The sequence below is a fragment of the Onthophagus taurus genome, chromosome 11 (genome assembly GCF_036711975.1).
Source record: "Onthophagus taurus isolate NC chromosome 11, IU_Otau_3.0, whole genome shotgun sequence".
NCBI lineage: Eukaryota > Metazoa > Arthropoda > Insecta > Coleoptera > Scarabaeidae > Onthophagus > Onthophagus taurus.
This window is the reverse complement of record NC_091976.1, coordinates 14,234,189-14,378,367: the sequence shown is the minus strand read 5'-3', so window position 1 is coordinate 14,378,367 and position 144,179 is coordinate 14,234,189. Positions and strand designations below refer to the sequence as shown.

Sequence of the window (144,179 nt, the reverse complement as noted above, 5' to 3'; positions counted from 1 at the left end):
CTCTAAAAGTTTAGGGCAAATCTAGGTCCTTAATGAACCTTAGTATTGCTCCAAGTTTTTGTTTCTTTATGTCGGTAGGTGTTAAAAGATTTTCACCGAAAACTTTTGCCTCTGAAGACGCAATTACACAGTATAGTATGTTCAGCCGTTTCTTGTCGTTGCAAAGTCGGCATGTTTGATCCTCCCTTGTCCAATGTGGAAGTTCTTTCCAGCGTAAGGCTACCTTTGAGGCCTCCCAACTGTTGATATTTGTTTTAGATGGCTTTTTTGTAGTCCATAACCAGGTTGGTGTCCAATGAAGGGCGTTTTCGCTGCCTCTCTGACCAGCTTGTCCACCTTTTCATTGCCTTCAATGTTTCTGTGACCTGGAACCCACCATAGAGTAACATAATTGCCCCTAGCGAGTCACATGTGTAGGTCTGATTAGCCTTTAGGGGGACCCGACTGTCTGTGAAAATGTTTATGGATACACCTCTCTGTCCCTTTTGTAGGTTCAAACCGGTGCTGAAGTTTATAGCAAGAACTTCTGCTTGAAAAGTCGTTATGTCCGAGCTGAGGGGCAAATTAATGTGACTATTTGGTCCACTGATGCCCATGCCTACTCCGGATCCAATTATCTTTGAAGCATCGGTGTATCAGGCTAGGGCCCTTCGTCCAATCATCCCTGCAGCTAAATATGTCCGTATACGGCTGGTCGAAATTGTATTCTGTCGGTATAAGGTTCGTTTTAATTTCAATCAAGTGATTTAGACATGGGTCCTTGAGGATTTCGAGGTGTCCTCTGAGGTTACTCTGCATCAACTTGAGTGATGAACCTGTTTTCAGTCATAAGTGATAAGGCACTTAAAGCTGCCTCCTTTTGTATATATAAATGAAGTGATGTGAGGTAGGGTCTCAAGAGCAGCCGTCGGATAAGATCTTATCGCACCCGTTATATTAAGACATGCTAACCGCTGGATTTGTGAGGCAAACCAGTGAGGCATAGGCGACCATGGGTCTAATTATTGCTACGTAGGCTGTGGATTGAGCTATGAGCCATTCGTGGATTGAGACCCCAATTCCTTCCGAGGAGGCTGCGGCAAATCTGGTTAGCCATAATGGCCTTTTCCCTCATCTTATCTATGTGGGAGTTTCAGTTTAATTTACTATCTAGTATTACCCCTAGGTATTTAACTTCTGTTTTGAGGTTAATAGTTCTGCTTTCAATGGAGGATGCTCTCAACTGTAGCTTCCTTCTTCGAGTGAAAGCGACTATTTCGATTTTGTTTTGATTGGTGTTGAGTCCATTGCTTCTGAACCAAGTACTGGTGAGTACTAAAGCTTTCTGCATTAGTTAAGTTATGATTGTGTCATATTTACCTCGGATTGGGATTACCAGGTCATCAGTATATCATCATCAAGAACAGATAGGGACGATGTTGAGAGATATGCCTGATTATGTTTAAGTAACCAGTATTGTGATGTTGAACCAGGTGGAGGATGACATTGAGACAAATAAAGAACGATATTGGTTATATTGAGAGTAGTTAGTGTTGATATTGAGAGATGTAACGCAGCAGTGTTATTGCTGTTAAATGATGTTAGAGGCGATGTTGTAAGGTATCAGAGACAGTCTTAAAGAACGCGATATTACCATTGAGTATTCGGGACTGTCAGGGACGACATCCGGAACAATTAGAGACTATGTTAAGTGATGTTGTGGATGATAATTAGTGATGTCAGGAACGATGTTGAAAGATATGTCAGGCAATTTTGAGTAGACTACAGTTGATGTTGAGGTAGGTGAAGAATGACTTTGAAAGATGGGGGGAATGATATTAATACTAGTTAGGTAGGTATGTTAGAGACGATGTTGAAACATGTATTAAGCATTTTAAAAGTAGTTTTAATGCTATTAAAAGATGTCAGAGAGGATGTTGAAAGATATTAATGTTCAGAGGTTGAGAGATAATCTTAAAGAACTTCAGGGTGATGTGGAAGATTGCTTATAACCCTCAATATCACAATGATGAGTGATATTTACGGCAATATTTATGAGTCTAGTATTGATGTCGAAGCAGGAGATGTGAAGAACGATGTTGATAGTGGTTAGGGATAATATTGAGAGTAATTAGCGACGATATTAAGAGATGGCGGGTACGATGGTGATGGATCAGATATTTATAATATTTACTATCGATGTTATTTATTTATAATAAGTGTGTAAGAAATAACACCGAGCTTTTCGTATCTCAGAAGTAAGAGTTGAGCTCAATTCGAAATTTTTATGGGATGAATGCTTGATGTTATACCGACATCGTATCAAAACTTGAGATCTACGGAAGAAGTGATTTGGGCTTCTTTGTCTTACAGTTTTAAAATTTTTTGAAAGCATTTTCCTAGATATTATTAAAATTGTGGAAAGTCGAGTGTAGGCCATTATATTTTAACCTACACAAAAAAATAAAATTTTATTTAATTTTAACAATCGTAATAAAAAAATGTATATCGATAATAAATTTACCTAAACAATTAATAGCAATGAAAAGTATTCATTTACAATGTTTGGTCATTATAATCAGTGTAATCAAATTCCTTCAAAGTGAAGAAAATTTAATTCAAGAAAATGTAATTGAAAATGAATTAAAGAGTTATTTGATCAATATTACCAATGCTGAATTTAAATATCTAAATGAATCGTTCGTTAAGAGTTATTATGATTTTCGAAGGGTAGTCGATCGATCACCACTTTTTAATATTATCAAAGCGATGCCAAAAGGAGCAAATCTTCATGGATATTTATACTCATTGGCTAGTTACGAATATATTTACAAATTAACATGGAAACAAGATTTATTGGGGTGTACAAATCGTTTCGGCAATTTTCTTTTCGCTTATCATCAACGAATTGGGTATAAATGCGAATTAATACAGAATTTAAGAAAAAAACAGTACGATTTTGATAAATATTTAAAAAAAATTCTTTTAATCACCGATGAAGAAGCAAAAAATCCAACAGAATTAATGATTTTAAAGAAATATAAAGTTATCGAATCTTTAATAAGTGAGGTAACAACGTTTGAAAATTACATCTTTCAAATGCTTCTTGAACAAGTTAACGATGGAATATCTTATGTTGAATTTCGCACATCCTTTGCATTTTTTAACAGTAAAACAAGTGTTTATTACGATCCTATTACTGTGGCTGGAATAATCAATAAAGTTATTTATAAATTTAAATTTCAAAATCCAAATTCAACGTTTATTGGAGCGAAAATTGTATTTTCACCTTTCGGTACTAACTTAGTAACTAATCCTAAACGTAGCATCTTAATTGTACGTGCAATAACGAAGGTTTTTCCCGATTTAATCGGTGGAATCGAATTTTTTAAACCAGTCAGTTTACGATTATTAGCGGCTTTACCAAAAACGGTTGAAATCTATTATCATAGAACAAAAAGATTAAATCCAGCTTATTTTAAACAAAAAATTGATCATTCAACGTCTCGAATTGCTTTGATAAGTCAAAGAGAAATGTTAAGTGATTTATTTTTTGCAAATAGTTTCGATAAAAATGAAAATAGAGTCATTGAAATTTGCCCTACTTCGGTGTATTTTCAACAAAACAAAATACATTTTAAAGAATTCGTTTCCAAGTATATTTCCGACGGAAATCGATTGATAATATGCAACGAATATCCGGGATTATGGCATACAAATCCTTTGAGTAACGATTGGTATCTCGTTCTTATGTTTATGGTTAATGATAAATCCGATAGTTTTAATCTTTTTGAAAAAATTGCCACTGATTCTTTGATTTATAGTAATTTAAATGGCGAAGATAAAATGATGGCTGTTAATTTTTTAAAACAACAATGGGCTAATTTTAGAAATCAACTTTATTTACTTTTAAATAAAACTAATATATAATATTTATGTATTTTTTGTATTCCATGGTACTTTTTAATTTTTTTAATTAATTAATACTAAAAGTTAATTTTATTTTATTTTATCTAAAAACATTTCCACATTGATGAAAATTGGTCAATGAATACATTCATTCACGGGAACAATCAAATGGATTTCGACAAATTCATAAAACTTCATTGAATTTGATCCGTTTGCGCGATCATTGGGGTTGACGCAAAAATAACAAACTTTGAAAACCTCAATAGGGATCAATGGTAAACGGCAAACCACCGCGCGCATACATCAATTAATGAAAATAACGAATATGTACGCTTTTGGAACCATTAAAACGCGTTTACATTCGGTCTGATAGTGGTGATAACTAACGTAATATCGGGGTATCTCTCTGTGGACGGATTATTTTCTACAACGCCAACGTAGTAATTTAGCTTACAAATAATATTTATCAAAGCTATAATATCAGAGTATGGGATTCATTCCAATTTGATGTTGGTATTGTATTATATGTATTTTAAAAAATAGGGATTGTGTTGGCAACAAAAATGATTTTGTTATAAAAATATGTATAAATGTTTTGTATTAAAATAATTTAAAAATTTTTTATATCCAAATTATACAGGGACAGTTTGTTTTTACGACAAAAATTCGATTGCTTTTATTGCTATATTTCTCCGAACATTTTTCTTAAGTTGTACTGCACGATAAAAGGAAAAATATCGTTACAACGAAACGAATGGTTAATCCCAAAGGCAATCTGATGTTTATAGTTATTTATATTACAAGTGGGCTAGAAACATAATTACTGTACGAGTGTGGAGAATTGCACGACGAAGTCGTAGATCGAGTCGTGTAATCACACGAGTACTGTAATTATGCTCTAGCCCACGTGTGATATACAGTATTTTATCTAGGACTGCTAAAAATTACTAAAAATCAATTTCTTTAAAAAAGTCTATTTGACATTTATAAAAATATTTTGAAATGATTGTTGACAATTTTGAATTGTCAGTTTCAACAACATGTTTACTCATTTGGAATAAGTGTTTCGAAATGTAAAAACATAACAATTAATGTTTATAATAAATAGTATTGTTTCTCTGTACGTAGATATCACTTTTTCTTTTGTATTGTTGCTCGTTTTAATAAATTAAGTCTGTTCTGATTAGGCTAAAAATGCGTTACGTAATGAAACCAGTGCGGTAATGAACTTCATTACGTAACTCAAATCACCTGAAATGAGTGCGGTAATGATGACTTATCCAAGCAGTCGTAGATAAAATTATTAAATAGATTGAAAACTTTGTTAGAAAAATAAGTAAGACTCCACTCAACCATAGGTGTTCTCTAGCTAGGACAGAGTCTTGACACTGGTTAATTATTGCATATGATTTAGGATTTCGATTAAGGTAAAAGCATCAGTAGTTGACACTTATGAAGAAAAAATAAATTAACAAGAGAAACACAGGCGGCAAAAGATCGAAATATGTTTGTCTATGTAGCATAGTTCTCTAGCGACGTAAATACAGACTATCGTGCCATTAAGTACAGCGCCAGTGATACATTGATCGTCTGATTTCAACGAGTGCATGGTTTTCATTCGATTATTGTAATATGCTTGTGAAGTTTGCTAAGAATAAGCTGAAAGATAAGCATTGCAAATGTTAACATTATTTTATAATTTTGATTAAAAATACATTTAGTTGTTCGTTTTGGGCTCTAAAATATGTATTCATTTTTTGAAAATGCCCTAAAATAAAAAATGGCTTTATTAGGCATCGTGTCAATTATTGAAACTTTATATGACATAATATTGAGTAGTTGACATGGCGGTGTCAACGTGTGGGTAGTAATCATAGACAAAAATAGTAATATAGATGAGGTTTGGTCTACTGCGCATCCAAAAAATCTTAAGAGTTTTAATTGCGGCCATTTTTATCCAATGTGACTGAGATAGCAATATACTACTCTCATTGTTTATGGCTGGGAAGTAGGATGGAAGTAAGTTAGTTATCTTTTTTATTGAAAACCTAACCTATAAGTGATATACAGGGTGATTCACATAAGAACCGACACAGTGCAGGGACATGCAGAGGACAATAAATAAGATGATTTAACGCAACTTATCTCTATACTAAGTTGTACCCCTGAGGAGTTATAGGCCTTCAAAGTTGGGTCTTAAATTTTTAAAACATTGAATATCTTCATAATACATTAAGCTAGAATAACCAAATTTGGTATACGTTATGAGTGTACCGAGGGTATTAATTGGTAGCAAGTTGAGACCAATTGAGGCATTTCAAAGAGTTGATTAAGGGTGATGGTCCCCTAAATTTGGACAGATTTTTTTAACCTTTTGGTCGATTTAATACATTATTACCTCATTTCATGTGGAATTTAATTCTAAAACTTTTTTTACTCTTATTATTTTTTAAAAAACATTGTCGTTTTCATAAAAAACTCAAATAACTAAAGACACACTTCGTTAATGCTACTTAAAATCATCGAAAATTCAGTAGTCGGCTGTGAAATTGTACGTCAAACATGACAAATAGGTTATAAAACCTTGTTGTCAAATAACTTTATAACCTATTTGTCAAGTTTGACGTACAATTTCATAGCCGACTACTGAATTTTCGCTTATTTTAAGTAACATTACGAAATACGTGTCTAGTTATTTAAGTTTTTTATGAAAATGACAAAGTTTTTTAAAAAATAATAAGAGTAAGAAAAGTTTTAAAATTAAATTCCACATCAAATGAAGTAGTAATGTATTAAATCCGCCAAAATGTTAAAAAAATCTGTCAAAATTTAGGGTACCATCACCCTTAATCAACCCTCTGAAATGCTTCAATTCAGTTCAATTTGCTACTAATTAACACCCTTGGCACACTCATAATGTATACCAAATTTAATTTTTCTAGCTTCATTCATGTATTACGAAGATATTGAACTTTTTAACAATTTAAGAGCCAACTTTGAAGGCTTATAACTCCTCAGGTGTACAACTTAGTATAGAGGTAAATTATGTTTATCTACAACTATTGAATTATCTATTCGTTATACATATGATTTTTGACGGGTAATGACACGCGTTACTCATGACTGACAAAGTGTTGAATAATGAAGCCATTATTCCACAGTTCTGGCACGGCTTACTAATCAAAAAATAAAATATTAACAGAAATTACAGCTTTCTTATATTGAGGTTATGTCTGAAATGTCTATCAAGTTTATTTTTTTCCTTTTTTTGATTTTTTTTTTTAATTAAACAGTTGTAGATAAAGTATAGTATTCAACTTGCGTATAATGGATGTTACCCACTCAGATTGCAACTTCATCTTCGTGGGTAACAGCCGCCATTATACGCTTGTTGAATAATATACTATAAATCATCCTAATTATATTATATTATATCAATAACTTAATAGGCAAATTATATTTATAGATTACATTGTGTGTAATTGATTATAATCATATTAATATGGTGAATTATTACGGTTGCAAGAAGGAGATTATTGTTTTTGTGCTGAAATACATTAAAACAATAAATTACTATAACAACAATACAGCAACTTAAAGAATTCTTTAAAAGAAATTAGAACAATTATCATTGAAGAAATTGTTTATTGTTTTCAATCACAGGGCATGTGATATAATGGAATAAAATATTGAAATAAAAGCATTGCATAAAGTGAGAAAAAAAATTACCTGAAAAGAATAAGGTTTTTTCTTTGAAAAATGTAATAGTATATTAAAAAACTAGTTTCGTAAAACACGCCTGAAATGCACGAATTCAAGTAAAAAAACGAGTAGCTAAGCCACTAGTTTTTTAAGGAATGAGTGCCTTAAGTCTTACGATACGTGTTTTTTATGCTATTTTTTGTAATTCGTGTTTTTATCCTTTTTTTTAACAAAAATAAAATAAATTTTGACAATTTAGGGAAATAAAAGGCATTTTTATTATTTTCATATCTTATTTAATACTTTGACCGCCATTGCTTACCAAAACTAATCGTTCTTTACAAAATAATCCTAGAACGAAAATATTTCCAATCTCTAAGTGTTAAAATAGTATGAATATTACCCTGGAAATTAATTTACAAATTCCTATTACGGATCTGCTTCAGCTACTTTGCTAAATAGAGAAAGACGGTAATATGCTAATATATTCCTGTTGCAGTCACATTGGATAAAAATGGCCACGACTGGTACTCGTGTGATTACACGACTCCGTCTACGACCTCGTCGTGCAATTCTCCACACTCGTACTGTAATTATGTTTCTAGCCCACTTGTAATATAAATAACTATTATAATACTACTTTATTTAACTTTCTTATTTTCTTTCTATTATAACTTCTAAAACACTTTAAAACCATCGTGTCCAATAGTTGACAGGAGGTGTCAACTATTAGAGTTACAATGTAACTCTAATAGTTGACCCAACCCAATCCAACCCAACCCAGACGCTATCACTCTCCCGTTTAACACCAAAGGCGATAATTCAGGCACAAAAGGCGAAGAACGCAGACGGGTTTTAAAAGAAGGGCTTCGGTTTCTCAATCAGAGAGTATTCCCAAAAGCAAACTCAATATATTTCGTAAGGGCAATCGAATTAAAGAGTTGGATGAAAAAGATATATCACTCTTTGAACTGTGACAGTACACAAAACAAGAACTAGAAAGTAGTTTGTTAGATGCACCTGGTCCTACCGATAAAACCATTTTTTATTTTAAAGCATATGTCAACTACTGAAAATAAAGAGTGTCAACTACTAGATATTCTCGTTTTCGCTTGGTGTCAACTACTGGCTATATATACTTATATATATAAAAAATTCATAGTGATTTTATTAATCTAATTCTTGTCACATTATAATAGAGGAGTAGTTTGTGCAGCTATCACTAATTAGAAGTTTTCCCTAAAGTGAATTCAGTGCAAGCATTGTCCAAGAAACAGACTAATAAATCCTTAAAGTGTCAACTACTGGTTCTTTTACCTTAGATAGGATTTATTTCAAATTTCCTTTTTTTTTTCAATAGATTCTTCAATAAATCTCTCTGCGACCATCGTAGACTGCCAGCTCCCATGTCTTTTAACACTAGCAAAAACAGCTCCCGAATCCGCTGGTAAAGTAGCAGAAGATTTAGAGTACCTCTCTGGTTCTGACAAATTTAAATATGATACAATTTCCCTTGGAATAGTTCTTTCTTTTTCTTTATTAATTTACCAAACCAGCTCTAGAGCTAGACATGGCATTTTTATTATTTAACAATATAGGTTACAATATACATATACAGGGTGTCACACAAAAAACGCCCCAAGCTGTAACTCTGTTATTTACATTCCGATTTTCATGGCCTAGGTATCAAATGAAATGGTTTTATAAATACTATGATTCATGCTACAAATAATTTTTTCCAACGCCATCTTCAATTTTAAGCGATTATTAACTTTTGTTTTTCAAATTGCTGCGTATATTTTTCTTCACGTCATTGGATAGAGATTGTTCTTCTGAATCCATTGATGTACAATACATCCATTTTGAATGTAAGTTTAGCAGAGAAAAGACACAAGAATGCCGCAAGCTGTAATTCTGTCATTTACATTCCGATTTTCATGAGCGAGGTATCAAATGAAAAGGTTTGCTGAATACTATGATTCATGCTACAAATAAACTTTTTCCAACGCCATCTTGAATTTAAAGCGAGTATCAACTTTTGATTTTCAAATTGCTCGGTATGTTTTTCTTCACGTTATTGGATAGAGTTTTTTTTTCTGAATCCATGAATGTACAATACATCAACATTAATTATAATTGTAGTAGAGAAAAACATTAAAATAGTTTCCGAACATTCTCTTAAAGTCACTTGTGGTATACTGTAGTGTGCCATGGGAAAAAATAAAAGAAAACAACTTATAAGTATCATTTACAACTGCTTCGGGCATTGAAATAACATTTAATGACTGTTATCAGTTTTGCCCGTTATTTTTTTCTATGGCACACTAGAGACAATGTTCGGAAAATGTTTTAATTGTTTTTCTCTGCTAAAATTACAATTAATGTTAATCTATTGTATATCAATGGGTTCAGAAAAAAAAACTCTATCCAAAAACGTAATGAAAAACATACCGAGCAATTTGAAAATCAAAAGTTGTTAATCGCTTGAAATTGAAGATGGCGTTGGAAAAAGTTTATTTGTAGCATGAATCATAGTATTCATCAAACCATTTCATTTGATAGCTGGGTCATGAAAATTGGAAGGTAAATGACAGAGTTATAGCTTGCGGCGTTCTTGTATGGCAACCTATATATACAGGTGTCTTTTCTCTGCTAAAATTATATTCAAAATGGATGTATTGTACATCAGTGGATTCAGAAAAACAATCTCTATCCAATGACGCAAAGAAAAATATATAGAGCAATTTGTAAAGCAAAAGTTAATAATCGCTTAAAATTGAAGATGGCCTTGGAAAAAATTTATTTGTAGCATGAATCATGGTATTCATTAAACCATTTCATTTGATACCCCGCTCATGAAAATCGGAATGTAAATGACAGAGTTATAGCTTGGGGCGTTTTTTGTATGACACCCTGTATAATAGACATTTTGAGGTATGGAGGTTGGTAATATTATTAATTTAGGGGATTTTGAAGTTTCCTATTTTGTTTCTTAACGACTACTTCATTGTTATAAATTAACTCTTCTTTCTATTTCTACTTTTAAATCTAAGTGTTCGTGTTCTTAGTGAAGGTTCGCAAAAATCGTTTAAAGAAGAAATTAAGTAACCAAACTCAATATTGACATTTTTTCAAGCAATATTTGGTGAGTAGATGTTACAAAGTCGAATACATTTTTACTTTTTTATTATACAGGGTAATGAAACAACAGATAACGTTGCTCAAATTCCACGAAGAACAATCAGTTTTAACTCGAAATGAAAGAATACGTCTTTTTTTAGATCCACTTTTGTTTTTCTAATTTAGAAAAATTTTCTTCTAATTTGGTTTTGGGTAACAATGACGTGTTAAAACAAAAAGTAGCTGACATTTCTAGTAGAAAAATTATCTTTTTTACCAAAATCTTTTTCTTGTTTCTTTACTAAAAAAAAAATAATTAAATCGAATTATTTTTTTATCCTCTTAAATCGAAATGACTTTTTAAATTTTTTCAAACGTTTTTTTTTCGTTGAGATTATCTGCTTTATAGTTTATTAATTTAATTATTAATTGTCGAATATATCGAAAACAAAAGCTGACCTAAAAAAATGTTTTCCCCTATTTTCGGTTATTACTAATGCGAAAACAGTTCAGTAATAAAACTTTGAAGTATTATTTACCTTTATAGAGTAATGGAACATAGAACGTTGATTGATCCGAAATTACAAACAACGGGGAATCAAGATGTAAGTGGCTGTACTTATTTAGGTGATACAAGAAACAATCATGATAACGAGGGCACTGGTGAAAACGTTTCGACTCCTTCGACATTAAAATGTAGTAACAACGAAACTATTTTTTTTCCGTAATCGAAATTACTCGGCTACTCTTCCTGTCAAGAAGAAGGTCCATCAATACAGCGCAGAATATTTATCCTTTGATTTTACAAAATTTCTGTCCTTGGAATCTGGCAAAATACGACCGCAGTGTGTTATTTGCAGCCAGGTTCTAGCAAATGATTCTATGAAACCAGCTAAGTTAAGATAATCATTGTAAGGACACTTATTGTTTCTGAACACTTGCGGTGCACTAAAACGGAGATCTTGTGATAATCTCCGTTGCAATCGTCTGTGAATATTTCTTCTGCCCAAATTGTAGAATTCTGTTGATTCGCACATGTGTAGTCGTTCTGATGAAATCTAAAAGTTGTTTGATACTTTAGTTTGATACACGATAGTGTCTGCACTTTTCTCCTACTACTTAACCACCATACTAATATCTAATATCTAGAATTTCTATTGACAAATGTGGTTTGATTTCATGAAAACTAATTACAAAGGTCACAATTTTATTAAATAAAATAGCGTGAGTTAGGTATACTCATGTTGGATGGACTAATCCGCCCAACTATCCAAGGTGAAGAAATTCTTTTCTCAAAGGAAGTCAAATATCTAGGAGTAATCCTAGAAAAAACCCTCTCATGGAATGAACATTTGCAGAGAGTTTTGCACAAAGCTAGACTATCCTTGTGGACTTGTCGCAGTCTTTGTGGAAAAAATTGGGGTCTTACCCCTGAAACACTGTACTGGCTCTATATGACTGTGGTTACACCTATGATCATATATGGAGCAGCAGCCTGGTATAGGAAAGTCCAACAGACTTCAGTTATCAGTAAATTTTCACGAATTCAACGAGTAGCTGAATTGGCAACCTCTGGTGCGATAAGCACAACGCCAACTCTAGCAATGGAGGTTCTGCTTGGCCTATCTTGTCTGCAATTGCATATAGAGAAAGTGGCTAGAACTATCATTTACAGATTTAAGCAATATGCTCAAAACTGTTCCGATATGTCCTACCAATGGGCTGCGGAAGACAATATAAGCACTGATACTGTGCAATCAATGCCGTCAGATTTGGCGGGATCACTATCAGTGATTAATACTCGATACCAGATTGTACTGTCTGAACGGCAGTCCTGGATCTAAAATGAAAATTCTCTGGTTCAGGCAGGTATTTGCATGTTCAGAGATGGATCAAAAACGCCGGAAGGGGTCGGAGCAGGAGTATACTGCCAGACACCTCCAATTAAGCAAGCTTACAGCGTGGGTACGTACTGTACTGTATTCCAGGCGGAAGTATTTGCTATTGACATGGGTGCTAAAATCCTTCTTGAGAGGTGAGTGATGAACATGACAGTACGACTTTTCACAGACAGTCAAGCCGCTCTCCAGGCGCTGCAAGCCGTGAAAACGGTGTGGGCTCTGGTTAATAACTGCAAAAGAATATTATGCACACTGAGTTGTGATAACAGAGTTTCTCTGATCTGGGTCCCAGATCACTCTGGGGTTGCTAGCAATGAAGCGGCAGATGAGCTAGCACGAAAAGGCAGCGCTCAAGCGTTTGTGGGGCCAAAACCAGCAGTTGATGTATCATTTGCGATGGCCAAGCATAGGATTGGACTGTGGGCTGAAGAGAGACTTCGCCTACTGTGGACCAGTTCTCCTCAAATGAGACATGCTAAGGTGTATATTAACGTCGCCACTGCTAAACCCGGGAATATTTTAAGACTTGCTCGTAGCAGCATAAAAGTTCTAATGGGTGTCTTTACTGGGCACTGCTGATTAAAAGCACACCTCAACTTGTTGGGTTTAGACGACGATGTTGAATGCCGACTTTGTGCGGAGGAAGCAGAGACGGTTGAGCATGTTTTATGTCACTGCACTGCTGTTAACCGTTTCAGATTCTTGATTTTTGGGTCGGAGTTTATCTCCTCAGAGGATCTGATTGACCTTTCTCCAAGCAAGGTATATCTATCGGGGTATAATAGATTCTTCTTGGTCCGCCTACCCGATATGTAGTCTATGTAATGTAATGTAGGTATACTCATGTATATGCATTAATAAAGTAAGCATAGACCTTATTTAATTTCTTCTTCCTGTTTAACGTTTGATAAATAAAACCGGGTACGTTTTATAAATGATAAAATAATTTCCTATTTAACAGATCCCGTGGTATTCACTTTATCGAAATTTGTAGTATAATATGTAAAAATAGCACATCTTTTTGCAACGTTTATATTGTTTTTTTTTCTCCCATTCTTCTTTATATTTTTTGGTCAAATTTAATTTTCTTGTTACGGGTTGATTTTAGCAATCACTCGAATAACCCGTAAACCATTATTTTTTAAACGTGTAAAATATAAAATACCTTCGTACAATGTGAATAGGGTATTCCCATAAGGTGCGGTATTGATTTTAAGTACGATGTGTTGCATAATACTTCAATTACATCTTTTATTGAATAGTTTTGAAAGTAATGAAAATCGAAAAAGTCATGATTTTAAGCTATTAAAGCTTTAATAATGCTTTATTTGTATGAATATAATATTATATATATATATATATATATATATACATCATTATAAAAATATAATAAACAGCAATTTGAAGAAGTTACTGTAATAGGATTGAATAGTATACGTGATGAGACCTAAAAATTCATGAAAATCGGCAGATTAAGTCGTAGTAATCGGTATATAAGTTTGGCAACGTTGCTTATTGCATTCCATTGGCCGAATAAATAAACTCTCCTTAATGTAATTATTTTCTTCTTTCTGATACCAATTGGAATAACTGGGAAGAAGAAATAGAAGATACTATGTTTTTAGCTTATCGAATTTGATTTTCTATTGTTTGTCGACTGTTGGACTGTATCATAGCTTTCTGTAGATTACTAGTTGCTTCTTGTACTATTATTTTGAGTCAGGTTTATCTTGCCATAGTTTTTTCCATAGTTCGATTTCGTTGTTGATATTTGATAAATTGTAAAATTGGGAAAAGACTTCACCAGCTTCTACGAGGTCTTCAAGGGACATGTCTAACATTTAAACTGGGTGTAATTTCGATAAGGAAAATGACGGGGTGTTTTCTTCAGAAAAGTGATCTTCAAAAGAATTAATAATCGAGTCTAAGTATGGTATTGTTAAAGACCTCCGCCAGAATTCTGAGGGGATTGCTGCTGGGTGGTGGTTCTGATGTTGTTGTCTCTCAACTCAATGCACTCTAATGTGCTGGGATGCCTAAACTGCATTCAAAGCTACGGATTGGAGCACGTTTACCACAGGTTCTATCATAGCCGAGTATTTGGCTATCAAAATAAAGCTGAGAATAAACGAAACTCTAGAAGCTGCTGCATGGAGCTGATAAGTATTTTTTCTAGTCGCATTATTTATTCTTATTTTCTTCTCGTGACGAGGTTTCAAAGGCCTCCATTATAATAGGAAAATTCTCATTAAAAACACTAATATTTTTCTGTTTCTCGCTCCACCTTGTTTCGCAAAGCTTGGAAATATTTGGTATCAATTTGCGTCTCAAAACTGATTCTTGAAAAAATGTAATAATATCTTTGATGGTACCTTCCTTTGATGAAAGCACAAAGCTTTTTTATATTTTCTGCGTAGGATTGCTTGCACACCACCTTCTTTCCCGGACATCGTCGAACAACCGTCAAATCCTAAACCAACACATTTGTCCGTATCAAGATCTTCTTCTGCCGAAAACTCATCTATTGCTTTTGCAATACATTTCGCAACCAAAGCATCAAGTTTGACGAATCCAAGGAATACTTCTTGAACTTCCTTGGTTTCCAGATCAAAGTATGGCATCCCATTCGATAGTTGTTCAGTACTCGAGATGTATATTTATTGTGTTTTAATTTTTTTTTCGAATCTACCTCTAGGGGGGGCAGTGGCCCCCCTCTGCCCCTCTCTGGCGACGCTCTTGACAGCAGGTACAAGGATGATTGCGAAGGCTACTCTGGGGAACACTTGCGCTGATATCTTTGAAATTTGGATATTCTGCTTCGTATCGCACTCTAAAAAATCGTTAGGTAGAATTCCAACAGTTGAACATATTCAGCTGGTGGTATTTTACTTAGCTTATGAAGTAATTCTTGGTCCAAAACATTTCAAAAGCCAGTTTTATTTCTTTGGGCCGTCGATTGAATGTACCAGACCTTTTTATTGGGTTTGGGATCTCGAGACGTTTAACCAAGCAAATAATAATTACAAAAAATTGTATCTGCTGCTTAATAGTGATAATATATCTGTTTTAACAACTGTAACACCTCGAGTAACCTGAACTTTGTATGGAGAATATATTTTTTCATTTAATTAAGCCGGAGGTCTGTTTTAAGCCGAGGTCGCTTGTTACATTATTCGGCTTGCGGCCGAGGCGTTGCTGTCCAATATGTGGCAGTGAAGTGCCTTGGCCGCAAGCAACCTCGGCTTAGATTTATGTGGAGAGGGTACCTATGTTTCTGGAAAATTGTGCCGAGGCTGCTTGCGGCCAAGGCATTGCAATATATCCTGTCTAGTATGTAGTACTAATAAGAGAGTGTATGTTCTCACTTGATTCAAGCAAGGTCGCTTGCGGCTGAGGCTTTGCGTTCTATAAGGTATCGATGTAGCATCAGCTATATCTAAGTTCATATCATATTAATACAATATCGTACAGCACATGTCACAACAGCCTCGGTTTAATAACTTCTATGTACTAGTTAGCCCGAACTAACTTGTGGCAAAGGCGAATATCGGTTGCCCAATAATGTATCGATATGGTATTACTTGTAGGTATTAATTGTTGTTTGTTTTCTACGATCTTCTCGATTTGATCTGTAATCATGTAAACATGTGAATGAGTTGTTGTAATTTTTTTAACAAAAGCTTTTTGACATGATAGGTAGCAATGATATTAGGCTTTTAAATATTTCAACAGGCTATAACTACTACACAATTCAATAAAACATTTTTTGCTCTAAGGTGGAATAATCTATTGGGTTGAGATCTGCGGAATTTGACGACCAAACGTCTTTGACCCAAAAGCGGGGAAACAGCTCTTCGCAAATGGCGTTTCTTGATTTGACCTAATGTGACGGCGCCCAGTTGTGCAGAAGAATGTTTCCAAATTTTTATATATATATCGAACTTTTAATGCCAAAAATATACTTGTAACAAATTAATACAGCGGTGAAAATACACTTAAAATTAAACTTGAGATATTTACACTTTTAGTTCTTATTTCAGTTAAAATTGTACCAAAAATTATGCGAAATCACAATTCTGTGATTAAACGGAATGAATAGCATGAATTCTGGTAATTCTTCTGGTAATTGGAGGGTCAAGGATGTCTGATTCCGGACCTTCCCGATGTGTTTCGACATTACCACCTGTTTCGGGGTTAGTGTGATCATCACTGTCAAAGCGGGGTAAATTTTTTTGTCTTTTAAGAGATATTTGGTGTGAAATAACCGATTGTGGAGATTAGCGACTGACGGGGTCAAACCCTTAAGCTTCCTTTTACGTCGGACCAAACGTGATTTTCATCGAATTTTCAACACCTTTTTCCTGCGAATTATTTAATCCGAACATCCGGATATAATACCCACACCATGTTTTTTTTATATTATTTTATTTTTTCTACATCCGTTTTCTATTTTTAGTCATTTAGCGTGTTTGTTCAATCAAGAATACGGTGGAGTTGTAATAATAGAGAAAGATTGGACTGGATTCTGTGAGAGTTTGGATAAAACTATGAAAAAGTATTTGCATTTTTAACAAGATTAGTAAAAATTGAAAGAAATTTATTGGAAATTGATAAAATTTTTAAAGCGATTTTTATTATTTATTTGAGCGGGATTAAAGTGCGAGGATTTGTATCGACAATTTTTTTTTCCTATAATCGCTACCATGTAGCCGGAGGAATTTAATTATTGCTATGTCATTCTAAATCTAATACGAAAAATACTTTTATTTGAAAAGTATTGACCTGATTGGTAACTTAAAAATTGTAACAGGTATAAGTTTAATGACTACTAGTAATTATCGGAATTCATAAAACGATTGATTTTTTGGACAAAATATAAATTTCTTTGAATAGCAATAATAACGAAGTAGGTACGAAAAACAATTAAACAACAAAAAGACATCGTCAATAAGCTCACACGAATTGAATTTATGCACCAACCCTTCATAACGAATTTCCGCTTCTACCATAATAACCAAATCTGACTTAAATTCATCGTCTAATATAATGTTTACGAGGAAATTGCCAAAGACATACTTTACACCAATTATCTCTCAAAATGACTAATCTCTTGAGAAATGCAGCGAAGAAGAAGAGGAAGAGGAATTTTATTAATTAATCCACTTACCTATTAGTGTGAAATTACAACCATTTGAATCAAAAACTAAATCCCGATAATTTTCATAAAATTGAACAAAGAAATATAACTATTTCAGTTCTAACCTGACTTCTAAATTAAATTCTTATTTGTGATAATAATTGGTTTTATTCAATTTAAATTTTTTATTTAATATTACTTTATTAACTTAACTACATGTCATAAATGCTGACGTGCAAAGTAACTTGATAGCGTTGCTCGCAGTGTCGGATATAATTTGTACTCGACGTGTTAAAATAAAATAAAACAAGCTAACATGTAAATTAGTAGCTTAATTTTTCCGGTTCTCTCTGTCAAATGTAAAAGGTATGAGATTTTGAAATATTTTTAGTATTAGCTATATATGTTACGAGTACAACCAGGAAATATTTGGGAAGGATCCATTCCCAACTAAATTTCCATGGAAGATCGACACAACGAATACTTGTCTCACGTTGATTCCTCTCAATGTGTTAAAAAAGTCAAAATTAGAAGGCGGGTTAATATTTTTGATTATATTTTCATAATGGCTTCTATATACGATGTTACCTTCGTCTCCACGTAGGAAATTATTTAATAGATTAGGTGAAAAGATGACTACTCTTAACACTGTCAAAAAGCTATTATTTTAAAATAAAAAATATCAACATATGGACAAAGTTGTGGAGCTTCCTGCGATTTTTATTGAAATTGAAATAATCTACTTGCTATCATCAATCTAACTGCTGCCATCATATCAACTGTTGGCTCTAGACTAAGATATCATGACAAATTTTTTGAATAGTTTTGCTCAAAATTAGCAGAACCTGAAAGGAAACAGCTAAAACGAGGATGCTCACACTTTTAAAGATTAATTTAAGGCTTTACAAATGCGATTAAGGTTTCCACGGCTTTTACATTCATAAATTAGCTAAGAATTTTAATTAATAATTAAATTAATCAATTAATTTAATTCTATAGAGCATAATACCTGTCTAGGTGTAAAAAGCTGGTGTTCATATCGCTGCGTGGAGCTTAAACGAATGGACATGTCAACTTCCAATCACGTCTTCTTCTTGGTCCTAAAGTTGGAAAAGCTTTGGAACCAATTTATAAACCTAAGTAGACGACATTTTCTAGGCAAATGCAACAAGAAGAGAAAACCCAAAATAACATATATTATTATGTCAACGATAAAAGTGATGCCAGAATCTATCAAGTGACATAAGCAGATTTTAAGGAATATAACTCGAAGAAAAGCATTAGCTGCTCAACAAATATATTTTAAGGCAATCATTATAAGAGTCTTCGCTGAGTTCTAGCAAAAAGATCGTTGCAACATTAAGCGATGTTATTGGTGATTTACTTCTTTAAGGCAATCATAATAAGAGTCTTCGATGAGTTCTAGCAAAAAGATCGTTGCAACATTAAACGATGTTATTGGTGATTTACTTCTTTAAGGCAATCATAATAAGAGTCTTCGCTGAGTTCTAGCAAAAAGATCGTTGCAACATTAAGCGATGTTATTGGTGATTTACTTCTTTAAGGCAATTATAATAAGAGTCTTCGCTGAGTTCTAGCAAAAAGATCGTTGCAACATTAAGCGATGTTATTGGTGATTTACTACCAATGTTATAGAATGTCCAGCAATAATTTCTTATTTATCTATTTACTTAACTCTTGTCAACGCTTCTTAACACATCATCTATTACATTTTGAATAACAATATTTTCTAACAATTTAAAAGTTTTAAAGTTTCTGGCAAAATATTATATTTTAATAAGTATTTATACAGTTGTCCACAAACAATTCTTTCAAATCGACATTAGTATACTTTGGTCAGTAATTGTGTTATGTACAGAAGCTCTTTGGCAACGAGACAACAACAGATTCTTTTCAGAAAATATATTCTCTAAGTACAGTGATAGAAATTTCAACAAATTAAGATTTTATTTTAACAAAAGCCTTTTTCAAGAGAAAATTAAAGGCTGTACTCGACACACTCAACTTTACGTACTCGATGGTGGTGATGTACCTTAAATAAGATGGTGACCAAACAATACAGCAATACTCAAGTTTGCTTCTTACGAGTGTAAAGTAGATATTTATGTATTATTGTGTTTATATGAGCAAATTCCAAACTATTTCTTGTTATAAATCGAAGTGTTCTGAGTGCGTTCGTCGACCACAGACTCTCTCACCACAGAAATGCGTGATAGGCAGTTAGCCCCAAGTTCATAATCAAAATTGATGGTGTTACGTTTCTGGCTATATGTCATTACCTAATATTTGGAAGTGTTCAGAATCAATCTATTCGTAGTACACCATGAATAGAGTCTATTTAAGTCTAATTGAAATGAAATGTAATCCTGTTCACTATCAATAGTAGTAAACAACTTCAGATCATCTGCGTACAATAGGGCATTCGTGTTAAAGCTCATTGGTAGGTCATTTACAAAAATATTGAACAGTAGAGGGCCAAGTATGGATCCTTGAGGTACGCCACTAGTAACGCTTATTTTTCTCGATTTAATACCAGCCAACTCGACGTATTGTCTTCGATTTGACACATAGGATGACAGAAGCCGTGTAAGAGAACAATCACACCCAAACTTCTCCAACTTTTCCGTCAACAAGAAAAGGTCTAAACAATCGAAGACCCGTGAGAAATCCGTGTATATGACATCCACCTGTCCACGGCGATCTAGTGCCCTAGATACGTATTCGGTAAAACTCAACAGGTTAGTGGCTGTGGATCTACCTTTGCAGAAACCATGTTGATGTTTAGACATTCGCGCTTTGGTGTAGAATTCCATCTTGTTTGCCACAATTTGTTCAAACAGCTTCGCGAAGTTATTTATAATGGCGATTGGCCGATAGATCATCACACAGCACCTATCACCTTTTTTGAAAACAGGACAAATTCTGCTCAAATTCCAGGTTTCCGGAAATTCAGAGTTTCTTAGAATTAGATTGAAAATATGTTGCAGTGGTCGCAGAAATGCAGAAATCGCAGGAATGCCATCTGGCCCGGTTGTATTTTTTGCCTTAAATCTATTGAAGAATTCCACCACTTCGCCATTGCTAATTTCAGAGATACCGAAATAAACCCCAGTCATAACAGGATTGCTATGGTGAGTATTGGAGGCAGCGAATGAGGTACTCCTATATATACTTTCGAAATGGTCAGCAAATAAATTCACTATAGTGGGTAAATCGGTTATGGTTTTACCATTCCATTTCAGAACACTTGAGGAGTTCGAGTTGTTTCTACTCATACTAACAGAGTGCCAAAAATGTATAGGATTGTCTTTTATACCTCTCTCCAAAAATCCGAGATATTTACGACGATCATCTCGAATACGTGATTTACAGTCTTGGCGAAGGCGACTATATCTTGTGTAATGATAACTGCAATGGGTCCTTCTGTACAATTTGTGGTAATGCTTTTTTTAAATTAAGCATTCTATTAAATTCCGCAGTGTACCATACAGGATACCTCGACCTTGTGTGTTTCCTTCTGACTTTATATGTGTCCATAACAGAGTATAGCTCACCATAAAAACCTCACACGAACGCTCAACCGACGACTGTGATAGCAAGTAACTCCAATCGACATTTAATAATGCTTCATATAGGTTATGCAGATCAGCTCTCCTGAAACAATATCAGGCATCACTATGCAGACTCTGAGCTGCCGAATGCAGCGGAGGAGATACCCCCATATTAACTAAAAGTGCCGGGTGATAATTGTCCTCCCGTACCATTGTAAAATCCGAGTGAGTGATTTTAAGATTTAAGTTTAATGAAGAAAGCACCAAATCCAAAGTTCTACCGATAATATTTTCTACATTATTCAATTGCACCAGGTCGTTGAAACTAAGAAAATTGCTGAGGGTAATAGCTCGTTCATCATTTATAGCGGTAAGTGAATCATAAATATTAAAATTGCCTAGGATCAATGTATCCAGAGATATATCTAGCTGTGATTCAAGATGTTCAAGAGTGCAATCATACATACGACAATATTCATGATAACTTTATCCTTTTTACTTCAATTCATACTGCTATCAAATCAATGTTCTCAACAGGACAGGTGGTCAATATGGCATTAGTAGTAGCAACATTAGAATCGATAGCCAATAACACCCCGCCTCCCCTACGATGAGGTCGATCACATCTCAAATGTCGTACTTATTTGGAAAGATCTCACGATCAAGAACCGTCTCCTTGATCCAGGTTTCACTAATAGTGGGTTTAGGATGTCAAACTTAACGGCTGTAGCCGTAACCTTAGCCGTAGCCGTAGCAGTAAGAAAAGTTAAACCAATGTGTTTCAATAGCACCGTTTAGGGAACCGCTTAAGGCTACGGCCGATGTAGCCGTAACACCTAAAGTTGACCAACTTTTAACTTCTTACGTTTAGGACAAAATTTGAGCATGCGCACTAATGCGAAGGGTAAATGTTAAATATGGTTACGTACAGCTGTTTTGTGTTTACATGTTGATATCACGGGCTGGTGTTTCAGTACTCGTTGCAAGTACTGAAAAAAATACATCCGTATTGTATTTTTAGATCCTTTTCGCCGTTATCAAGTCGACGTTTTAATTCACGGAGTATATTACGTTCATAATCCTGCTGGCGTGGAGTTCGATCGCACCCGATGTAAAAATTTTTGAAATTTACAATGTGTAATGTAATACGACTAATTGAGAAGATAAATACAGACAACAAAACAAAGATTAAACTACATTCCGACACCACTGAGTAAATTCCGGTTTCTCTTCCATCTAATTATGGAAAAGATAATAGAAGAGGCAAACTTTCGGACGGGTACTAAATGGGAAATAATAAGATAAACATGATCTATTATGCAGACGGTATACTACGGTGTACTTGTAACAACGAACGAAGATGATCTCCAAATTCTCCTCCATAAATGTTGGCAAACATAACAAAATACGATATGAGGATTTACACAGAAAAAAACAAAAAATTAGTGACGTTTAGGAAACTTCGGTTATGCAAATTATATTGAATTAAGTTTATTGTAACTTAATTCCTCCAAAGGTTTAGGGCAAACTTGATGAACCTTAGTATTGCTTCAATGATCTTCAACTATCTGGTAGTCGAAATTTCAAGCGTTCCCAATCTATACAAGGAGGCGCAAAATCAAGTGACAAAAACAAGAAAGATTACAGGCTGGTCTATCTCTCTCTCTCTCTCTCTCTCTCTCTCTCATTGCAGCAGTTCTTGTCCATTAAAGGGTGTTTTGGCCAATAATTCGTCGCACTGGCCAGACGAATGTTTGGTAAGTTGCTTTTTAAGAAGTAATAACGACACCAGAGATGTACGACTGGTGCCGGGACCGACGGTTTCTCTTCAGAAATATGCTTGTGCCTTGAACCCAGGTCAGCCGTACGCAAGCCACATGAATTGTTACAAAGCTATCACGGGCCCCTCGCAGGGTGCATCAGTGGAGAGTAAAGTCAAAATATACAAGGCGATAATTCGGCCAGTGCTACTAAATACAGACCAAAGCAGAAACATAGAGAATAAGCAAAAACTAAGAACGGTAGAGATGAAGTTTTTCAGATCTACTCTAAGATCGAGAGAGATGCGTCATGCAGGATATTGGCAGGTAGGCCAAGGATAGGAAACGCCAAAGGAGTCAACATGGAACAGAATGGCGAATGACCGAATATAAGCCAAAATATAAAAACGCGGGGAAATGAACAGTAGGAAAATTAATTAATCGTGGTAATGATCATACACTGAATAACAGGAGAAATCCTGAACTAAGAGGACGAAGAACTGTCCTGTTTAGTCTCTTTTTACTAGTCGTTCAAAGATATCCTTTATTCCTTTTCAATTTTAAACTTGTTATCATCAGCTACATCATTTCAGGAGAACGGAAATGATTAGAATAGAGAGGAAAGTGATACTCATTTAGATATGAGTTCTTTAATCGTTTAGAAGAAGAGACAAATTGCAGCATGACATCAGACTTGATATTACAGCGAATAACTGCATTAAGAAGATGATTGAAATCATTAGTAACTGATGTCATACTGATATAATCCAAATTCACGTTAAGACATGATAATTACTTGAAAATAAAATTCAGCACAAAATCATATATTTCCCATTTTAGCTTCTGAATTCATATACAACATTACAATAAAAGACCATTTCCATTAGAAAGATGCCAAACATCCATAAAACTGTCATGATTTCTATTAATCCTCCTAATTTCGTAAATATTCATATATAATTTTATAATTTATATAAATAACTTTTTAAAACAGAATTATCTCTTAATAATATTAATAATAATAATAATACTTTATTGAGCTTCTCAATTACAGTAATAAAGTAACAGTATCCTTTACATTAAATGTGCTCAAAATGAGTTAGTTCGGTTTTCATCGTTCTTCCACCAACCCATCACAACGAAAAGAAAAACAAAAAGAAAAACAAAACAATAATTTCAATTACATAACCGTAATCGCACTGTAACATACATACATTATAACCTAATAAATCTAATCAAAATTCATGCCACAAAAGACCGATGCAAACAAAAGAAAAATATGAAATATGTCGCTCCCTCCCACTTCTACAGATTCCCGTGTCCCTGTATTAACACTGTCCTTAATCGCCTCTTAAACTGCCACTCAGACGAGCACATTCCAACATTCATAATAATATCATTAAATATTTTACTAATTTGATAGGTAAAACTGTTTTTAAAGAATTCAGTTCTGTGTATGGGCGGCGTTATCGTACCTTTAAATCTTATATTAAGATTGTGCATGTCCGAGCGGAAGGTAATTTTATCATACAAATATGCAAGTTTCTCCTTGGTGACCACATTACGAAACAACAATGCCGAGTGCGCCAAACGTCGCGACTGTCCATCCAGCCGATTTCCGACAGTTTACTACTTACATGGTCCCTTCGCCTCAACCCAAACAATAGTCTTATACAGGAGTTTTAAACTTTTTGAATTTTAGACTTAAGTACCAATTTCGGGTGTCCCAATTTCGATGTCCGCATAGGCTATCTCCGAAACTAAAAGAGATAGAAAAAAAGTAGTTTACATGTCATGACCTCGTTTTTCGAGAAAATGCTAATGCCGAAAACTCCGAACAGCTATCGTCTTTTGTTTTCGCCCTATCGGCAAAAATTGAAAATTTTGCGAAAACGACAATCGCGAATATCTCACTTATTATCAAAGATGGAGTATTATAAGTAATACATTATATGGGCAACTTTTTACGAAGAATTCAGTGGCGTAGGTAGAATTTTTTTCCCACCTTTTATTTTCGAGATTTTGCAAGTAACTCTAATTTTTTAAATGGAAACCATAGTTGGCTATGGCCTAAAATAATTGGGTATTTTTCTCTGATAACAAATATATATAGTTTGTTGGGTATATTTCTTATAGTTATTGAATAATTAACAATATTTCTTTTTGGTCTTTCTAAAGCAATTGTGTGTATCTAAAAGTTAATGTTGCTATGGTGATAACCACACTATGATGCAAACTAATGTTCTTAAGTTACTACATATAATTTATTTTGCCTACGCAGTTTCTGCAAAATAACAAGAATGTGTTTTAACGCAGTAAGATTAACAAAAATAAGAATTTTATTAATTTAATAAATAAAACAATGAACAAAAAACAAGTAAACCATTAACAACAAACATTTATAACAAAAAAAGCAAACAAAAAAGGTAAATATTTTTATAATTAAATTACAAATGTTCAAATTGCGCGCCTTCATTATTAATACAAAGAACACAACGCTTTCTTAAATTATTTATAGCATTGTAAATATAAACATTGGAGATAGAATTTAATGCAGCTTCAAAATTTTCTATTAATTCATTTAAATTTTCATGTGTTGTTTTATACAAAATATTTTTTATATGTCCCCAAAGAAAAAAATCTAGTGGCGATAAATCGGGTGATCGTGGTGGCCATCTATGAATAGAATTTTTTCCCAACCAATTATTGCCAAAGTTTATGTTTAAAAATTCACAAACAGCTCTGGCATTATGTGCTGGTGCTCCGTCGTGTTGATAATATAACATTTGGGACATATTCAATGGTAAATTGTCGACAGAAGGTTCAATGTGCTGCTTTAATATACTGAGGTATCTATCTGCATTTAAATTTTCATGGTAGATGCTATATGCCAAAATTCTGTTGTTTAAAAGGGCACACCACACATTGAACCCGAATCTTCCTTGAGAACGTCTGGCTATTGTATAATCCGGATTTGTATCGGACCAAAAACGTTCATTATTGCGATTAAATATTCCCGCACTACTAACGTGAACTTCATCAGTCCAAATCACATTTTGAGCAAAGAGTGGATTAGTTAATTTTTCCAAATACCATCGACAAAATGCTAATCTTAGATTGGCATCTCCGGCACGTAAATGATGAATGACGCGTGCTTTGTATGGTTTATATTTATTTTTTTTCAAAATTCTGGAACAGCGGCTTTTGGGTACTCCGACGTCTTGTTCAATTTCTCTACAAGATGTAGATGGATTTACCGTAACTGTAGCCAACACATTGACTTCATCCTCCTGGTCATTTTGATACGTTTTTGGACGTGGTTTCGTGAAGGACCCGAACTCCATTAAATTTTGTGCTAAGCGACTAAAGGTTTTCGCGTGCGGTTGTCTTCCTTCTGGATATCTTATGAAATATAATTCTGCGGCTTGCATCGCATTCTTATTTGATAGAATATAGCATCCCATCATGTTAAACTTTTCATAATTTTCGAATTTCATTATAAAGTTTTATTCGGTTCTGTTATACGCGAGTTTCAAACTTCGTATTTTGAAACAATTTAACATCGACCTAAGCCTGCTACCCAAACATGAAGTAACTTAAGAACATAAGTTTGCATCATAGTGTGGTTATCACCATAGCAACATTAACTTTTAGATACACACAATTGCTTTAGAAAGACCAAAAAGAAATATTGTTAATTATTCAATAACTATAAGAAATATACCCAACAAACTATATATATTTGTTATCAGAAAAAAATACCGAATTATTTTAGGCCATAGCCAACTATGGTTTCCATTTAAAAAATTAAAGTTACTTGCAAAATCTCGAAAATAAAAGGTGGGAAAAAAATTCTACCTACGCCACTGAATTCTTCGTAAAAAGTTGCACATATAATGTATTATTTATAATACTCCATCTTTGATAATAAGTGAGGTATTCGCGATTGTCGTTTTCGCAAAATTTTCAGTTTTTGCCGATAGGGCGAAAACAAAAGAGGATAGCTGTTCGGAGTTTTCGGCATTAGCATTTTCTCGAAAAACGAGATCATGACATGTAAGCTACTTTTTTTCTATCTCTTTTAGTTTCGGAGATAGCCTATGCGGACATCGAAATTGGGACACCCTGTACACAAGACAAAAACGGATAATACAAGCAATCCGCAAAATTAAAGTGCGATAACACTATGCTGTCACATAGTAATCGTTTAGTTGTTCTATTGCATATGCTTTTTGTACACACTTATTAACATGAGAATCAAACTTTAAATTTTCGTCAAGAATTACTCCTAAGTCTTTTGCTGATTTACTAATTATCAATTGCTTATTGTTGATTTCAATTTTGATTTTATTTTGTAATTTAATTTTAAGTTTTTTGGGACCAAACAGCATTAATTCTGTTTTTTGCGGGTTGATGCAAAGGCCATTCCCCTCGGAAACCCGTACCAACCTTTGCAAGTCTTCATTAATTTTTGCGCACGCCACATCCACCTCCGATTCAGTGAATGAATGGTATATTTGTGTGTCGTCAGCATACCAATGGGCACTGCAATACCGAATTCTGTCTTTGAATTGACTTGTGTATATACTATACAACAAGGGAGATATCATTGATCCCTGAGGGCATCCGACCTTGACAAATGACGGCTTAGAAAAGCGACCATTTATTACAACTTGCTGTTCCCTATCAGACAAGTAACTCATCAAAAGACCTACTGCTGGTTGACTCACCCCAATATGATACAAAATTGAGGACAACGTTTTATGATTCATCCTGTCAAATGCCTTCGAATAAACAAGCAAACACAGTACCGTTATTTTACCGCTATTGGAGGCCCTCGGTACATCATCCACTATGTTAAGCAAAGCCGTAGCGCAGCCATAACCCGCTCTGAAACCAGATTGCGTTTCTGGCAACAATTTATGTTTGTAAACAAACGCCTGGAGCTGCTCACACATAATTTTCTCCAGCACCTTAGACAACACTGGTAGAATGCTAATCGGACGTAAATCAGCAAATGAATCTGGCTTTTTTTCTTTGGTAATGGAACTATTTTCGCCTTTTTCCAAGCGTCTGAAAATCGATCGTCCGACAAATAGCAATTAACTATGTCTTTAATTTGAGGTATTGACCTCGTTTTTGTGTCCGACGATGACGGCATTGGGGATGTTAGTGTTGTGCCGTCAGCGGGTATGTCTGATCATGAAATCGTTTATTGGGAATTGTTTGCGGAGTATGTGGTGCAGCCGCCTGCTTCTGTCACTAGGCGTATCTTTTCTAATTTTGTTTATCAAAGGTTTTTGCAGGATCTATATGCTTTTCCTTTTTTTCTAAGTTTTGATATGATTGATGTTAACGATAAAGTAAGGTTTTTGACGGAAAATATTCTGACGCTCCAGTGCGAACTTTTAAAGAACGTGCTGCCCCAACACCTTGGATAACGGACACAATAAGGAGAATGCAAAAGCTTCGAGATAAAGCATATAAAAAATATAGATCATTAAAAACAAATGAGTCTTGGCAATACTATAAAGATATGAGAAATTATGTAAAGGGAGCCATAAACAGAGAAAGAAAGGCAAGAATTTTAACTCGCACAACTGACAGTATCCCTGAGCAGCTTGCTGACTCGGATCGAATTAACAACTATTTCACAAATATAGCTCCTCTGAATGGGGACATTGACAGAGATCTATATCAATCTTATATGAATAATGTAGTCACAAAACATATTTTCAATTTTGAATATGTCAGTGATGCTAAAATAGAGGAAGTTATTAACTGCATAAGAAGCAACGCCACAGGATTAGATGGACTTAATATTAAAATGATTAATTATTGTTGCCCTCACATAATACCTCAAATTATCTCTTGAATTTAACCTCAATTAAGAAAGTCGATTATAATTTTATTTATGAATATGAAGTAACGATTAAATTTAAAAAGGTGTAGTTTACTTATACGTGTATCAACTCAAAAATGTCTTTTAAATCAGGTTTTTACATTTTAAAAACATTATTTTATCTCTTCTTCCAGCGTAAAACCAGAACGTATAAAGATAACAATGACCGTAGTAGTAGTATCTATACGTGAAACGTTTAAGCTTCGATAATCCCTTTTTACTAGATACACCCCAACATTCATTACACCTATAACAGGTAACGGTATTCGTTGCTGTTCTACGGATACTTTTTTTATGGGCTTCAATAAAGATTACAAGTAAATTTAAAAAAGTATTATATATATTATTATAAAACTCACTTTATCGTATTAATATGTATTAGTTTGTAATCTGTGGTGACATTTTGGTTAAATATGGTATTGATGTCTTCTTGGAATACGTGAATCGAATACCGAAAATGTTATGTTATGATCCATAATTGTATCTACATTCGTGGAAATTAGATATGTTTGAGAATTGGCTAATCCGATGTTACCAAGAACTTCATCCAAACGTGGAACGTGTTGAATGCGTGCGCTGATTTTTTTCTTTTCTCGGGTTAAACTTCGGTTGCAATGTTCGTCTGGGGACTTGGGGCGGCCTCGAACTTGAAGTTTTCGCAACGTTTATCGGTACGCGTATTCCAAGTTCTTGAGATTTCGGTTTACAAATTACTTATGCAAACAGTCAAAGTGAGTAAATATTGTTTGTTTAGTTTTAAAGTTATTATATTTATAAAATTGATTCTTCTAATATAAGAAACTAAACGCTTTGGAGGCTCAAAAAACCCTCCAGTTTACCTTTTTAATTGAATTCACTTTTCAATTCGAGGAATGTCGTTCCCACACGACCCCCACATTAATACTGTCACCCCGCTTTATCTTTTACCTGCCTCTTCTTCTCGCTTTCCCCATGTGTATTGGATACCAATTCTCTATTTTTCAATTACAATCCAACCTAATACTATTTGTATTTTTCCTTGCCTTTGTTTTTGAAAACTAAAAAAAAAAAAGAATTAATAAAAAAGTGAAAATATTCACAAAAAAATTTTTATTTTCGTTAACGGAAATGTGCACAATATTTTCACTTGAAAGGAGAAAGGTTTTTGTTTTATCGTTGGAGTCTATTTTCGTACACATTATTCAGCATTAAAAAACTGAAACTTTGACTAACTTTCTGCGGAACTCTCGAAGGAATAATGAGCAACTTAAAAGACTTTTAAAGTGTTGTATGATGAGAATATTTTAAAATATGTATCGGTGTGATTATATTACTTTAATGTTTAACAATATTAATATTTAAACTAAATTTACTTATTACAAAAAAAGAGGAGACATTTTTGTTCCTCTAAAAATCGTCGATTCATTTACTTTGATAATAATAATTGTGCAGGCGATTGAACATAAGATCGTTCATAGGTTGTTTAATGAAGTCATAACTTTTATTCAATCTAACATAGCATTTCCAGATAATCTGTTGTTTTTTTAAACATAATTAATCAAAAGTTTTTTCATCTGCATTTAGTTATTCAAATTACAATTCAATTAAATCTCTTAATTTGTTTGCAGTTTTCTCTTTCCCATCTATCGATTGTTTTCTCATATTATCAATGTTTTATATGTTTTTCTGGTAATTAAATATCGAAACTTGATAACTAGATATTTTTATGGAGACCAATATTACTTCACATATTTTCTCTTCTACAATGAAAATATACCAGAAAAATTAAAGGCACAGAATGTTTTGAAAAGCCATAATCGGAAAAAAGGCTGAATCAAAGCGGTCAGTGCTGATTGATCAATTATCTTCATTTATAATCGTTTGAGTCCCAAGGGGTATTGAAAAAACAGTGTCGAAGAATTCTAAACAGCGCAATCTTTTACAGCAAAATGGACTTCACTCCTTCCGCAAATGTGTCCAAAAACTGATTATTTCGGTAAGTTGAGAAAATGATGATAAATTGGTTCGCGTGATTGAGTTAAATATAGATGAATATTATAAGCTAACTCTCTTGGAGGTAGAAGAAACGCGTCTTACGCAGATACAACTAGAACATAGTCGGAAAGAACATTTCTAACAAACTAGAATAGTTTGTAGGAAAGTTTTGCAGCAACGTGGATTCAATTAATGGTTCTTAGCAATCAATCGGTGTTTTGACTCGAATTTTATAACGACGGAAAAGAAGTGTATGTATTGGAAATGTATTGGGTATTGGATGTGAGGATGTAAGGGTAATGGCCGAAAACGCTTAGATGCTACGAAAGACCGGTAATGTGTGTAAGTGACGTATTGTTTCCACTGCATGAGCTAAAAAATAATCTGCGAAAACTTGGACATATAAGAATCGACTGTAAAACCTCGACTCCGGGATTTGATAAATGGGGTAATTATAGGTTGAATTATAGGCCAGCCTGCCACTACAACCATCTGATTCGCAAACATCCGTACTTCAGTAATTTAGAATCGTGGATCAAAAGCTACAAGTGAACGGTATCGCACATTATTAGCTAATAATACTAGCTAAAATGTTAGAACAAGTAACAAAAGCAAACGTTAACTTGAAGTTAACTTATGAAGTTAACGCTTGCTTTTGTTACCTATTCTATTTTTATTTCAAAAAATTTACCGTTTTTCAACATAAAAGTTGATTTTTCTAGAATACGGTCAACTTTAGAGCTCATGATCTACAGTACCTTTTTTGCGTTGAAAACACTGACAGTTCAAATGGGCGTCTCCAAACCGTACTGTTTCCAGTGACGTAGAAGTTGGGGAGAAAAACAACCACCACCCTTTCAAAATCTTCACCAATTATGACATTAAAGGGGGAAACCACATTAGGAGGCTCATTTTCATTGATTTTTTAGGATTTTTTTTGGGTTGGAAGAATTAATTAGAATTTAATCAAATTTTGACACTATTTTGTTTGTATTTCGAACAACTTTTGTGAATTTTTTTGAATAATTTTATCGAAAAATAACAAAGTTATTCACTGATGTCCGGTGGATGTCGTACCTAGAGTTCTGCAATTGCGGGACGTGTAGCCATTTCAATTTTCATCTCATATCAAAAAGCTTTTCATTTTAGGTTAATAACTTGTTTTCTAAGAATATGAACCTCAATGCAGGTAAATGTAACGAAAATTAAAAATTTTGCAGGTATTGGAAAAATTTACTTAAAATTTCACTTTTTTTTTTTACTAATTATGCAAAAAAAACTATCTTAAAATCATGATATCATCTCAAAAGTTGGTTCATATATTTCGTAATTTCATAAAGAATCATACTATCAATTTTCATAATGATTGGTTTATTACTTTTTGAGTTAGAGTTCCCGCAAATGTGAAAAAAGTAATTTTGAGAAAAACGCGCTTGAAAAAAAAAAATCTCGAAAACTAGAAATTTAGAAAAGTTAACAATAATATAAAGTAGTCACCGATTAATCTGCTATTCCAGCACCATACATTAGTCCTTCTTCTTCCTCATAGGCTTCATTTTGCGCCTGCAGCAGTGCTTTTCGAGCTTCCCGACCTTCCTGCGACTTCAATGAACTACGTCGATTCTGTCGACTCACGCGCTGGTTATCTATTTGTTCAACGTTTTTGAAGCTTTGCGTACCTACTACAATTCCTGCTTCGTTCATTATCATCAGAAGGGATGAATTTCCTTCATTGAATAAGCCCACGGCTAAGTACGATGCCAATTCGATGACTTTTAGTCCGGAGTGCAAATGTTTAGGAACTAATCGTCAAATTGTGAAATTAAAGCTTTCATTTGCGTTTCGCGTGTGGCCACCTAAACGTCTTTCCAGTAATTCATCCCTTGATAAATCTTCATATATATACAGAATTTCCTGCTGTCTGTCGGGATGCAATGGAGTAGGATGCGGTGCAAGCTCCATACCAAGAGCTGTTCGTTTCTGCCACACGTACCAGCTGTCTTTTTCCTGTGGGCAATACCTGTGTCGAGGATTTTCATCAGTGGATATCATATGATAGTATGTCGCCATAATGACTGTTTTCATATTTTCTACACTATAGATGTATATGTCTTCGAATCGCTAGTCCATGGTAAGTGCTGAGCTTTTTCGCTAATGATGTCACAAGTGAATCACGCGTGAGTCACGTGATTCATATATTCACGTAAGTGGTATGCGTGACCCGCGTGATATAGATCGTGAGCGGTCATAAAAAATCACTCACGCGCCATCTCTAGTATAGGCTACGGCAGACCGCTCGGTTCCATGCTCATAAAATCTAAAGGAATGCGAATTTCGGTTTGTAATTTTGACATCGTATTCTTGGTATTCTTCGGATAGTTAAATTAACGACTAATGCAATAAAAAAAAATCGATTTTTTAAACCTTCTAATGTGGTTTCCCCCCTTAAAAAAAATTATCTCGCACAAAACTTAGTTTATTAAGAGTAGAAAATGCTCACAAATGCTGTTTTCTGTACTATAAATGGTTCCGGACATATTTGCAAAAAACGCTATCACATCCTGAAGTCATGCGCATATATTATGAAACAACACTACAAGGATACTCTGGAACAGTTATACGACGCGACGTTCAGGATGGTTGACTAGGCGAAAGAGTTGCTGAAGATCATTGCGGATCTTATAACAAAGGTTCTGGCCGATGAAAAGGAAACCTAGAAAACAGAAACTAGCAACACATTATTGTAGCGAGATTACAGATTTTCGCAATGTATGTGAAGGCCAAAGAAGCTGACAAACTGTTACTGTAGAGGATTCTTGTGGCCTAGGAGCACCGTTTTAGGTGCCAAATTATATCAAGATAGGTACTGCTATTTGGAGCAGCTGATTAACATCCATTTAATTTTATAAATGTATATGCATCGGATACCAGTAAACTAAAGGAAGAAATAAAGAACTTTTACAATCACCCTTGAAACTAGTAGAAAGCATCCTGAAACAGCACCAACTCGTGGTGATGGGAGATTTCAACATCAGGATTGGAAATGGTGTTATTGATAGATTCGAACACCACAAGAATCAAAACAAATCCATCTTCTCAAATAGCAAGATGTTTCGCACAAGGTAGCGTGATAAATATTACTGCCTAATTTAGATGATATAGTCGGTATTTTGTCCAATACATTTGCAGGATGTCCAATTAGCTTGCCGTCCTTGCTCTCAATAATTTCTGCCCTGGCCAGAAGCCCTCTCTTTTTCTCCTTTATCCTGACATACATCCGTTTTACTTCTCGCTCGTACAAACTCCTATAGCGTTACTCTGACTTCCCTTTGCATCATCCTAAAACACTCTAATTTGTCTCATTTTTTTTATATCCAACTGTTTCTTCCGCTGGCGTTTATATTGCCCCCTCAGAGCCATCCATTCTACGCCTATTCCGGTTTTCTCCCACTGTCTTCCTTCCAATGTCCCTTGCTGTTCTCTTTCAAAGTCTTCCCTCACCCTTTCGTTCCTTCGCAATTTAGTGCTGTCAAAGTTCTTCATATTTGGGGTTTTCTTCGTTTTGAGCTGTGAATTTAATAACAAGAGGTCAACCTAATCTGAAGGTTACACTGTCATTCTTTATGAGCCTAATAAGCTCATAAAGAATGACAGTGAAAACTGGAAGGAAGAAACAAATTATTTGCACTGTAATTTCGGACTTAACTTCGGAATTAACTGTTTGTTTTATTTCGATGGTCCAAAGTTGCTTTCTTAAAATGGGGTAGGTCTGAGCTAGTAATATTACTGCAAATTCTACTTTGCTTTGAATTTCTAATGCTATGAGCTTATAAAGAAAAGCATCACAATGTTAATCAGCCAGATTACTAAATACTAACTCTAGCAATGATATAATAACGGTATGAAACCACGCTGTTTATAATGTTAGAAACTGTATTTAAATGAATAAACAATCCATACTTTAAGATTAATTCAAATAGTTTGGAAAATATAGATATTTGGGCGATCGTTATAAGCAACAACAGTTAAAAAAATAAAAGTACATAATTTCATAAATATCAAGCAACGATGTCACGCTTAAGCGAAAATCTATTTCTCAACAAATTACACTTTCAATTGTCAAATCTTATCAGTCTCAAAGTCAACAGTCAAAACCTATTATTTTCTATAGCATGTTTACAAATCTATACTTTGAGTAATGTTAACTATCAATTAGAGCCTTAACTGATGATTAATTTGATATTACGCCTATTTTATAAGTTTTCTGTGTAATATTTGAAAATTCATAACATTTTGACTCCGCAATTTGAGAGACATAACAGTTAAATGAAACAGCTATGTGTTTTTTTGAGGTCACGCGGACATGTCGATCAACTTGATCTGCTTGTTCGCAGAACTTTTTTTTTGCTGTAAAACAATCGCTAGCGTAACGTGTCTAAAACGTATGGTGTATTTCTATTTGAACACTATGATATGATTTGCAATATCTTTTATAAATTTTAGGAAAAGTTTGTTAATTTTATTCAAAATTAAATAAATAGTTGTATTGAAAATAATATCAATATTTTAAGGTTTCAATTAATAATATGAAAAATATGTATATTTATAGAAAATATACGTTTACTAAATTAATCGTTAAAATTAAGCGAAGTCACGCTGGTTCTTAACTATATTACTGGTGAGTATTAGAGACAAATATTGGCAATTCATTAGTGGACAAAGTTTGGCAAAACAAACGATTAAAAAAGTACGATGTATTTTAAAATTTTTCCAGGTTTACTCCAGCAATAAAGTAATTGTTAGAAGCGTTGGCGCTGACTATGGTAGATAATTAACAAACATAAACAGCTCGAATTGGTGGCAGATTTGAGTTCATATTGAATATCATAGCAGCAGATTGAATATTGCAGATTATAGCATATTACAAACCATAACTGTCAATCAGCTGCAGACTCTATAATACAAATACTAGTTGGTAGCTACCATGATTACAGACATCGTTCAGCCGCAATAAAATAGAGTTGAACGTAAAGAGCTTCGTTGATTCTATGAAAGCGTTCATGTTCCGCTAAAACGTTACTTCGTTGGACGAACCTGAAGTTGTTACTCATTACTGATGTACAAAAAATTAGTGGGTTGTTCTCGCTAATTGCAAGTACTAGTTAATCGTAATACTTGTAATAAAACAAGTAGACGAAATTGAAGAAAAATTAAAAGACACAAGTCTAAATGATAACTATTCTTATGACACAAATCGAATTACTTGTCTAGTGTAATCAACTACCAATGTTTATACAGGCAATCTCAGAAACAATAATCGCTGAACAAAGGTTTTTCAATCATGTAAATGAGAGCGTCTTGTAAGTTTATAATAATAATAATAAATAAATTTATTGCCATAATAAGAAACAAAAAATACAAATTAAAGAAAATGTATACATTTAACTTAATGCATAAATACGGGCAAAAGGGTCGATTTATCGCGTAAGCGATAGCTTCCAAACAACCCAATCAATCAGCAGTATACTAAGTTATATAAGAAAAACAATGAATAAACGGCAAGCTGCTATGCTAAACTTATGGTCACTAAAAACGGTGCATAATGATAGTTGCTGGAATAAAAGAAGAAGAGAAGAGAAGAAAAGTAGAAGAAGAGAAGAAAAGGAAGAAATAAAAGTTCTCAGGAAGATACTTGGAGAGCCAATAAATGACGTTTTAGGTGGTTTTTAAATGTTACAAAGTGAGGAATATTACGGATCTCAGCAGGCAGACTATTCCAAAGGGTTACTGCCTGCACAGCAAACGATTTATGGTAAATCTCGGTACTATGGGTCGGGAACATAAGCACAGAATCTAACTGAGATCTAGTGGGTAAACCATGCGACGACAAGCGTTGAAATATACAATACAGATACCTTGGGGTTTGATTGTGAAGAACAGTATATAACATAGTTAATATACGAAACGATCTACGGTTCTGACAGCTTAATATCTGCAAATAATTACGGTATGGGGTTATGTGTTGAGATCTCTCGAGATCAAAGATATACCGTATGCAGTTGTTTTGAAGTCTTTGCAGTTTGTTTCGTAGTGTTACCGAAAGGTCAGGGTATGCCGTGTCAGCATAATCAATATGGGGGAAAATCAGGGAAAAACAAAGATTACGACGGATCATGGGAGGAAGGAAGCAACGGAGACTTTTCAGCGAGTGGAAACAATGATAGACCTTTCTGCAGACGGATTGAATTTGAGGTTTCCAGGACATTGTAGAATCCATAACTACCCCAAGGTTTCTAACCGTGTCTGACAGCTGAATAATGTCTCCGTCAAGCATTAAGTGAATGGATGAAAAATCATTCAGCTTTGCCAGTAAAGGTCGACTGCCAAACGCAATTGCTTGAGTTTTAGCAGTATTTAATTTAAGGCCATAACGTTTGGACCAATCCAAAATATTGGAAAGGTCATGATTAAGTTTACGAGACCATAATCGCGGGTTGCGTTGATGTCACATTCAATTCATGAACAATGCCCCCAACTGGACATCTGTTTCTGCATAGTTTGGAAAACGGGATGGGTTGTCACTGATAGTGGCCGGTGATTTTGCACAAACACTATCTCTACACCTCTTTGTGATCAATCAGAGATTCGTATATATAGTTAATAGACACCTACATATCTTTCACCAACCTCTTACCCTTACTCTTATTCTACGACTAACACTAAAGCTTCATACCAGGACATTGTTCATCGAACCTGGACAACCCTCTTTTAACAACGCGGTTTTAAAGTTCACAAAAAAACTTTGGTAAGTTATTTCCAGAGGCCGATATTGCTGGTACTATGGTGATATTATGATCTCTTTCCGCCGCTGTAAACTTACTTATTTGCATTTGTTCTTTTGGAGGAAAGATGTTTGAAGCCAATGATTGACGAACGATTGTCACACCTGTTTTATCAAGATTTCATATCATTGCAAGAAAAAATTTTGTTTTGTTGCACACGGCACAAAGATTATCAAAAAACTTTTCAATTATGGTTCTGTTGAATGCGCGTACTCGACCTAGACTTGTTCCTGCGGGTTTTTTAAAATATAAGTCGGAATGAAAAACTCGAAAACAGCGCAGACACAAGTAGTAGTTATTACTCACTGGTGTTTGCGGTCTATATAATTTGGTGATCTTTATTTTGTCAGTATAGCTGAATTTCTTGTTGTGACACTTAGAATAATATACGCGCCAACACTAATTAGTGTTGGCGCGTAGAGCTGTCGTGATGGTGTGTCCTTCGACTGACCGACTGGGACAGTTTATTGCTTAGTACAGACTCCCCCTCCCTTCCCCAGGCCAACACCTTAGGGTGTTACTTCAGGGAAACATATGAACTTGTCGGTGTTATCCACCCAGCATCATCTCCCCTTCAGATTCCGACACCTTCATCCAATCTCCTGTTAAGTAGGCAGTTATTTCCGGTCCAGCAGGTATCACCACTTGCTTAGGTGAGTTTAAAATAAGATAGAAACAAAAAATTAACTTTCTTAGTTCATTATGAGAACATCTTGACTTATAGGAGGCGGAGGGAGCACTTGAGCCCTAGAGGCCCCTCTGTCGTCTTCTTGCAGCTACATGTCAAATTAGATGTCAAGTGCGTCCATTTTTTTTTTCTTCTAGTTAGTTTCCAGTGTTTTAGTTTCTGCTAGTTTCCAGTGTTATCGGTCCAACCTCGGCAACCAGTTCGTCCCTAGCCATAAATTCTGTCGTCAGGATAGGGGCATGAAGGAAAGTCGTAGTAGTTTCGGAAGTAGCCGTGGCCCGTCGTAAATTGTGTGGTGTAATAGTTAATCTCATCGTGCTTTTTCTTGCACTAGTCCCTTACGTTTGGGATGAGCCTGTCTCCTTTTCCTGTCTAATGAGGAAATGATTCTGAGTATCAAAACGGGAGTCAACGTTTTCTAAAGATGCTCTCTTCCTATTATTTATGTTGCTATGTAGGAGACTTTCTGTAATTTGTAATTAAACTAAATTACACGAATTAGAAGACTAATTAAAAAAAAAGATTAAACAAAAGTAATTAGATAGAAATACTAGTTTTTCTTCTTATGCATGTTCTGTAGAGACTAACATTTTGGTCACAGCGATCTACACCAATCAGTATTATAGATCTCAAGATACTTGATGAACAACGTTTATGGTATTATTATAATATCATCTTACAATTACGATATTATTTATGCAAGAACAGAAATCGCAATCACCACGCACTTTTTTATGTCAGTTTTGGGCAAAACTAGACATTTAGTTATGTTCTTTTCTCTATTTGTGCCGATTCCATGAATCCATGAAGTAAGACAACTATCATAAATGACGTGATACAGAAAAGGACTAAATTTAACTAGAACTGCTTTAATAAATTACTTACACTCATGTTTACCAAAATATGGCACCTTACATTCATCAAAGTCTATGCTATGGTTTTCAAAATGTGGAACAACTTTGAAAGTTCTTGTTAAACTTGTCATATAAAGGTCTTACTTTAGCAAATATTGAGGTTGTCATTATCACAGCAAGGTATGTTTGTTAAAATAAATTTAAATTTGTCTCTTGATGAGGTGCTTGCAACAAGCTCAGTCCGTGCAATGCTCATTGCTGTGTGTGTAATGTTATCTATTTCATTTTTCTTAGTTACATCAAATACTTGCACAAATATGTAGTTACAACGGAGATAAGATCGTTTTTACATCAAAAATGATAGGAATTGGAACTGCCTCCTTCTATAGACCCTTTGTTTTCCAATTAAATGTTTTTTCATATGCAAACATCTAAAGCCTGTTGCATTGTTCTCTTCTTCCGTCTCCTACGTCTTCTCCGCTTGATCTTCATGATTTCCTATATTTATGATTTCTGCTTACTCGTACAAACTCGGAGGTTAATAGTGGAACATAATTTCTGCCAAATATTCGCTTCGGCTTTGTTTACAGACGGTCATTCTTCGAATGAAATGTTTCATTACATTTTCGCATAATTGTATCCCTATTTCTCAATTCTAATGTTGTCTTTAATAACTTGAATCGTCGCTGCAGCGTTGACGTTGACCTTACCTTTAACAAAGCCTCATTGATGTCTCCATTTCGAGAAATTACACATAAATTAAATTAAAGTTTTCATACGATAGAGTAATTAATGCTTCACGAACGGTGTGACATGGCGTGAAACGTCGTCCACATCCATCAATTTTGGACCAAAAAAATCAATTATCATAGTTTGGTAACGCAATCAATTCAATCACTTCACCAACCCAAAAAACTGCACCTCACTGTCACTCGTTGTTGATGAAATGCGTGCTCGACCACTTGTATTGGGTTTTTGGAGCTCCAAAACTGACAATTCTGCTTGTTGATATAACCAGACCGTTGAAAATGGGCCTTATACAAATACGGTGCAAACTAGATTTTGGTAAGCCCAATTCCTGTGAACGTCTTGACATGGACAAACCTGGGTTTTCATACACACTTTCAACTATGGTGGCAATAACTTCAGCAGACCTGACCGAACAAACACGAATTGGAGTCTTTACTACAGCTATTCTTTATTACAGCAACTATATTATAGCAGGGCGAAAAAACGCTTGATCGTGACCAAAAGCAGTACGAAAAAAAACAGTTTACAATCTGTCTCCGCGAAATTCCCACCATTTTTATAGTGAATTTTCTATTATAATTTTCTCTTATACGATTTGGAGACATTCCAGGAAAATTGGTCTAATTCGACATAAAATGGTTCATTAGAGTTTCAATCAGATCAAAGATGGATCTAGGCGTAGAGGGTACGTAGATAGATAGATAGCCATTTATTTTCACCAACAAAAAGAAATAATTCATATAAACTTTTGTACATTTAACACTAAATTAATATTAATATTGTAAACTTAACCTTTCATTTATGATACAATTTAACAAATCAAAATCAAAATTTAACAAATTATAATATCATCTTCACTCTTGTTTGTTTTGGTGACTATTTCGGTGTTAACCGTGGCATTCCCATATCCCCGAGTTCGTATGCTCGTGATATTTAGTCCGTGTAAAGCCATACTTCTTTGTATATCTCTTTCATTCTATTCCATTCTTGTCGGTCCCAAGCTATCATGTGCCATGTTACTCCTCTTAAACTTATCTTCCCAGCTGGTAGTTGGTCTTCCTTTTCTTCTTTTTTTGTCCATTGGGTACCATTCTAAGGTTTTCTTGGTCCATCTTTTATCTTTTACTCTTATAATATGACCCGCCCAATTCCATTTTCGGTCCAATACTATTTCAATGTTTGACTTTTCCTTTATCCATTCTTTTGTTTTTCTATCTTTCTTCGTAATGCCAATCATCCTTCTATGCATTCCCCTTGCTGTTATCTTAATCTTTTCAATCATTTTGTTTGTTAATATCCATGTCTCGCATCCATAAATTATGATAGGGAAGACACACATTTCCTACATTTTTTTCTTTTTCTCCATTTCTATGTTTGATTTCCATATATTTTTGTAATTGTTAAACATGTGTCATCCCATTGCCATTCTCCGTGTTATTTCTTCTCCTGTGTTTTTACTTGTAATCTTTTGTCCGAGATATACGAAATGCTCTACTTTGTCGATTTCGCTTCTATTTACAATTTTTTTTTTTTGTTCACAATTTACGTACATTACTTTTGTCTTGCTCATATTTATCTCCAGACCAGTTTGCTTTCCTCTTCTCGGTATTGTTTCCAGAATTTTTCTTATTTCTGTTTCGTTTTTTCCTATAAGTACTATGTCATCAGCAAACTTTAGCCTGTTCAACCATTGCCCATTTATTCTGAATCCCAAGTCATTGGGACGTATTCATGCAAAATATCGTAGTTCTTGTTACACTTACAGCAGTGATAGTAACCAAATCTTATAAGAGACCACTCATTACTCCCAATACACCCATTGTTTCACAATCATTATCATATTACGTTTCACGTTTAGCTTAAACTGTAGCTGTTTCCAGATCTGATCAATTTTTCTACGATAATCCTACCTATTTTATTAGTTGAACAGGTTAATCAGTGATAACAGCATTTTATTTTTCAACTTTATTTTTATCAATTAACATTGCAATTTCATTCTTTCTTATTTTTAGCATCCGCCTTTTTCCTGAGAGAACGCAGATGGTTCCACTGCTGAACGGTTAGATCGTAAGCTATCACTACCTTCGAGCTTTGGTGTCCAAAACTACCAACGGTGGTCTTCATTTCCCATTAGAACGAGTACTCACACGATTTTCTTTTTCAAAAACATTTTATTTCTACTTTTTAAATCTGAACAATCGAATTAATCTCAAAAATCAATCAAATTAACTCGTTAACGAAAAGCAAAAAATTGCGCACTTAAAAATCGTTATCCATTCAATCTTTCCACATCTCATTTTAGATTTTTCTAGACGAAAATACTTTTACTACCTAATAAAAATGTTTTCCTATCTAGTCCAAAGATGAGTTCTATAATCGAGTCATACTAACAAGAATCTTTACGCACATAGTCACATAAAAAAAATGGAAAAAGAGAAAAATAACAAAGAAAAAGGACCAATTCGTCCCAATCATCTCTATAACACAAAACGTTTTTCCGACTAAATCGTTTCGCAAACGCAACTCACACATATCCGCAAGATTATCAACCGCCTAAACACCTACGGGGGCCTAAATTCGCCCCCCGTTTTAGCTGACCGCGTAGGGATGGAGAACTTATAGAGCAAAAGAGCGAAGAGGGGGTTTCGAACACCCTATATAACGTCCCACGTGAACGTTGAAATTCTCGCAGAACGCTCGCACTTCCTGCAGAGATAACATCCGGAGGAGTGAACCAACATCAGTGAATCTTCCCCATAGCGTCAAATCTTTCGTAACATAGTAGAGAAGCTACAAGTTTATTTTTTTTGTGGTTTAAACAAAAAAAAGTATATTGATTTTGGAAAGTGGATTTGGGGGAGACGAACCGATTGTAAGAAGTAAACTAGTATCGGTAAGTTTTTAATTTTTTTATATTAGTTTGCAAGTTATTCTTTTGATAAAGAAATTATAAGCGAATTTAGAATTAATAATTTAAGTAAATTGCAATTTGAGATTAGCGGTAATTAAAAATGTACCCGGAGGAAAAACAAATTTTGAATTAAAATTGAAACGTACAAGTTTCAAACATTTTTTTAATATATCTTCTTGTTTGTCAATTAAAGTTATAAATACTCCAACAATTTTATTGATAAATTTAAAAGAGCGCAATTTCATTTGCATTGTTTTCATGGAAAATGTGTGGGTGTATTGTCAATTTAAAACCTTTTGAGTTATTTTTGGTATAGTTTTAGGTACAATGGTGGTTTACGTTCCATGAAAATTTGATCCCTTTATTTTATAAAATAATTGGATGAATGTTTGTAATTCTATTATCTTCATTTCAATTTGGCTTGTTTTGCTAATTTAATGAACTTTTTATTGGTTAGCACTGAAATTAAAAAAGGAACCTAATTTTTAAATTGCTATAATTGCGATCGTTTTTACTGCGAACCATTTTTAATACAACTATGTTAAGAGAAATGACAGTTTGTTCTGGAACATATTACAGAAATTCTTTTCTTTAAGTAATGCGGTTATATTCAAACTAATTTAAAATGAAAATTATTTAAACTTGAATGGTTAAATATTTAAGTCTTTAAAAGCATATTTTTATTCCTCTTATTAAATTAGTTTACAAAGTAAAATTGAATAAATCAAATTTGGCTTTTATTTTACGTGAAAAATCCGACCAAAATGTTTTTTAAAACGATTGAACGAGTTTGATATTTTGCTAGTTTGTTTAATTTCGCTTAAAAATGTTTGGACACAATTATTAATTAACTGTACTATAAATTTGGCACAAACTTAATAAGCAAATGGGATTTGATGAATTAGTAATGAATTAGTTTTAAAATAACAAATATTGTACAAATTTTTAATTACGAAGTACTAAAGAGCTGAATATTTTGTGAATTTTCGTTTGCTTATGATTTTTTATCTAATACTAGATTGGAGCGTATTTCGGGAATATCATGATACTTCACGTAGATATTCAAAATATTGAATAAAAAATATAATCTCTTTCCTTTGCAAGTGGGGTGACGTTTTGTATACTTTTTAATACAAACACACAACAGGTTTCATTTTTATTATTTTTATGTTAATAGTCTTCGTTATCTGAAGTCAAATTAATATTCAATAAAATTTATATTATACTACTATTATATTATATTCATTTAAATATTAATAATTGTTACAACATTTCCGTCACATTTAATTTTAAGTTTATTGTGGTATCACTCATTGCCACATTAAAAATTACTGTGTATGTACTCATTTGATTGGCATCCAAATTGTTGCCCAATATAAGATAATAAATAAATATAAAATATTGTTGATTTAAATCTGATTTCATAAAGAATCGTTCTATATTCAATACTTTATCTAGTGTTATTAGTAAACGTAAGCTAAAGGCTTCATGATAGCAGAGTTTACTGTTTGCTGCTGTTGATGATTGAATAAAAAAAAACAGTTTTGCATTTCGAGTATGTAATAATCAAATTTATACTTATTTGTCCTTTAAAGATGCAGTTTACGTCTTTAAAAGAATATTTTTATTCCTCTTATTAGATTAGTTTACAAAGTAAAATTGAACAAATCAAATTTGGCTTTTATTTTACGTGAAAAACCCGACCAATTTGTTTTTTAAAACGATTGAATGAGGTTGATATTTTGCTAGTTTGTTTAATTTCGTTTAAAAATGTTTGGACACAATTATTAATTAACTGTACTATAAATTTGGCACAAACTTAATAAGCAAATTGGCTTTGATAAATTAGTAATAAATCAGTTTTAAAATAACGAATATTGTACAAATTTTTAATTACGAAGTACTAAAGAGCTGAATATTTTATATACATTTGCTTATGATTTATTATCTAATACTATATCGGGACGTATTTCGGGAATATCATGATACTTCACGTAGATATTCAAAATATTGAATAAAAAATATAATCCCTTTCCATTGCAAGTGGGATGAAGTTTTGTATACTTTTTAATTCTATACAAACACACAACAGGTTTCATTTTCATGTATCTCTACGCATTAATTTTTATAGTTTTTATGTTAATAGCCTTCGTTATCTGAAATCAAATTAATATTCGATAAAATTTATATTATACTACTAGTATATTATATTCATTTAAATATTAATAATTGTTACAACATTTTCCCCACATTTAATATTATGTTTAGTTTGTTAACACTCATTGCGACTTTAAAAATCACTGCGTGTTTACTCATTTAATTTTATTAATTGTGACTGGGATTGTTATCTTATTGACATCCAAATTGTTGACCAAAATAAGATACAAAAAAATATTACAATATATATCAATATTCTTGATTTAAATCTGATTTCGCAAAGAATCCTTCTATACTCAATACTTTACGCTATCTAATGTAAGCTAAACGCTTCATGATAGCAGAGTTTACTGTTTGCTACTGTCGATGATTGACTCAAAAATCATCAGTTTTACGTTACGAGTATCTAATAATCATACTTATTTGTCTTTTAAAGATACAGTTGAGAATTTCATTGTAACATATCTCTTTTCTAGACAACCGATTTTTCCTGCTGAACTAGTAATTATATCTAACTTATTCCACCGTTACCACATGAAGTGACTTCATTTATTGGCATCATTTCATTAATTAAATTGGTGTATCGCTCAATATATCTTCCTAGTAGTTCTTTGTTAATTGAGTACGAGTAAAATATATTTTAGAATCTCTTTGGCGACGGACGAAATTCGATCCCTAGTTTATACAGTTATGGACCGTATTGCGAAACGTTACTACTGAGCCAGTTCTTTCTGTTCGTGATGATTCAAGAAAGACCAAGCATGACGTTGATAGCTTACAGAACTATCGATCAGTAGTAGTTTTGATAAAGCTATAAATACTCAAGGTGATATTGACGAGAGCATCAACAATGACTCAGCTACAATTGGCGCTGATATCACAATTGTAAAAAAATAGCAAGGCATCTTCATCTGGTAGGTTTGATTTAAAAAATATTTATAATATTTAAAATATTTATTTATTAAATATTTATAACTTTTTTAAAGTGCGTTTTGAGCATATCAAGGCTTTATCGCTTGCTTTGATTTCTTTGTGTTGTGAAAACGTTCTTCACTTCGTCGTCATTGCATCTTATTTCATCTTACAATTTGAGAGGTGGTATTCGATGTTTTGTTAGTAAAATCGTAGGCCATAATGGTAATTATTGTTCTTTTCTTCTCTTTCCATTGTTGAAAATTAAAACAAAAAATAAATAAATAAAAATAAAAGATTGGTTTTTTTATTATAATGGTAATTATCAATATGGATGATTTTGCAGTTGTGATAATACGTGGCAAAAATGTAGATAAACAATTAGGTATTTCCAATCTGGTGTTTTTACGAATCGTTGTCTCTCCAAGATTGGCGCTCAGGCTAATAGAGGAGTTGCCACTGATGCTGTTCTTTCTCTTCGCGATGATCCTTCTAAATAGGCCAAGAATGACGATGGTAGGGTACAAATCTTGGACGCAATTCCATCGACTAATATTAGCTTTAATGCCAATAAAGCTATAAGCACTCAATTGGCAAGAGCATCAATCATTATGTTATAATTGATTTAAAAAAATATTGTTACATCATAAAACTTATTCCGATGATACGCAAGGTTTAAAGTACGTTTTGAGGACATCAAGGTTTACTACAATTTGAACTACCTTTGACGCTATCGATGCCGCTGCTTTTATTGTTTTAGGATGCTTTTGTTATGGAAAGTGATTTGAAGATTATTTATTGTTCAATACTCTATCCTTTGCTATTGCTTGATACTGTCGATTATCATCTAAAAATAATTACGACATCAGTTTGGAAGATTTAATTTAATCAAAAAGTTGAGTTTTGTATTAACAGCTCCGAAAAGTGTTCTTTGTATTTATTTGTCTTCTAGATATGTAGTGGGGAATTTCTTTGTATCAGATTTCTTCCCTTTAGATAACTGATTTCTCCTACTGAATGAGTATTTTATCTAATTAATTTCTTTACTACAACATGAAGTTATAGAAAAACAATTGAAAGATTTAGGATTGCATATTCCATCAACTATTTCTTTTCTTGGCGCGACATCTATCAACCAGAATATCGCCATATACTGTAGCTTTGGTAGATAAGTATATTTGATCTTAGATAATAAGAACATTCTTCCCAATTCTTTGTTGATTTAGTATGAGCAAAATATGTTTAGAATCTTCTTCGCGACTAACGAAGTTCGATGTTTTGTTTGTAAGATTGTAGGCCATAATGCTAATTAAATTAACAATATGAATGTTTTCGCAGTTGTGATAAAACGTGGCCGAGTATCTTCTTCTATTAGTTCTGATTTCAAAAATGTAGATAAATAATTAGGTATTTCCATTTCTAATCTGGTGTTTTGCGAATTTTTGTCTCTCCAAGATAGACGCTCAGGCTAATAGAGGAGTTGCCACTGATGCTGTTCTTCCTCTTCGTGATGATCTATATAGCTGTACCTTAGGGGTAAACGATCGTAACTCCAGTTTTTGTCAATATCGAGTTAATTATTATAAAACTTATTATAATAGTATTATAAAACTATAAGCTTGTTTGCTAAAAAACCTAAAATAATGGAGATACAATCCTTTACCTCTAAGGTACAGATAGATAGGCCAAGAATGACAATGGTAGGATACAAATCTTGGCCACAATTCCATCAACCAATACTAGTTTTAATGCCAATAAAGCTATTAACACTTAAAGTGGTAGTGGCAAGAGCATCAATCAGTTATAATTGGCCATGATATCGCATTTGTAAAAAAATACAAAGGCATGTTGAACCCTTAACGTTCAAAACCCCGTTAAAACCCACTATATTATTTTTTTCTTAGAAAAAGGAGCTTTTGTAGAGAAATATGTTTGATATTTGAGCAAAACATGTTTAGAATTTTTTTTTCGATGTTTTATATAAGTTAGAACGTGAGTTACTTATATTGCGAATTGTTGCTCTTCCTTACTGCGAAGATTTCTTCCGCTCTATATAAGTCATCAATAATGGTCAAGTAAGACAATTACTATATTAGTTTCAAACATAATAGCGCTATATACACTTAATCACTGGAATATCGTCGTATATTGAGCTTTGTAGCTCACTATAGCTTCCCAATTCATTTTTAATTGAGTACCAGGAAAATATGGTTAGAATTTTTTCGCTACGAACGAAATTCGATGGTTTATTTGTAAGATCATATTGCGAATTATTGTTCTTCCAAGATTGACATTCAGGTTAGTGGTGGCGTTACCATTGTAGAGATTCCTTCTCCTCCTGATAACTTACCCATAAAGGCCAAGTAAGACAATTATGATATTAGTTTCAATCGATGAGAGCATTAACAGTGATTCAATGATCATTGAGATAAAACGTGGTACCCGGACTTCTTCATTCTTTCTTGGTCTGGTAGTTCTGATTTTAAAAATATAAATAAACATTTAGGTATTTCCGCTTTTATTGTGGTGTCTAGTAAATTTATCCTAAAGATATTAAGTTTTTCTTTAAAATTAAGAAACTGTTTATTATTGAAATATTTATATATGTACTATGAAAATTATTATAAATTTATAGCTGATTCAAAAGAAAATAGGACATTGCTCATTTTGGTTCTACGTTCCAGTCCATGGTAGTTCAGTTTTTTGTGTATCAAGACCACTGTTTTTGAATTATATGTTAATATATTAATTGGCACTACAACTTTTTCATAACATTTGTTTATATCTCTTAAATATAATATACTTAAAGTCATACAATCAAATGTGTTGTTGGTTTTCGCAAACAGAAAAATTGGAATAAATGCTTTGTGGTTTTGACATCTCCTCTCTGAAATTTGGTTAAACTTCAGTTCTATGGTAGAAAAGCAAAGGAAAAATTAAGAGCCCTGTTCGTAATAATTAAGCAGATGGTTGTGCAAGTTTTCTAACATTGATTATCAACTAAATACAAAAAATTTGAATGATTGTGGAGTCCAGTATATTATATCGCTTATAGGTTAGCGAATAATAACAATGGAGATAACGTAGTTTTGATATCCACTATATGAGTTCTGTACTTTGATCATGTTTATTTCCTTTCCCGCGTGATTTATTCGAAAAGGAAAATGAGAGATTTTTCAAAATGTGAGATTTGTTTATTATACCACTTATTTTAAAAAGCATTTTGATGGTTCTAAACTTAATTTATCTTTACGGAAACGATATTATTATTTATATAATCTTATCACTCAGACACTAACAGAGTTTTGCCCTTAAAGACCACTCGCAAAGAATCAAAACGGCAATCGTCCTTTTGGTATGGCGTATATTCTAGAAAGTCATAGTGCTCTAATATCTTAAATTATGAATTAATAAATTTTGACATTTGAGTATTCATGGTGTTCACTTTTAATGATTTCACTTTTTAACTTGTATGAGGTTTACAGAGCTGTCACTTACCTTTCAAAGATATCTTGTTGTTATTACTATATTTCGACTTAGAACGTTTTCCGACATCTTTCGATTCATATTTTCCACAGCTCCCTGTCCTTCCACAGATCTTACTCCACCCCTCTCTATCATCTTCTTATCAATTCCCTCTCATAAGCTTATCCTTGGTCTTCAGTTCTCCTCTATTTTTACGACCATGCGGTTTCCACTTTAGGATCTGTTTGTGAAGTAAATTCTTATCGCGGATCTGGTTACATGAACCAGTGAATCATTTGAACAGTTTGGTGTCAGATCATTTAGTTGTATAACTTAATTTATCCAAAAAGTGGACATATTGAGTTCTGCAGAAATATTCCACATCTCAGTATGATATAAATAACTTTAAGATTGCATTCTAAAAAGAAAATCATTTAAAAATGGTTCTAGAGTCGCTACAAGCCTTGTATTTGGTCAAATATTTGGTGTCGTCAAAATAACAGTTTATTATTTATTTTTTAATGTTATAATATTCACATATATATTTGGTGACGGTCTGGAGCCTTAAAATTAGGATACTAGACATTTAACTATTGCATTTTATTGTGTAACAAAGAGAACATAATCAAATTATCAAATTTATCGGATTTGCCCGTTTTTTTTTGTATGCTATTCTATCTCTTCACTTAAATGACATTGTGGCCGAACATTCACAATTAACTAATCTGTTATTTTCATAATTATCAGAGTAATGTTGTTGGATGGTGTAATTGTCTTTGTGAAATAGCATTGTGTGACCCTCAGGTTCGCCACGTGGTCTAAGTTGGATTCTTTCCAATCTTGTTGAAAAAGTTTCCTTTGAGATTAATTAGAATAACGAAGCGTTTAAAACTTACTTCTGGTTCAGGAAGGGGAATTATGAAACGGTTTATATCTGAATGAAAGATCAAAATATCTTTTTTCAGAAAGTGTTAGTAAAATAAGTACAAGTTTTACAAAAGAAATAAAAGCTTTTCCATTAAATGTATGTGTTCAAATTATCATTTTTTAAAATTCTATCGTGTCTTCATACTGTACTTTTGGGGCAATTAATCTCAAATATGTGATCGGTTTTTAAGGTTCAGGTCAATTCTTTGGTAGAAACGCATTTGAAACAGCATGTCGAAACCTTTTAGCTAATACCTATTAAATGACGAAACGAGAAAAATTACGTATGATATTGAACTTGTTGGAAAGCTAAAAGACTATATAAAATCTTTAAATACTGATACCAAACGGTGCTTTATTATCCGTGGAAGAAATAAAATTTACGCTTGAATAAAAGTTAAATTAATCAATGGATCCAACTCATCTGGCATCACACTCCAGCAGTTGGATTATCTCTCTTTTTTTTATTTCTAACTTTAATTTATTTCTTACTGAAACTTTAACCATGCCGCGGAAACTTTAATCATGTCGTTTACGAGTTCTCTATAATTTTTCGATTTGTTAACTCTTAAAAAGTCGATGATGACGAACATGATAGGTCCTTGCCCTGCAGTTTAGTGTATTTAATTTGGTTGCAAATATGTAGGATGGAGCGAGATATAATAAGATATAAGATTTTTAAATCAATTTACACTAGAGATGTTACAAACTAGTATTTTTGTGGAAAAGGTACAATGTTCCTGTTCCTAAAAAGTAACAGTTCCAAATACCTGTTACAACTGTTCCTCTGTTCCAACCGTTATACATTAGTATATGAGGTATACTATACTTAACCTGTGCCTATATGTAATACTAGTTTGAGTACAGGGGACTGTTACCGATAAAACCTGGGCTTCATAGTGTTATTTTTTCGTCTTAATTAAAAAAAATATATCGGTTCAATTCCGATTTTCATTCCAACAAAAATAACATTTTTTTCGGTTTTCGGTTCAATTCCGAGTAAAAAAATTTAAAATTTATTTGTAATGAGTTTCATTACTTATCCTCCTACCATAATTTAGAAGATTTTATGATTTTATACCTATAATAAGTGTACTATACGAATTTTTACAAAAATAAAAATAACATGGGGGAATAACTAATTTAAGCCGCTTCGGTACGGAAAACACCATATGAGAAAGAAAAAATGAGATCGAGTTGAGCTAATGTACGTGTTTCGTGTTTTATTTTTATTAAATCGTTTGAAGCGAAATAAAAAGATATTGTTATAAGAAAAGTGCAGTTAATTCGGTTAAATCCGATTTGGATGCTTTTCACCGTGATAAATAAACAGTTTGTTTTTCTAAAGATTAAATGAAGCGCCTTTTTTGAATTCTTATAATATTATTAAATTAAACTAGAATTATTTGCTTAATTAATAATTATTAGTGGATAACAAAGTTAATGGTCAGTAAAATAAAGGTACAATTTAACTTTACTATAACTGAGTTATACTTTCCAGTATCAGTTTGTTAATTGATAACAGTTGTTACAAAAAATACATGAAATCTCTTTTGTTCCTACCCATACCGAATAATAAGTTACGTAGAGAAGAAATCGATAACCTTTACAAAACTAGTATATATTTTGTACCTGTTATTTTTTAAATTTAGTACCTGTTCAAGTAAAAGTAACAGGTATTTGTTACTGTAAAATGAACACACATAACATTTAACATTAATTAAATTAACATTTAACATTAACATTTTCATGGTAATCCATGAAAAATTCAAAAGAAATTATTAATAATTCAAGTTTTCAGAGATTTTTTTGGGTTCATTAAAAAAAACATTGAATTTTGGAAATTGTTAATGATTGCGATTAATTTCAATAAATTTGATCTCACAAATTAAATAAAATTTCGAAGATATAAAAAAATTATCCATAAAGGAATTTCTGAAAAATCTTTTATTTTGCTTAAAAATAATTTAAGCACTGAAAACACCACACATATCTTGATAATCCATGAAAGATGTGAATTAAGATATTGTTAAATAGAGAATTCCATTTAAGATATGAAGCATTAAACTATATAAACTATCTCTCTTCAGTCGTTGTCCGATTTCGGATGTCGTGACTCGTTCATGGAGGTTGTGTGGTGACCCGCGCCTCCTCGTCTTCTATAATACTCTTCATTTGGGAAACCGACATTTACCTTTTTACTTGTTACCATCAACCTTCCCTTGTATCATGAATTTTTCCATGCCATCCGTCCATATTGGATGACCGAGAAATTTAATTATGCGACGCTGGATTGTTGATAGCAATGTTTCATTATCCCGTTCTAAATGTCTTCTAGAATGGATGCACTAGTGCGATACGCAGTCCAAAGTATTCTTAACATTCTGCGATCAATTTTTTCTCAAAAGACTCAATCCTTCTTCGACATGCAGGATGTATGGCCCAGGATTCTGGAAGTCTTGGTTTAGTTTTTTTGTGAATACTGTGGTTTTGCGCGGCATTGTCATCTGCGTATCGATGCTTCGGGATCACCCTTCCATTTAAGTAGCGCTTTCCTTATTATCCATTCTCAATAGATATTGAATATCCTTACGGCTTTTCTTGCTTTAAAGTACCTGAGTATTCGTTTCCTAGTTCTATTTCAGCTAGGTTGTTGTCATATAGCTGTTTGATAAGATAACTCAGATGGTTGTGAACCCTCATTCCTTTTAAAATGTGCCAAAGGTAATTCCAGTGTACCGTGTCGAAAGCCTTGTTGTAGTTCAGGAAACAGAACATCTCTGGAACATTATATTCATAAAGCTTTTCAGTTATCTGTCTTAGATTTAAAATTTGATCTCTTGTGCCTCGTTCCGGCACAAAGCATGTTTGTTCTGGGGGTACATTGGGGAGAAGATAGGTTTTGAACCTGTCCTGTATGATATTATGTAGTAATATTTTGCTTACATGATTTATTACAGTAATTAGACTATAGTTACTGTATTCATCTTTTGGTAATAATACAAACTATACATAATGCTATAAACTATAGAAAAGCAGTGAACTGATTAATTACTCTAAGTTGTTTAGAACCAAAAGAAGATATTGTATGAATGAATGGCACAATCTTAACTTTAGAGTATCAGGACTTAATTGCATTTCTTAAAATGTATAATAATGATTAAATCTTTATCAGAAATTGGTGACCATGACAAATGTATGAACCCTTTAAATAGTTGTGCTAGTCAAGTTTGATTAAATAGTCACTTAGTCCTTAAATCACTTAGTTCTTTCGTTTCCATATTCTGTTCAACTTCCACTATCCATGACAACCTTCCTCATCCTCGTTTTCTTCGATTTGGCGGTATCCAGTTTATCATTTTCTTTGACCATCTTTCATTGTTCATCCATTGAATATGTCCGAACTATCGTAGCTTCCTTACTTCTATGGTTTCCAATGTGCCAATTTGTATTCCTGTTTTCTTTACGACATCGGTATTAAACATTTGATCCATCCTTGTTTTCTGACAGCATCTCCTCTAGTAGTTCACTTCAGTGGCGTTTATTCTTGGTTTACTTCTTTTATTCATGGTTCAGGATCATACTTCAGATCTATACGTGCCCATATTTTCCAGAATCGTCTTATATATTCGTATTTTAGTTCACTCGGCGATTTGTTGGCTCCATAGAACACCATTTAATTGTCTGGTAGCAGCTTTATACTCCTTATACAATTTCCGAAGGATATACTCGGCATCAATTTCGTCTTCTGTCAATATAGCTTGGTTGTCTGCAAAGTCCAGGGTAAACAGTTTGATTCCTGGTGGGCACACTGTTATATGCTTTTGTTAAATCGATGAACACATGTTTTTCATATTGTGCTTGGTTAATGGTACAGATTTGCTCTTCTATGTCCTCCAATTCATTTTCAAGTCTCTGCTTAATAATCTTTCCATATATTTTTGGTATTGAATTTGTGACGGTGATTCTTCGATACTTCGAGCACTTCATCTTGCCCCTTTTTATGAATGTTGCTAAAGTACGCTTTAGTCCACTCCGATGGTATGTCGTGTTTCCTGAGAAAAGTGTTAAATATTCGTAGTAACATTTCGAAAACTACTTCTGGTTCTTCTTTTATCAATTCTATTGGTATGCCTCTCTGGTTCTTCATTCCTTTCGCAGCTCTCGTTACTGGAGTAATCTTATCTTCTGCTTCGAATATACTGCACTATTCGTCATATTCCTCCCTGGTTGCCTTTTGGTATAGCAGTTTCTTCTCCTGATATTTTTATAATGGTTTACATGATTGCACGATATAAGCAAAAAAAAAGTAGTTTCACTATAATTATTTTTCAATATGAAAGTTTGTTGTGAAGTTTATTTTCCAGTTTCACGTTCGTACAGGGTGGCCAAATAAGCGTGCAAAGTACTGTATCTCGGAAACTACTTATTGTCTAAGAGAAAATCCTGGTTTCTAAGATTTCTAAGAAAACCACTAGTGATCTTGAATTAAAAATTGTGTTTTTCTAGGAATTCCGCTGTATTAACATAACAAAACACTGTATGCCTTATAAAGTTTATTTAGTAGATCAATTATAGTTTTTTTTGTTAAAATACTTTTTGCCCTATCTCTAAAAATAAAGTGGTGAGAAAAAACCCTATGTTTTTCACCGCCCCCATAAACAAAAATCCAAACAAGTAAAGTATAGGGATCTGGGTGGCCATGAAAATAGGCTTCCTCTTCCGATCCATCGTTGTTGAAATACTGCGTTTAGATGAACTTTCACATTTATAGCAAAATGTGTTTGACAACCGTACAGTAGTAAGAACAAATTTTGCCGTGTTTCCAATGATACATCTTCTAACAAAATCGGTGATTGATTGACTTAAAAAAATTGGTGAGAATGTGCTGCCTCCCAGGGTGCCACACCACGTATTAAAACTCCAACGTTCTTGATGTTAAACTTCGAGTAACCAATGAGGATTTTTCGCAGACCAATAATGCATGTTATGGGTATTGGCTTTACCGTCACTATTAAAAGTTACTTCATTTGCCCAAAGAATTTGAGATAAAAGTTGTCTATTTTTATTTATTATGCCTAACATCCAATAACAATAATCCAATCTACAGCCAAAATCTTGTTCATTCAAGATGTGATACAAAACTAAATGATATGGGTGCAGTTGAAAAATACATTGTGGGACATTCAAGGGAACCTATATTTTCTAGCGTTATTAGAAATTACATATGATCCTTCAAAATATTTTGAACAGTAGTACGTGATATGCCCAAGGCGAGAGATAATGCTCTCGTAGTAACATAGGGATTAAATGTATGCCAAAACGTTAATGATATTTTTCTCGGTTTTCCATTTTTGCGTCTTTGTAATGTAGGCAGAAAGCTACCAGTGGAATTCCTAGAAAAACTTTTTTTTCCAGTATAATAATTTACATTATAAATAATTTCCAGCATTTTCTCTTCGCTACTTTAGTCATTAAATTTTTTAGCGCAAGTCTCGACAATGAGTAGTTTCCGAAATACAGTACTATGCACGCTTATTTAGCCACTTTGTACATTCCAGTTAAATTACCTCTAAAACACGGTTTTATTGTCCATACGAAAACATAGATATGTATAATTGATTTATTTCATATAGTTTCGCGGAAAATCGCGGTTTTGCAGGATGCGGTTATGTCGAAAATGACTGGATGGATTTCAACGCGGTTTTAACTAAAATATGTCAAATAATTACGTTTGTCGACTCCCGTTATCAGTTTTAAAAGTTATGTCTCTCTAATTAATTTTATATGCAAATGATATATGCAAATTATAAATAGAGCGTGCGGGAAGAGAGGGGTTCCATCCAATAGGAAAAGATGGTGCTGGTGTGTGTTCCAGAGAGGACGTCACGCCTTTATTTCTTTATGTATTTTAAACAAAGGCGCGACGTGCTGTCTAGAACGCACCATCTTTTCCGATTGGACGAAACCTCCCTCTTATTTCTGTTTTTTTTTAATTTATAATTCGCGTAAAACACGAAAAAAATAGAGAGACATAACTTTGATAAACAAATAACGGGATTCGACAAATACAATTATTTGACATATTCTGGTTAAAACCGCGTTAAAATCATCCCAGGTTTGAGCATATTTTCCAATTATTATTTAGCACTTAAATCTTCTTTAAAAAAGATTTAGACGTCCCTCAAGATGAATTAGTTTACTTATAATCGTGTAAATGGAATATCTTTTTGTATTTACTCAATGTTCTTAGACTCAAAAAATTTTACATTTCATATAAAATTATAAAGATAAAACAATAAGATTCCATATTTCATAATTTTGATTGATTAGTTTGTGTCTTTTCTGTCTCTACCTTTTGACTGATTATTTCTTTGGGCTAAGGAACATCTGCGAACTTCCATTCTAACGTTATTTATCAAATTAGCAATTATTGATACAAAAAATAACAAAAATAAATTTAAACAGTTCTTCTTTATTTGAATTCGTTTCCTTTAAATTATTTAAGTTCCGATAAACACACCACGTAAATTCCGCAAACTATTAAACATTTAAACTATTTTAAGTTAAATAAGTAAAGTTAAAAGAAATAAAGTAGTTTTTTTTTAGAAAATTCGTAAAGTGGAAATTTAATCAATCTCCTTTCGCTTGGAGAATCGTGGTTTTACTTCAACACTAAAATGTAAATCTCGATAAAAATCTCTACGTTAATACGTATTAGTATTCAAGGGATGATTCAAGGAATTACAAAAACTTTCATAAGCATAAAAATACAGGGAGGTTGAGGAGAAATAAAAGAAACCCTCGCAACAGTGGTAGAGGGCGAAATAATTAAAATTTGTGTGAGCAAATTTGAACCTGGACACGTTCGGAAATCTCTTTACCATGGTTTCTTTAATTCGATTTTTTATAATTAGGATTTTTTAATTATACTGTTAAAATAATGAAAGTCGTTTTTGTAATTTTTTTTGAATTAAAGCATTTTTTTATTGTACAAACCATTCACTTTTATCATTATACTAATTGTTGAGACATGAAATGAATACACAAAAGATACATTTTTTCATTATAATATAGTAGTTATTTCACAAAGAGATCGTTCAATACGAGCACTTTAATTACCAATTAACTCCTTCTATTTGGTACATTTACCGTTGATTGAATCGTCCCTTTGTTTTTCAAAACTCTCAATTAAAATTATCTTTTACAAACGATACGATAATTGATAAAAGAAAACGGGAATTGTACCTTCGACTCGGCTTCTTTGACTTGTTAATTGCAGTGTTAATAGAATTAATTTATTCAACCATTTCCAACATTTTACAATCAGCATTCTCGTTATATTCTTTAAAAATAACAAATAGACAAACGGTATTGTGTGTTGGGATATGCAAATTTTGCCCAAAAAGGTTATTGTACTAGCTTATCGAAGCAATTATGAATATATTTGCCTAAATGATCAAATAATCAATGCATAATTCCCTTTAATAATGTTTTGAGACCTTCAAGAGGCAGATTCAACTCAGCGATTCCTTCAAATCTATTTATAATAACATTCTCTAAGTTGAAATATAAAAATTAATTCAATTATTTTTGAAATAGTAGACTGAAACTAGATGATTATCATACTTTGTGGGCACGTCACAGCGCTTCATTTCGATACTTCTATATTTAGTTGAATTATATTTGACGATTATTAATTGTATTATATCGATCCATTTGAAACCACGTACGAAGTGATAAATAAACTCTTAGGATAATTGGTTTCTAATCATTTTAATTACTCCTTCGTCGATCGAAGCTTTCTTTGCTATCTATCATGAATACTAATTTACAGATTGATTAAAAGCAGTACACGTTTTACGGTAAAACACTATTTTGCAGCAGCCAGGAACAAATGATCCTAAAAGCTTTGAATTTTATATCTATATTTTGCATCTTTTTCGCATTTTGAAAACTTCTTCACTTACTAAACAACTCTATCATTCTAGATTTGGTCGAATCTACTATTGATGTTTATTAAAGTAATATTTTGCCAGAACCTAGGCATTTACTCCAGCTTGATCAAGCATTCCGTACCAGTATCACAAAGGTTATCGTCTCATTTCGTAAATAATTTTGTTCCAATTGCTCGAAGATATCAATATCTTTTTCAACAAATTGTGAAGATCGTCGTGAATCCCATAGAGTCACAACTTTATTCCCATATTTATTCGGTTTTGATGCTATATATATCCGAAAAGGACATTATCCGCGAAAAGCAGGGTTTGATCGATTTAATTGTGTTTACGAATGCTGAACAAACGAATGTCGTCTCATTGTATACTGCAATCGTCTTCATCATCTACTAACTGCAATTCCCGATATTCCATAAAAGATTTTTATTAGTTTGCAATACTGTATTATATCTATTTTTGTAGACGTCAACTAAATAGGGCCGAGCAGATAATGGTAATGAAAAAGGGAAAGAAGTAACCTATAATATTTACAATGAAATCATCGATTTTATAGTGTTAGAAACCAACAAAAATTTCGCATAAAAAATATACCAAATCACTTCCTATGCGATTATTATATATCATTATATATCTATGCCATACACAGATATTATTTCGCGCGGTTTATCGTGTCATCTTCAAAAACATAGAGTATGTTAATAGAAACTTAAAATAATTAAGTTATGATGAGTTAGTGTAATTTTATCGCAAGATGGACCCGAGAGGAAGTCTCTGGTATTTCGATATATTAATGTTTACCCGAGAAAAAAAAACACCTATAGAGAGTTTTGATAGCATGACAAACAGTCCTTCGTATGCAGAAGAGATTTCCGCTTCTGAGACCGTGCTGTCTTATGTTTCTGCCATATACGTCGTATTTTTTGTCTTTAGAGATTCCCATGGCCATAACTGGACATGTAACAATACAAATTTTTCTCCTTTTATCCATCACTTAACAGTCAACAAACGACTTGAAAAATGACACTTTTTGCCCACACACATACGATTTTTCCCTTAAAACTGATGTACCACGAGCGATCACTAAATCATTTGGATACTTTAACAAGTGTATGGAACATGACGTCTTTTTTACCATGCCGTTCTTTCTCGTATACCAATCACCACATCTCAACACGCCACGATTTTTGAAACGAAAGAACATCTGTGTATGACCGGCTATTATTACGCGACTGAACTGATACAAACAGAGCCGATATGTTAAAGTTGATATCAGTTTTATTCATAATGCTTATGGAATCAGTGAGCTACCTCAGATGCCTCAGTACTGGTCTAATAATGATACGTGTAGCAATGATTGCATAAGAAAAATGATGACACGTTATAATATGCATACATTTTACCCATATAAAATGTGAAATAAGTTGTCAATACGAGAGAGATCCGGAAATATCTTATGCGTCAAATAAAAAAAATATACTGGCCATACCGACAATACATGGAGCTAATCAAAAACGTCAAGGATTGTGGAAGAGTCTAGTTTTGGACTGTAGTATCTATATCGAAATCCTAAGGAAGTGTGTCAGAAGAAATTGAAGAAAGGTGAGGTTTTCGATCAGCAGAATTCAGATGACAGACCAACCTTAAATTCACATTTTTAACGTGCTTTATATGGGGCACGTGCAATTGAGACAATTAAACGAAATATTTTTCTGCCATTATAAGAACGCAGATTAACCGACCAGCATCTTGAGATGGTGCTTCGATGAATCATATTTTCGATATCTTAATTAAAGCATTCAATACTCTCCTGACATCGAAAAAGTCTAAGACTACTTTACGATCGTTATTGGTCAGTATAAAGCAACTAGAGAAAAAAAAACATAAAAACGTATTGGCATAACCTCTCTTTACGACGTTAATTAGTTTCTAGACTATGGCTATGATTTGCAGTGAAACACGATTCGTACAATAAGCTAACTAATGGGTATTTAGGAATTTGTAACCCAACATTAGTCTCCCGATGGTGACTAACTCGGTCCTCCGTCAATTATCATTCTTTTTTCCTTTAATGCTATAAGATTTTATACACTGCCGCCCACTTTAGAAGACCAAACAACTTCTATTTTCTGTTTCAGGCTTTCTAAATCAGACTTTCTATCATCTATTATATCATACGGCATTTTCTTCTCTATTGGTTCGACCATACCTAGCATACCTTATGTTATTCTTCTCGTTCTTGTGGCTTCTTACGATTTTAATTTCATGAGTTATTATGTATTCTATTATCCTTATTTTAGTTGTTGCTGGTAGCGGCTTACCTCACGTATAGTTTGCTTCCCATTTTCTTTATGCTTTAGTAGACCTTTCACAGGCTTTATTGGCGAATATTAATATATTAATAATTTAATAATTTTAATTACAAATTAATAATCTTATTCCACTATAGCAAATAGAAAAACTTTGCATGTGCGGACACAGGAAGTAAGAAATTATTTACTAATGTTTCGTTACCATACTTGTTATGAAGTGAATATGATGCCATTACAATAAACAGAAAAGCTTCCAATGTACAATGTACCCTTTCTTCATTCTTCCTACACTGAAAACTTTATCTGTTTATTGAAACAGAAGCCGTTGTTTATATGTTCTTAAGCGCTTTTCAAGTTGCTTCAATCATCTTTTCCAGAAGGAGTCGTAAAGCTGTTTCGACTTCATAATAGTATCGTGTTGGGTTTGTGAATGTTGTGCTAGTCAAATTCGGAGCTTGGTATAGAAATTCTCTACTTTCCAAATTGTTTCTTCGGAAGTATACCATCCTCTTCGACTTCCTTTTACTGTTAGTCCACTAGAATGTTTCCCGTTATTTTCGATAACTTGGTCAGATTGTTTATAAATCGCATGTTCTCGAACTGTGATACGATTTCTGCTGGCATGGCATTGTTAGCACCATTGCCGTTTTCAGCAGTCCAGGAATACGTTTTATTTTATCTTGGTGCATTTACTATCTTACATTTTCTAGAAGCACCCCTCTTGCTGCACATGCTATCTATTCCTGGCACTTTCCTCCTATGCACTCCTAGATACTTCCTACATTGGCAGAGATGAGTTCTACCGTCGAATTTAATAATAATGTGATAGTCTTAAAATCTGTAGAAGATTTTTACGCAATGTATGTTTATCTTTAAAGTACAAGTACTGTGGCTTGAGGTTGGATTCGCACAATTTATAAATTTGTATTCAATACTTTCAGTTAATCTGCTACACCAGGGGAGTAGACTATTCCTTCTTCATGCTCGTTGAATTCTTCTTTCTTCTGTAGACCCATTCTTTGTTAGGTGCGAGTCCTGCTCACCAATTCGAATTCTCATAGTTGTCCTAACTTTTAAAATAGCAAGATAGGCTTCATTAGGCTACAGTGTAGATGTTTGGAGGTTAATTACCAAACAATAGAATTAAAGTTTTCATTGTTATTTTAGATTTCAACACCTAAACATCTTTCTAACAACTCCTTTGATGACAAGTCTTCATAAATTGGCTTCGTAGCGTTTGAAAATCTGGATGAAGGGCCGATTCGTGATCGATTCATGAATTCATCCATTCTTCACAATCTAAATCATATCATATTGACATATAAGGAAATTTCGTGTAGATAAATAATTTCTATTTCAGATATTTTATATCCTTTGACTTCTTTTGTATCGTTAACTAATTCTTTAATGTAAGATTAAAAAATTCTTAACGAATCTTCCAACAAAAATTTTTTTCTTTCATCAAAACGTGTTAATAATCGTACAAATTACTGGGATTAACATCGTAAACGAAGAGGTTTAAACAGAATACATTGAAACTAATCACTATGCTTAATATGCCCTTTCTATTCTCGCCGAAACTCGAGGTTTAATCGTTTGGGTATTGTTGATCGTGAAATTCGTGAAATAGTTGTTTCGGTTTCAGAAGAGACACACAATATTATATCAAACCTATTATTATTCAAAATGTCAATCCCGTTGAGAGTTAGTTAGAGGTTTTGTTGAATCCACAATCAAAAGTTATTTTAAAAAAGTCGTCTACGTTTTGCTTTCACCTTTCATAAATTATCTACTCGGTTTCCAATCGATCAACAAATTGTCCATAAACTGACATCATACCTACGTAAATTGTCGATGATGTTGTACGTGACGCGACTTCTTATATTATTTAAACAGTATCGATTATGCGAATGAACTGCAATTTCGTGCTATTAGTCCTCTATTATGTTTCGAAAGGAGTTATGAATAATAAATTATTTGGGTTTGTATTGATAAAAAAGAAAAGGATAAAAATATTGATTGAAGATTTCAAATAATGATATTTCTCTTTCTAACAAAAATGACGAAATACAAACAGTTTAATATTTTTTCCTTCGTAAAAAAGGAGTCATGTTATTTTTTTCATCGTAAAGTAACCGTGTAGCTAGGAGTTTAGTTCTCAATTCCCGCTGATCTATACAAAATTCACAACTTTCCCGTCGATTACTAACGAAAAAGGCACTGCCCGCGACAGCCATAAAGTGTGTTTGCTTTTACTTACACCCAACTTACACCGTCCTATAACGTTTTATACCAACTTACCCCCTATACATTCAATACAACCCCAAAAAACTTTTACTCCTTATTTCCTACACTTCCACGGACCAAATTCAATTCGTACACAAATTCCAAACAAACTTAGTAATCGAAAAATACATGCAATACAGCAGTAATCGATTCTGTCTCGGTTTTCAAGAAAAATAACTTTTAGCTTTCATTAACACACACATTTTCATTCATATAGATACATATATGTCAGATTCGGACTTTGGATAAAAGGGATTTTAGTATGAATAATTGGCAAAATTTTGATTTTAACACGAACTGCGATAGCTTAAACCCTTTAAATTTAACTCGTTTTGTTATCTAAAACGGGTTTAAACACTTTGTCTTCTTAAAATAACTTGGACGATCAAAACGTTTCCTTCCATAACGTTAACGTTTGATGTGTTTGTGTTCGTTTGGTTACTCACTAAACTAAAACTGTTGGAATCTTCATCGGAGCAAATAGTCGAAACGTGACCGGAATTATTAAAACGGATCTAATTTAGTTTATGGTCTTTACTAAATTAATTCAACTTAACCTCCAAGTCGTTTGAATTTTTTAGAGTTGTTAAGAATGATTGTGTTAAGATTTATGGGTGCAAAGAGTAATTTAAGTTTCTTAATATTCGGAAGAAATTTACAAAAAAGTAATAAAAGGAATACTTACTTGGAAGAAAATTATATGAAGTAATTTCAAGTTGAAATTCTGTTGACTTACAATATTATTATCACAGTTTATTACAAGATGTTGATCCATCTTTGGATTATTTTTGTTAATTTGTGGAAATTATATATTACTCATAAATCACTGGAAAAAAACATTTTTTTAAATAAAGAAAAGAATCGAATCTTATTATGAATCATACTAGAACGGATCAAAACTATAAATTAAATTTGGTACGAATTATGTACCTATTCTAAATTTGGAGATGTTTTTGAACTATAAAAGGTAGTAGAGTATGTATAGGCAAGGAAATGATAGTACTTTATATTGAATGAACTTAACTCTGCAGCACAATTAGTAGCCTATACTGGTTATTACTTTAAGGCACTTTCTCTGAATTCCAAACATTCGACTGGGCTGGGGTAAGTCACTCCAACATAGCAATGCGTAAGATTACGCACAAAACAAATGGCTTTAAAAATGAAAATGTTCGGAAAAGTTAAAATCTTCACTGTACAAGATTCCATTGGTTGGAGACCACATATGGCCCGAATAATTCTTTTCTGGGCAACAAACACCTTCATTCACCCAGCAGCTCTGCCCTAAATAAGAGTGTTATATGCCAAAACTGAGAGCGCAAGGGCATAATATGCACTCAAGACACCACCGTCATCCAAAGAACCTTTCAACTTTAGAAGAGCAAAATATGCAGAATTAAATTTTTTCGAAACGTAGTCAATATGGTCGTTAAAGGCTAGATTATTATCAATTGTTATACTCAAAAATTTAGCAGTTGTTTCCAATTTAATATTTTCTAAATTTAAAACAAAAGGTCTACGCTGCTGAAATCGAACACAAACTGTTTTGTTTAAGTTCAAGATTAACCGATTTTGCTTTCACACCACTTTTCAAAAGCATTAGCCGTATGCGTAGATAATATCTGAAGTTATTCCGGAGTATCCGCGGCCAGCGCAATGCTTGTATCCAGCATACATTACAATATGCACATCATTTAATAAAAAAGGCAAATCATTAATGAAAAGTAGAAAAATCAATGGATCTACTATCCACTCTTGGGGAACACGCAACTCAACAGATTCCCAATTTGAAGCGGTATATGACAACACCACCCGCACTCTACGTTCTATGAGAAATGAGTATATCCACGATAACGACGGATCACAGATACCTATTGTCTCTAATTTCTTCACTACAAATACGGGTTTTAGAGTATCAAAGGCACGTGAGAGATCCAAGAATAGTACATACTTGCCACTGTCCAAATTATCATAAATAAATTGAACCAGTTTCCGTTGATCTACCTTGTCTAAAACCATGCTGGTTATTAAGAATTAAATTAAATTTATTCAGATAACTAATTCAAAAAACTTAGAAAAGACACTATTTATAGATATAGGCCGATAGTTGCTAATATTAGTGAGCGACCCCTTCTTATGGACTGCAATGACTTTACTATTTTTAAGACAAGTAGGAAATATTCCATTGAGAACGCTAAAATTAAAAAGTTCCGACAAAGGACTCAAAATCTCATGAAGCTCAGCCTTCACAGTTCCTACAGACGCCTCATCATGGTCAACGCTACCAGTATTTCTTAGTCTTATAATAGTAAGTAGCACCTGAGACTCTGAAATTGGACAAAAAAGAAGGATGATAAAACTCGGGGTCCTAGAGTCGGTTCCCCTATCACAGAGCCGAATCTTCTTTGAACTATACGCTTGGGTTCATTCGCAAAGAAACTACAAAAGTCATTTACAACTTGATTAGTGATGACTTGATAAAATACCAAATAGCACCAACCCTTGCAGACTGTAAATAGCAAATACATCATTTTTTTTATATATGGGCAATATGAGAATTAATAGATTCAAAGTTCATGTTTTAGTAAAAGGTTTGAAAGTAATACAAGAAGATGGGATACGTATTCAACACCCGGCAGTGAAATATATTGCCGTCATTCCAGGATACCATTTTGGTTGCAACGTTAGCATAAAGAATTGGCAGTTCATTCCTGAACACTAAAACCAAAAGTAACCACAACGTTGAACATCAGATTTAATTGGCAAAAATTTGAATGTAGCTCTCCATAAGAAATATATTACAATGATTAAATTAATATACTATATTCTGTTCACCGAACAGAGGCAGTGAACCTGCCCAGGCTATTACACAATAGCCAGTTTCACACACAAAAAAAATACATACATACAAAGAAATAAAGTATATAAGCATGCAGTGTGATTTCAGTGACACAGGCTATGTGTAATTTCAAATTTGCTTAATTATGTGAATATTTTTATAGAAGCAATAGTTACCAGCAGTTAGGTTAGGTGTTAAAAGGGCATATCAAAGTTTATTTGGGAATTTAATAGTGTAAATAATAGTGATTATTGACGACCACTGAGGGATCGATAGAAAAATATAATTTTAAGTTTTTATATTAGCTTAATGCTCTTTGACATTAAGCTAATATGATTATGTGTGCTGATATGCTATATTATACATACAATAAACGGTATAACTATACAAAATAAACAATCTAAAAATTAACATCTTTTTTGCTTATCCTTTTTTAATTACATATTGAAATATTAGTGGTCGATAAAATGTGAAGAAACTCTTAAAGGCGTGAACGGTCAAAGAAATTTGTGGTTTTAATATACAAAATGATTTCGCACTTAGTACATAAAAACAAAGAATAAATATAATGCAAACAAGATTTTATTTATGTATATGTTACCGTCCATCTGTATAATTCAGGTACTGTATATAATGCCTAGGTAATGTATAAAATACCTGGAGTGTCTAGGTAATGTATGAAATATTATGAAGATTATTGTCCCTTAGATACTTTACCTAGGTAATGTATACAATTCTTAGGTATTACGTAGAGTACCTGTTGGTCGACGGGCAATGTGTAAAATAAATTGATTTTAGTCTGTATTTATCAATTTTTACACATAATAAACTTTTTTATAATCTATAAGTTATTGTACAAAAAAAGGCACCTAGTACTTTCTGTAATTATAGTAAAATCACAATTAAATTACACTAAACTTAAAATTTTTCTGGGTTAACTAACATAATGTCATTTGCTTATAAGCAATCAAGTAATAAGTATTAAAAACTTAGGGAACAAAATAATTCTGTAAAAACAAGACGTAGATCTACTGGCCTCTCAGAATTGAGTAAGTAAAAAATATATTTATTTATTCTTACATGAGGAACTATTGTGACATTTTGAAGTGCATAAAATCTTACTTTTAAGACATGAACACTTTTTAGTATCACAGTGTTTTTTGCAAACTGATGCGGTTCTGTACAGCTAAAGCGTTTTTTAAGCATAATGGGCAAACAACTTTACAACCATAGCCTTCTGCTATATCTTTCTCCGGAGCAGCACAAATAGCATGAATGAGTCTATTGCATGTTCTACATGAATGAGCAGCCGTTGTCTCTTCAGTACAAACACAGCACAAGAGTGGGGAATCCAATGATTGCAACAGATCCAATGATTTCAACATTCGCAGGTTCATCAAAAATCTCGGCACTTCGGATAGTCATGTGTTCATCGTCATGTTCATCAAACGCACTTTGAGCATTTGAAGCTTCATTACGGATCTCAGAACTTTCGATGACGGGGCTTTGTTGATGTTGAGCTTCTAGAGGTTGATTTTGAGTCCGAACTCGATCTACTATTAAAGATTCTAAAGGAATCGGAATACTTGGTGATGACTTAATCACATTTTCTAGATCCTCTTCACTCTCCAGGTTATGAGCATCATCGAGAGGTAAAGATATACCAACTTTTATTTTAGATCCAAAAAGGGCTTGGTAAGGTGTTCTTTTGATGCCTGAATGGAATGCTTTATTCTTCATGAGTTGTACAAATCGTAGACCATCACTCCAACGATCACTGTTACTATCTTGCATCCAAGTTGTTAGCATATTTTCGATGTCCTGGTTTGCTCGTTCGACACTCCCCTGACTTTGGGAATGTCTAGGCTTGTCATGTACAATTTTTAAAGTTGGCCAGTACGTTTTAAGACTGCTTACAATTTGGTTTGAGAATTCTCTACCGTTGTCTGATTGTAGGATCGATGGTGCGCCAAATTGTAAGCTACTTCCTCTGCGCGTTTTGTTTTTAGTGCTCTTAATATTACAAACTTCGTGAGATGATCCTGATAGACCATTACAAATTTATATTCTCGGTCTGGATGAGATTGATAGTCAATCAAATTTATTTGACAGCGAGAATTAAATTCAGATGAAAGTATGGGTTTGACGTCAATCTCTTTTTTATTCCTTTTTGTTTTTGCTGGCACGTTCAACATCGTGGCGAATTGTATTCTTGTATGGTGTAGAAAGCTCGTTCAGCATACGGTCTCGACCGCCATGGCCGTACTTTGATGTGCGTCGTGAAGTACTTGGAATAAATCACTATCAGCAACGTAGTATATAATATTGTTATTTTGGGGTATTCACAGGAAATATTAACCTATGTTTTTGACCAACGGTTATAAAATCATAATGCTTCAATAACCAATAATCCCGGGGTAACTTTTTGTTGGCTGCTTTTGCATTTTTTATTTCTTCTAACAATTGTTCATACCGTTGATCGTCAATAAACGTGCGATTTTTAGTATTTGCTGATTTTCTTTTAAAACACAGAGAATAAAATCTTTCTCTCGTCCGAGAGACTCGTTTATTGGCCGCCATTTTAATGAATTAGATTCACTAACGAAACCACACGACACTTCCACCCTTGTCGCACGCAGCGTAATGAAATGCAGGCAAAAACAAGTGTCAATGCAAAACACGTCTCCCTCTTCCCTGTTCTCGCCTTTTACACACATTGCCAGCTTCGCATTATACAGATTGCCAGTAACATATACAATTTTAACAATGGATAAAAAATTGTAGAATTATTTGCACTAACTTGTAGGTATAGCTTTACTGTTAAATAATATTTTACAGTCATGTATCACAAAATAATATTGTGATCATTTCGTTGTATAAAGTAGAAATTTTGTAAATTGGGGTGATCTGACTCAGTTCGAATCAGTTTCGGAGGAAGAATTATACCTCACGTTAATTATTAGCTGCTCCATTCTGACCTCCATTAAATTGTCGACCTGCCACAATTTTTCTTCCTTGTCTTTGGTATGACGAATAGCATTCTTGCAATTATATGCAAAAACATTGTTTACAGATTGTTCAAATAATAGGTGCAGATCTTTCATTTTAAATGTTGTATTATTTCTTGCAACTTCTCCTTTTCTTTGGTCCCATATTTGTTCAATGGGGTTTAAGTCACTATGATGTGAGGGCAATCGCAATACCGTTCGATTCTGTTGTCTTGACATTTTATCGACCACATACCTTGGTGTAACAGCTGCCCGTTTCACAAGATCCAACAGTTCGCATTTCATCATGTCAGCTTCGTAAGCAATTAAATTACTCGTGAGCCAGGCTTGAATATCGGCTTTCTTAGTGGCACTATTGGGTATCTTCTCTGTTTTTCGCTATGATAAGAAGTATTGTCCATTACTATCACGGCATACTCGTTTAAATGTCTTAGAATTTGGGCAAACCATCCTTCGAAGACTTCAGCATTCATCTCTTCATGATAATTTCCAGACTTCGTTGTCTCAAAACGAAGCATTTTTCACAAAACTGTCCTCTGATCCAATGTGGAGAACTCTCAGACGACCACCTTTTCCTGAAGGATATTTTAATCCTGTCGTTAAGCCTTCAATGAAAGCCTGCCTCGGCGTTATGATTGACGTGTCTTTCCATTCCTTATTGACAGTATGATCAGCGTTCATCCAGGTCTCATCTAAAAAGTATAATTTCCTGTCTTCTTCACGGTGTTTTCGGATTTCTCGGTTTTAACGAAAACCGATATTTTAAATACACTGCGAACAGACACTATATTAATAGACAGCAGGCAATTTTCAATTTATTTTTCCACATTAAAGATGTAATTGAAACTACTTGCTGCCGTTGCAGTAAACTCGAACTTTTGCGTCTTTGTTTTGTGTGGGTTCTGGTTACCATAACCATTAAATACAGTGTGTTAATTAATTATCGTACCCGACGTCATCATTGCAAGATGCAACCAATATCACAGTATTGCGATTTGCGTATTGCAATATGTTTAATACATGCTGTTTATCCTCAACAGAAAAATGTTTGGCTGGACGTTTTTTTACTAAAGGAAGAGAAGCGGCTTCATCCATAGTAGTAATACGAATCGAACGAAGTAAGCAAGGATTAAAAGCAAATTAGCTTGTAATTCAAATGACACGCGTAAACTAACGTAAATGACAAGGAAAAGAATAAGAAAGAGAGCTATTCTTGGTTGACCCTTGTAAACCGGGCTTACCAATAGAAAAATTATATTCAACTGTGACGCGTATTTATGGGAGGAGCTGTAATTTCAAATCGCTGCATCTGTTCGGTGAACAAAGTATAGTTATATACATATTTGTCAAAATCGATTCAGTCAGGTTGATACTATTGACGCTGATATGGAAACCAATGCATGGAAGCGGCTCAACGTAGATTTTTTCTAAAGAAAAACAGCTCTAAATTTAACATATTTTTATTTTAACAGGTTGATTGCCATGGTAGACACCGGTGTTTGCATCCAACTTAGCCCGTAACACCACAAACAAACACCGGCATCTGCTTTACGTCGACTTAAAAATAATTGCGTATCCACATCGTATCTGCATATTTGGTTTTAAAATATAGTGTAGTGTCTATCAAAAACCATACTCCTGTTAGCAACTTTTTCTGATTTAGGACAGCTTTAGGAAAAAATTAACTAAGTTGATAAATGAAATATTTCTAAAATTCTTTAAATTATTATATATGTATAATTGCTTATGAATAATTTTTATTGTTAAAGCATTGCAAACAATACGGTGGATAACCTACATAATCGTTGCAATACGTTATTACTTTTAAAATTTTATTTCTTGGAGTTTCAATATTCCTTTTCTTTTCGTAACACGCACACCAATATTTACGACCTACTCGAGCCAGTCCAAGTTTTTTGATTTAGCGTATTCTCGTTTCTTTGCATTATTAATGAGATCAAAGTGACAAGTAGATAAAATAAAGACGTCGCGTTTGTCTGTCCATTTTTTAATCGTGTTGCCTTGTTTGTTCTCTAGAGTTATTATTTGTCACTTTTTAATGATTTACTCTCTCGAGTAAGATATTAGCAAGTTCCATGCTTGTGTAGAAGTTGTTGGTTATAATAGCTCTTCTGGAATCAAGAAGATTTTGAAATAAATTCACGAAAATGTCAGTTGCAATTGAGTGTTGTATTTGCACTTTTCTTTGTAAAACTGTTTTTTCTAATTGATTTGAGTGACATCAACTTCAAGCATTGGCATATAATACGATTTTCCTTTAGACTTGAGCACAATGTAACGGAAAGTTTGTACAACAGTCCTCAATTTATTCTATTCATATGCAACGGATACAAGCTCACAGTGATCTGGGATCAAGGATATTGAAAGAACAGTAAGGTTTTTGCTACCGTTTTTTATCGATGATGCTAGTTTTATTACAATTTAACTATTCATTTACACAGCAATTATATTTGTTGCAAGAAGAAACCGTGGATTCTGATTCGCTTCAAAAGTTTCCTTTTTTCATTCTGCCCGCACTCTAGCAGCTTCCCACCATTTTGACACCTTCAGGGTCTTAAGGTCATCTTCGACACCATCCATCCAAGGAGCACAGGTACTACCTCCTTTTCCAGTTCATCGTTTTGACTCAATGTCTACGTCTCCGCTCCGTATATGAGGACCAAGAAGACATTAGTTTGCAATATCAATACATCGTCTGGTTTCATCTCTTCATTTATTGGTAGAGTTCACGAGAGATCCAAGGTACACAAAACTATCCACTTGTTCGAAGAAGTATTTGCAAAACTGAATTGTTGGTAAAAGAATTGTTCGGCGAGTCTCTAGTGGCAACTATATTCTTTGTATTCTTGTGGTTAATAGTCAGGCCGACGTTCTTTGCAGCTTACTCCAGTGCGATGAAACAAACAGAATATTACTATATTCGATAAAAGTTTGAGAGTATGCGCCTCTTTTAAAGATGTAGATTCTGGGTTGAAACAGAGCGATCGTATTTTACAACTTTAAAGTTTTTTATTAACGAGTTTCCTCATCTATTTTTGTCAGTGCTTTTCTCCAGCATGATATTAACAAGTTCCATGCTTGTGCAGAGGTTGTAGGGTATAATGGTTGCTCCCGAATCAAAAAGACTTTCATATAAATTCATGACGACCAGTGACATGGTCCAGGTATATCTTGTTTTACAACACAATTTGAAAGCTTTGATTCCAATTTTAAGTGTTTACATAAATCATTTCGGAAATCGTTTCGTGTCTGCTTTAAAAAACTCTTTGTTTCGTAAAATAAACAAAAAATTAGAAATGTAGATAAATCTACTAAGCATAATTATTTGAGATTCGCTTCTGAATGTGCCCAAAAGAAAACTTGATAAGAGATCGGCACCAATGAGGAGTTGTTAAAAGTAGACGAATCGGGACTAATCTTGTAAGTCACAACTAGCTTGTTCAAGTATCATTTCTATTTTTATAAGGATATTTAAAGTATTCATATAAAAAGATAAAAAGCCTGGATAATATTAAGTTTGTTTTAATCGTTAAGGACCTGCTGATAGTCGTCCCTGTAAACAAGTCCTGGTATAACTCGAATCGCTCTCCTATTCATTGCAAACAACAGCTTAAAGACTGAACATGATCCCACAAGTATAGCCCATACATCAACTGGAACTAAAAAGAAAAAGTAACTCATAAAGTAAGCTTAAATTTCGTGAGCAACTTTGGTTTCGCTGATAACGTCGAGGCACTATGATGCCTTCTACATTCATTTCTTCACCTTAGTCATTCATTTTTGATGCATTTACTCCTCAATTCTTGTTGCCATAACCTCCGAGGTAAAAATGAGCTTTATTGGAAAAGATATTTCATAATAGGCCATTCAGAGAAGCAAGAAAGTGATTGTGAGATGGTCAACTACCTTCAGTTTTTGAACCAATTCGTCGTTATATCGGAGTGTTTGTGTAAAATTCTTCGCACAGCCCTATTGTTGATGTTCAATTCTTGTGGACGATGACGGGTGAAGATCCCGGCTACAACAGCAATATTTTCGAATAACGTGCCTATTGTCTATTAACATGCCATTTGAACCAACTTTCTTCGCAAATTTCTTTACATTGTTCTCGGTTGGTGCTTCTTTATACCAAATTTTGTGCGCAATTCTTGGTAAGTTCAGCATCTAACTTACTACTATGAAACTAAGCTTTCAATGTTTCTCTACGTTGTTCACCGTCGCATTTCGCTAACCAGGAATAAAATACTAAATGTGTATCACTTGATAGATGATAGTAGAGCTATAAGCGACAGTTTATAAACTTCATCATTTTTCAGCTTTTAAAAGAAGTATTGTGACGAAATTATCAAAATTAAATTTCTCAGCCAAATTCTTTTTGGTAAATGTGATACTTTCCCTTTGTAGATCTGGTACTCGCCGATGTATCCACTCTTAGAAGCTCATCTCGATTTTGTACACCTTTTCGATAGGTTTACTTATTACACAACTATTGTTTGAGTTATGACCTGCCTTCGAATAGAACTATAGTCCATACCATCAGAAATGCGAATGACTCACTGCTTGAAAACGAATACCAAATGACGTATTCATATGAAGCCATTTCACTGTAACACACGACAATATATGGGCATAATACATGTGGAAAATAATGCGGAAATCGATGAATCATTCGCGTTCCTGGTGGTATCGACTATATCAACTTATACTTCACAAGTGTTCAGAGGTAGCTTTATATAACTTCTCGAAACCAAGTTGTTTCTCTTTATATCTAATCGCAAACCACAATTGTAGATTATTACATTTTTAATCATTATTATTAAATATAGATAATCAATTAGACGTATTTGAAGGCTTAGTTGTTATCTATAATATCGATATTATTTATATGTGTTATTAAGAGTTCTCTATCAATATTTTTCTGTGAAATATAATGAATTGAGCATTTAAGTCTTTTTCTAGTTTTTGGAGCAAAAAGGTGACACACAAAAAAAGGCAGTAGAAAAAAAATGTCGAGGAGAAAAAAGTATCATTCGACGAAAACCACTCCAACACTCGTTGTTTGAAACGAGAGTCCTTCGAATGTTGATGCTCGTTAATTAGTAGAGAACGTTTCGTAATACAGTATACAGTTTAAAGCTTCAAGCAAAAAAACCAAAGAGGAGTAAGCGTGAACAGTTACGTAAACGATCATTATTAAAAAAGTTTCAAAAAAAAAGACAAGTTTGAAATTAAAAAACTACATACCTAGTTCCCTTTGAATACAATTAAAACTACATCAGCGTTTCTCTTGTTTGGGCGTTAATATCCTACCAAAAAAGAATGACTTTTTATGGTCAGCGAAAATTTTTGCCGCAAAAAATGAACAGATAAAATTTATTAGGTGTTTATTACGACCGGGGTAATTAATAGGCAACAACGCTGAATCTCTATACGCGACGGGGGAGTTCATGATGATATGTTTGTTCAACAATATTCAGCTGGTATCTCTGTACATACAAACACATTAATCTGAAAATTGCTACGACCATCTGGTCGCTATGAACGATATGACTCTCCCATTTTTTTAATGGTATCGAAAAGTGCTAAAAATTTGAAACGATGACATATTATTAATTACTTTTATTACACATTTCCGCTTTTCTATTTTTAACTTTTTTTTATCTATCATGAAATGAAATTCAATTTTATTTATTCTGATTATTAATATATGTATATAAGTTGAGAAATATAAATCATAAAGAGATATAAATCAACTATTAGGAAATTTGCAGTTAATTAATAAATGACACTATTGAAATTAGTCAACCAATATAAGAATTCACCATGCAATTTTAATATAATTAAAAATAAATAATTATAATGGAAAACAATTTATAATTTATGAATGTATACTAGTTATCAAACATTACAGATTACAATTGACAAGTTGCTAAGATAAAATAACATAAAAAATGGCTTGGTATCTATGTTAGAAAATGATGAAACGATAAACACCTTTGAATAGTCCAAGAAGCAAATAACTGTTGCAGTACCTCTATCGGTTGATAGGTTATGATACCAGAATCTATCTGCAATAATCAAAAAGCACTCAGGAGACAAAAACTACGACAAGGATCGTTTAACAAAACAACCAAAAATAGCGCTCTTATACGTTCAAAATAAAGATAAATGGAAAAAGACATAAAACTTAATTAAAACCCACGAAATCCAAACCATCAAATGTAAATCTCCGATTCCAGCTATACAAATAGACCTTGCAAGCGTTGAAGACTATTTAAAGTTGCAAGAGGGCAATGCACTTCTACACATTTCACCTCTCTAGCGAAAAGAAGGTAAAAATCGTAAGTAGGGGAGACTCACTAGCATGAGCGAAGAGGACCTTAAAAACAACCTTGAAAATCAATGGTACCAATGAATACCGCCAATGAATTAAGAAAGGGGATTGAAGTTACCAAATATTACAAAACTATAGACGATTTTTCGTACTATAGTTTTGTAATATTTTTTTTTTTTCGTAACTGTAAAAGTAGAGTCACTAAGGATCAAAACTAATACCTACTACCGTACCCAAATTTTTTTACACTAAATTTATGAAATGTGGTGAGTCGTACTCTACACACCAGTGTGAGAAACCTCAAAGTCAAAATACCAAACTACTGCATGCCCACAGAAACGATATACCACTATTATCAAGGAGACGTCATCGTATTTCTAGTAAGAAGACGTCAATCATCCAGACGAGTCGGGAGCAAAAATCGGCGCCAAGAACGAGGATATGAGGCACAGGGACACCATAAAGAACAATTAAACATATTTGAAAAGAATCAACCTATACTCGCAGGTTACCTTAACGCCAAAATCACAATTGGTACTCATGAGTTACTTAAATGGGCAAACAAAATAACAAAGACACCTCCGAATCCGGCGTATATCCATGAACTGACACAAATGATACATGTCTTATTGTTAGATATAATACCTCTAAAAATATCACAGCAAAATTCCAACTCACCATGCTCCACGATCATCTATATTTTTCCTACCAAGGACATTGAATTGTCCTGCGAACTCAAAATCAATTAAAATAAAAATATGGATTGGACCCACTTTCGATAAATTCTGCGCATACAAGACATGAAAATCATTAAGAAAGTCTTATTGTTAGACAACAAGATAATCCAGAAGAAGACATCGCAGCGGCATTGCAGTTTGTCAGAAAAATTATTATATACAGAGTGGGGCAGTCAATTCGCGCTATTAAAAAGCTATTTAAAAAGTATTATAAAACATAAGTTTTCGCAACAAATGTTAAGAGAAAAGATGAAATTTTATGTAAAACAAAATAATCATTTTGCGCCTATTTTCTTTCACGGAAATTATCGCTGACATGTCGTAGTATTGCTGGCGTTATTGCACGAATTTCGTCTTCAATCCGTCAGTCTTGTATCGTTACCGGACGTACCTCATACACCTTAGACTTGAGATATCCCCATAGAAAATAGTCACATGAACTCAGGTCTGGCGATCGTGGAGACCAATGAATATTCCAAGTTTTACTGATGAAGCGGTCCGGAAAAAATTCTCGAAGAAAGTTCAGTTGCTCCATCTTATTCGAAATGAGTACTTTCATTAATAGGCACTTTTGGAATGAAAAAGAAGAATTCGATCATATCGCGCTGATATTACGGTAACTGCATGGCCATCATCATTCTCAAAGAAGTATGAGCCAATTATGCTATACAACGACATCGCACATCAAGCTGTAACTTTGGCCGAATGGAGAGATTGTTCATGAAAAATATAAAACAATTTAATTAATAGTTCAATAATTTAATTATTTTTGAGGTTACGAGATGCAGAAGTTAGGAAATTCGACCAAACTATCATTTTTAGAACATATTTCCTTAAGTATATAATATTATACGGCCTGTAACATAGCAGTATTGGTTACGGCAGGAGCAGCATTTGTATATAATTGTGATGCGTCAATTGACAGAGGGAATATTTCGACGAAGTTCCCAATGTTGCTAACAATGTTGAGGAAAACCTGTCTAGATGAAAAGTAATAAATCTAAGAAGTCCGACCATAGGTCTTTTTTTCCACTACTTGGTGACTGAATGTGTATTTCGAGGAAGGCAAGGCGACCTGCTATCTTTAAAACAGCCGAGTATTACTTAAAGTAAATTGCAATTTTTCGTGTATTTGTCATAGAATATGAAAAGTATAGGGTTAACACCAAAGTACACTAGACCAGTAAAATACCAATAACACGTGTGTAGGAGGTCGAACTACACATTATGTACAGCTGTATGTTAGCATGAAATCATCGTTTATACAAAAAATATAAACAACATTGTTCACATTGTAAGCTTAACATTTGCTTTAACCGAACTTAAATATTTTTTTATAATCCGAGATATGGGTCCTTAAAACTGAGAAAGGAATTTTTAAACAAAAAAGAACATCAAATGTGGTAAAAATATCAGTTTTCTAAAATTAGTTCCTCCGAAGAAAGAGCAATGTAAGCGCCCTGCTTCAATCTCCAATCTGTGGTAAAATTTAGCTTTGTGCGGATAAATACTATTTGCTTTATAAGTTCTATGTAAATGTGACCCACTTACGATTGCATTTACGCTTCGATTTCTTAAAGAGATGGTGTGACATCTCGATATGACATGTATCTCTCATACGGAACCAATCTATTCAACTAAATTATCTGCATCAGTTATTTGGATTTAAAAGTTAGCAGCTCATCTTTCGTGATAGGATATGTCTATTCAAGATATTATTAAAGGTGAAAGTAACGGTATTAAAAGTTTGCTGTATATAAACTACATTTAGACGTTAATAGAAGGTTTATACAATGTCCATTATTAAAATTTTTTAAAACACATTAACTGCAAAAATGTGGGAATTATGTCCAGGTGACAAAACGCGTTTAAAACAGAAATGATGCTAATTTTATACAAAAAGTGTTTATTTATTGTTACTACTTATTACATACTAAATTAATAATAATAGGCATTATTATATTGTATACTTCATAACATTTTTGTCAAATTATGGCATGTATTTGATATATACATGCCATATATGGCATTGATTTGATTTCTGCCTTTCTCTTTACATTCAACGTTGGCTCTTTTAGTAGTGTATAGTAGTAGTCTATATTAATATTACTATTGGGTCTATTGCGATGATTTCGGTTACATCCAGCTTTATTCGGTCTAACGATTATCAAAATATCATTGAAGTATATTTTATATCTAATACACACACTGAAAAAAATGCTTTTTCATTTTTACTACGTGATAAATTACTTGTAAATTTCTGTCTTGATTGTAAATTTTCTTTATAGGGATTAATTTTACTATCTCAACTGAATAATACGACCATATCATAGGGTCCAAATGACCAATGCGTACATTGTAAATCGACCTTATTATTTTTCTCAGTGTATTTGCATACACTTTTTGTTAATGTTTGAAAATCAAAAAATTTGATAGTTTCATCTGCATTAGAAGCTTTTTTATAGACGTGCTAATGATAACCATGTTGCTCAGTAATGACATTGAACAAAAAATTTCGGTAGCAAGAATTTTTCTTTTTAGAAGACTTAGCATTTACTTCATGGACGTTACTACGTCCGGATTTGGAAAATTTTTGTCGTATCAATTCTATTTGTGAAATAGTGATGCTGATTTTTGATGAAATACTGAGGTCTGAGACACATAATGCTAATCTGGGGAACAGAAGTCTCATTTTAATCTGGGGAAGTCTGTGACAATTTGGTGTAAAATTATCAGTAGACTACTACAAATGTGATATCCTGCTCTTCCGGCTATCATTTCATGCCAAACACTGCAATACGTTTTTTTATTTTATAGGTGTATCAGTAACTGATTAAAACTATTATTTTGAACCAAGTCCTATGTCTCGTGGTTGTAGGTTCTGTTATTATTGGCAGCGGACTTGGTACAATATAATTGCACATAGTAAGTCTGTGTTGGACAGGTTGGACTTATTACCTTCTCTAGTAGCTGGATATGGTACAATATAATACAATAAAAAGGGTGGCAGTTGTAACTGCTTATAACACAAAAGTAGACACTTTCCTTTTCAGAATTTAATTGAAATTCTAATTTTAAATTCGCATTAATATTCTATATATTTAAATATTTCGTAATTATAACAACACATATTAATAGTATTTTTTTATTCAAAAGTTTTAAAGGTTTCAAAGGTTAGCGGATTAGTATCAAAATCTGATACAGATCTATGATTGTACTGTAATAGTCATCTCGTACACTAAATTTCAAAAGATTTATAGTGGACTAGTACTATTAATTTTGAGAGGACAAAATTTCTGTTTTGCAAACGTTCAAGATTATGTACAAATTTTGGTTTAAACGACTTAATTTTGTTCGTTGCAAGGCATCTTCTAATTCTGTCTTTAGAAACACTTAAATTTAAAGGAGGTTTCAAGCTTGCATAATGATTATTGTGAAAGTTTTGCACTATTCCGTCATTATTTCTTAGCTCTCGTTAATGATTTGAGTCTTTTAGAATGCACTTTGATACAGGCGCCGTTGAACACTTTCTTTTCCGGCGAACAGTGTTGGTGCTAACTAGAGGTATATACATTAAGGTGTTTGATATTAAATTTTAGAAGATTATTCAACAGCAGTTGCAGTAACACCACCATGTCTGGTTGATTGAAATAATAATCTCCGTAATTAAACCTGCACTATTTACGATTACAATTAAATTTACCCACTTGGGACATTGTTTCATCTTCTTGTGTCCAATACTTTTACTTGTCTTGAATTTCAACAATTTGCATTAAATTGTCGTACTGTTCACAAGAAAACAATTTATACTGGTATATATATAAAAATCATTAATTATTAAGATAACCTCAAATAGATAGAGATAGTTGAGTAAAACTGGATATTTAGTGTTTAATTTTCGATAACTTTTTGCCAAAGAAGATTTTTTAATGTTTTCTCTTTTCACAGTTTCGCATAGGTTTTGCCCTTTCTTAATAAATCAATACTGTTGTGATTTGGCAATAGATGTAGTGGTAATTTGTAATTAGTTACTTAGGTGTCAAATATCCCGGTTTACCGTGCCTGTCGGGTGAAACGGAATAGTAATGTTTTTGTGACTCAATAAAAAACTTTATTATTAAGATTTCAAACATCGAGAATAATGCAACTTTGGTATAACTACTTACTGAAGCTGTTTGTCATAAAACTAAGTAAAATAAAGGAAAGCAGTGTTTTATTTGTAAAAATCTCATGAACACTCACTTCATTGTCGTGATCTATAATTTTGACATTTTACCCAGTCGTTATCTGATTTGAAGTTTGAGTAAACTTCCATACTTCCGAACTAAAAATATTTCTGAACATCAGGTCTATTAAAACCCATGGCTCTTGCAAGCGATGTTGGCTCAGGAGTGCGTAGTTTGATGTTTGAATGTGTACTAGAAAACCATATAACCAAGACTTACCTTCTTTTTTTATGTTTTGATTAAATCGATCGTCCATGTGATTTCGCTCTGCCGTTTCAAACGCCAAAGTTCTGAAGTCATTCAGTCTGAAACCAAATAATCGTGCTTGCATAAAAAAAAATATGTTGCGCTCTTTTCCAGGTTCTGAGGAGAATGTTGGTGTGTGGCGACTCATTTTCTTTTCGATGACTTTTTTCGGTTAAGCTCTCCATTCCTTATTTTTTAACTCTAGCTTCAAAGGAACTTTAAACTGCTTGGAAGCCTTCAGATACCTCATTTACGGGATGCATAGTTTTACACAACTGTGCATTTCAAAATAAATTATTATTTTTTGGTTCATACAATGATGACACTTTTAATTAAGGATCAAAACGTAGAAGGAGAAGTGACACCAGAACTATGAGCTACACTCATCATTACCTTATCTCCAGTCAGAACTAAAATATTTGGTATGAAACGAACTCACATTTTTCGTTGCATGTGTTTTCTCTCACAGACTTGCGCTAACTTCACTATTATGGTTTGCAATACTTAATAACAGATCGTATGATTTCAATATGACGAACAACAGGTAGATGGTTCTACTCGTTGTTGGGAAAACAACGAGTTTTACCTTACCATGTCGTTTTAACCGATTCTCCACTATATCGTTTTATGTCAATAAACTAAAGCGTATATACATAAGGCATTACTTATTATTTTTGGTAACAACTTTTCATATTCAAATACGTTACAAGTGATGTCCAAAAAAAAAAAAAATTAGCTTCATCTATCAATTCAAAACTCGCTTAATAAGTTACGCGACTAACTTCTCTCCATTTAGTAACGCCACCTGTTGACATCTATTACAACTAAAATATATTATTTATTTTTTCTTTATTTTTACTCTTTTTAGAACACGATTTTTACTTTTCGTTTTTTTTAATGAATGCGTAAGGAATAAGATTCGACAAGATTCTCATATCACATAAAAGAAAACTGAAATCGTTACGACAGCAATCCAAAGCTCTTTTTATGTTTTGTTTGAGTCACGCGTTTTAATGATAACGTTAAAGGAATTTTAAATCTCGATGTCTTCTATTCGTGTATTCCTTTTTTAAAGGTGTTTTTTAGATAAATCAGCGTTGTAAATGTTACGAGATGCAAACAACCAAAAAACCCCGGTAACTTTTTATTATTATTTTATTATCTCTGGATACTTCCATATTTTCCGGTTTATGGTTTCCAATAAAACAAACGTATCAAAAGCTTTACACATAAATTGAATTGATTTTTTTTAATAATTAAAAAGGAAAGCTAGCTAAATGAAGTCGCTTTTGTAATTTATAATTAGAAACGTTTTACATTTTCGTAGTTTTCGTCTGCGATGCAATTTCGCACCACGTTGACATCCGGGTCAACATCCCCGTAGCTCACCCGTGGGGCGACATTTTGCGGCCCTACTAATTTTCGCGACATTGCGCGCAATTTCCAAGCACAACTGGACGGACGTCAAGACCTAGTTCATCAAGATTTCCCTTCCCTTTCCAAGATTCCCTAACGTAATTAAACCCAAAATTGATAAAATCCAATCCCATAAAAAAATATCATTTTCCACAGTAAATACTTAAAATAACATTGAGAATGTTTTCGTTTTAAATTACTACTTGGAAAGTTACGAAACTTGAAAATTTGTGAGAGCGAAACAGGAAACAACAGGAATTAGGTATAAACGAGAATGTTTAGATGTAATTATACCCTAAAAACGAAGCCTGAATGTATGGAGTGCTGGTAGTGCAAGATCTGGGGTATTATGTTTCGGATGCGGATGAGCGTTTGTATTCGTGTTTTACGAGTATTTGTTCGTTGGGATGCCATTCATAAGCGTTGGTCCGAAAAATCGTGTGCACTGTAACGTAATTCGTTCTTTCCACATATGCACACAGCTATACATGTGATGCATTGAAAATTTATGAATAAAATCATTTCAACTAGTAAATTTAACAATAATTTAGTGTACAAATTAAGAAATAATTTTTGAATTTACGTAGATAGAAAAAAATATTTAATGTGATAAAGTTCAGATGTCGAATAGCTATTATGTTTTGTTATCCTTTGTTAAATATGGTCGGATGTTCCCCTTTGTGGTTTCTAATACAATTGGGTTGGGTTTGTATTGTTATCGATACTATTTTAGAGAGGTTATTAGATAGAACATAATCGCCACCGGATTTTATGACAAAGTATACATTAAAAGTACATAAAAAGGGATAAAAGATTAAAAAAGGGAGATGAGTAAAAAATTTGAATTTCAAATTAGGCGTGAGTTATGAATTACAAATTACGTTAAAATGGACTAGAAAGAAGAGATTTGAAAACTTTATCCCGAGTTAATTTCGATGTTTTTTCATGATTAATTATAACAGAATTTATTAAAAAGTACCGATTTATACGTTCAATATTTATATAAGCCCAGACAAATACAGGGAATGGATTTAGTTGGAATCATTTTTATAAAAGCAATATAAATTACTCTCTATAAAATACACAATCCTCATTCCCCGTTACAAATGAAACGATAAAAATAAAAATAACTTACAATTGTCAATACATCGACATGTTCTAATGTCACGTGGATTGTAAATATCGACGCGACGTGACATTAGCAATATGATTAGATATAAGAGAAGATTAAGAAAAATCTGGCAGATAGCCCGATCACCGAATATTAAAGCAAAACTAAATAGGGCTATCCGTCTGATGAAAGAAGCCCTCTCTAAGTAATCTCTCTAATGATAAATAAAGGAAATAAAAGTCAATAAAAAGTGATGGACAGTGGGCGAAAAGTAACAAATTCAACATATACGAAACGTCTTTAACCAACCGAACCCCACCACAAGAAATTAATTGAAACCTCACTGAATGCTTCCAATGGAACTGGTCCCCCAATAAGAAAATTTAAATTGTCTGAGCTTAAAACAATCATTAACTCCTTAAAACGTAAGAAATCGCCCAGTTACAATCTTATAACCGAATCGTTTCTTATACATATTCTCGAGCAAGGACTAACTTAACTACTTGCTAAGGACTACTTATCTTTAACGCAATATTAAGACTTGGAATTTTTTCAAAATAAAGGAAAGTGTCTCAGATAACCATGGTGTTCACATATTACTGTCCAATAAATCAATTGCTGCTGCATTGGCATTTATTTAAGAGTTGTGGAATACGTTTGTATGAGAGATAGGCATATGAAATAAATAATCAAGACGAAGACGTACGGGAGGAATACGAAAATTAACGATTTCAAGAAAGAATCAATACTAGTATTAATGATGGAATGTTAAACCATCTCCGTATGAGCGACGCTGACGCAGTGGTCCATTTCGTAAATCTAGGTGGACAAAATTAATATAGAAGAAAAATACAACTTTTTTAGACATAATTATATTCAAAAACTCATAACAAATGTTTTAAAAGTCTTCATCACTACTGCACGAGAGACTACATTCTTCATCTGTCGACTCGTCTGCAGTGAAAGATTCCTGCTCTTGAGATGACTTTCTTAATAATGAAATTACTTCATCGAAAATATTCTCTATTTTCTTAGGAGTGAGACTTCTGAAGTTTGTCGAAATTAATAACATATTGAATAGATCCTCGCTGTTGGTGATTCTGGACTTTTTCTATCGCGATCCCTCGGAAACCTTCCAGAATCCTTGTTGCGCGCTTCCTGTACTTCTCCAGAAAGCTGCCCAATAGAAAGAAGAGCCGATTTAACAATGTCCGTTTCAACTTAGCAGGGTCTATAGCATATTCTTCAAATGTTTCCAAATTTATTTCGTATCCACTCGCAATTATTGCCTTTAATAAAACTGCAAACCGTTTAATTAGTTCCTCATTCACTCCTGTGATCATTCAGTATCATTCATTACTTGTTCCGTAACCTGGTTTGGAAATATCCACAGTATTATGTTTTTCGCTTGTCTACATTTTCCTGGTCCTTTTTTCTCACTTGTCAGGTTTGAACTTCAAGTTTGTAGGTAATGTCCAGCAGACATTCGAAGCATCTTATCCACGTGTAAAGACTTGATAACCCAAAAACGAATGTTCCTTCATCAACAGGCGTTGATGCGTGTCTAGCCAAGTTATTCATTTCTTTAGGTGTTGCACCACAGATATAACACTTTTGAAATGATTCTTGTGCAATAACACTGCATAATATATAATTATATAACTGTAGACACTATAGTTTCTGTTGGAAATGTTCGGTTCACCTATATCCACGCGTCGAACAAAGCTCTTCGAGTGAGTGTGTCGTCCATTGTAGAAACTGCAATAATACATAAAGTTGGTGAAATATGGTTGCAAATATCATTATTTAAACTCTTGAATAATTACTCTAACCAACTATTTTTTGAGTAAAGTCGGACAATTATAGGTAAATTTAAAATGGTGATTAATTAGAAATAATTAAAATACTTCTTGTACTTGCTGTTTAAATATTTATTGAAATCGGTTTCGAAGTATTACTTCATCATCAGTCAAAACCTTAATTAAATGAAAAAAACAAACCAAAATTAACATCATCGTAATTAAACAAATTTACTTTTAATTCACGTCAAGTCCTTAAAAAATGTAAATCCTCATAGACCAACACACCTGTTGAAAATAAACATTCAACTAACAAATTCAACGTTTAAATTGATCCAAGAGCTTGCAACATGGATTCAAATAACAATTATAGATAAAATTTACTTTGTTACATCATTCTTAATGAATTGTCGTATAATATTTTAAAAAAGTACATTTAGTTACTGCAAGATACTTTACATACCTTTAGATTAAATTTTAGAAACACAGAACTGCAATTGCTAGAACACTGCTTGTACGATGACCGCTCAACTAACGTAAGAAACTGGGCTGATAAATGTAACAATTTTAGCGGCTGCAGTAGACCCTTCGATAAGAAGTTGAAGCCTCCTTAAACAGGCTGATACGTAATCAATGTACTCGAAGTTGTTTTTAGAGCTTAGATATTTTAAGAATTTCTTTTGAATCTTTTCAATTCTGGAAATATATACCAGATATACCAGATCTTTAATATTACGGATTCTAATCAGAGTCGCAGAAGCTTAAGCCTCTAGGAATACAAAGGTGAAAAAACCGACTAACAATTTTAAAACCATCAGCTTACATCAAACAATGAGCGTTTAATTATTCAAAAAATATCATTGATGTAAACGTTAAATAGAAAGTGACTCTCTTACGATACACCGGAGGGAACAATCATGCTGTCTGAGAAATAAATGATCATTGATGAGGCCAACCAACGCACAAGATATTCATCGATACCAAACATACGAAGTTTTGAAAGAAGCAGAATATGATCGACTTCGTCGAAAACCTTAGTAAAATCAGTGTATATGGAGTCAACTTGAAGGGAATCATCCATAGAGTTTAAAATATAGTGGGTACCGAGCGACCCGAGAAAAATTCGTGTTGTCTATAGTCGATTTCAATTTTTGGATAAGTCGTCAGTACCACAGTCATTTGAGGTGATTTGAGTTACGTAATGAAGTTCATTACCGCATTGGTTTCATTACGTAACGTATTTTTAGCCCAATCAGAACAGACTTAATTTATTGAATCGAGCAACAATACAAAAGAAAAAGTGCTACCTACTTAAAGAGAAACAATACTATTTATTATAAATATTAATTGTTATGTTTTTACATTTCGAAACACTTATTCCAGATGAGTAAACATGTTACTGAAACTAACATTAATTCAAAATTGTCAACATTGTCATCGTTTCAAAATATTTTTATAAATTTCAAAATAGACCTTTTCAAAGAAATTAATTTTTAAGTAATTTTTAGCAGTCGTAGATAAAATGTTGTGCCTGGGCTAGAGCATAATTACAGTACTCGTGTGATTACATGACTCGGTCTACGACCTCGTCGTGCAATTCTCCACACTCGGAGAAATTCTACAGTAATTATGTTTCTAGCCGACTTGTAATATAAATAACTATTTTAAGTATTTCACTAAATAATGGCAATGAAGAAATAGATCTATAATTAGATACCTCACCGAGATCTCCGCATTTAAAGAAAGGTGTTACATGACTCTCCTTTCTAACACGCAGAAACACTCCAGACTGAATCGATCAGTTATATGTAATTTGTAAAGAAAAAGATAGAGACCCACACAGCTTTTAATTGTGACGGCAGGAATATCGTCCGTTTCCGGTCCTTTTGGCGAGGCAATTAGCGAACAAACAGCCTGAGATAGGATGGCAGCAACACCGTTGTGAGTGATAGTGGCTGGAGTATCAAATCTCTAATTATTAATTTGGATTTAGAAAATAGCATGGTACAATAGAACAAGTGCACAACTATTATACAATTGCTTTTTTGGACGTGTCATACAGACTTTGTCATAGGCTATCGACATTGTTTGGCATGACGGTCTTACCACCAAACTTAAAATCAATCATATCTGACGGAGGGATATTTTTATGTAAAATACCATAACGCATATTCACCTCTGCTAACGATACATGTTGGAGTGCCTCAAGGCAGTACTTTGGTATTCTACACACAGCAGTTATAGCTGCTCATGCATTTCTTAATGCAGCGTATCAACACCTACAATGTTATTTGCTATTGATGGAAGAGTGGCAAGTAACAATAAATCCTAATAAATCCACTCATATCACTTTCACATTAAAAAGCAACCCGTTCAAAATGCTATCAAATATTTGGGTATCCACCTACCAATACTTTTTCGCCCTCAATTATTAATTGGAGATATTTGTATTTATCATCTCGCATGACATTTTAATAGTAATTCGCGTTTTTTGTTTACTCTAGTGAATACTTCTTCATTTGTTACCCTTGCAGTCCAAGGGATTTTTAGTATTCTGCGCTATGTCCACATTTCTAATGCTTCCAGTTTATTTATTGCACTTGTTTTCAAGGTCCACCCTTCCACTACATACAGACGCACCGATCATAGATAACATTTCCCGAACCTCAATCTCATATTTAGATCGAAGTGTGAGCAGGTGAATACGCTTCAAAATGGTTGAAATGCCTGTCTAGCTTGTTTTATGCAGCACTTAATTTCATTGTCTGGACATCGGACAACGAAATTAAATGTTTATAGACAGCCATGTCCTCAGGCATTTGAATTTGTTTACTCTTTCTATTCGTGTATCATTGATTGTTAGTTCAGCACTCTAAGTAGAGATTAAACAGGAGCGGCGACAGAACGCATCTCTGGCGTACTCCACATCGGAATAGATTGCTGTTGAATTTATTTAATTTAGATTATTGTCGAATATTTACCCGAGCTACTCTAAGAAATGCTTTTTCGTAGTCGAATACGTTAATGGCCGTTATCACTTCTTTTGTACCCATTCCCTGTCTGAAGCTAAACTGGGAATCAGCCATGTCCCTTTCAGTTGGTGAATTATTTTATGGAAGATTTTTAGGGTATAAATTCTGGCTGTATTTACGTTAGATAGTGGGATAAATATGGATTCTAGTCATTGTTGGGGGGTACCAACTAGCACAAATTGTGTTAAATATTTGATATAAAGCGGTAATGCTACTTTTATCTAAAAGTTTCATAATTTCCAATGAAATTTCATCCGGGCTAGGTGGGTTATAATTTTTTCGAGTTTACGACTATCTCTATCTCCTCCCTAGATATAGCTGGACCAGTTATGCATTCGTTGTTTTCAGACCTCTTTGTAAGCTCGTTTCCAAATAATTTTTCAATGTATCTGCCCCAAACTTTGGTTTTCTCTTGAGTGTCAGATAGTCAAGATAGTCAGAAACTATCCGTACATCTTCGCCGAGTAATATCTCTTCCTTTTTGCATAAACACTGGGTCTTTGATGTTCCTTTTAACTTTTTGTGTAATTTGGAGGTGTCTTGTTGATTCTGTAGATGTTCGATTTCTTCGGATTCATTGTTGAATCCTCTCTGCTAGTTGTCGTGATGTTCCTTATCTGCATGTTGACCTCCTTGCTTATTTCATTCCATATCAGAGAGTCTTTGATTTTGTCACATGCTATTCGATGTGTGACTGGTCTTATGTTTTTTGCCAATAATACTTTTAGAACTGCTTACAATACATGGTCAGAAGACACATCCGCTCGGGGTACGTACAAGCCCTCTTGATAAATAAGCTAAATCTTCCGTTGATTATAATATAGCCTTCGTGATTCCGTACAGGTTTATGTAGAGTGTCTGCAGGTAACTCCCGTGTGTATAAACGAAGAGTATAATGCTGAAACTAGGTCGATCGTTTCTGGTTCCATCCCCCAAGGTCCGACGATATTTTCAAACTTCCCTTTTCCAATTTTAGTATTAAAATCTCCCATAATTATCTTGAAGTCATGCTTTTTGGTGAGTTTGAGCAGTGTCTTGATCTCATTGTACAATTGTTCAACTTCTTTACTGAGTCACCCGCAATGGGTACCTAAACTTGTATAATATTAAGGCTATGTTAAGGCTAGTTATTTACGAAGTTTATAACTGATTCTTAAATTTCTTAGGTTTTTAGTTATTACATTTTTTTATCTTTCCTATGGTTTCTACCTTCATTTCCAGAGTAAAAGAGTTCCATTTTCAATGCCACCGTTTCACCCAGCCACCATGTTTCAGCAACAGCGGTAATGGCCATCTTTAATCTGCTCATTTTTTGTGCCAAATTCGTAGATATTTCCACCATAAACAAACTTCGGGTATTCCAGCTTCCAATACAACTTTCTGCATCACGACATTCAAGACAATTCTGCACGGAGATTCGAATGAAACTATATATAACTGCAGACAAAAATTTTGCATTGAATGTATCCATGTGAAATGTATCAAAGGGTTTTTGCCAAATTACATTTTGCATCAAGGTTTTAATATGATTACTGTAAAAAAAGCAATTGGCCAGCGATGATCCAAATATCTAAGACTTTATGTTCACCCAAACCGACTTACAACAGACCTATTACACTGGACAACTATTAAAAGACTAATGGGATGTGAAATCTATCAATCTGCAATCCATCTGTAAATTGCGATACTACAACTAGTATATAATACTATTTGTTATCAAGTGATAAACTTTTAATTTAGATTTGTTTTTGGGTTCACTATCAGGCAGATTTCTTCTATGTGAAGAATATCTGTGTTTTATTTGATATATATTGTCAAACATACTGTTTATTATTGTTTTATGCGATAGATTGCAGTACTAAATGAGATATAAATCTATCTTATGATATTTCGTAATTTATAATAAAAAACATTCGTGTCAAATGATTACAAAACGTCTTAATTTTCAGTAGTAAATTCGATGCTACCTTTGAAATTTGAACGAAAAGACCTTTGACTTCATCAGGTTCGATAAAGTTTCAATTTTAGGGAAGCGAAACTGATACGTGAAAGGTAGGGGTAGCAAAAATCTATTAGCAAACTTCTGAAAATGGGGTGAATAAAATACGAAAAGTGTGTTCACTTTATTATCTAAAAATGGGTGGAAGAAAGGGGAATAAATTGGTTATTGTCTAACGTAATTTTATCTTATCTAAAAACTTTCCAACAGTTTTAAAAATAAAATAATTATAATAAAATCAAAGCAAATTACAAAATAATTTTCATACAAATTATCTCATCTCCATATTATTTTCGATTTCAATAAAACTAAGAATATTTTAAAGAACGTAACTAAATGCAAATAGCATAAGAAGTATCTAAAGAGAACGCGATGATAAGTCCAAAAACGAAAAGTTACTTATCGTTTTTTTTCTTTTCCGTGGCTTCACAAAATTTCTAAAAGAACAAACTTTAGAACTGTCTTTGACGAGATGAGTTGCCGCGAGAAAGGAATTCACTTCTCTGAGCCGCTTATAACGCTCGCGAACTTACAGCGGCAGTATTATAATTTGTATACCTAATGAACGCGTTCGATATAGCTTATAGCCTTTATCTTTCAACGAAAGTCAAAGAGCCATGAGATTCGTTCAAAGAGATACACCATATTGATGCGGTTTTATCGATTTTAGATAGGTATTTGTTTTTGTCGATTTATAAAGTGTATTCAATGTTAATGAAAGGCAACAAACGATTTCTTTTCTATGTGTCGTTTTGGTTTACTCCACGTAGAGGAAATGGGAATTTACCAATTTTCTGCATCGGTTAACTATTGGAAACTAATTAGATTTTGTTTAAACTTGGTTGTAATTAAAAGTTGAGTGTTGCGTGTGTGCCTATTAAATAATGAAGTTAAATGAAAATTAAAACCTTTAAATTGGTGTTATTAAAAGTTTTTGTCTAAATACATATCCAATCAATTTTTAAAATTGAGATATCAACCATTATAACTTCTCTAATAAGTTGTGATTTTTACTAAAACTACAACTGACAACCGTAGAACTAAAACTAAAAACATTCGGGTTCAGCCTTTCGGGGCCTTTAAAAAATGTCGTTTGACGTTTCGGATGCCATGTTGCAACCTTCTTCAGAAAGAACTTACACTATACTTAGCACTAGAAACATTCGGGTTTAGCCTTCTTGAGACACATGGCTTATATACTAGTTGCAGTCCTTAACCGTTTCCTTGTAGATTCATGTTTTTAACTTCTTTCCCTTTTGTTATGTGCATAATCTTTTTCGGATATTTATTTGCACCCCCATATCCTCTAAGCAGGCGTTACAGGTATTTATTCCTCTTTGTAGTATCAACAATATATAATCTGTATAGACTAGATCGCAGGTCTTCATCGGTGTTAGTCTGTAACATGTCTTTTAAATATTACAAATAGTAGTGGATTCAAGGCTTTTTCATACCTTTCAAAGGTCTCCAAGGTTATCAAGCCTTTTAAAATAAATTTTAGATTTTAAATAGCCCAAAAGGAAATAATGTAAAAGAGTTAAGTCCAATCTACCGATTAGGAAATGCTTGGTTGAGCACCTCTCGTACTAATCGTGCATAATGGATGGGATGAATAGGGATTTTCTGCAATTGGAAATATTGCCGCTGAACCCGGAATTACTTCTAACTGAAGAAAATCCAGATACCGTTCACTATTCAGTATTCCAAGAAAATAGTACGCTCCAATAATTCGATTATCCACTATACCAGCCCACACGTTGACCTTTTCGGGATATTGAGTTTTCGCATTGAACTCCAATGCGGACTGTGAATTGTCCAATAACGGCAGTTATGCTTATTGCCGGTACCATTTAAGCAAAACGTTGCTTCATGAGAAAAGAGGATGTTTTTAATGAATGCCAGATTTATGTTGGTTAATAGCACTCGTCGATCAAAATCACCATCGCAAAGTTCCTGCACCAAGTGCCTTTTGTAGGCGTGATATTTTATATACTCTTTTTAATAATGACACTGTGTTTTTGGATGTACAGTACAAGCTCGATAATTCGGCACCATAAAATTTTTCACACTGATGAATTACCGAATGTGCCGGACTATTGGTTATTATCGAGAAAAAAGTTTTACTATATGAGAAAATAAACAAAATAATGATCACTACTGTATTAAAACGTTTATTATTGAAAAGTAAATGTAAAATGGTTATAAAAAGAAATGATTATGTTATTTGTTAATGACGTATCAAGGAATTTGTCAATTGTTGACTGTTTTCTACAATAATAGGTTTTACGGAGTATATTTTCTCTCAATTTCCTCAGTGTTAGTAGAATATATGCAAATTGTTTATTGTCTTCGGCCCAAAGGATATTGAGATCAATTGGTTTTAATGCGTCCTCAGATTTCACAGAGTTCACTTGAAGTTTGGAGGTAACCTCTTCTACATTACCATTGTCTTATTCATTACTAATTTCTTACTTCATTTATTAATGTAATCATAATCTTCTGCAAACCACTCGTCTATATCTTCCTCTGTGAAGTTTGACTTTTCTTCTTGATTTTTTAGCATACTCTTCAACTCTACAATTGAGAGCTCGTCTTCTAAATCCCATTCACCTTCTACTTCATTGTTATTTAATGATGGCCACAACTTCTTCCAAGATGATTGTATTATTCTGTCAGGTATACTATTCCAAGCCTCAGTTAAGGTGGTCAATATTTTAAATTCATATTTTTTAGCGTTTTAGCGACATCATCTTCTCACAAAACAGCATTGACCAGGATTCTTTTTTGTAATTAGACTTTATCATTTAGATCACATTCTGGTCCATAGGCTGAAGCAGAGGTGTGCAATTAGGAGGTAAAAAAAGTGTTTGTATTAGAGCATCACTTGAAGCTAAATTTTCATTAGGCCCATGTGCAGGTGCGTTGTTTAAAATAAGAAGCGCTTTCGGCGGAAGACGTCGTACTTCAGGGCCAAAATCATTATGAAACCATTCTTTGGTACTTCTAAAGACTTCTTTGGTTACCCATGCTTTGTTTTGGCTTTTGTATACGAGTGGAAGATCAACATTTTTAAATGCCCTAGGTGATCTAGCTTTCCCTATCAATAAAAGCTTGAGTTTATGCGTACCATTAGTATTGGCACAAGGCATAATGGTAACTCTATCCTTGGACACTTTTCTGCCTGGTGCTTCTCGCTCTTTTCTGGAAACGTATGTTTTGTTTGGTAAAACTTTCCACAACAATCCACTTTCATCGGCATTGTAGACTTGAACGGGAGTTAAATTAAGATCATGCATCTTTTTCCTGAACTGTTCGATAAATGAAGCAACAAGCGCCTCATTACAAGACACTTTTCTCCCGTTACGGTCAATATTCTAATTCCATATCTTACCTAAAATTTTTTAAAGCAGTCGTCACTTGCTTTAAATTCCTTATTCTTATAGAGTTTCTCGTAAAAAACTAATACTTTTTGTCGTATACTATCTTCCGCGAGAGTCTTGTTACAGCGATGTTTTTTAAGAAACCAAGAATATAAAGCATCTTCCATAAGTGGGTATTCTCCTGTTTTCATTGCTTGACGACCACTCATTCCCGAATCACCTTGTTTAACGCAACATTCAATTTCTTTCTCAATTTTTTTTTATGATGTAAATTGTCGCACGACCGACATTGTATTCACCAGCCAACTTCACCTGACTTTAACCGGATTCCAATTTTCTTAAAATTTCCAATTTTTGAACTAGAGTTAACGTTTCGTGCTTTCGTTTTCGTGTTACCTTCCATTTTGATATGTGTTCATAAAAATCATGTAACGCACACGCAATAACAGAAACTCGTGGGAATCCCCTATTACTGACTATTCTAACCTTGTGATGAAATAATAAACGAGCCGGATTATAGAACGTAGAATTTTATGAGTGCCGGATTATAGAGTTGAAAGAGTTTCAAAATACCGGATTACTGGACGTGTCGGATAAGTGAATTCACGCAACATTCACGAGGGTTGAATGTGAATTTTGTTAGACCTTTAACCGAGCATCCAATTATTGATCTTCATTTAAGGCCGATGGACGTTCGGCCTTATGTTTACCTTGTACATGTCCAGGATCGAGAAATTTACTCTCAATTCGAATTATAGTTGATTGTGATATTGACGTACGATTTGGATAAGTTTTATTAATGGTTGTGGTTGGGAAACAGAGTATACATATGGTCTTGTGTCTGTCTGCTGGATGTAAACAGCGCTTGCTCCTCTTCCAATTTATCTTATTCTTGGCTTTATCTTTTTCTTCATGCTTATCCTTTATTTATCTTCGTGAAAAGGGTTTCTTGGTATTGCTGTCTATATTTTTGGAGCTACTGATAAGAGACATATCGGTCGGTAACTTTCACATTTTGTAGTCTTTATATATTTCTCATATTCTATATTGTCTACTCCTGCTGCTCTCCATTTCTCATCACCTCTCTTTCCTCATTTCCATGTAGCGTTTGTAACTTTTCTTTTCTTAAATACACCTTATCTGTTTCCTATTAATCTCATGAATTATGATTACGTTATGATTACGTGTTTATGTGTTATCTTCGATTTATTTTCACCAATTCTTCCTAAGAATTTGCTTCTGCCTTTCTTCTGTATCTTTTCTTTAACTGTGTCGTTACAGCAGTGTGTTTGTTTTTGGATAAAAGTAATGGTTTTTGTGTTACATACCTCTTTCGATATTTTGGTTATGATTTCTTTTAATTTTTGCTATTTTACGTGTATGTTCTGATCTCAGCTATTCTTTCATGGTTCTAATGTATTTAGATTATCCGTTAATTTGTTTGCCCCTTTTTTTGTTTTCGGTCTTTTTCAACTTTTTCTTTTTAAGTCATCTGTGTTCGTATTTTTGATATTGTGAATGTTATATCAGTTCTTAGTAATTTATGATCTGTAGTTAACTCTGCTGCTCTAATAACTTAATGTCTCGTACTGCATCTCTCATTATATACTATATACTATATTATTATTGATTTTTGCGGTCTTGATTCTTGTGCGATCATTCCATCCTGTTTGAGCATTCCAAACTTCTATTATCGTTGTATGTTTCATATTGTTTTGCATTTTTTCATTGCCATTTTTTTGCCAAATTCAACATTTGATTCTCGATGATGAAAGTTTATGAATTGAAGTATAAACATCATCTTTCACACAACGGATTATGTCATCAATCACCAACGGCTACATAGTTATATGTATGTAAAAGTTTCTGAACATACAAAATCATTTTATTTTATTTCGCCATCTTTAGTAGCGTTGATCAATTTAATTTGTGATTGAATTTCATTAAATTTGTCGAAAACATCATTACATTGTTCGAGTCTACCGAAAAAATGAGTTAATTTTCTTTTGTGTTTGAATATAGTTCATAAAATTCAACAAGCGTGTACATAAGGCTTTCAAAGCACTTCCACGCCTTATTAAACTAGTTAATTCGTTTCCTTTGACGAAAATTTCTAAACTTAAAACCTTAAGACCTTAAATTTTACTCAATTTACACCTTTTATCCGAATAAAAAAAATAAATTTATTACTTATTCAGAAAGTAGGACTTCATACAATTTGATAATTTTATCGAAGTTATGCATAGAATGAATATTGCGAAACTTACAATTACATGATTTTGATTTCCAATTTGTGGTTAAAAATATTGCGCACCGAAAATAAAATAATAAATATGAGTTCGCTTGGAGCGATTAACGAACTTGGAGCAATCTACCTCATCTAATAAACAAGCAATTAACGGTTTTCATTGTTGCTCGTCTGTCATGGACAGACTCACTTTGTTCGTCCGCCAAACTGACATACTCGCCACAGAAAGTACAGCTCTATTCGATTCAAAACAATATGCTATTAGGTAAAAAATAAACGCTTTACAACAAATTAGCGCCAACACATCACATTTTCAAACAATATAATATATGAAAAATAAATAAATGGTTTATTATAGATGAAGGTATTATAGTAGAGAGAAAAGTATTTTTAATAGATATTATTTTCAAAAGAAATTAATGTGATGTTTTTACTTTTAAGTAAGAATTCGGGTGGGATCAAATATATCGGAATGTATCAAGTGTACCTACAAAATATTTCTCTACTATAATATAACGGAACAAAGTTGTTTATTGTTTTAAGAAAGTTTCTGATTATTTTGTTTGTACGGTTTTTCATATATCATTTTTATAGATGTATGAAAAATACAGGGTGTCTCAGCGAGACCGGTCATTAGACGTTTCTGGGGTTCTGGCCAAATAAAAAATTTGAGAATGCAGACTTAAGTATTATCAATTACGTTCTCTTCATCTAAAATATTTTCAGATTTCTAGCACTTCCGGTTATACCGGAAGTCGCCACTACTTGATTTTTTTAAATGGAACATCCTGTATATTTTTACATATTTGGATTTGTCTGTTTTGAAGGTTTATAAATAACTTTACTTTTTGCAATTTGAACCAGCAATTCTCGAGTTATTCAAATTTTTCTAGAAAAATTTGCTCTAGCGGACATTTGTTCAAAAAATCATAGAACACTCAGTTTTTGAGATATCAATTTAGGATTCAGAATACGCTTAAACAACATGGTGGAGTATATTTTGATGCCGAGAACGGCTGTCTAGATCGTTTGGTCACTTTACTATGATACGTTAACTTTTCGAAATTTGGAAGCACCATAACTTCATTTTTTTAAACGGCACCCCCCATATTTTATTACTTAGTCGTCTTCGGCGTCTCATTTTACATCTTTTATATTCCATATGTCCTATGCCTAACATTAATAGTTTGAGAAATAATTAGGGTTTTTTGAAAAATGCTCACATATCATATGGATATTAACCTAGTGTGCCATGGAAAACAAATGTTTAATGACTTATTGATAAACGACAAAGTCTAATTTAGGTTGTTTGATGCTTGTGAGTCTAAAACCAGTTAAAATGGATATTAATAACGTAAATAATGTTTATACAAATGAAGAAATCCATAATTTATTTTTTGTGCACGAAAAGTGCGACAAAGTTCTTAGTAGAACTTGCAGAATATTTAATGAAAAGTATCCATATTTATCTCCGATGACAAAAGGTAAATTTAGAGGAATAGAAGCAAATTTTTTGCATTTTGGACGAATTAATCACGTGTTAAACTACCCAAAAAATGTAGTAGATAATGCAACGGAAGAGGTGAATACCTTGGCTTATTTCGAGCCCAGTCCCAACACCTCAGTACGAGCTGCCAAAGAAGATCTGGGAATCATACTACGAACTTTGTCGCGCTTTTCATGCAAAACAAATAAATTAAGAATTTCTTGATTTGTGTAAATATTACTTTCGTTATTGTTATCGATTTTAACTCGTTTCAGTACTAATATTAAGGGACATAACAGATAATTATTAACTCACATGCATCAAGTGACGTAAACAAGTGAGTCTTTAACAAGAACTCATTGAGAAGGCTTGTTTTTCATGGCACACTAGGCTAAATATCCATATATGTGTGCATTTTTCAAAAAACCCTAATTATCTCCCAAACTATTAATATTAGGTATGGGCCATATGGGATATAAAAGATGTAGAATGAGACACCGAAGACGACTAAAAAATAAAATATGGGGGGTGCCATTTAAAAAAATGAAGTTATGGTACTTCCAAATTTTGAAAAGTTAACGTGCCATAGTAAAGTGATCAAACGTTCTAGACCGCAGTTCTCGGCACCAAAACATACTCCATCATGTTGCTTAAGCATGTTCTCAATCCTAAATTGATATCCCAAAAATTGAGTGTTTTCTAATTTTTTGAACAAATGTCTGCTGGAGCAAATTTTTCTAGAAAAATTCGAATAACTCGAGAACGACAGAATCAAATTGCAAAAAGTAAAGTTATTTATAAACCTTGAAAACAGACAAATCCAAATATGTAAAAATATACCGGGTGTTCCATTTAAAAAAATAAAGTTGGTGTCGACTTCCGGTATAACCGGAAGTGCAAGTAATCTGAAAATATTTTACACGAAGAGATCGTAATTGATAATACTTAAGTCTGAATTCTCAAATTTTTATTTTCGCCAGAACCCCAGAAACGTCTAATGACCGGTCTCGCTGAGACACCCTGTATATGATTTTATGTTTATTAATCTTACAAACGTGAAGGAGTGAAATATTACGTATTTTATCGGGTCTTAAACAACTGGCTGAAATTTAGAAAACTGTGAGCAACATTGCGTCAATACAACTTTCTCAAGATACATAGTATTATAAAACTTGGCTACGAATAAACCACCGAGTAACATCATATTAGATTCGATTTCATTCTTTCCTTTTAACGTTTCCTCCATGGCTAGCGTTAACAGAACTTATTTTCCCGCCTCGTGAGACCTTGCTCATAGAAGCTATGTATAGTATCCTAAACACACAGGACATCAGGATTGCTGGAAATGTTCATAATAATCAGCCATTGATCAAAAAGCAGTTATCCTAAGGTAACGGGGCCTTTGTCGTTGGGCCAATCATCCATACAGAGTATCAGCGTTTCAGAGTTTTTAAGCAAACCTCGGACATGGACGAAAATCAGGTAACGAAAAGGCCGGGAAAAGGTTAAGAATTGAAAAGTGGAATATTGAGACACTAACTGGAAAAGGAGAGGAAATAGGTGAGGAGATGGAAAAATATAGAATAGAGGGCTATAAAAATCTACCTAAAAATTATACATTGCCGAGAACGCAAATAATACGACCATTAGATTAATAATAATAACCTTTATTTTTCTTTCTCTCTCTCCAATCTAATACAAACTCAATTTAAATACAATAGTTTTGAAGAACTTTGTTGATACTTTAAACCTAGTTCAACATAACCATATCTACAACTCTAGAGGTAGGATACTCGACTTAGTATTTACTAACTTTAACTGCGAAGTAACTGCAGAGCGTGCCATTGCACCCTTACTTACTGAAAACTTTAATCATCCTGCACTGAACATCTCCATTAAATCTCAGAATATTGAAGATGCTCTAGTGTTTCCATCAAATAACAACCTTCGTTTTAACTTTCGTAAAGCTGACTTTCGTGGATTGTACAACGATATTGGTCGTGTTGTCTGGCCTGATATATTGATGTGCTCGGATATTAATATTGCTGTGGAAAAATTTTACTATAATATCTATAACGTTATTGAAAAACATGTATCCAAATACTGCTTATCGCCGTCGAAACTTCCTCTATGGTTTACTGGAAGCACTAAGCGTATATTGAATATGAAGGAGCACTACTTTAAGAAGTGGAAGAGATCTAAACAACTATCATGTTACAATGAATATGTTAGGTTGCGTCGTTTATCCAAGGATGCAATAGATTCTGATAATCAGGCTTATCTCGTGAATACCGAAAATTGTATATTGACCGACAACAAAAATTTCTGGCGTTACGTGAATCAGAAACATAGTAATTCGCGTATTCCAGGATGCATGACCTTTGCTGGCTCTGAAATCTCTGATCCCCTGGAAATAGTGCAGGCCTTCTCTGTCTTGTTTTCTGAAGCCTTCAATCCTGGACTTACAACTATCGGTAACTGTAACCAGCAAGTCAACTGGCCTGGACCCTTCTACATTACTCCATTTTCTATCGAGGAGGTAGAAATCTGTATGAAACGATTAAAGAATGACTTTACCGCTGGCGACGACGGTCTTCCAAGTTTTATTATTAAAGATTGTGCACCCTTCCTCAGTAGACCTTTAACCTTTATATTTAATTTATGCTTAAAAACTAAAACTTTTCCTACAGTATGGAAAAAAACTCGGATAACGCCGGTTTTTAAGAGGGGAGACAGATTTAGTATTGAAAATTACCGACCTATTAGCATTTTGAACAAGTGTTCGAAAGTCTTCGAAATGTTGCTATACTCCAGAATGAGTTACTGCGTTCGCCCATACATATCTGATCATCAGCACGGATTTATGACTGGTCGTTCAACTATGACTAATTTAGCAGAGGTAACGCAGTTCATCAGCGAGTACATGATAAACGGGAACAAGTTGATGTAATTTACACAGATTTTACAAAGGCATTTGATAGATTAGATCATGGAATACTTCTTTCTAAACTCTGCAGTCTTGGATTTACCAATGATTTCGTGGATTTAATTTCATCTTACCTCTCCAATAGACTTTGCTATGTGAGCTACAACGGTTTTAAATCTAATACCTTCACTGCTGGCTCTGGTGTTCCACAGGGTTCCAACCTGGGTCCCCTTCTATTCAATGTTTATCTGAATGATCTATTACGACGACTTGATTGTAATGTGCTTGCTTACGCCGATGACCTAAAGATATTCGCTCGTGTAACATCCCCTGAAGACTGTGTCATCTTACAGCGCAATCTGAACATTATCAGTTCCTGGTCAATACAGAATGGAATTGAGACCACTTGATACAAGGCTGACAATTGCTTATTGTTAAGAGATTTCAGCCACAATTTAATAAACTTATTTATGTTAGGTCGGGTAGTTGTTATGCCGTTTAACGAAAGAAATCCCACAAAACTATTGTAAATTTTGTGAGTGTGGCAAGTAAAAAATCTCTCAGAATGCGACTTATGATGTTTAGATGGTCTAGCTAATATGGACTAGCATTAATCTAATGCTAGATGGACTAGCATTAGATATGTTTCTGGTGAGGTATCCGTGTACGGGAAATTCCAGTGGTACTGGATTACTAATAATATATTTGGTCATTTCCATAGTGTATAACTGCTTTAAATTGAGGACCTCAGTCAGCGCAAAGAGAGAGTCCGACGGGAAATTACGCGGTTTACCTGACATAATTTTAAGTATAATTTTTTGAGCTACATATTTCTACCTTACTAACAAGATAATTTGAAACTTCACCCCAGGCAAGTATGCCATATGTCAGTACGTCAATGCATAGTAGATCATTCTAAGGTAATTAAATGGTAGAAATTCTCGGATCTTCTTAAATATGTAGAATAATTTTCTTAATCTAGCACGCAAATCGTTTATATGGCTATCTCATCGGAGGCATTGATCAATGATAATACCGAGGTATTTGGAGAATTTCACCCGATCAATCATATTTGAGCAGACACAAGCGCGAGTTCCACATTTATCAGAGTGAACATTTATCAGAGAAAAATAATTCGTTTATACTTGGTAAACTACTTGAATACAAAGAAAATGCAATGACGTGCGATTTTTTTACGTTAAGAGACAATTTATTATTATTTAACCAAGCTTTAGTTTTGCGCAAGTCACATGACATATTCTCAATCACATGATTCCAGGACCTGCCCTCAGTAAAAAAAACCATGTCGTCTGCATACACAACTGTTTTAGAGTTAAGAGGAATATCAAATACATCATTTATATAAATTAAAAAAAGTTGAGGGCCAAGAACGGTTCCCTGTGGGGCACCAAAAGTCTTTCAGAGCTAGTAGTGTTATTAATAATAACCCGCTGATATCTCTCGCTTAAGTAATATCCGAACAACTCAAGAGCGCTGCCCCTGCATCCACATGCCTCTAGTTTGCACAACAAAATCTCGTTATGAACTGTGTCAAAAGCCTTGGACAGGTCCAGGAATGTAGCCAAACAAGGTTTAGATCTATCCAAAGAATCATTAATAAGTAAAGTTAAGTTGGAAATAGCATGACTCGTAGATCGTCCAGTTCTGGTCTTGAATGCAAAAGACGGCGGGCAAACTGAAATAAATTAATATTGAGTAGATTTGAAAAGTGCAACAAACAAAAGATTTACCAATCTATCAGGTGAAGATTTTGAAAAAAATCTGTGGCACGTACTTAAACTAAAAACAAACCGAAGTTAGATTTCTTATGAGCGTCAAAAACAACAATTTTGTGATAAAACTACTATTGAATGAAATAGCAAACAGTCTATATGCAGAAATATCACTGGAAGAACAAAAGGTTAAAGTACAACCAAGAACAGGGTTCAATACAAATATTACCTAACATTAAGAAAAAGCAGATATTAGCATTAAGAGAATGTAGATACTAGCTTTAAAAGCAAGTAAGATGTTTTTCTTTACAACCTTTATCTCATTTTGATACTGAACTTGCAACATGGATCCCGAATACATAGAATTAAAGTAGCAAAACGTACTGCAACTGTCATATTTGGGTATGCGGTTCGAAATATAACAAGATATACATGTAAAGAGCGAAAATCTTTTGGAAGAAACATTAAACCAAAATTAAAAATAAATAGATAAATAAAAAATAGAACACTATCTTTCTGTTATTATTAAATAATGATTCACTGCAACAAGACCAATTTTTTCAAAAGCGGCTTGGGTAGGGCGTAGATCTGTAATTCCTTATGACTTCACTAGTTTGTTTACAAACAAAATTATGATTTGATGTGTCTGTAATAACTAGGACTATACAATTTGATGGTTACAGGAACAATAAATATGATTTCACAATTTTTAGAACGTGTTTTACTTATTTATTTAGCATATGGCATCATGACACAACGACAACAGATTTCACAATCAGAATACTGACAGGGTGAGTCAGAATGAATGGGAAATCCGAATACCGGAGACACTAGACACCAAAATATGACGATTTAGGCCCACTTTTACCATCCTCCTGATAAACTATCTAGAGGATAGTTGCCATGGTAACAGCGGTTTTAAGCGCTCTCATTGGCTAAGAGCTGGATTTATCTATCGGATAAATTTATCAAGAGGTGGTAAAAGTGAGCCTTAGGTCCATTACTACCATCTTTTAGTTAAATTTATCTTATAGATAAACCCATCTACTAGCCAATCAGAGCGCGTAAAATAGCCGTTACCATGGTAATAATCCCTTAGATGCTTAGATAGCTTAACCAGAAGATGGTAGTAACGAGCCTTAATCTAACATCTCTTATACAAATGTCGGTGGTTTTCAAGGCACAGGGTGTTGAAAGTTAAATTCTTATTTCGAAATTTCTTGATAATTTTGAAGCTTTTTGTACTATTAACATAAAATTTGGTAGTTACATGTTTTCGAGCATAAGAAATATGAATTTGAAATTTGTTTTGTGATTACTCGTAGATGGCGCTAGATACACACTGCACGTTTGAGATATCAAGACAGGACTATTTTGTCAGTTGAGGTATGGTGAATTAGAACCAGAAATCTGAAGGAGCTTTCAATTCTACACAAAAAAGGTAGTCTTACTTACATTGTCTAAGTCTACTGGTTTCCAAGTTAACTGCTTTTAATTGTTTCAAAGTAATTTTAAGGATAACATTTAAAATCAATAACACACAGTAACAATAGCAATTAGTAACGATAATAATCGATAACAATAACAATTAATTAATAACAATAGAATATTGTGACTAAATTCAAAAATCCAGTGGATTTCAATCTGGATTTCTCACTATTAGAATACTCATTATGTCGTGGCATTTTCAAATTGGTAATAACTTTATTGTTGGTAAAAATTATTATTGCACACGGAAATTAGATCAATGTTGACAATTAACAAGCAATTGTCGAAACATGAGCGGAAAAATAAGCCAACTTTGCTTATGTTAAAAAATAAAAATTTTAGAATAAAAAATACATTTAAACATTTAAAAATAAATAATTCGAAAACCGGTAGACTTAGACAATTTAAATAAGACTACCTTTTTTATGTAAAATTGAATGCTCTTTGTGATTTGTAGCTCTTATTGGTCGTAGCTCCACAGCCAAAAAAACTTATGATTTGATTTATCGAACGAGCAATGTGTATCTAACGCCCTCTACGAGCAATAACAAAACAAGTTTCAAATTCGTATTTCTCATGCTTGAAAACATAAAACTACCAAATTTTATGCTAATAGTACAAAAAGCTTCAAAATTATCAAGAAATTTCGAAATAAGAATTTAACTTTCAACACCCTGTGCCTCGAAAACCACTGACATTTGTATAAGAGATGTTAGGTTAAATCATAATATTTTGGTGTCTAATATCTCCAGTATTCGGATTTCCCATTCTTTCTGACTGACCCTGTATAATATAAAGTAAAATATAAAGTAATATAACAATAAAATAGAATGAAATAACATAATACATAAACAATATACCATTACAATCACAGACTAAATGAACTAAATCATTTATGTAAGATATTAATTCTAGAGTGGCCAACAGAAAATTTTCAGGTACTCCATTATATACTGCCACGTTTTGATTTTCACCGCATTCGTAGAAGGGCGTCATGTCTTGCCCCATTTATGCTAAAAGTAGGTGTATAAATCTAGCATACTGGGTCCGTATTCTATTTAGAGTTGACCAGATTTTGCATGGTAAATTAAAACCAGGAAGCTATTGGGTAATACATGGGATCCGATAGTTTTGCATTGTTATTCATTCTTCATGCCATGCGTTAGTCAGATCGGAGGCGGGAGGTAGTCGACGTCTCTAATCTCCTCATGTATTCGTAGGTTTTGGTTGCTCAAGATCTTCTTGTACTCTCTTGTGATAGCATAGTATTCAGCGGTTGAGAAAACCAGGCTCAGGGCTATTGAGCGGAAGGTTAAGTTGAGCCGACTATCCTCATGTTATTCCACAGAACTTTATATAATATTGTTCTTCGTTTTTAGTTTTACTGCTATTTTCATTATATGTTCTTTGAATGTGAGCGTTCTATCAAGTGTATTCTAAACTTTCTGTCAATGAGTTTCCCAGATTCTCTAGGTCTCGCTGTCAGGATCAGGATCTCTCAAGTAATTTTTGCGTTACTGATAATAGTGAGATGGACCTGTAGCTCTTAAGTCAGTTTGCTGTCTTCCTACGGTTTAGGATGACTTTTTTGTTTGTTTGAATTCTGGATTATATCAGTGAAGAATCTGGCCGCTTTTATCAGGAATATTCAGTCTCCGTTACCTCACTCCACAAATTTCTAAGTTCCCGTTTTATTTCCGCTGTATATACTTTATCTTTTGGTGTACTAGACGTTGCTGCTATTTGGAAAGATGTTTGCTTTTTGTCTTTGGAAAGGTGCTCCGCCATCCTATTTCTTCTATAGAGAATACCATTTCTATCGCCTTGCAGGGTCAAGGCTGCCAAGAAACTCATCTCCCACCTCTTGATCTCCCATCTCAAGGATGCTTTGATAAAGTTTGTCGCATTATCGTTTTTTTCACATCATCCTGGGATATATTCTCTCCGATATCCTCCTATGTTGCAAATCTCTTGCCTTTATATGTCTTTAATATGTGTTTAAAATTCAGACTTTAGGGGCTGTACATCCTGATCTTCAAATCAAAAATGCATACAATATAACTACTACCAGTTTACGAGGAGTAAACTCCAAATCTGCCGTAACCAACTGCAGGAATCACGAAAATTTCAAATAGAACTTGAAATAAAATTTGATTACTGTATCCATTTGATGAAATTTTAAGATATAAGAGAATTTGTAAGTAACACGAATTCGTAAATTTGTTAGTGTTATCCTCATTATCTTATTCCACGCCCTGCTTATTGTTTACAATTTTGATAAATTCGCTAATTTAGTTCTATGTCTGATAGACTATGTTCCATTTAAACTTTTTGAGTTTCTTGCATTTGTTTATGACAAACCGGTAATTACATTTTTAAAGAAATTGTATAAGATAGACCGATATAACTAAGATAATCTGATAACTGTATCAAATTTTATCTTTATAGCGTCATCAATGCCTAATAACCTTTCAAACCATAACATTTTCTTTGCTCATTTACCAAAACACAATTTGTTGCTATTTCATTTTAAATTTAAAATGAGGCACGATAAGCTTGAGTAAATCTTTATTTTGATAGACAGAGATTTTTATTCTGGAAATGATTTACTTTTCTGTCCTTGTTTTTTCTCTATTCTTTGTGTTTAAAAATATTTATTAGTGTTATTAAATAAGGTGAAACTCTTAACTATTATTGAAAGAGCTAATATTTATATGTTAATCGAGTCGACAGCTTTTCAAATTAATTCCTGCGAGAACTCGTCGAAAACGAACGAAAACTCACTTCCCCCGACATTCTGGGATTCTCACGTCCGGGTGTTGTTAGCAAGTTGAACGCACCGGACGTAATATGCTTTTGCTAAATTATATTTTCAGGGGTTGGTTATAAAATATTCAGGAGAATAAAAATTTCAATTTTCTCCTCTAAGTCATTTAAATCTAATTGTTATCGTTTTATTTTAAGTTTATTTTCGTTTTTATTGGGTTTCTATAAATAAAGAAAAATGAGAACGCTCGTTAATTTTTCTGCCACGGAAAGATTTTTTATTTCGCAACTCTTTCGAATATCCCAGATACTTAATTAATTATTTAGATTTATAACCAGGATTATCCAACGCAAGATAGCTCGGTTTATAGATAGAATACTTTATCAAAGTATCCCATCAGGACTATTTTTCACTTCTTTAATTACTACTCCGTTGTGGAACTGGTAACCGCTTGGTTATTATCCAAGAACTTTTCCACCATTAAAAAAATGTATGAATTAAAATCTTTAAACTCCATTTTATTTATTTTTTTTTTCATTCATTCAGTTAGACTTTCAGGTTAATTAAATATAATTTCATAAATCCATTTAAACATATTCTTGAAAACGATTTTTTTCCATCAATAAAAGTGATTTATTTTAGAAATTAATCTTTGTCAATTTTGAAAATAGATGGCACTAAAAATCTATAATAGGCAATTAAACACACGGTTTGACATTTATTTGAATCCTAAATCCTAAAGCTTCGGAGATGGGAAATATTTTTTTGTTTGTACACGATGTTTGTGATGAAAATAAAAAATCGTCCGTCATATCGTTGGTGCCACTTGTTGCTGTGACGGTCGTAGGTAGTCGACAGATGGACGGCCGACAATTTTTAATTTTTAGCGGAACCGAGCCCGAAATAATCCGTTTTGCGTCAGCCGAAAATTCAATTACGTAACAAATTACGACCAGCTTAGTTAGTCGGACTAGAAAACCAAACCCACCCCTAATACGGCTACCCGTCGTGTTACTCTAATCTAACAAAATTTGAAATTTTATATTTTGTTGTATTTTAAATCCGAATATAATAAAAAAGTTTAACTTAATTTACAAAATTAAATTTAGTGTTTTATACAACTTTAAGATTATAAATATTAAACTTACAATTTTCGTAATGTTTTAGCTTTCAAGTCTAGCTCTCCTTATTCGCACCTCATAATACTAAAGGTGGCGAAATCCTTCGGGTTCCATTAACTCCTTCTTGCTTAGGGTCCTTTTATTTCATCCAATATCTTTCCCTAATGCAGAAACCTACGATTATAGTACAACACAAAAACTAATTATAGGTGTCCCTATTGAAGGAATGTTCTTAATTGTATTTCTCGCCTGAATTTCTTCTTGTAATGGTTAACACTTGTTGTAATAAAAATATATCGAAGGTTTCGATATACAATTCAATTAAAGAAAACGTTTTTATAACTAAATATAAGGGTTGTTCTAGAAGGGCAAAAGAAGAGTCCCTGTAATATCAAATCTTATAAACGTAAGATAATTACATTCATTCGAGCAAAAAGCTATGTGATGAGACTCATTACTATCATTTCATTAAGTTACATTAAAGTAACAAATATTTTATGTACACAAAATTTAAAAATTTTTAAATGTTTGTTCGCACTTCATTAATCATTCAGGTGTCCCTTGGTTTAATTAACAAATAGATTTGAGGATGGTTTGCAATTTCTTGGTATGCAACTATCGGCATAAAATCAAATTCAGTTTAATTTTGAATGCTGCAAATATGCTGCAATGTTGTCAAATAAACGACTTAGTGATTGGAAACACTATGTGAAGTCAGAGGAGGCAAGATAAATATACGTTTGTGGTGGAAGAAAGGATTGCTAAGAGTATTATTTATTACATCACATACACCCGGAATCTCCAAAACAGAGTCGAGGAGGTAAAGACTGAAGCAGAAGCAGAAATGGGAACCAGCCACAGACTAGTCATGCCAACTATTAATAATATAGAATCCATAAACTAAGGCAGGAGAAAGAAAGACTAAAATACTAAGAAAAAACAAACAACCAATTTCTAAAACTAAAACAAACAGAGAATTTAACACTGAAAGAAAGGTGGAGAATTTTTAAAGAGAGAATGCAAAATAAAGCTATGGAGGTGTGTGGAATGAGAAAATAGGTATAATAATCAGACAAAGAAAACGCATTGGTGGAATGAAGAGGTCCGAAAGGCAATCAAGAAGAAGAAAGAGTCATGGAAAAAATACATAAAAACGAATTTGGAACAGGATAGAGCAAACTATAGAACGAACAGAGATGTAGTTAAGAATATGGTAAGGGAGGCGAAAAAGAAAAGTTTTGAAGAGTTCGAAACAAGCTCGGATAACAGGAAATTCTGGAATCAAATAAGAAAACTGAAGGGAGATCAAAGGAAACAAATAAAAGCCGTCAAAGATAATAACAACAAGATGAAGAAGCATCAAAAAGTGTTGAAATGAGCAGGGGAATAAAACAAGGCGATGGGCAGTATAATATCAGAAGATGGAAGGATAGATTTAGACATAAATGCAAGAATAAGGAAAACAAACAAGGTATATCATACTCTAACATATGCAGTGAATCATAAACACTCCAAGATAAACAAGAAGGAAAGATCACAGAAATTGAAATGAAATTTTTACGGAAAATGGTGGGGAAGACGAAGTGGGATAGGATAAAGAATAAGGAAATAAGACTGGGAATAGATCAAGAGGAGATAATCAGCAAAATAAAGAGAAAGCAACTAAACTGGTACGCCCACATAATTAGAAAGTATAATGTATAGAAGATCATTTCTTGCAGTCTTCAAATTTGGGAGTTATGATTTTTTTGATTGCAACTTTGCATAACCTAATATAAATGTTAGTAAAATTAACCTTGATGTATCTCAAAAACTAATTGAGATATCGTTATGAGATTAAAAGCAGTTTAAAGCAAATTTAATGACGATTTAATGCACGATAAATAATTTCTTATTTTCCATAAACATCGTTGTTATGATTTAAAAAATTCAACTTTGCATATTTGATCTCAAGGACGAATGGCGATATCACCATGAAATAAAAAGCAATTTAAAGTAGATTTACTTAGTATTTAATATTTTGAAGATCGATTTTTCAAATATTCAAACTTTACACTTATGAATTTTTAAGTTCAATCAACGACCTCATGTCAATATTTATAGTCACATTCCATTTTCTGCGCAACTGACTGAGCAAGTTAAATTTGTCAAGCTGTAACTAGATAATTTTGACGAATTGTTGTTGGACGGCACATACTCAAATCGTTCTTCTATTCATAACGCGACGGTGCAAAAAAAGCAAAAGTAAGCGCGTTTCGCGAAAACTGGTAGCGTAAAACATGGTCATCGCATAGGTTGACCAAATACTGTTATGAATGACAATAATATTTTAGATTATTATTATTATTGCTGCCGGGCTGAGGGGAGCAGCCCGTCTCGTTATCGCGACCTACAAGATCTATTGTAACTTTAGCCCTCCAAAGGTTTAGGGCAAATATAGGTCCTTGATGAACCTTAGTATTGTCCTGAGGTCTTGAACCTTTATGTCGGTAGGTACCAAGGGAGTTTTACCGAAAATGTTGTGTCTTAGACGGCCTCTGGCGACGCAATTGCACAGTATATGTTCAGCAGTTTTTGACTCGTCGTTGCATAGTCGACAAGTTTGATCCTCAGCTTGTCCAATGTGGAAGAGGTGGTATTTTAGGGGCGCATGGCCAGTCAGGTAGCCTGAGAGCGTCCTTAGATCCCCTTTGCTGAGACATAAAACTTTTTTGGTTTTGTTGACCTGGAAGTTCTTTCCAGCGTAAGGCTATCTTTGAGACCTCCCCATTGTTGATTATTTGTTTTTGTGATGATGAAAAGAATTCCAACTGACAATCATTTTGCTAACAAGTGCACATTGTCCGGGAATGTAAATTGTACCTGCAATGAGAAATAAATCTGCTTGAAGCCAATTTAAATCAGATGTGGCATGTGGCTTCAGCAAAATGGTCCTCCAGCTAATTTTTTCGTAAATGTCAACACTAAAAAACCATATCTCCAAAACAAATTGAGCTGTGAAGACTATTCATAAACCATATTATGATAAATTTAATCTAGTTTCAATATACCAAAAACATTAGTTTACTTTCTATATATCGCAGTGATACGCAGGTTAAGTTGATAAAAACGGAATTGATAACATCGTATCTTATGAATTAAGACACCATCCCGAAATAAAATCATTTTTAAACAAATTTAATTAATATTTAATGTGTTGAGGGTCAATTATTTCCACAAACGTTGACATAATGATTTTTTAAATTCATCTTTGCACAACCACTAGTGACAGGGTAAAGTTGCAACTAGTACCAATTTTTGAAAAATTTATATTTGAAAACATACATGAGATATCAAGATTAATAAATACCATTTTATAGCCAACTTAATCCAGTTTAACACACCAAAATATTTGATATACAGGGTGTTTCATGAAGTTCTCCCGTCACATGGAGCATGTTGTTTAGGTGATTTGTAATAAAAAAGTTCATATGAACATATGTCCGATTCACTTCACTTATTGAGTTACATGAATTTGAAAATAATATTTAAAAATTATGGCGTTACGGCCCAGCGCGGGGCTCAAAGGGTAAGTGTGCTATGACTGCATTAGTAAGATAAAGTACTTATTTAGGTTACCGTCATGTTTGACCAAAAAAAAAAGCATTGAGCAAGACAATTTACTTTATTTATTGAGCTACACTTATGCATTTAAAAATAAAGTAATTGCGATAATGTTACTTTTTATTATAATTTGAAAAAATTATTTATTAATTTTAAACATTTTCGAAAATTCCACCTCCTACTTCAATACACTTATCTGCACGCCTGTGAACGGCTCGCGTTGAATTTTTTATCTTTGCACGGTGCTCCTTTATTTGCGTTGCAGCGTCAAAAATTCTTTGGATTAAAGCCTCACGTGTGTCTACTTTTTCTTGATATACTAAATCTTTCATCCAATCCCACATGATATAATCCAGAGGATTGAGATCTGGAGATCTCGCTGGCCAAACGTGTGGTCCACCTCGACCGATCCAGCGGTTAGGATAACGTTCATTTAGATGATCGGTGACTCTACGGTAAAAATGAGAAGGAGCTCCGTCGTGTTGCAAATACATTTTTAATCGTCTTGCCAGAGGTACATCCCACAGTAAACGCGGAAGTTTTTCTTCCAAAGATTGCAAGTACCTTTGTCCGGTATGACGATCTTCAAAAATATACGGTCCTATAAGTTGATCGTACAACATTCCGCACCACAGATTAATGCTAAATCTGCTTTGAAAATTACTTTCTATGGTAGCATGAGGATTAATGTCCGACCATTTATGCAAATTATGGGTGTTATTTATGCCATCTTGAGTAAATTGTGACTCATCCGTAAATAAAATGTAGCGGTATAAGTTCCGATTATTATTTAACCACTGACAAAATGCCAAACACCTAGGGAAGTCTTCTGGCTTCAGATGTTGAACACGCTGTAGATGATACGGATGCAGCAGATTTCTTTTTAATGTTCAATAATAATAATTATATAATTTTTAAATATTATTTTCAAATTCATATAACTCAATAAGTGAAGTAAATCGGACATATGTTCATATGAACTTTTTTATTACAAATCACCTAAACAACATGCTCCATTAGTGCCGGGAGAACTTCATGAAACACCCTGTATATTTATAATTAATACATTCAAGTACAATTGCTAAACGATTAGTGAGTTCTACATTAATGCCGGTTATACTCTTTACCACGAGAAACGCGAGTGACTCATCGCTTAAAACTGTACGAAATAAGATTTGGATATAGAGCTTAGATTAAAGCAGTTTTTTGAAAAGATGGGCAACCAATTCACGTGTAATTGGTAATTTGCCTTGCCGAAAAATATATTAATTGTTATAATTAATTAATTATAAAGGGACTTTATTGTAATTGCATATCAAATATTATTATAAAACTTATTACAAACGTAGCTATATACTTTGTCCAATCTTCCGCTATCACTTGACTTAGTACATCATCCCATATTGAAAGAACATTTTCTTCACCAGATCCATCTCTACCTACATGTTTATTGTAATGTTATTTGCAATTCACCCAAACCATTTCAAAGGGGTTGGCAATGAGATTGAAGTAATCGAATTAATTTATGGCTCCATTCTTTAGCAAATTCATCAACTTCATACACTTTTTTTTGTTGGATGAATTTTGGTGAGTGATTAGGTTTGACTTTAACATGTTTGGATGATAAGTAATATTCTTTGTTTTTAAACACTCAACTACCTCTCTCTTACGCCGTGTTAACCTAGATAGTTTTTCCGTTAATCTTAAGTACTGGGCGTATCTAAATTAGGAAGCTCCACAAACCACTTTTTAAAAAGGGCAGTGTTCAAGTTATCATGGCAATCTGCTGGTGTAGACGTTGGAGAAAATAACAGATCGTGCCCTTCATATATTAGGTTATCAATCCAAAACTATTTATTATTAAAATTAAATTTTTGGGTGATGATATTGAAGATCCTTGACTTGCTACGTCAAGGGTCTTTAAACCACACCTTTGCACGGTACACAGTTGCTATCGAAACCCTACAAGATTCAACAGTTCTCTAAATAAAAATTATCTTTGATGTCAAGGAATACTTACTTCGTTAAGAATAGCCTCATTCACATTTTTATTAGTTTAACACAAATAATTGCACACGTTTTAAGGTTAGTTTTGTTTTGTCGACATTAAAGTGTAGTCGGTTATCGATACTAATAAAAGACATACTTTTTCGCGTGTACGTTTACTTTGTACAGCAGATGTATTCATTAGAAGCCATTTACTCAAACGTCAAACAGTAACCGATGAGTCATTCGAGTTTCTCGTAGTAAGGAATATATTTCTGCAGCCTTCATTGAGTCCCTAAAAACAAGCTATGTTGACATCTTTCGTGTTGCCCCATTGTTGACTAGGCATATCTACTTATAAACCTAATTCGCGTATAAATTTATATTTCTTTTTTCCTTCGTGCAATCTTCTCCTTATTTTCTGACCCTCTTGCCTGCCAGGTTTTGGTGGTTAATCGATAGCATACATGTGGTATATATTCAAAAAGCTTAATCCAGGTATAGAGAGGTGATATAATAAAGGAAAAGAATTCCTGTTTTATGTGTTTTTGCAATATGACATCAGTGTTATTCATATCTTTGTGTCAACGAGCAAGACGATACATCATTGTGAACTTTTCCGTCTATCATATAAGATCTTAAATTAGGATTTACAGAAATTTCTAAAAAGTTCATCAAATTGTAATAGGATGGAGAGTATTAGTTTGATTATTGATTTTATCAACTTCTGTATTTATCCGCAGAGATGATTCCTTAGCCAAAAACTTTCGCTGGCCGGCAATGTTTAGTGGAAAGAGTAACTGGATATTTCCCAATTACGGTATTTAAATCGTTTACAGAACAGTAAATTTGTTAATCACAGAAATTGTCTTCGGAAAAGTTTTATTTGTAGCTAAATGCTGTTCTCGTTGATTTCCTCAATTTAACGCAGTCAAGACATAGTGTTATTAATCTAAATTGCCCGTTCAGGTTTATTCATACTTTTTTATTTGTGGTTTACCTATTTGGGGATGATATGAAAAGCTTCTCATCTATTACTGTTCTTCCTCAATTTAATCTCTGCATCCGTACTCAATTCCTCACTAATTGATTGTAAAAGATGTAGATCTCTTAACATTTAGTGCTAGATGTAATTGAAATGTATTTTGAACAGATTTACTAAATTATTATTTAATAAAACGTATTTTATTTAAATTTAATTTACGCTATCTTCAGATGAGTAAATTTACAGCAAACAGAACCAGATTTTTTTTTCTACTAATTGTAAGACCAATTTCTACGTTGGATCATACTCCTCGTACTGAATACAAATTCGGCGAAATATGCTGTGTCCACACCACAAATTGTATCTCGGCGGACTCGTTGAGCAAGTGTAGATTCGCCGGACGTTCGTAATACGAACTCAGCGAGATTACTCAGAGACGAATTACCTCATCTTAAAAACTTTTCTGTGTTAATAATAGTAATCTGTTAACATGATGTCTTACTAGAAAATATTTGTTATCCTTTTCAGTGAATAGTGGGAGGCAGTTAAACATTTAAAGATAAATTCATTACTCCATTTTCAAAAATGTCAAACAATTATGTTAAAGTAACTCCTAAGCATTTTTACACATTTTCTAATTCATTGTACATTAACAACAGTACATGAAATTATTGATTACCAATTTTTTAATTTGACTTGCTTGACTTAGTTTCTTTCATCTTTAAGTCGCTTTTGTGGTTAGAGGTGAAGTCAGCAATGTTGGTAAAAGAATCATGTATGTTCTTATTAATAAATTAGAATTTAAATCAAGGCAATAATTTCATCTTAATCAATATAATTTGGAAACATTAACCTAAAACTACAAATTAAACATTAAACGGATGTCGAGAAACAAGTTTTATTTTAAATTCTAAAGTTTCTCTATTAACCCCCCGCAATTTGTGCACGGAATTAACAAACACGACGCTTTCTAATCTAATTAAAGGAGCCGGAAGTGGAGGCGTTTCTTGAAGTTTCTCACAGCTCGGCACCCAATTAAATAAATTCAACGACTTCACATTCCTTTACATATCACTAAATTAAAAAATAAAAACAAAATCAAAATTCACACAGTACAAAAAATAAAATAAAAAATCGATATTTCAAGCTTCTCCGTCCACTAGTATTAATACGAAGAGACTGTTTAATTAATGTTTATTTCTGGATCCCTGATATCTCTAGAAGGGTTGAAACGATCGAAAGGGTCGAGTTTAATTTTGAAATGTTAATGGTCGCACATTTTCGATGTGTTTGAAAGTTTGGGGCCAGAATAAATGGGAAATAAGCGAAATGTGTTACATTGATTAAAAGAAAAAAAGTTTTAAATAATTACGCTCGTGTGAATTAGCTTCTGGGGAGCTGTGATAAGGAATAAATTTCCGTAATAAAACTTCTGATTTACCAGAAGTTCTTGCGGAAAGTTCTTATTTGAGTTATATATATAATATATACGGAAAGATTAGAGAGGATTTCAGTTTTATTTCATATCTTATTAGACTTATTTTTGTATTATAAATTTAATTAATTACATTTTTTATGAAATGTAAACTACTACAGCAGTTTAGGATTCTAATTATGCCTTTTTGTTATCGTCGCAGAGAAATTATCAAAGAATATATTATACATATAGCAGAGGAGATAGTTAATAATGTGAATTGGGTTTATCTTTATCTTCCATCTCCACCTATAAGACCCAGTTCGTTAAACTGGAATACGTAGTTCTTATCAAGTTATCTCTAGCTTGAGTTCGATCATCTTTGCTAGAGCCAGTTTCATAAGCTTAATCTAAGAACATCATAATAGGTTGTTATTTTTTCTTCTGGACAAGTTCTAATGTGTTAATGAGATTGTGTTTTTTTGTGCTACTTGCTGTATATTTCCTCTACGTTCAGTGAACTCAAATTGATACTTCGATAATTTTTTTTCGACTTTTTTTTATTCCGAATCGGTTGTAACGAATTTTTCTTCTATTTAAAATTTTAGCATCCTAAAAACACCCTTTACATTTCATTTTTATATTAACGTCATGGGTTGCAATATTGTAACTTCAGGAAGCATCCTCTGTGCCTTCTTTAGCACACCATTTATTTATGCTATTGGTACTTTTTTGGATTTAGTCAATCAATTCTAATCTGTTTCACACAATTTTAAACCCTTGTGGATTTGTTGCCGGGGTAGATGTACAAAATACAATGTTGATTACGTCTTGAATACTTTCATCAATAGTTTCGTTATTGTCCAACCTGATTTCGAATTTGTCTTGGATACCACGACAATAAATTTTGGTTAAGGATTTAGATCTCTAGAAGATATACTTTCTTTTACTTACTCACTTTGTCCAGCACTTTCTAACTGATTGTACTTTTTGCGATGTAAACCCATCATTTGATTTGTTCTTATTATGTTACCCTTCAGGTTGGCATCAATCATCGGCAACCCATCTTACCAAGCAGATACATTTTCCTAATTTTCAATAACCCGAGCAGTAAACTTGGTAGATGGATTCTCTGTTTCCGAGCTGTGATAAATTTTCTGTATATTATTCATTCCTGATGTGCACAGGTTAAGTACTATGACCAGACTGATGATTTAAAAAATACTATATTTAAGTTGGAAAAATAATTACGCCGAATAGCTTTGGTTGAAAAGTTTGAACAGTTGCTGTCGAGTGGATAGCTATCGAATGATATCGTAGGCTTAGATGCAATAACTCTAAATCATAAATTTCCCTGTATATCGTCAAATGGAAGCTTTAACCTTGAAGTTTGGAACCATGAAATAAAAAATTAAAACTCCGCACGAATTTGAACCCGACGATGGACGTCTTTATGATTGGGGTTTATTTTCGTATGTACACGTATATAGGGTAACAACTTTAAAGTGAAGAGATAGACGCATTAAATTCTATCGTTTGACTTATAGTACGAATTTTAAATCAGGTTTGATCGCACAGGTTTAAAATATACTTAATCTTCAATGCATTTGTTGATTCGCTTTTGAAATGATCAACCACTATTGAACGGTGTGTCTACTTCAGCTTTGGCAAAAACATGTTTGATACACGCATCATATTTTGGCCAGTTGTGGATCCCTTGTTTATAAACGCATTCATTTAGTTAGTGAAATAAATTCGGGTTTTATCTACTTGATCATGAGCTCACTAACAAAATTAAACGATTTTGGAAATCAGCACCATCCAGATCATAATTCAAAATCTCGAGATTGTGTGGGTTGCTCCAAAATTTATTTGTCTTGTAGTAACTTTGAGGTCATGGTCCGCTCTACAACTAATGCAGCAACTCCATTATTTCCTTATTATTTCCAATAACAACTGAATGTAAAGATTGACAGCGTCATGAAGATTCCGGTCATATTCTCTATTAATAAGAACAATTTTAATTTTTTCTTATACAATTAATCTACATTTTTAAAACTTCATTTTTGACAGTCCAATCGATTATTGATGCCATATATTTTTGACATAAAATTGTTGTTCTTACTTAACATAAATATGTTATTCCCACACTTACCTTACAGCTTGAAAGGGATAACTCAACGAATTGATTTTACGCGGGGAATAATTCACTTTTGAGGGGAGATTTCTTGTCGTAGATTACTTTTCTTCAAGATATTAAAAAGTTTCAAGTTACCATGTAAACTCTATATAATGCGAGAATGTAATAAAGAAAGGAATTTTTTTACAAATACAAAAGTCTTCAATCAATTCTTAGCGAAATTACAATTAGAAGTTAATGAACATGGTTAAACATCTGATCACTTTTTGACAAAACTCAGCGTAAATATATCCGATTCTAATATCTCTAGACATTCTAAGAAGTGTCTTAGAATACTCCTTTTAATACTCATGTGAACGAAAGAGTACCTCGTGGTTGCTACCTCACCATAAAGTATATAGGGAAAAGTTGTCTAAAATACGAATGAGATCCTAATAAATTTTTCATTGTATACAAATTGCAAATTACATTAAAATTTTTGTTTACATCTGAAAAGTTTACTTAATCATGTCTTTATTAAAAGTAAGCATGTTTGGTGGTACCTACTGTATGTGATAAAACATTCTATGCAAAATACTTTTATAATTCTTATTTTACAATAATCACATTCGAAATTATCATTGTTTTCTTCTATATACGATTAAACATTAAAATCAAAACACATTTTCAAGTATTTTGTTGAATTCCTATTCTTATTTACGTGTATCTCTTGAAATTTCATTACCTATTTAATTATCTATAACTACGTAATTTATTTCTGAACAAGTATTTTGTGTTATTTATCTTATATACTATATGTATTATATGGAAATGTGTGGAACAACTAATGGTACCACAAAAACTAACAAAAATAATAGAAAACTCTACAAGAAACTCAAGGGAATAGTACAAATGAAGGGAAAACCATCAAAAAATTTTGAAATAAGCAATAAAACAATTTATAAAATTTTTGTGTCTTCAAAAGTTTTACATGGTTTGGCAGTCTATTGTACAGCTTTGCCCCGTGATGGTCAATACCCTGCTGTGTGACTTTCAATCTGTGCGCAGGAATTTCTAAAAGTTCTCTATTTCTCGTATTATACTCATGTAACTGAGAGTTCGTCCGAAATTTGCCTTTACAATTATCAACATAAGCTAAACAAGCCAAGAGGTATGTACCCGGAATGGTAAGCATATTATGATTTATAAACGAGGGTTTACAACTATCTGTGGGTTTCAACCCATCAAGTGCTCGGACACAACGTGTCTGCAGGAGAAAGACCCTCTTTATACCAGAAGCTGAACCCGAAACCAATATTTCATACCCGGTAATGGCATGGATGCAGGAGAAGTACGCAGCTCTTGCGGCCTCCAGGGTAACACAACACCTTAACCTCCGCACTAGATAAACTGCACTCGCGAGACGTTTGCAAATCACGTCGATATGAAGGTTCCAGCTGAGGGAAGAATCAACGTGCAGACCCAAGAACTTTACACTGGATTTTATTTCTCGATAGAAAAAAACCAACGTTTGAGTTTTGTCATTGTTTAGCAACAGTCTGTTGGCACTCATCCAGTCTGAAGCTGTATCCAGTATTGCGGTGCTATTTGAATTTATGGCTTGCAACGTTGCATCACGCACCACAAAAGTTGTATCGTCGGCATAGAGGCACGAAGTAGCACTAGTTATATTTAGACCAAGGATGGACCCCTGCGGTACTCCATGAACACATTTCCTCATTGCAGAGAGTTCCCACACCAACCGACCGATCTATGTCATTCAGAGAGATACGATTTTATGAGCTTGTGTGGAATTTCTCTCACCCCGTAATAGTGCGGCATATGCAACAATATGCCACGATCCACAATGTCGAAAGCTCAAATCATTTTTGATTTTTCAAATTTATAGTGTGTTTCAATTATATCATTTAAATTATAAATGATGTAATTCATAATAGCCGTTGTAGTAGATCTTGCCACTCTATAGCCAGGTTGTGATTCGGTTAATATATTGTTCTTATGTAAGTAACTAGTAAGACACTTCTTAATAATAATAAAGCTAATAGTAAAGCTATCAGCCGATAATTTTCATATAAACTTTCATCTCCCTTTTTGAAAATTGGAGTGACTTTTGCAGTTTTCATCTTATCCGGAAAAATTCCTTCTTTGATGCATTTATTTATTATTGTCGTTAAAACAGAAACGATCTCAGTAGTAACCTTCTTCACTATGTAAGTCGAGCATTCATATATATCTTCCGTTTTCTTACCTTTTTAGATTCTTAATAACATGCAGTACTTCTGCTTCATTCGTTAGTACGAAATAACAAGAAGAAAATAATAATAGCAGAGAACCATAAAAAGCAAGAAAATTAGTTGAAACATGGACAGAAAAAATTGAAAAGAAGGGCTTAGAATTGAACGCAAATAAATGTAAAATCGTGATAATAAATAGAGAAGAAATACGAAATAACCCGAAAGAAATATTTATTAAGGAACAAAAGATAGAAGAAGTATCATCATATGAGTACTTGTAATATCGCAAGATGGAAGGATAGATTTAGACATACATGCAAGAATAAGGTAAACAAACAACGTATATCATACTTTAAACAGAACAATTTTTGGGAAGAAGGAGATAGATAAAAAAATAACAATATAAACGTATGCCAGTGAACGATGGACACTCCAAGATAAACAAGAAGGAAAGATCACAGCAATGGAAATGAAATTTTTACGGAAAATAGTGGGGAAGACAAAGTGGGATAGGATAAGGAATGAGGAAATAAGACTGGGAATACATAAGAGGATATAATTAGCAAAATAGAGAGAAAGCAACTGATCTGGTACGCTATTAGAATGGAACATAAGACAATAGTAAAAAAGGTATTTGAAGCAAAGAACAAGGATAAGAAAAAGAGGGGAAGACCTAGGAAGAAGTGGGAGGAAAGAATAGCCGAACTTGGGAAGAAGAGAGGGAAGACTCTAGCAAATATAAAGGAATTAGCCAGGAACCGGAGGGAGTGGAAGAGGTGGACGGAGGAATAGGAAAAAGGTTTATCCGATGCCATCAGGCGTAAGGATCAAGGGAAGAAGAAGAAGACTATATGAATAACATTTCAAATTGAAACAGATAATTAATAAACATGTCTGAAAATTATGTCTCACAGCGATAAGAATATCCTCTTGATCAACCTTTACAGCCGGCGATGAGCTTCTATCAACATGGAAAATGTTATACCCGAAGAAGAAAAATTCCACGTACGAAATCGAAGAGTTTAGCTACTTAATTTTTATAGCACCTAAACAAAAATTGCGAGATCACGAAACAAGCACCCGAAACAATAGTACTTTAGGATGGCAAACGATATTTTTCATCAACATCCCTTGAAGATATGAAACAAATCAGAAATTCCCGACCTAGGAATCACATTCCTTCTCAAGCACTCCATTGTCATATAGGAGGTCTGTTTACTCTTAGGAGTCCATCTTTGACTAGTCTGCCTTGACAGCACAGCTGCCTCGGTTTCTAAATGGTGTATTAATAATTGAAGAAAATATTTACTCATTGATTTTTAATTACTTGAAATAATGTATCGACAGCGCAGCTGTCTCAGCTTTTAAATAATATATTAATATTGCAGAAAACAGATACTCATTGATTTTTATATACTTGAGACAATGTATCGGCAACACAGCTACCTCGCCTTCTAAGTGTTGTATTAATATTGAAGAAAACCTTAACTCATTGATTTTCAAATACTTGAACTACTGCCTCGGCTGAACAGCTACCTCGATATCTAAATGATATATTAATACTGAAGAAAACATATACTATAAGTATGAAGGCTTTTACAGCCGATGTTAATTGAACTAAAATTAGAACTAAAACTAGAGCTAACACTAGAAACTTTCGGGTTTTGCCGTGCGTCTTTTAAGAAAAGGTTTGACGTTTCGGATGCCATGTTGCAACCTCCTTCAGAAAATGGTTCGAAGTTCAGTTCTAATGAAGATCACTGTTTCTAGTGTTAGTTCTAATTTTAGTTCAAAAAACATTTACTCATTGATTTTTATACATGGTATACTTGGCAGACACTGCTTTGGCAGGACAGCTTGCTCGGCTTCTAAATAGTATATTAATATTGAAGGAAACCTTTACTTATTGATTTTCAAATACTTAAAGTACTACCTTGCCAGCTCAGATACTTCGACTTCTGAATGATATAATAATTTTGCAAAAAAAATATAGTCATTGATTTTTATATACTTGAAATACTGCCTAGAGGCATGTGCTGTAGACAGAGGCTTTCCTGTAGACACCTTGGCTTCTAAATGATATATTAATATTGAAGAAAATCTTTATTCATTGATTTTTAAATTCTTAAAATACTGCATCGGCAGCACAGCTGCCTCGGCTTCTAAATGGTATATTAATATTGAAGAAAACCTTTACTCATTGATTTTCAAATACTTAAAATACTGCTTTGACAACTCAACTGCTTCGACCTCTAAAGATATATTAATTTTGCAGAAAATACTTACTCAATGATTTTCAAATACTTGAAACACTTATAATATTGATAACATTATAAGATGTGTCTTGATATCCGCTCTTGATATCCGCTCACACTCCAACAAATTGTTAAATCCAATTTCCGCGTGCTCCAAGTTCTTGGAAATTGAATGAGGACTTGTACAGCTAGTCCTGACATCAAAATTCCTTTTGTTGTTTGAGGTACAACATTTTCTTGGAGATTCCTGCTACTCCAAGATATTTAAAGTCATCGCCCGTTTTATAAGCTTTCTGAATATTGCCAACATGCAACGGCGTAGCTCCTTTGCAATTGTTAGAGATGTGTTTGACACCGACTTCAGTTCATCGTTTCCCAAGTGATAACCTTTCCAACTCTTTTCACATCAGTTATTATTTCGTCCATGATCAAGTTGACGAGTACTCTACGTGACACTTCTTCCTCTATTCTTATTCTTGTCCAGTTATTCGTTACTCGATGAAATGTTGATGTAAGGTCAGCAAACGCATGTACGCTATTGTTATATTCGATGGTTTTCGCGGCAATCTGTCTTATTATAAATATAGCGTCTGTGTTTTTTTTAGCGACCTATTTTTCCTGAAACCTTGGTCCTTCCCACAGATATCTGAAACGGAAATTTCTTCTTCGAGAAGCTTTGCAAATAGCTGCAATATCGAGCTGAGAAAATTAATACCGGGATCTTTCTTGGATCCCTTTTTAAATACTGCTAATGTTATGCTATCACCCACGTATTTGCACCACATTTTTCTTTACATTTTTTTTAGAAGTTTATCGCACCTGGTCACGCACTCCATACGAATCGAGAATGCAAGCCAAGCAAAAAATAATCCCGCTGGAATGGGTCACTTCACAACTCAAGAAACAAAAATTTAGATCAAAAATTAAAGCCCGGTCAACGATACCCGCATGACAAAGTATCGATTGTCTCAAAAATAATCCAAATAGGTACCAGAAAGCACATGAATGTCGTTCTAATTTACGACATCAATGAACACGCTTACAACTACAACTAGAGTTGTTTACATCGTGTTGAAAAAGAAGACTTTATTTCATCAAAGCACCTATTTTGACCCCAAATTCGTATTAATAATTTATAGCTAAGTAATGGCATTATCATTTCGGCAACGAATTTATCCTGGAGGATAAACCTTTTAAACTCCAGCAGGGTCTTTACGTCGTAAATAACCATTCTGTTATTTTTCAATTTATTCGGTTTTATTTCAACATAACAATGTGTTATTACTCATTAAAAACCCTTGTATTGACTTTTTTTATCTAAATTTAGTATGTTTCTGTTAAATTCAAATATTTTTTTGACAGAATCCAGTCAATTTTTACACTCTTATTTAAATCAATCAAATTAAGTAGTAATTCATTGAAATGGAACTCTCTCCCAGCATTATTCGCATCCTTGCTATTGTTAATTTTATTACATTTATATGTAACGTTGTGTTAATCGCCGAGATCATCGTTCAAATCGTTTTCCAAAATTGTTAAAATAAAATAAAGAAGCAATTTTTTCTGGAAAGGTCATCAGGTAACGATCACAAATTGTTAATTATTTATAGACATAAACCCCTTGAGACTCATTTCTCGGTATTCCACCTGTTTCAAAGAGAGTCACTATTTTATTTTTTCCCCGTTCTAAATTAAAAGGAAAGTTACCTAACTAAATAATAAAAGTGTTGATGAAAGAAGAGATTCAATTTAAAGTATGGATCGCTAAGGAAATGATTTCTTCGTGGCGGTGGTCACGGTGCTATGAAAAATCTAATCTCGCCAAGATTGACTCGATATAATATAGTGAGGTGGTGTTTTTTCGGTAAACATACGTCGGACCTCGACTTCGTGAACGACAACGGAGCAAATTGATCGGCAAATATCGTTCTTGACGAATATGTTTGTTTTACGTTCTATCTATACGTGAAACGGTGATGAAAATTTTTACGTCGAATCCTTTCGCCGAAAATTTTTGCGAAAACCAAATTACTACCTTTGATGAAGATGAAACTTTTTTGGATATTTGAAAGGATGGATGTTATCTCTGTGTACTCTTTTAACGAGTGAAAAAGCTTTTGAAACACGTTCGAAAATGAAAACACAAATGGGTTATATCAGAATTGGGTTGTAGAAAACGTAGATATTATTTTTTTATCAAAGGAAAACTTTTTTTTATTCAAAAGAGCAAATCGAGATTGTTCGATCGAATTGTTTGAATGTACTTATAGAGCACTGCGAGAGGCTATTTTAAAATTTCAGCCCTTGTAAACAGGTGGTTGAGTTCTCATGTTACACATAAAGGACATTCAGACTTTTAAACGAATTCAGGTACTATATCGTTTTTTAAATATGTTTTTAAGTCGCTCTTAATCGTTTTGACAAATTAAACGAACATAAACTTTTAATAATGTTTCCTTAAGTTTATTTTCTTTTCACCAATCATTTTGTGGTATCTTAAAATAGCAACTTTAATTCTGTTTATCGATCATTTCTTAATACAAAAATGAAGCAGAAGCTAGTTTACCAAAGCATAGTAGGAAGAGAAGTTGTTAAACTTAATTGTAAAAGTTATTTAACATCCACATAAGACTTTATACAAAACAAGACAAAATTATGTTATTACAGAAAATCGAACGATACCTTCTAAATATCTAATCTAAAAGGTGGTGTGGTAATTTTAAAAATAATCTCAATACAAACGCCTATAAAATAGAACCCTGATTCCATTATATTGCTTTTTAAGAATTTGAATCAACTAAAGTATCTTTTTATTATTAAAGCAACAAAAAATACACACTAAGTTATTTGCATATACGACAACTTCTAGTACCACTTGTCTTTTATAATAACAACTATTATTTGTAATATACGATTATTTAATTATTTTAGCCTTTTTAATTTCTGGATTAATTTAAAAAAAATGTGTTGGACCACTTTTGTTAAATGATTTGTAAATATTTGGTTGTGAGAGTCTACAAGTTATCTATAAAACAACTGAAGCGTCAGATTTGAATTCAATTCAACTTGAGCTCCTAAGCAAAGTTCAAATCAAATTTACTATTTGATATGTTCGCCCCGCCATATGGAATGAAGTGAAATAAATATCCGTCCTAAGACGACAGGCATCCAATTTTGAACCCGAATAGCGCAGACTTTTCTTTTACAAACATTTATTAGAATGCCTCCTAAAATAAGGCATCAACTGCTAATTGATCGAAAGGTTGACGTTTTCAGAAAATAAAATAAAAACTACTTCGACAAATGTAAGTTTATTTATGAATTAACTACGTAAAGAATGTTTAAAATCTAAATAAACGAACAAAAATGCAACTTCTGCATAAGCATACTTAGAACCATATGTTAAACTTTGGTAACAAAAACTGCAATCACTGCAATCGGCACCTAGTACCGGACATTTTCAAAACATCCTGCATCTAGCGCATATATAGCTCTCTGAACACTCAGGGATGTCTGCACATTCTTCATGAGCCCACCCTCTACAGCTGGAGCACTGTATCCAGTCTTCGTTGTGGTCCTCTAAGCACACTACGCAAATAGTTCTTCCAATGTCAGATACTTCAGATAACGGTTCTTTCTTTGCTTTTCCATTTTTTCTTTGACTTTTATTCCTTTGGTTTGTTTCTTCTTTTCGCCTATTGCTGCTTTAAACCTTTTTCCGAATCTTTTCTTTTTGTTTTAACGTTCTTTTCTTTTTTTTTCTCGTTTTCTTCAACGGCAATTTTGTACGGTGATGATGTTAGAATTTCACTTTTTTCACATTTTCTCCTCTAAACCGCTGACCGTTGTTTGAAAGCATCGGGCAATGGGGATAAATTATGGACAATCTGGACAATATTTGGATCAAAGCTCGTTGATGGCTTGGGGCTGCTGATTGTTGGTTCGTGAGTAAATCTTTTAGGAGTGCCTTTGGATTCTTCTTACACCAAATTGTTAGACAATTCTGCATCGCAGAAAGTTGATGAGCTACCAGCAAAGACCAAATCAGTGGAATACACGGAAACTTCCCCGGTGCAACCTGGTGCGTTTGAGGAACTTCCTGGCTCTTTTAGTGGAATATTGGTCACGTCTGCAGGTAAATAATCCAGGTCAGAAAATATATGTCTGTCGAATGAATCCTATACATTTTGAACCCAGAGATCGCAATATCTACTCGAGCTACTTTTGTGAACGCTTCATTGACCAGACCAGCATTATCGTAGTCGGTTATCCGAGATCCAGCATTTGGTCTGATCCCGTTAGTTATAGGTAGTCTTAAATGGCTTCATGAATGTCCTGTCTAGTGGTTGTGGTTTATGGCTGGTGTGTGGTGGTATGCTTATGAAATAAGTGTTGTTTTCTTGGCAAGAATTGATGGCCGCCAATGTCTTATGACTACAATGGCCGTCCAACATGACCAGTACAGGGCTCCCTTTCGTCGGGTGTAAATGTTTCGCGAATAGCTGCAGCCATTATAGGAAAAAATCACTATTCATCCAGCCTTTTGGATGGGCCACGCCTACGCTTTCGGTTGGAGTATTAATCATGAACCGATCATTCATCCTTTGCCTATTAAATACAAAAAATGGCGGTATGAAGTGACCGTTAACACTCATGCAAAACAAAACTGTTATATTTTTGCCCCTTTTAGCAGAAGTAACCTTTCCTACTTGACGTACAGCCTTCAATTTCTATCCGTTCTTCTATCTTCTAAAACAACGTATAACAACTATTATTATAACAAATATAAATACTTCCCAGAAAAACAAACCGCGTCTCATGATCATGTGTCACTTCTTTCCACTGCACCTTCTTTACCCGCTTTTGAATAAACACGTTACGACTTGCCGAAATATTACGAGTATCCGAAACTATATGCCGTATATGGGACTTCCCCCTACGTGAATATACCAAACTGTATGACATCCATTCAGTCAAAGAATGGGCTGAGTTTTGCATTGGTAGATAAAGGCTTATTGCGCTTTATACTATAAAACTAAATTCAGTGGACTCGCAATAACGTGAACAGAATAAAACCGAGTATATTATAGCTACCTAATCTGTCCACCTTAAAAGTGTCTTTTCAGTTATTTACATTATTACAAAGTTACAAATAATCTTTGTTGACGTAATTTTAAAAGTATTATTTTTTATCAGCTTTTTTATTTGTAATACTTCTTAGGATAGCTTTTTAATGAATACGTTATAAAGAAATGATTTCACAAAAGACGATATTATTGTCTTCTGCCCATTGTATGTAGTTTCTAAACACTTAATTGCGTCAACATGGGTTATTTTATAGGTCGTATCTATTCTAAACATCTTTCTTCTTCTAGCTCAACGTCTTTTGAGTTGTAGTTGCTCTAAAATTTATTTGAACAAATTAATGTTGATTTCAAATTAAATGTGTGTAACCAAACTGTACACTACTTTCAGGTTGAATTTCCTGCAAAAGTGAAAGAGTGTCTTTAACGATGGTTTCTGCTTCATTTCTCCACATTTTCCGCAAACAATGTGGTCACGTCAGCTTCAGCATCTCTTCATTACTTCTTAATTTATGTAATATTTTGTGTAATGTCCATCTTGTTTTCCCGAGGGTTGTGTGTTAAATTTTAAATTATTAACGTAATTTTTCTATTTCAATTTTATTATGGACAAATTTAGTAATTTTCAATACTTTAAAATTTTTTAACAAATTTATTATGAAGTCAAACGTTGCTCATTCCCTAGTCTCATTAAACAAGTAAGTTGGTTTTTTGCTAGTTAATTTTTCATGAATGATTATCAAACTTTTAATTGTTGGTGTTTTCTCTTGTAAAACCTTTTAGCAGTGAATAGCTCTGAGGAAGATTGAATAAACAATCGAAATATTAGCACTTTTAGAAAGTTGTTTCATTAATCATCATTAACCCGACAAATTCATCGTTTTTGTTGCTCACGTACGGTCGTGGATACTTCTTGCCGTTATTCTTATTTTATGACAACATTTTTTTTAAATCTTTGGTTCTAATCTCTCCTCTGCTCCTGCCATTCCAGTTTCCATAGCAAATTTAAGTGACATTTTTTCAGTTCTCTTTCAGCTACTTCTTCATTGTGATACACAATAAATCATACTAAACTGTTTCAGTAATACAGTTTTATGACTTTTAATGCGTTTTGATCTATAGGCTGGATTAAAGCAGTACATTTGTTAGTAAGAACATGGCGCATATCATTCCATCTTCAGTTGTAAGTTCTTCTTCGTAACGATTTTAATTTCTTAATTTTTAAATATCTCAACCTAAAATTCGATCAACTGTAGCAATAACTTTTTCACTAACACATCTACTAATAATACCTCCGGAACAAAATTTTCAAAAACCAAGTTTTAAAAACGCCCGCCGCATCCAAGCATTTTTGGTGCTAATGTAAATAACTAGATTTATACCTAAATCTAGAGTGATTTGGGATTTTTAGCTTTGCTAATTACTAGAAGTTGTAATTTATGAGAAAAGTTATGCTTTGTTTTGTCGTTTTCATACCAAAAGCTGTAATATGTAAATCCTGTCTAATATGTGGTCAATGATAAGTGAAAAGAAAATTTTTAAACAGATTGCGCCAATGATCATAAATGAGTTACTTTAGTGCCACAGCTTTTAATGTTATTTTAAACTATAATAACTTTAAATGTTATGTACTTCACCTAGTGGTTTAGCCGCAAGCCATTTCGGTTTCTAACTTTCGTCAATAACAACCAGAAAAAACGTTAACAAAAATATGTACTTCTTATATGACATCTCGGCCGCAAAAATCTTACGCTTTACACTTTCGCAATAGTTAATGATATATCAGAAAAATAAGTTTAAAACTTGCGCTTTGGCCACAAGTAGCTTCGGTTTCAAAAATTCTGGATCAATTAAAACCAGAAAGAAATTTTTAAGTTGTGAATATAATCTAAGGCCTCGGCAGAAAAAAATGTTAAAAGTTATGTACTATCTCGGCATCAAAATTTGTTTGTCTGTGATAAATATTAGAAATCTTTTAATAAATATGTACCTAATCTCTAAGGGTAGCGGGTAGAAACTCGCCTGTGGAGTGGAGTAAAGAAGAAACAATAAATTTTATCGATACTTGAACCATTTCAATAAATTTCGGAAACAAGATGCGTGAGAAAAAATTGCAACCCATATCGATAGGATCGTTGATGAATACAGAAAAAAAGTGGACTACCATTTAGCAGTTAAACAATTAAATTATGTTCAACGATGAAGCAATTTTATTTATTTTTCAGTGCTACATATGTTTCAGAAATTTCTTTCCTTCTTCAGGCACGACTGAAAATATCATGACATCATCAAATAGATTTAACAAGTTATTCTAAATATAACATGTTCTTCAAGCCATAAATAACTTTTTCACATTTTAAGAAAAATTTTTAACTAAACGAATACGCTTAAATTGTTAACGAACTTCACGATGAGTTTTAATCGTATGAATGAGTTCCTCTGAGATGACGGTAAGCTGTTTCCTTTAATCCTTTTAGTTATTTAAATGTTAGTTTTTACTCTTTAATTGTTTTTGCTCCTTAATTCCTTAATTGTTTTTACTCTTTGGTTAATTTGTTAAATCTATTTGATGATGTCATGATATTTTCAGTCGTGCCTGAAGAAGGAAAGAAATTTCTAAAACATATGTGGCACTGAAAAATAAATAAAATTGCTTCATCGTTGAACATAGTTTAATTGTTTAATAAAATTTGCGACGAACACAGAATCTACTATATCTAAATCTAAATCTAAAATACCATTTAGCAGCCCTCAAGATTGAGAAAATGAAAATCTGTTTACTTGCTTTGATATTTTAAATAACTATTGAACACTGGAATAAGAATTGCCAGTAGCCAGATACCGAAGAGTTAGAGCCAGCCTTTCTTGAGTAGGAATTCCCTTCCGAAATGTGGTATCCCATTTCGCAAGTTTGTGCTCAATGGATGACAATAAAAACTCAAAATAAGTGGTGTGCATCCTAGTAAAATGTTTGTACAGTCCGCTTGCAGATTGAAAATTCCCTGCTTGCGTATAACTTAGTCATCCACAAACGTCGTGCTTTTCGCTTTTTTTTAAGTGTGGTGAATAAAAATATAAGCGGCTGCTGCTCTTTCCTGCGGCGTACTGATTGAGTGATGTACGGTGATACGTAACAAATGTATACCCACCTTACCTTTTCTTTCCTAGAATCCTATCCAATACATTTGCTAACCTGTCTGGCCAACGCGTTGATAAACAAGAAAATATCATTAAATTGTCGGACGCTATATTTAGCAACATGTAATGCAAGATTTGTACTCTCATAAGAACGATTAATAGAACTGGAATTCGAATTAGAACATATTAATTGGGATATGTTCGGCCTCTGTGATGTTAGGAGACGTGGGGACAGGCTCTGAAAACTAAAATCAGGGCGTAGTTTCTACCATGCTGGAAACAAGAACAAATCGGTCGGAGGCACTGGTTTTCTGATCCATAGACGTTGTATAGACCCAGACATTGTATCTATTAAGCAAACATCTCCAAGAGTCATATATACAGTATTAAGATTAAAGAAGATATATTGTATTAAAATTATCTAGGTATATGCATCAACCACCAAGCAAACCGATGAGAAAGTAGACCTCTATTATGAAAAGATAAGCCTGGCTTGGGAGGATCAGAGTACTCACTTTTCATTCCTAATTTGATGGTAATTTGATTGTAATTTCAAACGACTCGGAGACCGTTCTTGGATGCTTTGATCTGGAAGGAGGAAATGATAGAGGCGAAACAGTAGTTAGATATAGGTTGGGTTGTTAACTTAGTCGGTTATATATGTTATAACCCATACAGATCCGCTTTGAAACTTTAACATTAATGGTTACCGCTGCCAGAAAGCTCAAAGTACGCAAAGAAATATGGTGAGGTCCATGCTGGGTATAACCTTGAGGAACCACATAGGAAATGAACACCTACGAAGAAAGACTGGCGTTAATACCATTGTGACAAAAATCAAATGTCCGCAAGCAATTCGGCTTTAAACTTTTTCAAAAATCAAAAAGAGAACATTGAACATTAGAAGATGTATACCTAATCTAGTGCTGATATCTAATGTAACCTTCTTGAATTTTGATTTTCTATTTCGGAGGTTGAGCATAGATTTAAGCATGAACTGATGCGGATAATACTGTTGCTACTTCACAATCTTCAAGAACTCTCTTCACAATAAAAAGAGTTGACTCTTTTTTCCCTACGAATTGACTGATTTACATAATTGCGGAGATCTTTGTAGTATTCATAATGCCCTTTAGTTTTTGTGTTTAAGAAACGTTTCTGTGCTTTATCACGTAAATCTCGCATTATTTTAATAATGTCAGTAATCCACGGATTTTGTTTATTTGTAAGCTTTTTCGTGACCATCGGAGCATGACACTGCATTACTTGTAAAATACTATTTGTCAAAAATGACACCTTCTCATTGTCGTTACGTATGTCAAAAATCTCAAAAAAAAGGAATCGCGTAAAGATCATTGCAAAATGATTAATAATCAAAATCTTTGTAGCTTCTGAAGGTGGTTAATTGTAGAGACTTAATGGTCTCATCAATGTTTAGTGTACAGAATATTACTTCATGATCCGATAACCCATCTGAAGATACAACACCTGTATCGATTACTGATTCAGGGTCAGATACCATAATAATATCAAGCAATATTAATGATGACGATGTAACTCTTGTGGGGGTGGAGATTACTTGGGAAAGACTAAAATCTCCATAAAATCCACTAAAGTACGCGATGCACGAATTTCTAATTGCAGACAATTGATATTTAAATCACTTAATATAACCATTTTGGAGACCACTGGCAAAATTTCGTTGACTGTGCTCTCCAAAATATTCAAATATTCTATTACTCCTACTCTAGGTGCCCTTTTTTATTAATCTTTATGCTTAACCATAAAGTACTGGTACTTTAACTCTTAATACTGGGAAAACTTCTGTTAGCTCATCTTCTTTCCACTCGTTTTCTCATTGATGAGAATCGTGATCATTAGCAACTTATGCGGTCAGTGCTTTCCATTGACTTTGGTGGGGCCTTATTTAACCATAAAACGATGTGCCGGTAATCTTCTGAATCTGGTCGGTCCATCGTGTTGGTGAATGTCTTCTGCGCCTTCGTTTCCCGATACTATCAACCTCTCCATATTATTATTCCTCTTCGTGTAGTGTGTCCAAAACACCTCGGATATATCCAAGACAAATAGAAGATAGTCGTTCGATTTGCAGAATTCTGAGCATGCGCCTCAAGCACCACATTTTAAACGTATCAATTCGCTGTTTTAATTGTCCCCATATCGGAAGATGGGGAGGATCATTGAACTCCGCTACGAATAGAGCGGTCTTTCCAGATCTTAGATAGTCTGCTCAGTGCATTTTTAACCAGTTCTATTCTTCGGATATCGCTTTCATTTGAGCCTGTGTTATCAATATATGAGCCTAGATACATAATCTGGTCTACGATTTGAAACTTGTGTAGCGCATCCGTTAGTTGCAGAACATCAGAACTATAGACGATAATAAGTTGATTTTCTCTGCGTTAATGTTAAGGCCACATTTATTACTCTCAGTCTCAACTCGGTTTAGAAGAAGTTGTATTGTCTGCATATCTCAGGTTTGTAATCTTTTTCCGTTCAATTAAGATTCCTCCATTTCATTCGTCCAACCCTCTAAAGCATTTTGCTGTTGACGCACTCAAAAGGCTTTGGTAATCCAAGAAACAAATGACCATTGGGATATTGAATTCTCGCCAATTTGTCTTTGAGCTGTCTTAAATTTAGGTTGTTCCCTTTTTTGCCTTTATATTACTTGCCTGCTCATATAGAATCTGCCGATCCAGATAAGACTTCACACGCCGTTTAATAATTCGAAGCAGAATCTTACGCGGGTGCGAAATCAAGAAGATGGTACGATAGTTCAACATTTCGTAGATACACATTTCTGATGTATATGAACGAAAGCGGAGTCAGACCAAGTTGGATAACTTAGCTTTTCACAAATACGCTTGAAATAAACCAAACAGTTTATGAGACAAAAAATTCTTCTATCTCGATATTTGTTACATATAAAATATTTGATTATTTTAACTATTAGTTCAGTAGTATTATTATTGGTAGTAACTATTAGTTAAAGATAACATGTTTAAGAAATTTGAAATAATTGTACAAGAAAACACGAAAATGAATATTGAAATTGATATCATACGTTTACAATGAAAACTTCCTGCAATATCTGCACATCTTTCTGTGTAAATACTCAAACGATGTGAATGCTTCAAATTGAATGTGGACCCAAAATATATTCCGACTATCAATGTAGTCGGTGAGAAATGCACTTTTAAACATTTTGCGATGCGGAAGCTCTCAAGAAAATATGTTTTTTAAATTTGTAAACGGATAACGATTCTACCCGAGGAGAAATGTTATTATAGATTTACGCAATGTGATGCCAAATCCCAAATCTTTATTAATTCGTATTCAAACAAGGCGAAACACGTCAATTTCATTCACTTCCTGATGGTTCCGATTTGATTTGCCTATGGGTTCATCGACCTCATCGACTTTTTCTTCAATGAGAATTTGTAGGCGAGATATAAAAAGCTTTTTTTAGCAACTATGTAAATATCGATAAGGGTAATAAAAAAAATAAATCCTTTTACTAAGAAATATTACTATATCACTCTGGTAATATTAACTAAATCTAGAGTTTCCTACTCAAGTCAAACTTTGGTGGTTCCAACTCAAACAGGATCCCATAGCGATAATACTCGACATAATCCATTCATACAACTATTGTGAATGTCACGCTCGGATTTGAATGTATAAATTAATCATTTTGTATGTTTTCCATAATAATCTTAACGTTTGTATTCTGGTTTTGGCCAGAATAATATTTTCAAACACAATCTATTTCTATCGATGTGTTCGTTCTCATGAAAATTGCAAAAGAAAGATGTCATTAACCCCAAAAAATCTACTCGAAATCGTTGCAGTTTCATCGTAGAGGGAATTCTTGATGAAAACAAATCGATTTTTATTAGAAAACGTGTAACAAACGGGTACAAAGTAAAGGAATACGTGATCTAACTCGAAAATTTGATATTACTGATGACTAAGTCGTTATTCTTTTGTATTATTAAATTATTCAATAGAAATATATCACTATTTTATATACTAATTAACTTTAATTAATGCATTATAATCTCCTGTAAACAACCACCTGTTGCGTTCAGCTTTCAAGCTGTCCGAACCCTGGTTTATTTGTAATTTAATTTAATAATACAATATAACGGAGGAAAAATAAAGTAAGCGAACAATCAATTTGGTCGGGCAAGTTTAAATTAAATAAATTTAATGATGTGTAATGTATTCATAAAATCCTGGGGTTTATGTTAATTTAATAAACCATCCGATTAATTTTGAAAGCAAACAGGATCAATTCTATAATTAATTGTATCAAAAATTAATAATCATGGTAAACATTAAACTGTTTCACGTCGATTTTTGGTGGTTTTACCACGAAAAACGGTTTAAGACTAACTTAAATCATCACCAAATTAAACGTTTTTAAAAAATTTTCAATCGGTTTTTACTTTACTTCATCTTGTCGCATTTAATATTCCATCGAAACCTTCGTTTCGTATTTTTACATTTTTTCGGAATAAATCATAAACGCAATATAGAGCCCTCGTATTATTTCTGGATGGAAGATTTAAGGTGCAGTATATATCCTGTAAATATCCTAGCAAATACTTCCCAGATTTGGTCCTGGATACCCCGGATTCGGAAATCCATTACGCTCCCCCGTTAAGAAACGCGAGAAACGCTAGTTTTTCCAAGGAGGGATGTCGACTTCGAGAAAATCTCCGAAACCTTTCTTTCTTTCTTTGCGATATTTCCGTCTTTTATAGTATATCCACATTCGTATGCAACAACTCCTTTCATTACTCGTTATATTTATTTTCGAATATGCTTGAAAACATATTGAATATAATATGGCAATTTTTATATTTGTTTCTTTTTACTTATTTCATCGATTATACAACATTAAATTCCAACTTACATAATAATAACTTTCTTTTGCTGCAGATGATACAATAACTATGTTGGTTCTATTTCTTCAATGGATTGGCACAACATTCAATTAGCTAATAATTCTTTATATTTTTCTTAATCATGACGTGGAATATTTATATCCAATTCAGCAAGATCAGCAGTTGCTTATTTAACTGTTCAAGCAGTTTGTACATTTTAGACATAGACCAATAGTTGTTGTGTTCAAGAATAGTAGAGGTAAATTAACTCTTATTTTCCATGTGGTGCAAAAAAGATTTTGAATTGTAAAACTATTGACATAAGCAGTTGTAAAGTTTTCAGCAATCGTTAAATTACATAAATGATCTTTGATGCAGCTTTTGTTCGATGACCAGATATCTTGCGCAGAGTAGGCTATTAACTTCAGTTAATTTGATATCAATATAATCAGAGATTGTTGATTAAGTAAATGTAATATCTCGTTTATAGACTTCTTAAGCATTAGTATTTAGTCTACTTTCCCCGTTTCGATTAATCGAAGACAAATCGCCACCTGAGAATTATTTTGCACCAAGTTCCTTACACCTACAAGCAGTTATTTGGATTAAAACGTTAGCAGATCGATTTTCTTTTATGGTTGTGACTACAGGCTATGTCTAAATTCATGTTAGAGATATCAAGCCCTATGTCACGTGGTTGCACGCTCTGTTGTTGGTACAATACATGGTACAATATAATTGCACATATTAAGATTGTGTTTTGGACATGGTTCAAAATAATTCTTAGGTGACGAAATGCAAGTATAAAAATTCAAAAACACCTCTGCATGCTTCGCAACATTTCCGTCATTCCTGTAAAAATTAATACCCTCTATTTTGCTGAATAGATCAAAACACGTAGAATAAGAAGATATTCAGTTTATAAACATACAAGTTATGAGATATTCAACTCTCATCATTGTGCCATATTTTCTTCTGTAAATTTAGCATATACACGATAGAACGTGTATATTCTGTAAATTTAGTATTACTAATATTCATTATTAATTGTAAAAAAATGGAATGGCTACAACAAGAGTACAAGATGAGTTGATAACAACTTTAAGTGACTAAACATAGATTTTGATTGATACAAGATGACCCTTTTGTGGTTGCCCAAAAATTTATTGATGAAATTTCTATATTTTATTTCCAGATTGTTAATTAAATGTCATATATATGAAATCACAGCAAAAATTAGATGACAGAATATACACAATCAAGTGTTATGATAACAAAGGATGAAATAAGGTACTTGACAAAGCTCTTCTTTACATTAACATTTCAATTAGATCTGTTAAATACGAAGTCGCTACTTCGTGTCTATAAAGCAATTTTGTGATGTCAGCCTTTCAGGTGTATGCATGAGGTAGCCTCTGAGTCTGAACATCTTTCATCTTCAAATTCAGAGTGATATTGCATTAGACCATTTGTCTTAATGATTTGGAATTCACCCAGATCAGCATTCCAGAACAAATTATAACTGGTCAGGAGAGACTGTTATATTGGTCCACATAGAATGAGATCGGTCAATTATCATCAAAAATCTATGGACTAAGTAGAGGCATCAATGGTGTTGAGTCATCCAGCCATTAGAATGCACTACCGGATGTGATGAATACGAAGAATAAGAAGATATTCATAGTTCTTTAAAAGTACATAGTACATAAGTACATTTAAATGGATGCATTACGAACAACTTCTTTTAATCTTTAAGATGATGCACTAACACAAAATTTCTACCTACCACAAATATTGGAAAGTCACATGAAAACTTATTCTTTACTATTCACCTGAAAATGTATATTATGCTAAATCAAGGATACCTGTATCACTCGTTCATTTATTAAGCTACTGATACGCTGAGTAAATCGAGTAAATGCGATCAGTTTTACCCAGATTAGTTACTATAATGAAATATAATCAGCATTTTAAGTAAGTAACCTCCTTTGAGTGAAACAACATAGCATGTAAGATGTATGTCCAAGAAAGAATATAGATGAAAATCTGTTAATCTTCGAAAATATTTCTAGCGCACAGTTTATTTTCTCCTTTAAAAACTAATAAGATCTTCATCGGTTAAGGCCACACTTCTCAAACTTCCCAAAATTAATTGGTGGTGTCATATATGAAAGGATAGTGTAAATAGATTGTGACTTTATCGTGCCATCATTTAGAGTTCAGATTTCGTTGCCTCTCTTTTATGATTTTGTGTGCTCAGTATTTTTTGGCAGAGATTTTGTCTCATGATCAGAAACGTAGTAAAGTAAAAACGTAATCTGCCGAAATATTGATTTGGAATTCCATAAAGAATTGCCCCAATATTGATATGAGAGATTAGTTTGCTTTCTTTATTTGAAGAATATGTCTTCAAAATCACAATTGTATGGTTACGGAACGTCAGACTTGTTGCATGAGTACGACAATTGCATCTCCATAATCAAGCTTTATTGCTACTATTCTGCACGATTGACATGTCTTACTTTGGTGGATAAGCAATGGTCTCTGCTTGTTGCACTTTATGAACTTGTATCCGAATTCAACATAAACGGTTATGATGAAAAGAAAACATCAAAATTTGATGAGATCTTCTTCTCAGCGACTTTTCACAACATTTCACTATTTAAAGTAGACCTCTAATAAATCAACAATTTGATTCATTGCTCGAATAAGTTTTCAATATCATTTAACGAACAAAAAAAAATCATTTATCACTTTGAAGTTTTATTTTAACCCGATGATTGAGATATTGATAAAAACATGGTATATTTACTGGTTGAGTTGTTTATAGTATTTTACCCGATATTGGGTAAATATTTGCTGGTAATTATCTATCGAAGAAGAAGATTATTCAGTTATAGACAGCTTTGCGACCGATTTACATATTGCTAATTCTGAGAAAAATTATAAAAGCATTTCTTTTACGGCGCCAGTTCATTTACACTTTATAACTAAAAAAAATGTTGTAATTCAGATGAATTTAGTTATGGATTTTTGGTGCATTATAAACAATTAATGTAGAAAATAGTTTTCTATATCACCTTTAGTTTTGAAATTATGAACAACATTATAAACGAAATTATTTAATTTTAATGTTTTCGGAAATACCACTTTCTAACTGGAACAACGTTATATCTGAAGAATATCTTATTATAAGTTTTTGATTCATTATAAACAGTTAATGTAGAAAACATTTTCCCTATGGCATTTAGCTTTGAAATTATGAACGACTTTATAAACAAAAACATTTAATCCCCAAAGCTTCAAATTTGGGCCTTACCACTTTTTATCTAGAATATGGTTATATCTGAACAATATCTTGCTATGAATTATAAGTGTTTGGTTCATTACAAAGAATTAACACTTTCTTTCTTCTCTTTTAATATTCGGGTCATTATCGACTTTATTAACGTTAATATTTTGGGGAATTTACAATTTATAACTAAAAAAATATTACAATTTACTCGAATCTGGTTATAGATTCGTTATGGTTCATTATACACAATTAATATAGAAAACATTTTTCTCTATTATCTTTAGTTTTAAAGGTATGAACAACGTTATAAACGAACTCATTTAATTTTGATGTTATTGGGAATACCACTTTGTATCTAGAATATGATTATATTTGAGTAATATCTGAATATGAATTATAAGTTTTTGATTCATTGCAAAAAATTTACAGTGATACAATAAAGTCTACATAAAGCCCGGAAAATGATAATATCTCAGCTCCTGAAATGTATTTCAATGAAATTTTTTAACAAAACATATAAGATCTCCATTTTATTTCCTTATTTTACATAAAAACTATATAAGTTATTATTAATCAAGGAGAACACAAAACATAATCATATCTTTAACTCAAACAAGTTTACATACAGTCCTAAAAAAAGTCTATCAGTGTCCGTTATAGCTCAATAAAAATATGCAACTATCTAACGCTGAATAACAAACAAAACTAGACTAACACTAGCACTAGACATAGAACTAAAAACATTCTGTTTAGCCGTGCGTCTCTTAAAACGGCTAAACCTGAATGTTTCTACTTTTAGGTGTAATGTTAGTTCTAGAGACAGTGGTAAGTAGCGTAGTTAGCATAAGATATCATTATGTCGTATATATTTATTGAACTAAAACTAGAACTAACACTAGACCTAGAACTAGAAAGTATCGGGTTGGGTTGGGTCTTCAGACGCACGGCTAAACCCGAATGTTTCTAGTTCTAGGTCTAGTGTTAGTTCTAGTTTTACACTATCACTAGAACTAACACAAGATCTAGAACTAGAATCATTCGGGTTTAGCGGCACGTCTCTCAAGACGGTTAAACCCGAATGGCAGTGGTAGGTAATGTTAGCTAGCATAAGATATTACTATGTTATATATTGTTATTGAACTAAAACTAGAACTAACACTAGAACTAAGACAAGACCTAGAACTAGAATCGTTCGGGTTTAGCCGCACGTCTCGTAATACGGCTAAACCTGAATTTTTCTACTTTTAGGTGTAATGTTAGTTCTAAAAACAGTGGTAAGTAGCGTAGTTAGCATAAGATATCATTATGTTGCATATTTTTATTGAACCAAAGCTAGAACTAACACAAGACCTAGAACTAGAATAATTCGGGTTTAGCCGTCTTGAGAGATGTGCTACTAAATCCGAATGTTTCTAGTTCTAGATTCTAGTGTTAGTTCTAGTTTTGCGCTATCACCAGAACTAACACAAGACCTAGAACTAGAATAATTCGGGTTTAGCAGTCTTGAGAGACGTCCGGCTAAGTCCGAATGTTTCTAGTTCTAGGTGTAATGTTAGTTCTAGAGACAGTGGTAAGTAGCGCTAGTTAGCATAAGATATGACTATGTTCTATATTTTTATTGAACTAAAACTAGAACTAACACTAGACCTAGAACTACAAAGTATCGAGTTGGGTTGGGTCTTCAAACGCACGGCTAAATGTTTCTAGTTCTAGGTCTAGTCTCAGTTCTAGTTTAACACTAGCACTGTCACTAGAACTAATACAAGACTTAAAACTAGAATCATTCGGAGCGATTCTAGTGCTAGGTCTTGTGTTAGTTCTAGTGGCAGTGGTAGGTAGTGCTACCTAGCATAAGATATTACTATGTTATATATTTTTATGAACTAAAACTAGAACTAACACTAGAACTAAGACAAGGCATAGAACTAGAATCATTTAGGTTTAGCCGCACGTCTCTCAAGACGGCTAAACCCGAATTGTTGGAATGGTAGGTAGTGCTAGTTAGCATAAGATATTACTATGTTGTATACTTTTATTGAACTAAAACTTGAACTAACACAAGACCTACAACCAGAATAATTCGGGTGTAGCCGTCTTGAGAGACGTGCGACTAAATCTACTGCTGTAGCCTTCACTTCGTAGCACAAGTCGAACTGTTTCGACTTTATATTAAAATAATATAGACTTCTAATATCCTTCGTTTAAAAAATTCATTGAATTAGACTTTATAGTATATAGAATTTATAGTAACTTTATAGTAGTAGACTTTATTGTATCACTGTATATGTAAAACACTTTTTTCCATCACTTTTAATATTCGAATCATGATTGACTTTATTAACCTTAATATTTTGTAGCATTTACAATTTATAATTAAAAGATGGTTATAATTGAGATTAATTTGGTTATGGATTATGTCGATTTGATTTATTATAAACAATTAATTTAGAAAGTATTATTAGTAGTTTTGAAGTTATGAACGAATTTATAAACGAAATAATTCAATTTCGATGTTTTAAGGAATACCACTTTCTTTCCCATTCCAAAGAGTAATGGTTTTAGAAATCTTCATTAATCAAGTTTTGTATTCCAAGGAGTGAAAAAATAATTATTTTATTCTACCAAACTTAGTGTTATTTGTTACACGATGATTAATAAATTATTTATGATTGTTTATAATACTATTCAACTTTCAATTTGTTTGCTGTACACGTTTATCTTTAGAACATTATTTCCCTATAATTATTATTATTTTATTTCTTTTTGGGATGTACAAACATTTTGTTAATGTTTTATTTTTAATCTGTGATAATATCGATATCATATTTATTCCCCGTACAAATATTGAGCTTTCCTATACAAACAATTTTCATCGATAACCAGCAATTATCTTCGTTGTACACCTGTTTAATAGAAGGGAAATTGGTTCAGAGAGCTTGTACAATTTCCATAAGCACACATAGCACTTGTTTCAACTTTGATTACGACGACGCCGACGAAAAAATATTTGTTAATAATTCAAATCTTAATTTGTTTTATCTTAAACTTTTGAGTAATTTTATTTAATATTTGTCTTATAGAAATGAAACAGACGCCCGTTTCCAGTAACACAACCATGCTTTGGATTGCGTTTTTGATCTGTTACTTACAAGTTTGTAACTGCGTTCCGGTCGGAATCGCCCAGAATTTCGCTAATCCATTTCTAGGAAACTATCAAGTAAGTTTATGAAAGTTATTTACTTTAAAATTTAATAAGTTATTTCTGTATTCATTTCCGATTTTAGCAAGGACTTTCTGACATCGACATCCCCGGACATTGGCAAAATAGTCAATCATCTTCAGCAACTAAACGAGCTTGGCAAAATTTACAAGCAGGTTGGGGAAAACGTTTATCGCCAAACGCTTTACAAAACTTACAGGTATATTAAAAAAAGACCTCCCAAAAAAGTACTTAAAATTATTAATGCTCGGACGGATTTTTAATTTGTATGGAAATTACAAGTGGAGTTTTAATTAACTGAATGTCCCATTTAGTTCGTTTTAAAGGTCATGGAGTTTAGGGATTTGAATTTTGTTTGCAGAATTTAGTTTTGCGATCATCAATTGCTGATTCAATGGCCGATTACGGGGATTATTCATTGGACCAAGACATCTTTGATTGGGGAAATGAGAAGAGATCGTGGAAATCGCTCAACGGTGGTGGATGGGGTAAAAGATCCGACTGGGGTAACTTCAGAGGTAGATATATTTATGTTATACAAGAATTTTAAGATGAAATCTTTAATTTGGTTAATCAAAATTTAATTCATTTTTGAATATTCGAGTTGTGAATATAATGTTAGTTTGGTAGAGATATGTGATACAATAGTTAATTAGTATTCTAGAAACTAACCAAAACTAGATCGAACATGTATGAGGACAGCTTTAGAAATTTGAAACTTGTTGTTTTTGAATAACTAAATTAATTAAAAGTTTTGATTTGGATACATTTTGAATTTAAAATTGTTTAATTTGACCTTTTTCGTTGTAGGTTCGTGGGGAAAACGTGACCCGGCGTGGACTAACTTGAAAGGTATTTGGGGCAAGCGCGATAATTAGATTATTGAAATTATAGGTAATTTAAATATTATAAATAATCGGCGTTGTCTGCTATGGATATTTATTTAAAAAAAATGATTTCAACTGAAACTTTCTTTCTTCAAAAACATCTATGCTTTTGTTGTAAATTAAAATAATATACAGGATAGTTACTAAAAAAATTATAAAATATTATTTATTTAATTTTTTTGTTGAACTATTCTGTATAAAGTTTAATCTTAATTTTTTTAAATTATATTTTTGTTGCAGGAAATTAAATGATGCGCAGTACACAATAACAAAAAAATACATTCCTTTTTTGTTTATTTTAAGTAGAAATAATAAAGATTAATCCCATTCATCTGCTGTACTGTTTTCTGTGTCTAGGATTATAATAAACGAGAAAAAACATCAGAAATAAAAAAACTTCATTGGGGGTAGTTTGGACAACGATAATAAGAAGACAAAAAGTACCTTGGGGCACATCACTATTTCGAAAAGATATCTACCCGTTTTATCAATATTACACAAAAAATACCTACTATTGTAATTTAAAAAAAAATAATAATAAACATAAAATGTAATAAGTGAAAAATAATAAATGTATTACAACTGGCAAAAGGTTTTATGTTTTAAAAACGCAACCAAGTTATTTAAATCAAATTTAATTTAAATAAATGCTCCAAATTTAGAATTTATTTATTTATTTAAGTTTATAATTGAAATCAAGATCAACAGAAGTGTCAATATCAACAGGTAACTTTTTTAGATTAAGTTTAAGAATTAATTGCTCAAAAACTAATCGAGATATCATAAAACGGTTTTCACTATTAAAATTGTTTGGGAATTTTGAATAATACTCCGAATTTTATTTTTTCAACTTTATACATAACCTAGAAAAAAACATTTGAAATTAACTCAACAAAAAGTGCTAATACGAATCAGTATTTCTTTAGGCTAACTTTAAAAATTGATTTCTCAAAAAGTAATCGAAATATCAACAAATAATTTTCACCATTACAATTAATAAAGAATTTAAAAAAAATCCTTCAAATTTAAGTTTTCCAATCTTATACTTAACCTAGAAAGATATAATGATATAATTGAAATCAAGTCCAACAGAAATATCAATATCAACAGATAACTTTTTTAGATTAACTTTAAGAATTAATTGCTCAAAAACTAATCGAGATATCATAAAACGGTTTTCACTATTAAAATTGTTTGGGAATTTTGAGTAAATGCTCCAAATTTCATTTTTTCAACTTTATACATAACCTAGAAAAAACCATTTGAAATCAACTCAACAAAAAATGTTAATACGAATCAGTATATCTTTAGGCTAACGTTAAAAATTGATTTCTCAAAGAGTAATCGAGAAATCAGAAATTGCTTTACACTATTAAAATTAATAGAGAATTTTAAATAAATCCTTCAAATTTAAGTTTTTCAATTTTATACATAACCCAGAAAAATATAATGATATAATTGAAATTAAGTCTAACAGAAGTGCCAATATCAACACATAACTTTTTTAAGTTCACTTTAAGAATTAATTGCTCAAAAACTAATCGAGATATCATAAAACGGTTTTCACCATTTAAATTGTTAGAAAATTTGGAATAAATGTTCCAAATTTCATTTTTCCAACTTCATACATAACCTAGAAAAATATATTTGAAATCAACTCAACAAAAAGGGTCAATACGAATCGGTATTTTTTTTTGGTTAACTTTAAAAAGTGATTTCTCAAAAACTAATCCTGATCTTAAAAATTAATTCTATCCTGGGCGTTACTTGTCGATTACGGCGAAATTTGGCACTGTTTGTTTTATGTTTGAAGTAAAAATTTTTGAAAATTATTATAAAGGTTACAAATTAGGGGTAGTTTTTTGTTTATAACTCAAAAATGAAAACTGCCATCGTAATTTGTCAAATGAGTATTGTTTTTTTTTAATCTATCTATATCGATGTTCCACGAGGTGAACTACCCTCATTTTCTTTAAATAATAAATATAAAACTACTAGATAAATAAGATATTTTATTTGAAATGGTTGATTATATCAAAGAAGTTTATGTTATATTACTAATTGACGTTTTTTCAATTCAACCCGTAATA

The 144,179-nt window shown here is 33.1% G+C and overlaps 3 protein-coding genes across 4 annotated transcripts; 2 read left to right on the top strand and 1 right to left on the bottom strand.

The window, feature by feature from the left end:
- The first annotated feature begins 2,520 nt into the window (after nucleotides 1–2,520).
- LOC111417667 (adenosine deaminase 2-like) lies at nucleotides 2,521–3,909 on the top strand. The gene has a single exon (XM_071200465.1). It carries the CDS (start codon nucleotides 2,521–2,523, stop codon nucleotides 3,907–3,909), a length of 1,389 nt encoding a protein of 462 aa, XP_071056566.1.
- Nucleotides 3,910–42,775: 38,866 nt separating this feature from the next.
- LOC111429484 (Myoinhibiting peptide precursor) lies at nucleotides 42,776–142,418 on the top strand. Of its 2 annotated transcripts, none has more exons than XM_023065407.2 (6): nucleotides 42,776–42,983; nucleotides 141,063–141,199; nucleotides 141,267–141,401; nucleotides 141,564–141,720; nucleotides 142,013–142,096; nucleotides 142,330–142,418. In XM_023065407.2, exons 2-5 carry the CDS (start codon nucleotides 141,065–141,067, stop codon nucleotides 142,078–142,080), a joined length of 495 nt encoding a protein of 164 aa, XP_022921175.1. In that variant the 5' UTR covers nucleotides 42,776–42,983; nucleotides 141,063–141,064; the 3' UTR covers nucleotides 142,081–142,096; nucleotides 142,330–142,418. The 2 variants fall into 2 exon arrangements, with proteins under 2 accessions (XP_022921175.1, XP_022921176.1); XM_023065408.2 differs by having other exon boundaries at nucleotides 142,013–142,054; nucleotides 142,330–142,408.
- On the bottom strand, nucleotides 92,588–93,079 carry LOC139432119 (jerky protein homolog-like). The gene has a single exon (XM_071200464.1). The coding sequence runs from the start codon at nucleotides 93,077–93,079 to the stop codon at nucleotides 92,588–92,590; it is 492 nt and encodes a 163-aa protein (XP_071056565.1).
- Nucleotides 142,419–144,179: the final 1,761 nt, after the last annotated feature.

What these genes read in the sequence shown, in the direction of transcription:
- LOC111417667 (XM_071200465.1), top strand. Translation starts at nt 2,521, where the DNA reads ATGAAAAGTATTCATTTACAATGTTTGGTCATTATAATCAGTGTAATC.
- LOC139432119 (XM_071200464.1), bottom strand. Translation starts at nt 93,079, where the DNA reads ATGCATGATCTTAATTTAACTCCCGTTCAAGTCTACAATGCCGATGAA.
- LOC111429484 (XM_023065407.2), top strand. Translation starts at nt 141,065, where the DNA reads ATGAAACAGACGCCCGTTTCCAGTAACACAACCATGCTTTGGATTGCG. An exon ending in CATTTCTAGGAAACTATCAA is followed by an intron (nt 141,200 to 141,266) that starts GTAAGTTTATGA and finishes TTCCGATTTTAG; the next exon opens with CAAGGACTTTCTGACATCGA. An exon ending in ACGCTTTACAAAACTTACAG is followed by an intron (nt 141,402 to 141,563) that starts GTATATTAAAAA and finishes TTTTGTTTGCAG; the next exon opens with AATTTAGTTTTGCGATCATC.